Source organism: Battus philenor, unplaced genomic scaffold (genome assembly GCF_028537555.1).
Source record: "Battus philenor isolate CCGP_79_NKW_IND1 unplaced genomic scaffold, ilBatPhil1.0.hap1 SCAF_11, whole genome shotgun sequence".
Lineage (NCBI taxonomy): Eukaryota > Metazoa > Arthropoda > Insecta > Lepidoptera > Papilionidae > Battus > Battus philenor.
The window spans coordinates 12,811,078-12,943,007 of NW_027181673.1; the positions used below are offsets into that span (position 1 = coordinate 12,811,078).

Here is a 131,930-nt window from a genome sequence, read left to right on the forward strand (position 1 = left end):
GATTTTGAGTAATTATCAAATTATATTATATAATCTAAACTATAAACACATGTTACAGGTTTATTACACATTCGTTCATCATATTAATGTGGAATATTTAAAAACTATTTCTTATCTTTGATATTAAAAATCTAAACGTTTCAGGGTTCACAAAATAAAATTATGTTTATTATTGTAAATACTTTTTATGAATATGTCGACAGCCCTGCATAACAGGTCGATGCGAGTGCGCTTGAGGGCTCGTTCAACGCCTTATTCTCCTTGTGTAATCGGACCATTTCTAATTGCGTCAATTGAACTTATAATGAGCCGTTCCGACGACCGTTCTTGTAATACTTGTTTTAAAGGGTTTCATGAAAGTTTGTTACATTTATGAAGTTGTTTTTATGTTTTATTTTCTGATAGATATAGTTTAAATACAAACAACAGTTACAAAATTATTTATTAAGTACATTTCGTAACAAACCGTTGTTTTTATATATTAAAAAAAATTAAATTCCAAATCCATAATGCGAGGTCACGATAACACAAATAAAATATTATTTCTCAATACATTACTCGTTCGTTATTGAAATTTCTCGTTGGAAGTGGCAGTGGTTGGGACCAAAGATTCTTTAATAGTGACCACGGGCTGGTAGAAGCAGGGTTGGTAGAACCTCAACTATGTGGAAGGACGATCGATACAATCAATTTTGAGAGAAGTTTCGACGACATTTTTTCACGCGTTGACGAGTATTTGTCGAATTGAATCCAAAAATAAACAAAATTACACACAAAATATTAAAATATATTTCATATGCAGTCAAAATATCATAAGTATTAACGACCAATATGACCTTAAACATTATAGAAAGTTAATATTTCTTTAATTCACGAAAACTGTTCCTTTATTTTACGAATTAAAAGTTTGTTTTATGTCGGAATATAATATGCCGAAAATATGTCGTACATCTCGTAAGTTGTTTTTTTCTATAAATATTTCTATATGAAGTGTACATTCATTAATATTTATAATTTTAAGTCTGTGCATGTTAAAAAAAAACAACCAAGCAAAATGATCATTTCTTTTTAAACGCCTAATGTCAAAATTTTTTGTTCAAAAAAATAACATATCCTATATTTAAGTTCCACAGGATATCTCAGATCTTCCGTTTTTTAGTTTTAATTCTAATATTAAAAGTATGTTATTAAATATATCTTGCCGTAGTATTCAAGAGTTTTTAGTTGGTCGAAATATCAAAAGGTTTGTTGATTTATTTACATCAGTGATTCCCAAAGTGGTTTATATCGACCCCTAGGGGTCTATGACAACCTGCAAGGGGTCTGCGTCACCGAAATCAAATTTGGGGGTCCATGAAATGAAAATGGGGGTCTACGATAGTGTATCTCAACACATACACTGATAGTACCTATTTACTTACATCATACTATCTTATAATATCAAAACATTTACGTTATTTATAAAAGTACCTAGAAGTAGTATTTTGAGTAGTTTTAATTTAAATTTAATTATTAAATGTATAAATTAACATGTGTTTTTACTTTAACTTTTTAACACTAAACTTCGCTACAGTTAGAAATTTACAGGAAATCAACATCAGGTAAGTAGGGGGTCTACCCAACACGGAAAAACATGGCAAGGGGTCTACGAGACAAAAAAGTTTGAGGAACTCTGACTTACATGATTGATATTATAATATACACATGAAAAAAAATTGTTCAATTGTGTTAAAAAACGCAAATGTTTCTGTCGAGCTCTTCTCAATCTATCAGCGTTCCGAACCAACGGTAGATTACCATTTATAATGTTACAATAATCTACGATTCAAAAGCGCAGGTAACTGCCTACTCGAGTAAAAACATTTTGAATTTAGATTTTTTTAATTTCAAGACAAACTTTTATTTTGTGGCGATGTTTATGCTTCATACGAATGGTCTAACCGTCCCTTTGTTTAAAGTAATAAGTTGAACAATGTTTAATAAATCGATAGGCCGCATAGCCCGCTATTGGTTTATAGTGGACACAATTTTCGCTCCAAACGCGTTAGCAGGTCATCCGATCAATATTTCACTCATTAATATTGTATGACAATGGCGTCTGTCGATATATCACGATATATATGCTCTAGTCCACTTCTACTATCCAAACATCAGCGTGACCTAATGAGGTTAGTTAAACACACACTACAATAATTAATTATTAATAATATTAAAAGATGGCAAGGATAAATATATAAATAAACAATATAAATTTAAGAATAATATGCTAATACAAACTTACACATGCGAACGAACGAAATCACATTCGTGTAATGATGTTCTCTTTTTAAATGTGTATAGTGAATCGTTTATACTTAGTCTTGCCATAAATATTGTTATAAAGAAAAGCACGATTTTTTTTTATACGTAACATTTATTCCTTTCATAGTGAGTTAGTTTAATACATCAATATATAACTATTAAAAATATACAATGTTTATTCGAAGTGGTCTCCATTGGCTGCAATACAGTCTTTTAAACGTTGAGGCCAGTTATCAATAGCAGCACGAACTCTTTCTAGAGGAAAATTCTTCACTGCCAACCGAATGGATCGTTTTAGGGACTCCAAATTATCATGGCGTTTAGAGCAAGCCTTACTCTCTAAAACTGACCATAAATCATAATCCAATGGATTTAGGTCAGGACTTGACGACGGCCAGTTTTCAGTGCTGATAAAGTCCGGAACGTTAGTTTTCAACCAAGATTGGGTGGATCGAGCTCTATGACCCGGTGCCGAGTCTTGTTGAAAGCACCATTCTTTGTTATTGAACATGGTGTTAGTTAAAGGCTTAACTACCGTCTCAAGAATGGTATTTTGATAAACTTGTGCCGACGTTTTAATACCTTTTTCACAAAAATATGGCTCAGTCACCCCTTCATAGCTAACACCCCACCAAACCATCACTGAAGTGGGATAATGCCCACGTTGTACTCTGTTTACTAATTGCGAAGCTTCTTTAGAGCTTCCAGCATAAATACGGTCATTTTGTTTATTAAAATACTGCTCAATTGTAAAAATTTTCTCATCCGTAAACAAAATTTTTTTGTGACCTCCCTTTGCGTACCGCTTAAGTAGTTGTTTGGATTTTACCACCCTATTCTTCTTTAAATTATCAGTTAAGAAGTGACCAGTACGTCTCTTATAGGCTGCAAGTCCTAAGTCATCTTTTAATATACGCGACATGGTTCTAGGAGCTATCTTCATCTCCCGAGATAAAATCTTTTGCTTACGGACAGGATTTCTTCGAATTCTTTCCCTAACTGCTTTAATCACCTTTTTCACACGAACGGTACGTGGACGGCCAGATCTTTTTCTGTCACAAACAGAGGAGGTATCATTGTACCTATCAATAGCCCGGTAAACAAACATTTGACTAATACCAAGCGGGTGGAGGGTTTTAAAAATTGCACTTTTCTCCATACCTACTTTATGTAAGGCAATCACAGCGATTCGGTTCTCTTTATCACCCCACTCCATTTTAATATAACAAAATATTTAACAATATAATGGCGCGAAAATAAGAAAACACATCAAGCAATCATATAAAAATGACAGATTCCAAATTCAAACGTAATATTTTCTTTTTTTGAATAGTAACAGTATTTATGGCCAGACTAAGTATACTAATACAAACTCAAACATGCGAACGAACGAACGAACGAACATTCGTGTAATGAATACTCTTTTTAACTGTGTATAGTGAATGGAAAATGAACACATTATAAGCCTATAGACGCCTATTGCAAGTCATAAGCCTGAACCCAAACGCTGTTCGTCGGTCCTACTAGGAACATACTCACGCCGCGTCGTGGTTTCTATTCGGAAACCTTTCGCTCGTCTATTGCACAAGCGATGTGACCACCCATTGCCACTTTAACCAAACAATTCTTCGAGCAATGTCTATGAACTTGGTTCTTTTACTGATCTCCTCTTTTCTGTTTTGATCTCGCTGCAAAGCTCCGAACAAAGTCCTCTCCGTTGCTGCCTGAGTGATATTAAGCCTTCTTAGTGATATAAGGCCTATCGTTAACGTACACGTCTCAGATCCTTATAAGTTGTATAAAAAGATACTACATGGTCTAGTAAAGTATCATGTACATTATTAATATAGAATTTATACAATTTATTACTAAATACGTCGATACGCGGCATGAGTCCCTTACTAGGTTAATCGTGGCGATATTTGCAGGCGGTCTGTGTCTTGTAGTGGACTTCTATTAGCGGAAAAGAAGAAAAATAATAAAGCATCTTCATGTAATAAATATCGCTCTACTGTAAAATGAGTTTAAATAATAAATTATAAGTATAAAAAGGTTACAAAAATAGGTTTACTACATATTATATATGGTCAATCACCATGACTGTATATAGTATGTTTATTATCATATGACCTAACTGCAAAGGATATCGTAAACATAGTGTCGTAACCGACAATTTTTACTACAAATAGGCATGCAGTTTTTTAAAATATTTCTATTTGGATCGTTGATTTCTATTCCGGACGTATACAATTATATCCCATATAGGAATAGATCAAAATACAAAATATATTATCTTAAAAAATATTTACAGATTGTTTAAAGTTTCGTTTCAAATGTATTTTCATTTTAATTTATTTCAAAATAATATTCTTTATTGTACACGTTAAGATAAATTTCAATAGTTTCATAATAATAAATAAAAAAGTACAATGGGCGGTTTTATCGAACGAGGCAATCTCTTACAGACAAACATAGTATTGAAACAGTAGAAGTATAAATAACGGTAAATAATTTGTACAAAACATATATATATATATATATATGTATATATATTTACATATGTAAATATATATATATATATATATTTACTTATGTAAATAGCATATATACTAATGATAAATGAGGTGTAATAAATATAGATTTATTTAATCTATTAATATAGATATGTTTTTTTACTAATGCAAGATATAAAGAAATGAATTGTATCGTAATGTTAAGATATAAATAATTTCGCCATTGCGGGCCCCAAGCAAAAACGAAAAAAGGAAGGTTTATCAGGAGATGACCGACCCTGTTGTAAAATCCACAACGACGAATATCTAGGCAGTTAAGTATCTCTCTTGTTCGTGGAAGGAGTCGGGTGCCAACCACACATAAGTAAAAAAAAAAAAATTTAGACCGTTGGAGCCTTATCGTTCTTAAATGTATACTACAGACTGGCAAGCGCAATGAAGTGTCTACAAAGTCGACAGCCTAGTTTTGTAGAGGTCGAAAGACTGAATCGCTTTAGAAATCTATAGGTGAAACCTTTGTTTAGATAAGGGCTTCCTACGGTTGAAAATATGATGATAGAGGATATACTGAAAGAGATCGTACAAAAAACATGTTTGTTTCTTATGGGCTATTCTTAGGATGCGTTTACTTTTAAAGCAGTTTATCAATGTACGGCCCACGCCCCACTGGGGGGCGATTCGAAAATAGCCTCAACGCAAGTTTTATGTATTGTATTTTATTTTGTTTTGGAGATGTTAACTCTGTTAGCCTTAAGGTTTTTACAGTTTCGTCTGACATGATTTCACGGAACGCTCCATGAACTATACTGCAAGTTAAACCCTCTCGGTTTAATATAAAAGTTATGTATGTTACGAGGGGGATGGGAAGCGTATGAAATTTAGAAAGGCTAACGTAGGGCATGGCATAAAATAATTGGAAAATATTGGCTTAAAGTAACACACTGGGTCTGGACTAGCAGGTTTTGTATAGGTTATGTTGATATTTGTATTAAACGAATGTTATATTGGGTGATTTTATGAAGCTTCATGTAAAATTAGATTTCGATCATCAAAGCACCTACTCTATACTATAATAGCGTCGCCCTGAAACCAGTTCATTCACCTCTCATTTGTGGCGGTGAATTATTTACGCGCACTCAAATCGGGTTCAAGTACCGAAGCGTTCGATATCTTCGACTTAGCAAGGACGAGGTCACTGTTCACTTTGTACTACTTATATATTAATTAATAGTGAAAGTAAGGCTTAAATGAATGATGGAAAAAGGTGGACTTTTACTGTTTTCGATTAATATTCTTTTTTTGAAATAATAATGAAGGTTATTTTTTGTTTGTTTATAATAGGTTATGCAATTTTTGGTATATTTATGTTTCATTATTATCACAGTTTCCGCCATAGGTCGTCCACTTTTGAACAAAGGACTTCTATAGATATATTATAGATAGGAAGTGACTAGGGTCTTAACTTCTTCCGAGGATCTTAACAGGGTCATCTGCGAGGATATAAGCAGGTGCATTAGAATTTTTAATTGTATGTAACGTATAATTGTAGTCCTTTCAATGTATGTGCTTCTGCTATGTTTTACCTAAATAAATTACAAATAATTATTTTAATAATGACAGATATGATTGACATAGCGTGATACGCTGCAAAAAGCTTTCATGTCACTATGCTCATTATCACATTTTGAAGCAGTATACACACGCTAATCACGTTCCATTAATCGTTTATGTTAGATGATACTGGATACTATATATTTTTATGATTTTTACGGCGTAATTTAAAGAAATTGAAATCAAAATTCTATATAGTATACATAACATACTTCTGAAATTTTATGATAACTTTTTTTAGTTTTTTTTTTGGTAAAAGTAAACGCTAATGCATTTTAGAGATCTGAATCTACTAAGCGCGTCTACGAGCACTATACTAGACCCTTCTCTATACAATGCAGTTGACCCAGGACCTGTAAGTTGTGCAGAATGTCCAGAAGCTACATCTTTTACATAACTAAGCTCCAAAAAATTTGGAACTTTCCAGGTCAAAAAGCGGCGTTAAGTCGTCAGCCCGATAGACTTGAACAATGAGTCCGTTAGGTTCTACAAAGAAGTTACGTTTCTTATTTGCAATATTGCTAGAATTTGTATTAAACTGGTAACCTAATGACGACAGAAACAAGATCTGTTTGGTAAAAAGAGCTAGGAAAGATGATAGGACAGTGGTAGCATCGAATATCTGACGAGAGACAATAAATATCACCACATATTTTTAGATTGTTGTTGAAAAAGGGGACATACCAAAAAGGAACAGAGCTTAAGGACAGGTAAAGAATAAACATACTAAGTAATGAATAAACATAAACTACCGTGGGCAATGATGATATATCCTCCCGCATGATCTCTCTCCTACTTCCACAACTCTTACCCATTCTCTGTCACATCTTTAATTACTCCTTAGTAAATAGTTGTTTTCCATCAGCCTGGAAGCGTGCAAATATTATCCCTCTTCCAAAAGTCTCCAATCCTAAGTCCTTCTCCAATTTTCGTCCCATATCTTTATTGCCTTACCTTTCCAAAGTCCTCGAACACATTGTCCACAATCAGCTGTCTTCTTATCTTACATCAAATAGTCTACTTTCTCCCTTCCAGTTAGGTTTCCGGTCAGGTCACAGTACTGTGACAGCGCTGCTAAAGGTCACAGATGATATACGTCTTGCAATGGAGGACAAGTCTCTGACGATATTAACACTAGTCGACTTTAGCAGCGCTTTCAATTCTGTAGACTTTGATGTCCTTCTCGCTATTCTTCGCTCTCTTAACGTCTCTCCTCTTGCTTTGGCGTGGTTTGAGTCTTACCTTCGTGGTCGTTCTCAGCGGATCCACTCTGATGATGTCTCCTCAGACTGGTGCGATCTCGGTGCGGGTGTGCCGCAGGGTGGTGTACTGTCACCACTCCTGTTTTCCGTTTTTATAAACACAGTCACCACTGTAATTTTCATTGCTTTACGATGGCGTTACTATACCTTTTAGCAAATCTGCAAAGAATCTTGGGGTAATCATCGATTCAAATTTGTCTTGGCTCCCGCACGTCAATGAGGTCAGCAAAAAATTACATTTTTCACTTCACTCGCTCAAATGTCTCCAGAACTTTTTACCTCTGAAAACCAAGATCTCCCTCGTACAGACTCTCCTTTTCCCCATTCTTGACTACGCTGACGCGTGCTACCTGGATGCCACTGAGGAGCTTCTAAACAAACTAGAGCGTCTCCAAAATGTATGTATTAGATTTATTTTCGGTTTACGTAAGTACGATCATATTTCCCAGTTCCGATCGCAACTCAAGTGGCTTCCAATTCGTCACCGCAGGAACGCTCATGTTCTTTCTACTCTCTATAACATCCTATACAATCCCTCTGCTCCTTCTTATCTCCGTAAACTCTTCCACTTCTCCCGGGCCCAGGACAAATCTTGTCGTTCGAACGTAAGGACGTCACTGGCCATCCCCACCCATCACTCTGATTTCTTTTCCTATTCCTTCACTGTCCATGCCGCAAGATTATGGAACGCTCTCCCCTACGAAGTACGTGATTGTCCATCATTACCTGTATTTAAAAAGCGAGTCAAAGAGCACTATTTATCGCTAGTTGTCTAGTATATATATAATATTTTTAGTTATATATGTTATATATGTATTTATGCTTATATTATGTATATATATTATTTATTATGCTTATTTATGTAAGTATATAATATGTAAGTATACATTTATGTTCATGTTAAGTATGTAATTATGGTCAAAAGTCGTATCTATTGTAAATATTTCAATTTAATTATTGTGCACGTTGTGTCTGCCTTACTTTTTATGAATCTCCTTCCGTAGGCCTACTGGAAGAAATTTCTGGTTAAAAATAAGTAGTGCCTGTTGTGTCAGTTATATTTGTATTATTACTTTAGTGTTTTTATTGTGTACAATAAACTGTTAAATAAATAAATAAAATAAAATACTTTTCAATATTACATTTTAAATTTAAAAAGGTTCAGTATAATGGACAGTGAAGAAAGCAGATATGTATTTTATAAACGGAAGGTCAAAAATTTAAATATTTTATAAGTAAAGTGCAAAAAAAGGGATAATAAATTGTAAAAACGGTAATGAAAGAAGGCGATGCCCGGAGGAAATGTAGGTGGTTGCTATGAGAGAGAAACATTATTTGAAGGGCGAAAGAAAGAAAGAATCATAGAAATTGTTAAAGATAAAAGGGGAGAATGGAAAAATAATTAAAAAAGTGCAAATATTTTTACGTTTTTTATTTGCAGGGAAACGAGCATTTAAAATGAGATGACGTCACGAATCCAAGTTGAGTTGCTATGCCTAAATCACTAGACGAATGCCAACCATTTTTTACGAACCAAACCATCTATGAATAACCGGACAGTGATTTTAATGAGATCAAATCAATATTCACCTCTTATCCGGTGCGGAGTTTAAAAATAGTGATACAGTTTTGTACCAAGTTTGATTCAGGTCGCATAAATATTAAATAGAATTAATATACACTTACATGCTAATATCATACCGTGTTTAAATTCACATGTGTAATGTACAGTTTGATTGGTTATGGATGTAAAGGCTTTAAAGGTGTGAATGTATAGCTCATTAGCCAATAAAAATCTTTTAAGCTTTTGCACCTATTTCAAATCATAGCGTATGACATATACTATACATGTTACATTATTTTTTTTATAGTAACGTGATTGCCAATAACTTTTGACTTTTAAGTTTAAAGTCTGCAAGATAGTAAAAAATAATTAATTTCTATGTGTTGTAATTCGAATTTTGAAAAAGTTTATTATATTATTTATAATTTTTGACACTAATAATTTTTAATAAAGTGTATCATCCATAATTGTCAGCAAATAATATAGATATTCGTACGTTTAAAGCATTCATATATAACCAATCACCTTGTATATGTAAAAACTGTTACATTAATGTACTAGATAAGTAAGGGCATATTTGTATATGTTTAAATGTAGATAATCATTTATAAATGGGCTAATGTATATAATATCGTAGTATTAGGCACTATTCAATATATAACACGTTGAAAAATACTTTAGGTTATTTCGTAATGGGTTTATAAGTTGATGTTTTTATTATTCTAACCTCTCGTAAAGTTTCCTAACCTATACGTTGATACAGTGTACATACCAATTAAGAATTTAATATGTGGTTTTGAATTTCTATATTTAAATAAATTTGTTGCCAAAAAAGAGTAAATCTGTCTATCTACATGGAATGTTAAATTTATTGTTTTAACAGAAATATACAATGTTATAACTTCAATATTACATCGTAGCGGTCCATCAGGATTATTTTATTCCTTGGAACTATAAGGCTTTGAGAAGCCTACAATATTCCAACTACATTTTAAGTCTTTACTTGAAATTGGGCAGGGATATTCCTTCCACCAGGTAGAGTTCAGCTTAGAACGAATTTTAGGAAACTCTACCCGCGAAAAACAGTGAAGGCCACGTGAAGCGAGAGGGGAGCAGCTGCAAAAGACATGTACTTACATAACTTTACCTCTGGCATTGTAAGGTTTAGAAATTTAAAATTTGGTAGAGATTTTTTATGACAAGTAAACATTAGCTAAGAACGGATTTTAGGATAATTCATCTGCGAAAGACTGTGCCTGCCACGCGAAGCGGGATTGAGGCAGCTAGTCCATATAAGAGATTTCACTTAAGTACCGACTTATCACGATATCTCTGGAAGCACATGACTCTATTACTATAAATTTGTTAAAATAAACATTTTATCAAATACAGGTCAGCTTAGAACGAATTTCATGAACTTTTTTCTGTAAGGGGGGTTGTGGAAGCATTCATTAAGTTTGCGAAGCAGGCACCAGTGAATTAGTGATGCCTAGTGCGTAAGGACTATAAATTATGGTAATAGCTTGATTACTGACTGACGTAAACTACTTTTAAGCTAGTATACATATAATATACACTACTCTAAAAATTCGAAACTTGTATGCTACTATCATCGCCATTCAAGCCGCAAGACGCTGAACATGAGCGATTAGTAAGAAACCGTGCACTCCTGATGTCTATCTGAAATTGTATATGGCGCACATAAATTATCAGATGTCATTGTATGTTTTTGGTTTGAGAAATAATCGTCCTAATTTAGTACGTTTATTTTAAATTTTACCTACTACTGACATCTGTATAATAATATAAGAACTAATTACAAACAAACAAAAATTAATTGTAGTAAGAAAGAGTTTAGAACTTTTGCCACTAGATGGCTCTAATTTAAAAATATTTTAAGTTTTAAGATGACTATTTCTTTCAAATGGAACTAGATCTTAAACCTTTTTTAATAACTTTATTTCGTGTAAAGCACGTGTTACGATTAATTGTTGGTTTCAATTACTCCATTTTATTGTACAAGTTAAATTTAAATGCTACAAGCCTCGGTGTTATATCCTAACCAGGAAAGGAATAACTGTCGCCCGGCTTGTGACACAAATACTAATATTTTATTGCTCTGTCTAGACAGGACCTGATTCCCTTATTAATTCATAAACAACGAAATGTTACGAACGTTTCGTTGTTTATGAAGTAGATAATCGCTTATTGGCACAATGATATTTTTGAATTACTTATAGATCTATAATCCTAGATTTGACTCAAAGTTTTGGCTTGTTTAATAGACTATATAGATGGAACTTAATACTTTCAATGTGAAATATTACAAGGCTAATATATCATGGTAGTGGATTTCTTGTCATATAAAAAATTTTCAAACAAAAATTTAGTTGGTATTAATTTTATTTTGAGAAACTGTATTTGTATGTTGTTAGTATTATATGACTCTGTTTATAACAATTAATTCTTCTCAGTGAAAAGACTGTGACCGTAATATACTTTAATCTAAGAGCAAAAACATCTTCTTTTTTTCAGCAGATGGATGCCCACTGCAAGGCAAATGCCTGCAACAAAGTGCACCGCCCGCCAGCCCGCTGATAAATGCGTATGCGGCAAACAATGCGTATTACACAATTGCCACCGTTAAATCACTCAACACGTGTTTCACCCTTCCACGGGGCATCTTCAGGAGTTATGTTACACCGATTAGTGCCAAACACAGAGTCTGTTGGACGACTACCGCTGCATGTGCGGAAGTGGTCAATTTTGGTCCTTTTCTTACTAAGGCAAATGCCTCCCCGAAAAATCGCCACAATGACAGGTCTTGCTCTCCCCGCATCCAGCAATTTTCCACTATCTTAAATATGTCGTCGGTCTATCTAATGAGGGCCTATCCACGCCTTGTCTACCGGCTCGTATAGAACTATGTAAGGTATATATTTTTCAGATTTTTTGTCCTAAGAATAATCTGGTTTTTATGTTATTGTTTGAGAAGTGATCATGTTATTAACTAACATGAAATTCGAGCCGGTCCGAGATCGCACGAAGCAAAAATTCCTCAGTGAACTTAGGATGTATTACGTGTTATTGATATGAAGATGAGTCTACCACCTATTAGCAACAATGTATTTAGCTTGAGAAAAACTGACTAAAAGAAACTATGTGAGACTTTATTTTTTAGAACATAAAATTACACCTGTATTTGACATTGAAATTACCTGGAGGCGAACACATTATTCCCTACATAAATCCTTTGCACACTCACGTACCTTTCCAATTTTTTAAATATAGCAATAAACCAATTATAAAAGTATTAAACAGTGGATCTTTATATTGCGTAACGAATAAGGCGTTGTGATAGAAAGATTATTAGATTTTTTTATACAAAATTTGTTTTTGTCTCTGTTATTTAAATTGTTAATGTCATGCTGAAACTTTAACATATACGTAAAATATTAAGTAAAACACGTATCTTTAATCACTTCATCATCATTACAAACTTAAGTAGTCCACTGCTAGTTCATACAAGTTTGTGAATGGTGAACAAAACAGAAATGATAACAAATATGTGGGTACTGTGTGGTTAGATCTTCAAATAAGGTGTAGTAGATCGTTTTTAAGCTAATTGAATTTATTGCATTTTCTCTGTAGAAGTGGTTGCTGTTAGCCCTAAGGATAATAAAGACAGGGGTGTAGTTATTTATTTAATACTGATCCTCCAAACGTTGTTTAGAAAAAAATTTTTTTTATTGACAAATAAAAAATAAGGGTTGATCGTAAAGGGGTGAAAATTTAGGATTGTATGTATTTTTGTATGTATCATAAAAAAATAAACACAAAAAATTTGTCTAAAAAAATTAGGTGTGGACCACCCTTAACATTTAGGGGGGTGAAAAACAGATGTTGTCCGATTCTCCACCCTGGCCGATATGCACGCTCAGATTCACGAAAATCGGTCGAGCCGTTTCGGAGGAGTTCAATCACGCACACCGCGACACGAAAATTTTATTTTTTAGATTTTATTGACTAGCGTACAACCTTTTGTACTTATTCGTGATTATACTTACCTTAAGTAGGCGACATACATTTACATAAATGTGACTATCTCTTACAGATCTTTATTATATGTAACTATTCATTAAAAGAATATTCATTCTTTTATAGGATTTATTTAGAAATTTGTGTTTCATAAATTCATTAGCATAATCCATTGCACTGGTAAGTTGAATTGACGGTGAGCATGTTAAATAGCGTGCAGAACTGATGACCTCTAGGGCTTTTAAGGTTCTGGAGTAGAAACCACGGACCAATAAGTGCAGCGTAAGACGTCCTCTCACAAACTGGACAGGTGATCGACCTTATTGGAAACCCAGAGGTGGAGGTCAAGTCCAAAAATGGACGTCCAGTCGCAGTGGCCAGGTCACACAGCACGCAGAATAGATGCCTGCTAGGGCTTCAGGTTCTGGTCACTCCAGAACACGGATCGACAAACACAGCGTAGGACTTCCTTCAACAAGGTATACAGATGATCTTAATAAGATTGTCGAAAAACGCTGAATGCTAATCGCCTCAAATTAGCTTTATCTAAAATTTATAGGGGACGCCAAAACCAGTAATGGATTTCCAGTGGCTGTGGTCAGGTGACATAGCGTGTAGAACAGGGATGGTGTACACAGCGTGGCCACTGGGATTTTAAGATTCTGGAGTATACACCACGGACAGGCTAGCGCAAAGATGACCTTCTTAGGGTCTTTTCCTATCGGGCATTTTCCTATCGGTCTTATTATAAATCTATGGGCAGATGTATGTCCAGCAGTGAACGCTGGAAGAAGGTAGCTACATCGCTTTATACGTAAGTATCAGAGTTCATTTTTTATTGATTACATTTCAGTTACCTAACGTATGTAGTATTTCTACTTGGATCTGTAGGGCTAGATAATTATATCATCGACCGTTGGTCACACGCATTTCCGTTTGCGTAACAACGCCACGCATGTAACTCACGTGTTGCGTCATCTCTTTCTATTTTTTTCTATCACATTAGAATTTTCAACAATCCTTAATTCAGAAGGTTTCTTTATATATTCTATTTTATATGTTGTTAATTTCAAATGTTAGTACGCAGTTATTACTATGTTTAAATATACATTAAAATTGTGGAAATAGCGAGTAAAATAATTAAACTAAATAAAATAAAAAAAAATTTCTGTAACGTTAAGGATTTTTGTGATGACATTAAAGCCTAATTAATATCAAAGGTCGTATGTAAAAGTGATCACGAGGCACCCGACATGAGTTTTTTGTATATCAGACCGCCTTTGGATATAGTGTAGATTTTAAAACGAGAACAATAAAGAAATTGTAATTTGATGCTAAAATTGTTTTTCATCGAATTGGGTTGGAGTTCTTCCCTTGTAAACAAGTGATAATTTGTGTAAATAAATTAATAAATAAAAATCTATAAATAATTTTTATTAATAAAGTTAATCATTAGCTAAGTGAATATGGATGCGGCTTTATCTACGAAAAGTGTTTTCCTTTATAAGCAAACAATATACGGTCTGTTTTAGCAAAAATTGTAATTTCTTATGTGTTTGTTGTTTAGATGCCCTTCAATACAAGCATACTTTATCTATGTATAAAAAATTATGTACTATTTTCGTGATTTACAAATGCTCTTATTAATTATTAATTATCTATGTTTAAAAATTTATATATTATTTTTCGTGATTTTCTCTATTTATGGGTTCAATAATTTTTTTTATTCTGGCCCAGTAAGATCATCAAAGGTATTCAGCTAAATTTGAACAAATTTTTTACAGTTGTGTGAAATTTATGAGAGCCAGTCATAATATAAGTCAGTTTCATATTTTTATTAACTCTTGTATATATAATAATGTATTATACTGTATTTATTATATAGCATAAATCTATTTATATATGTATGTGTATGTATGTTTTGTCTATATGTACACGTTAACTACCCGTTATTTATCCTTCTACTGTTTCCATACTATAGTTGTCTGGAAGAAATTGCCTCGTGAAATTAGACTGTCCATTGTGCTTTTTATTTTCTATTATGAAGCTAATATATATTTTGCAGCGTGTACAATAAAGCATATCAAATTTTTTTAAATATAACCCCAATAGTTAATTTTTGTAAGATTTCTAATTTCAAGCTCATATTTATTGCTTTTACGAATTGCAGCATACAGACGTTTCTGCCTTTAGACATTCACTGCAAGGCATAGGCCTCTCCCAATGGTATTTAGGGGGATGTACTATAATCGCCACGCTTGACAGGTGGATTAGCAAGTACAGTGTGGTAGCATGGAACGCAGAGGATGCTGATCATCCGCTGAAAACTTATTTATGAATACATAGTGTGAATATATAAGACTGTACTTCGGAATCGAACTCGCGATTTACGGTCGTAAGTCTCAGTTTTCTACCCCTGTGTCACCATTGCTCAAAAACAACAATGAGTAATAAAAATAGTTATAAATGTGAGGTCTGTTCAACTCGTAACGTAATAATTAGGGTTACTACAGCCAGCATTGAGACGAAAGCATTCAAACATGACATAGGGATGTTTAATAAAAGTGTCTTATCAGTAATACATTTTATTATAAAAAGATGCGTATAAAATAGTTTTTAGTCGACTGCGGTCGAAATAAACTGAATCAAGTCTTATACTAATTATTGAAGATATATATACAATAGTTGAACAGGTACATTACACGAAGCCACTCTTTAGTATGGTTATACGAAAGAGATCATACGAACGTCGAAAAGAAATATACGAATTGTGACCTAAATAAAATGATATTGCATATTTACATAAATATTTACTTTTGCAAGTATCAAAAAACTATTTTGGTTATGAAGAAAATTTGTAAGCAAGTATCAAGATTCATAAGTGTTTCTGATTAGTAATTTTGAAATAAGAACTCTGTGAATTCATTGCACAAAACCTTTAAATCCCAGAGAGCACTCTCCGTTAACCTACAGCTATAACTAACTAGATCACATAATAATATTTCATTCGTGACTATAAAGAGAGCCTTAATGAAAATGCTTTCATCTCTTCCATCGAACACTCGTCTGTTAAATCACGATTTAATTAATTTCTTTTTTTCGACATTACCGTTAACAATTAATTTAATTAAAATTTTAACAATTAACCTTTTTATATGCGATCTTTTTGGTTAGTTTCAGATGTATTTAAGAGTTTTTTTGATTAAAAATTTATGAGAAATCAAATTTAGTCGTTTAACATTCGAGTGTTCAATTATTTACTTTTTACCATATCTTCGAAGCTAAACCATGTCCGTAACCATGTCCGTGAAAGCCTCCGTAGAGAGACGCTCCCAATCCTGACGCGATGACTGACTTGACAACTGGTACGGCGACTGGCTGTGCCACTGGTACAGCTACTGGTTTCGGTACTGGGACAGCATAAGGAGCTGGAACTGGTACTCCGACCTGAAAGTTTTTATTTTAAATTATACCCACATTACGATATTTGATATCGAATAACTTGATAGTAAAATAGACATTTTTGAGTTATATTATTGTTCGGTAAAGATAATGTAAAAAATTTTCTTTCTAATTTCATATTAGGATTCTTATTATCAAAATGTAAATTGGCATTAGCAAGGTACTCTGGTTTATATGTAACACTTTGTATATGTTACAGTAGTCAAAAGTAATCAATATCTTTAATTAACTTTTGAGGCTTTTTTATAGGAAAATAGTACTGGGGAAATGAAAAGGTTACATCGAAATCCTATCACATAAAGCCTCGCGGTAATCTTTGGACGATTTTACGACACATAAGTGTAGTCTAAAAGGCCTCTCTTATCTTGCCATTCGATAATTAAAAGTACAGCTCCACGCTTTACATAATAAAATGGGAGTGAAATTTCCTGTATGCTATCGAAAAGCCTTAATATATATACGGCTTATGATGGAATCCTTATGGAAGTTGAAAAAACACCGGCTTCACGAACTTTTAGATTTCAGATGAGTCGTATAACTTCAGATAAAAAGTATAACATTACCTGTTTAATTACTGGGTAGGGTACTGCGTGTGGGACGGGTACAGGAACTGGTCTGTCAACAGGTACAGCGACGTGCTTCTCAACCGCTACTGGGTACGGCCTGGGAACTGGTACGGCGTATGGACGGTCTACTGGTACGGGTACAGCAACCTAGAACGACCAACATGTAGAATAATACACTAAGAAAGATGAACTTAATTGCAGCCTTGCAGATTAGTATTCAACAAATATGTGAAAAAGCCAATTAATGGAGTTATAACAAGTTTCATTAAATTATTAGAATACTACAAGTAATTTCTTAACTGCTCGGGTACAACCTCATCTGTAAAAAGATGCATTTCGGATTTTTGGAACTTTCTATGTCAGTTCGATTGTTACGAAATTTGGACAAAGTTTATTCGAGTTTTCGGACGACCTAACTGGTTTAGACATAAAAGACAAGCCAATAACTCCAACTAAACTTGTTGGTTTTGACTATAGATGGTATATACGTATGTGTGCTCACCCTCACGGGAACTGGGTAAGGCCTGTCAACAGCAACTGGATACGGAGCTGGCACCGGTACACCCACGTGTTTTGTCACCGTCGTGTGGACATCGGCACCTACGATAGTTCCACCAATGGCTGGACCAACTCCGATTCCTGGTCCCACAGCAACACCGGGGCCAACTGCTACGCCAGGGCCGGAGGCTAGAGCAGCTGATAGACCTGATCCCAGACTGTAGCCGCCCAGGCCATATCCGCCTAAGCTGTAGCCGCTTGCAATGATGGGAGCGGCACCTGCATAGTGGCCTACGAGCCCGCTGCGCTTCTGGATGACTTTGCTCGGTTCCGCGAGAACTGATGCAGTCATAAACAGGATTGCGATCTGGAAAAATGTAAAACAGCATTTAGTAACACATACCAGACCAGACTACCCACAGTGTCCACTTTATGGAACCGGTTTCATTGAAAATCTATAGGGGAGACCCATGTCCAACAGAGAATGTACTATAGCTGAAATTATCATGATGATGAACTTCTAGTCAATCTTTCATAGACGATAGAATTTTCTGAGAGATTCCAGGAGGTGAACTTTACAATCTTCTCTAAGTTTTATTCCCTAATTCTCTTTTATCGAACTTGTATTGAATACTATTCTTAATTAATACTTACTTTTGATTAAAAACTCGAGGTTAAGAATTATTACATCGTTATTCACTAGGATTATGATCTTTTCATCCAAGATTGAATTTTCTTTTAAGACTTTCGTTAAATAGAGGATATAAACTAGAAATTGAGGTTAGATTTTTAGTTAATCTATGTTCTAAGTTTAAATTGTTGAACAGCGTTTACGTTTTTTGAAAAGAAATTTATTTAGCCGTTATTTAATTTTTCTCAGAGCAAATAAAAATATTGGCATGCGTGTGCGCAATGTGATGACTATATTTTCAAGATACAATTCTTGATTTAGTGATTGTAGTGTCTTTCAGTCTTTGATTGTAGTGTTAATACAATCAATCATCTTTAACCGTTACAGATGAAATAACGATTACTCGTCGTATGTCGAGCGAAAACAATGACTGACTTTTACCAGTTACGTGCTATGACTTCACCGTGCCGCTTAGCATGCGTACCGAGGTGGACAGAAACGAAATTTTGGACACGACTCGAATAATTATTACGCATGCGTCGAATATTATAATAACGCGTGATATTTGCACTTTGTTTATGTTTTGTTTGTTATTGTTATAATGCTTTCAAAAAATGAAACACTATTTTATAATTACTTAAGTGATTTTTTTGCCAAAGATATTAAAATCCATAACCATCACGGTTTTTTTATTCGAACTAATGGTTTTATGATCTTTGACTGCTTAGTTATTGCATTAAAAAAGTAAACCGTACGTACGGTTTCCGGTATTAGTTTTTTTTTTAATTCATTGTCTGAAGATGCTTGATACAGGACGCTTTCAATTAGTCCTTTTTGAAATATACAGGGTATGTCTCCGTTGTCGTCTAGCATTGGACATATTATGATTGAAATGATGATGGTGATGGAATGTTAATCCAAGACTTTATATTTTTTTTAGAATATATAATTACTGAAAAAATTTAGTGTAGCACAAGATACTAGTGAAGTTGATATAATATTTACTAACCCTTGATTGATTCACTTTTATATGTAGCTAATAGAAAAGTGATTCAAATTTAAACCATTTTTAATTTGATAAATGTTCTATGGGCAACGTTATCTAAAGTCTACTATGAGTTTTTGAACAGTGTAACGCTTTTTGCGGGCTTTTATAATGTAAACATTATTTCGCTATGAAAGAATAAATCTAAAAGAAGCATAAATACTATATGAAAATATGCCCCCCGAGAAAAGATAATTTGAAGAACGAAGGAGAGAGAGAAAAAGAGTTTATGAAAAATGGTCGAAAAATATATCCTTGTCCCGAAAATAAGATAAGAAAACAAGAGGTTCTCAATAACGGGGACCATTGAAAAAAACTATATGTGGTTATTTATTATTTATTATATTACATATTTATCTATCATAGCAATATTGTGTTACTCGAACCTTTTCATATTGTTCCTTTCTATATTGTTTTATCTGTCAAGTTAAAACAATATATGAAGGAAATATAAGTTTGAGCACTAATTTTTGAAACAGATCTAAAAAAACTAGATTTATCATTATCACATATTTTTTTAGATAATTTCTTATACACTGCGATTTGAATAGATATTTTATTTTTCATAATTATTTTTTATCGATTTCCGTATCTTACTTTAATATGATTAACGTAGATACTGATGCTACTGAAAATTAGCACCTAGATACATTTCTTAATGAAAGCTGTTTATTATATACGGAAAATATATACGAATCATTTATAAAGCTAACTTTATAGGTGTACAATTATATGACTTAACCAATTCAATATAATTTAATAGGTGAGAGTATATTAAACATTGTGTTTCTTTGTACAAAAAAGAGCGCGCTTTATTAAACAAAATGTAATTATTTATAAAGAATCCAAACACAGTGTGATTATATTTATTACGGCATATTACATTATTTTTTTGGCTTCGTACATTCTTCTGCTAGGACACTAACCTTCTACGACAGAGGAATAATTTTAAATGTCAAAATATTTTTAATCTGTGTTAAAAATTAAAAGTTTTGGTATTTAAAAATTATTTCATTTTATTTGCTCTGTAGAACCATTTATTGAATATTTTTTGAATAAAATGATTTATAATCTGTATTATGACTTTATTTTTGATACTTTTTTTAATCGTGTTTTTGTATTTGCTTTCAGTCTCCTCTCAGAGAGGAATATTTACTAATACAAAATAATTATTATTTTTAATTTGTATTAAAAATTTCTGTAAATTAATATTTACTGAGAATTAATTTAATAAGATTTAATTTATTGAGATTACTGGTAATAACGCTGCGATTTGATAAATAGACATTAAATAAACTTACGAAAGACTTCATTTTGCTCGTTCCTAGTGTCACGCACAAGCACTAACTGTGGGGTTATGCGATGTTGCACTCAGCCGCGGTGACCACTGGTCATGTGTACCCAACAAAGTCCGCAAGGATTTATATAAGGCGGCCTACACACCATCCCTACTATCGTTCGAAGGATTTTTACGTCAAACTCGATTATTTGCGACACTGGGCCCGGCATAATGGTGTTTGTTACATGCAATAGGACGAATCTGGTTTCATTTGCATCTGACTGATCCATTTAATGCTGAATGTGGAGTAAGATGAAGGGAGATAATCGCGGTTTATCTCTTTATAGTTTTGTTTTACGAGACATCATAATAAACATTTGTTAAAAATATTTATGAATATTTTAAAATGTTTTAAACACAACTTGTATCTATAATTTGTCTATGTGTATGTGTGTGTGTGTATGTGTATGTTTGTGTATATATGTATAAATGTAGTTATATATACAAAGGAAGAATTAATACAGTATACTAAATATCACCTGTTACTCATATGAGTATAAGGATGACATTAAGTAGTATTCAATTAAGTTAATATTGTACAAGACAATTCGATCTGAAATTATATGTTTTGTCTAAAACATCGTTTCCTTAGCATCTTTGCAGACGAAGAATTTCCAAAGCACTTAGGTGTTCGGATGTTAGAGGGTGTAGTATATGATAGATGTAAATTGGACTGGTTAGAAGCGGCATCCAGAATCTTGGTTTGAATGGCGCAGTTGAATACCAACTCGAAGGTTTTGACTCGATAGAACGACGAGCCGTTCCACTTATAGGTGATTATGAATCTGTCAATTTTGTACAGAATCATTTTGGGGAATGCGCTGCGCAACTCCACAACCTTACCTAATCATCCCCATTCCTCTATAAGAAGAGAAGAAGGTCGGCTTACTACCACCCCGACTACCACACGAATCTACATTTCTGATCTACGCAACCAGAGTGAGGAATAATCTGCCGGCTTACTTATTTCCTTAGAAATATAACCCAGGTCTTTTCAAAGTCAGAGTTAAATGATACTTACTGATTCTGCGTGCTTCATCTTCGACCACATCGTCGTTTTCCAATAAACTAAGCCTAATATTTAGTACTTAAAGGCGGACTAGTAATTGATAAAGAAAAACTTCAAATACTGAATCAATGTAATTCCAATTTCGATTAAGAGGCTAATCGTCGAATCCAATTAGGAAAGGATTCCTAATTGGATTCGACAATTGGCAGGGGCAGGAGCCCCTCTAGGGCCTTGAGTCAAAAGTTCACGACCAATATTATTTATGAGATCCTCATAAAAGAGTATCCTAATAATTAAAATTATTTAAATAACTTTTAATTTATTTTTTTATAAAAGCACACCAGGATTATATAGCGGAATTTATATAAATTATGGTACTAGGTAGCATTAGAAATAGACTTTTGCAGTGGTACCTCGGAGATATAGGATTGAGATTTGCGATAGTAAGTTGCGGGTTCTATTTCCGGGATACAATCTTATGTAATTTCCACTTTGTGTATTAAATATACGGGATTTCCACTGCTCATAAAAGAATTTCTGCAGGATGAGCAGCAGCGTCTTCTGTGTACCATAGTACCATACTGAGATCACCAATTCGCCAGCCAAGCGTGGTGATAATTGTGTATCCACCATAAATATTTTTGGAGGCCTTTTTCTTGCAGATGTGTAGTAGAAATTTATTTAAAATTAATTACTATATAATGCAATAGTAACTGTTTGCGTTAAACTTTCTTGAAGCTTCTATAATATACCGTATATTGCAAAAAGGATTAGATACGATTTAGAAAGGATAATTCTTGCCACAAAACCGCCAAAATACATAATACATGTTTCTGTGGTTAAGTACGGAGCGCTTGTATATTAGCATTTGTGTTAGAGACGGGACACTTTTGACCGAAACATATAAAAATAGTAATTAAAATAACCCATAGAGCCTTTCTGGTAAATAGATAACTGTTGTCCACGACTTCATTCATCCCGCACCAGAAAGACCAAACTTATAGTGCCGTCACCATCTGCGATTAAACATCGACCATATAATGTTAGTCGATTTTGAAATAAGCTTAGAAAAGAACGACAGAAAACTGTAGAATGAAAGAAGAGGAAAGATAGACTTTACATACAAACCAGATAGTGGTATAGAGGTCCCAATAGCACGGGCCATTAAAAAATTGGTTGACAATTTATTTTATTGAAGCAAAGAGAGAGAGAGAGATAGAGAAGGAGAAAGAGAGAGGGGGGGAGGGAGAACCATAAATCTAGATATCAAGTAAAAAACTATAGTTATTTGAAATATCAAAACCACTAGCCAGATACTGCTTATATGCTTATTGTTTAAGTGCAAGGAAATAGCAATGTACATATTGTTAGTACTAGAAATAAAAATAAGCTTTTTAACATTTCTTTTTCTTTCATAACATAAGTAACTCTTTTATGAGCAACTGTGTACGGTACTGCAATATACTTCTAAGTAATGTCTCAAAATTATTTTTTTAATTTATTTAAAAAGTTCATAAAAAAACTCGTTAAAAATCCTATTAATGTGAACGATTCCCTATATTTGTATAAAGCTTGGAATAGTATTGTTTTACTATTAAAATTTTTGTAAAGTGACCACAAAATAAAGAAATGAAAGGGCTTCTTAAGATCAACGCTCGTTTGGAACCCCGTAACTTTAATAGCGTTATAGGGAAGTACATAATAATTCTGGTTTCTATTAAATTCATAGCTTGTGGTATTCCTATCATGACGTACACTATTGGTCACTATACATGTTTCTATGTGGATAATTATATAACATAAATATCACCCTGTGTTAAATGATTCTAACTTTAACCGAGCACCAGGCTAATAATTTCTGGCAAGGCAAACTCTACAGTAAAATATAGTAAAAAATAATTTATTACCTTTATTACATATTATATTCCAATTTCTTCACTACACTCATGAGAGGTATTTGGGATCATCAGAGAATCTGAATTAAAAATACCAGCGCATTCTTCTTCGTTTATGGCCAAATATTTCACCGCACAGGCTGTTCGATTGTGGAATGATTTACCGCTGAGTATTAGACGTGTTGTCACTACATATTTTTAAGAAAATGGTTAAGAATTATTTACCAGGCCAATGATTTTTTTTTAATTAACTTTTTTCATGTTCTTTATTCGTTCTGAGACAAGTACGATCCAAGTCATTTTGATTATTTTCTTTATAATTATGTATTATACCGTATTTATTTATCTATGTATATTTGTATATATGTATGTTTTATCTATACGCGTTAACTTGCGGTTATTTATCTTTCTACAGTTTTTATACTATGGTTGTCTATCAGAGATTGCCTCGTGTGATAAGACAGCCCATTGTACTTTTTTATTATTATGTAACTATGTATATACTTTCTAGCTTGTAAGGAGTATAATGAATTTTGAAAACACTTTTTCATACATATATTATCAATAAGTTATTTACTATTTCTGAAACTATTGATTTTTATATAAAAAACAATCTAGGGTACACCAATATAAATAGTTCGATAGCAAATAAGTAATTACATTCACACTTTTAAAGGTTTATACCTATTGATCAGATTGAAAATGCGCAATTATGAACCAAAGTGTATTTTGCATTTTAGTATCAAGCAGAACTGTAGATTTGAAAAAATCCTGAAAAGTTTATAATACGTGTTGCTTAAAGAGGCATTCAGTAGGTAATGATCGATCTTTACTTAATATTGATAAGCGGTTGTCTAAATAGACGAAATCATAACATGGACATGATTTTTTTAAATTGTAAATTATAATGATGATAATATGAGCAACTACCAGAGGTAGAGGACACAGATTTGCGATCGTAGGTCACCGGTTCGATTCCCGGTATAAATTCTAAAATAATTCACACTTTGTATATTAATTATATAGGATTGCCACTACTCACAAAAGTTTTCATATGTTGGACATCAGCGTCCTATGCGACCATTATAAACACTACGATTGTGTACCCGCCTGCCAAGTGTGGCGATTATGGTATATCTTTCCCCTAAGATATCTTTGGGGGAAGCAGTGTGTGTCTATAGGCTAAAACAAATGGTGATTAAAGGTAAATATGACTTGCTAACAGATTTAGACCTGTCAGAAGCAAATGTCTATTTACTTTTGGAATGGGCTTCCATAGCAGCGTCTGTAGGATCTTTTAAAATTTAGTATGGTAGGAATTTCGAATGGAATCTAGTCGGTGACCCGAGTCAACCCTGTGCATTGTATCTGGCGTAACTTTCTTACAGTTAATCCATACTAATATACAATAAAACACATATTTAATTAATACATAAGATATAAATGAAAACTTTTTTCATGCAAACTTTATTTTAGAATTTCTGATTTCTGTGCTAGGTGAAACACCTATGTTATAGAAGTCAGGTTATTAATTAAAACCGTGGAATACTTGTTTTTATAATACTGCAGCCTCCACTGAATAAAATAATAAGTCTGAAAATGTAACTTTTCAGGAGAGACGCAATGCTAAATATTGGTTATATCTCAAAAATTGATATAATTAAAATTATAAGCTTTATTTTTTTGTTTGTACTTTTCTTTGTTTATTTAGAGGGAAAAAAAAAATAACTTAACCTATAAATAAAATTATGAAACAAATTGACAAGGTGTATTGGAATTCATAGATTGCAAATACGTAAAAAAAACTCGGTAAAAATAATAAATGCGATTGTCAATTTTATTCGGAGGTCGGCCATATTTTAATTATGAGTATTTGTTGAGATTATAATAAATAGCGGAATCAACTCCCATAATTATTAAAATTAGTAAAGGTTTCTTGAATTTTTTTTAAATTCAGTAACTTTAAGACATATCTATATTAAAAAATATACGTCGCAAAATACCGTAAATCATTTTACACATGATGACGCAATGTACTTTATATATGCAAAAAAAGAAGATAAAAATGGATAAAATAAATCAGATACAATAAAATTGTTATTCGTATTCATAGCTATTTCAAAACGAATGTCTCCAGAGTATTAATAAATCGTCATAAAATGTCATAATATTTAGAGCATCTGCGACAGCTAACTATATTTATCAAAATTACATCCACTTTTTTGCATAAATTTGTAATAAGCACAGATACAGTTTGCCGTGATAGGTTGGTGAAAGAATGGCTTCTAACGCGGTCGCAAGTTCGATTCCCAGAAGGTTTACATTCACTTACGAGAAGACTTGAGATTACTTTCAAGCTCATTAGTACCTTTCGAGTTGTCTGGGAGTGCCATAAAGTTCTTTTTAGTGCTATAAGAGCATATATGTATTTCCAATTTCTATAATATATATATATGTATATATATATATATATATATATATATACATATATAAATATATATAAGTGTGTGTGTATATATATATATATAGTAATTTTTTATTATTATTGAGTTAGAGTTTGCTTCAAGGAGACTCATGATCTTAGATAAGAGACGAGATTAGCAAGTGGAGTCCGGAGAACAGGGACCAGTTATCAAAGACCGGAGAACAAAGATCGGAGGCTAGAGACAGGTGAGAGTTGATCAAACCTGAGACGGTAAATGGTCACTGAAGACATGAGACGGGAGATTGAAGCGTAAATACCTAAACTAAATGTAGTTTCACATCTGTATTCTTAAACGGTAGATAAATTCTCACGCGTTTCTCACAGCAAAGCGTATCTCTGATGCAATCTCGTGTCGCAGAAATAAATTAACATTAGCGGTAAGAAGGTCTAGTGTCAGGGTCAAATCTTAAATAACACATGGAGTGGCAATATGCGAAGTAAATAGCTTTATAAATCTACATTGGATCTCTGGATATTGAAAATTCTTCCGCTTTGAAGAGGAATGTGGTGCCCTTCTGATCTAGGCGTAATATTGACGGACACAAGGTACGTCAACTTTTTGACTTATTGACCTTTACTGTTTGACCGTTGTCATTGGTACACACAGTTTTAGACGATAGAGCGCTGAAGACGTTTAATCTTGAAATGTTTGGATTATTTAAACTCGAAGGTCTCCTGAGAGCAATGAACAGGAAAATTACGTTATTTATTTCAGTGAACTAGGATGTTCCAATATATACCCTCCATGAAGTGGATTGACGATATTGTTAAGGAAGTTATATATAGGATGCAACCAGCGCAAGACAGGTCATCGTGGCGATCTTTGATGAGGCCTATGACTTGTAATGAATATCCATTGGCAGACGTTGATGAAATTGCCAAGCTGTTCTCTTCACAGATTATGGATTCATAACATCTGTACACGATTGAAATTTCTTCGGCCAAGGATTGGAAAAGCCTGCCGGCGTCATTGTTTACAGACAATTATAGCTTAGGAGTTGTCTAGATAAGAGTGAATGGAATTCTTATGGGTAAGTATGTACTATCTTATACCTCGTCATCGCTTAAGACAGGCGAGATAGAGGTGGAGAAAAAGTGACTGAGAGCAATGGTTCCAACGATGAGACTTCAGCATAGGCTATCACTTGATCGATTGCTTTTTCATGCAAATCTGCTGGAATTTACGCTGGAATACATTGAATGCTTTAGAACTCTGCATAGTGAGATTTATGTAAAAATCAGATGATACATAAATCATAGAAACCACAATCCAGAAAACGCAGCTTAGAACTGCCCAAAAAATGGCCAGACGTCATATTGGAAATCCATGGGGAAGCACAGGTATTGCAGTGGACCTAATGCAGTTAAAATGATTATGATGACGAAATAAGATGACGTCAATCTGTTAAAAAAGTTAACCTGGTTTCATTTTTACAACTCAAGTTCGAGTTGTGGAAGACATATATCAATATGTAGCAGTGGGATTCCAGATTAAGAAATGGACTAAATTTAGCCACTTCCGCACATGCAGTCGTAGTCGTGCAACAAAGTGCACCACCCGCCAGCCCGCTGATAAATGCGCATGCTGCAAACAATGCAAATTACACAACTGCCACCGTCAAATCACTCAACACGTATTTCACCCCTCCACGGGGCATCTTCGGGAGTTATGTTACACCGATTAGTGCCAAACACGAAGTGGGATTCCAGTTTAAATGATGATTATAAATGGTATGAAATAATTGTTCTACCGTGTTTTAAATTAGAGCATTGTCTACGGTTTATGGTCACATTTGCCTGTCGCGCGTTGCGTAAGCTATTGCAACACTAGGGCGGTGCTCTGGCGTATTGATCGCGATACCCGATAGCAATAAACTTTACCGGGTTAGTAACACAATACAGATGCAAGTGTTGCAGTGGTTAGCGGACCCCTTTCCCCAAGCAGGATGACAGGCGTTATAGGTTCTAAGAGCTGAAAATTAATCTATTTAAATAGATTTGTCTCCTCTGACAAGTTTATTTGATCAAAACATTTTCACAATTTGCAAATTAATGTAAAAACTGCTCTGAGGGGCACGGGACACTGTACCACAACCTTTATATATAGTTAATAAATCAAGTTATAGGTATGAAAGCTAAGGAGGTAAACGTGTACCCTATTTACTGTAAATTAATGTAAATATACAAACACTGCCAATAATAAATACCGATGGTTTCAATAATAATAAATACCATAATGATAATTTAAAAAGAAAAAGCACAAAGTAAGAAAAAGCGTATTCAAGATTCTGATAACGGAAAATATATTTGATTATTGTTTACCATCTGTCCCTGAAAATAATAGATAGTATGTATCTTCGTATTGCGCCAATATTAAAATTTAATCAGTTCTGTAATATGTCGACGCCTTGATTGATCCTCAGAGTACAAACCGAAGGACCTCTCGTTCCGATCGAGTTGTGAAATGTGAAAGCTTCGATTACTGCGCCGTGCATCACGCATGGATTTCGGTTATTCTTTTATTTCGTACACGTATTCATGAAATCGATTTATTTTTTGAATACCAAGTTAAATACCATTATATATCAATACAGTGTACGTGTAACGCGTGTTCTCCATAATTCTGATAATTTAGATTCTACAGCGCCAAGAAAAGTCGGGTTTTCAGCTGATAGCAACTGATACGACCCCTTGGTAGACCAACGATATAATTAAGGTTGCAGGAAGTGGCTGGATGCGAGCAAGGGAAGACGAATCGAGAGACGTCGAAAAGAGGGAAGAGTATCATTGTGGCGATCGTTGTAAAATGCCTATTCTCTAGTGAGCAGTAGGCGTTTATTTTTATTGTTTTGTTTATTTATATTTATTGTTGACATGATGGTAATGATGATACGTCCATCCATACACATTTTTCCTTTTTATTACGACACATTTTTTACTATATTAAGTTTGCACCTTGAATGAAATACGAGAATGTGAAGTTTGCACATTAGCGTGAGAAAACTTTGCAACTAGCCCATCTTTGAGTAGCATTCAGATAAAGAAAACTATACAGCTGGTTGTTTAGATACCGCTTTATTAAACTAAAGAGTTATGGTTCTTCAAACTGATATTGATGATAATTTCCTATAGCTTTTGAAGAATTTTCGTTACGTCTAATATTTTTTATTCTAATTTCAAATAATGAATGAGGCATGTGCATTGCAGTTGTCGATGGTCTGCAGCGATTGTTATATTCATGTGTGACATTAATAGGGATTGGAGATGAAAAAGTATTTAAAAAAATAATACAATTGTAAAGACGATAAATCGCGTAAGATTTCTTTGACTTTAAGCTTTTAAATATCACAAAATTGTCTACATGATAAATTAAAAAGTAAATAACATGTAGATATTTTTGTTGTTTTTCAGAGGGTATGGTTAGTATATATTCTTTATTTTTCTTCAAAACTATACCACACAATGGAAAGGTCTTAATGGAAATCTATGTGGGAGGCTATGTCCAGCAGTGAACATTCTGCATCTGGAATGGTGATGGTAATCCCCTCAATGCTTGGTAACAACGCTTCGCTTTACTAGTTTAAATAGGCTATTTATCATTTTTAATGAATAAATTTAGAGGTTAGTATATGGCCCGGGAAATTTTAGCAATACCTCCGGAGTAACCTTCCACGGCGTTTGATTTGGTTGCCATGACATAAGTTGTGTTTATTAATAGATATGTTACTTTAACCGAATACTGTCACTAACAAAATACCACAGTGATTCTCACTAAGAAGGCCTCTTACAAAACTAATCCGCCGCCATTCAAGGCGTACCAACTGGTTAATTAATACCTTACATACAACGTTTAAATCGTAAATAACTATTCATTTGAAAGGCAACAAGACAACGTTTCCCACAGCGGATCGAATATAGTAAACAGGATAATACGTACTTTGTACTGATGTCAGTGTGACGAAACATGGTACTTACCGCACTGAATATAAAGAAGATATTCTTTTGTAACATTACCAGGGTTTCATGACCCGCGAAGAATGCCAGATGCTCTACTTTCGTAGAGCTTTACTCGTTTGTACCAAGGACCGTCGCGTTCGATAGCGTCATTGATATCCTACATACTTCATTGTCTCGGTTTGTTATGTATATTTGTTAAGATCTTCCTGGACGCCGAATCAGGCTTTGCGACCTCCAGAAACACCACCTGGACATTTCTAGATACTTGAGGGCACCGGAGATTCTCTAAGTACCTGTATAGGTTCAAACTTAAAAAGACTTCCTCGTGCATATGTGACCCAGAGGTTTACCAGACTGTGGTGCATATCGTTGTCGGCTGTTCTGTGTAAAAACACGAACTCGGATTCAGAACAAGTCCTAAAAAGGATTCCGTCCTGAATCCGAGGTCGAGATGGGAAAGAGGATCGAAGAAGGTAGCAATGCGTCCTTCATAGGCGATGACAAATGTTACCCGCCTACTGCCATTTCAATTTCTCCAGACTCTAGATATCCTACTCTGTGTTTTTTTAATTGCGCGTAATAAAAGAAGTGACCGTTGAAAGACAAAACTTCCATTTAAGCTCAATATGATCCAAAGCATTAAATACAGAACTAATAATATTCCAGGACAGTTCATTTGAAGCAGTTAAATTTAAATAATTATTAACATTAATTTTAAAAAAATGTATTTATTTCTAGGATTCGAATCCACGTCATATCAAAACACGAGTTCGTCATTGTGCACATGGCAACCACACGTTTGTCTAGATAATCGTAGCCTTGCCCCCTTTCAACATCTTCCGGCTTGGCATCGTTCGACGTTCATTCACAAGCGGCATCCTAATAAACCATATGTCGCAATGTTCGAACAAAAATGCACACATCTCACGTAACATGCGTAATGAACCAGTTCGTAACGTATTAAAACACCGCATTGATTAGCTTAATGCGTTTATTTACATGTTTAAATGTGCGAAGACAATCAGTATAAGTTACGCAAAGGCACTACGCATTCTTTTATTAGTGCATTGATTGTTGCGTCGAAAAAATTTCAAATTGATTATTTTGTTTAAATTTGTTGATTTAAAAAGTTACATTCTGACCATCACCTAAACAAATCTTTGGATCTTACTCCACTTAAATTTGAAATTTAGTTTTTTTAACTGTATTATTACGGAAGATATTGAAAGGAAGCTTTCCACCAGTCCTATTGAATTTCTATGTCCAGCTGTGGGCGTCCTACGGCTAAATTGATGATGATGAACCATATATTGGTTTGTAAGTACCGCAGAAATCCCGATTATATCACCAAACTTTATTACAGTAGTTGGTAATGTTATATATTTAATTTATAACGAAAACAATCTATTATTGTTTTTAGTATTTACATGACAAAAAGGCCCGGTCCGTATTAAAATACAATAAACTAAACTAAAATAAAAACGTTTCAGAAAAAAATTGCATTTGTACAATACTGCATGTTTAACTGCAGTAGACGAGACGGTAAAAAAAAACAGTGGCACTGTATTAATATTAGAAATAAAAAAAGCTATATACGGATAGGGTAAACGTATGTACAATAAAATTTCAGACAATTTCAGATTTGCCACTGGAGAGATTTAAAACCAATATTTAAAAAAACGTTATTAAAGGAAGTATATTATTCTATACAAGAATACTATACTGATGTTAATGCGTTGAATTAAATATTGTTAATGCTCAATCAGGAACGTAACTGTTGACAAGATCTCTTTATAAAACTATGTTTATATTGAGCAACGGTTAAGTTTTTCGCCGATTCCTCTCAGTAGAACTGCCTTCGGAGCCGGTGGTAGCTTCTTGTAGGGACAACAATGAAGAGACGACGTTATATGTAGATTGACGATTCGAAAGTGCTTATACCAGCCTAGTCGAAAAAAGAATTTTGATTTGATGATTTTGATTTTTAAAGACATGCCTAATAGAGTCGTTGTACAGATGTTACTTGCGTGATTCTCGATTACGTCTATCTTAGAACTAAAAGTTACGGAAAACACGTGTAAGAAGATTTAACTGTCAAAGTCTTCAGGTTCGTAATCAAAGGTTTTAAATATGAAAAGGATCCTATTAAGTGGTTGATTTGCAACTTTGTTTACATCCGTGGTGGCCGTTAATCCTCGACCCAAATCATCAGCATCTTCGACCCACCGCTGTGACATTTTACGTTACGTAACACGTCACATAACTTGTAACGGATGACGTCAACTAGATTTGAAGCTTATAAAGACCGGTGCACACATGGAGCACAATATTTGAAAATAATATTCAATTATTTCATTAACAAACGTCACCACTAAGAATCTACAAAGAGACGCCGAAGTTATTGTATCTGACCCTGGTTTCCAACAGTAATCGCCAAAGTTAAATGAACGATGTATGACAAATGGCGTCTACAGTGACCAGAAACTTTAAAATATAATTAAATAATTTTGTCTTTGTTATAGTGTATCACTAGATGTAGGCTTAATACAAGAGTGAATACTGTATGAAAAATAGCAGTTTTTCCTGAAAAATATTATAAAGATGGTTGTCCATTAATCGTTAGTCAAACACTATCTGCAAAAAAAACGATATTACGTACGAATGTATAAACATTATCAACAAACAGTTTCAAAACCATTTTCGAGTAGTGGTAGCCCGGCGGTAAGGACTGAGACTTACGATCGTAGGTCTTCAGTTCGATTTCCGAGATTTAATCTTATGTAATCCATTTGTGTATTAATTATATAAGACTGTCACTTCTCGCAAACAAGTTTCTTGAGGATGAGCAGCAGCGTTCTCTGCGTAACATAATATAATACTGCAATCGCCAAATCATCTGCCAAGCATTACAATTATCGTATTTTCCCAAATAAGTATCTTTGGGGGAGACCTATGGATTGCAGTAGCCGTCTACAGGCTGAAACTACGATTGTCAAGTCAAAAAAAGTACTAAGTATTATTAGATATAGTTAAACAAGCATAGTTTTATTTCTTAGAAAGTCTCCTGTCTGTTAAAAATCCTCGCTAGGTATTGCGAAGTAGGCAAGTTGTGAGACAAGAAAAAAACATTTTTGGTGTATCCTCATCTTTACTTGGGTTGTATACGTCACAGTTTAATGCTGTCACTTCGACCGACTAATCCGGGGGCGTGTGTCGCATACGTAATGGATGATGTTCACGCGCCATTCCTAACCGGTTTTTCATACATTTCTGTAAACTTTGCACGTGATACTTTTATAATATTTTTCGTTTTATTGTCGTCTTTAGATAATTAATATTATTTTTTTTCAATTTATATTATAAATCAAATTTAAAAATAACAAAATGTTGCTGGTCAGATTTGAATCAAACCCGCGTTCTAATATAATAACAACCCTTTGTCAGTTGGCTACTGCTCAAACTGTATGTTTTGTTTTAGCACTAGATAAGCTTTTTATAACTTACTTAAAGATTCATAAAAATAAACTCTTTTGTAGTGAAATACGTGCGATATAAATATTAGGGGTACCGGAAAGTAATGTTGTTTTCTGTCGACATATTTTACAGAAAAACCGATTGATTTTTACTGCTCTGCCATTAAAAAATTGTATAATACACAACACAAGTTGTTGATAACGAAGGTGATTATATTATTCATTAGAAATAAAAACTTGTAGAAAATGCAGTCGTGTGAATTTAACTTAAGAAAGCGAAATTACTTTCCGGTTCCCCTAACATATCATATATCTAAATTATGTAATTAATTGAAAAAGATTATCCATCAAAAATTTGTTAAAAGATCTTTTGTAGTGTTCAGGATTTTTTATACCTCGTAATAAAGTGATCGTAAAATGTCAACAGAAAACCAGTCTTAGATTGTTATGCGCACATAGATTAGAACCCGTTTAGATCCGAAGCTTTAAAGTTAAAGATGTATGTTTAGAAAAATTCAATTTGATTTTAGTTTCTTTCAAATTGAGCTCTTCAGGCATTTTTCTCATGCTACACGAGTCGTCACTAAATACGTAGTATTCGTTTGTAATTCAGTTGGAATAGAACCGACACATGGAATTTGAATTAAAAACCGCTGTACAGTTTGGTAGCGTTCCATATTCGATTGGTGAATACTTTGTGTGATCAATCATTTTATCTTTAGCACGTTTACTGCTGGACCCTATGTCCCTTCACCATAGAACCTAGATTTCCTATAGGGCCTGTAGCACTTGGCATGAATGTAGCATCTTACATCGATCTCAAAAAGGCCATCTGTCTACATTGTGGATGAAGGTTCTATGCTGCGCTTATCAGCCCGTAGTCTTCACTCCAGGACCTTAAAGCCTCAACAGCCTGTAATTTGCTGTATGACCTTATTACTACCACTCCAATTCACCCAGACTTCAAAGATGCTACTATTTTCAACTACATTTTTTCAAATAGTGCGTAAAAATTACAAGTCACAGTTGCACGACTAAAATCCACGAAGCGGTACAAGCACATGTGTTAATATTTATTTGTAACTTTCTGCAGAATTGTTTGATAACGTTTACAATTACAATATTGTATCAAAAAGCCATGGAGAGGGGCATGTTAAGGATTTCTCTATAAGATTCTGTTAGGAATAAGAGATCCGTAAATGAACTAATGTAATTGACGTAGAACAGCGGATTGATAAGTTGAAGTAGCAGTGGAGAAGCAACATGGCTGTTAGAGCCTTTAGGTTTAGGAGTGGAGACCATGAACTGGCTAGTGCAACCACAATATGGAGAGATGACCTTGAGGTCTTCAGAAAACGTTGGATGCAGCCTTATTCCAGCAGGTCTTATTGGTAATTTATGGGTAAAACCTATGCCCAGCTGTGGACGTTCTAAAACGATGGTGATGATATTGTATAGTTTTACCGGTGACCCATACAAATTAGCTATTTTTATATAGTTTTTATGCCTCCTCCTAATATCGCCACAAATAATGTGTAAAAAGTAAATAAAGTTATTGTCCAATATTACTGAAAGTGTTTTTATTGTAACAATTTAACAAATAGTATACTGTGTCAACTAAGACTCAATGTAAATAAAATAGGACGCAATATTTAAGTGATAATTCAATCAATAAACCACCTAATTACATCACCCAAGTATTCGCAGTCGAACATGGTTAGACAGGCTGTAACATTTAAATGACTAGATGAAGTTACCTAACCGTAGAACATCGGAGGCTCGGCGAAAAAACCTCACAAAGGAAATGTAGGTAACATTGTAAATTAACTGGGAAGTGGTCGGTTACGAGAACGATCTATGCATTCCTGGTCACTGGTCGTTGGTAAAAACTGAATCGGGAAATCTGTCTGCCTTTATTAGTGCCTGTGTCAGACAGACCGACATTCCGATGCTGAATTATTCGACGTACGTAACTATCGGTCTTGTTTTGATCAATGTTACATGAGGATGGGTACGTAATATAGTATGAGCAATACATGATTAGGACTGGAAGGACTAATACTGATTATACATTTTATTCGTATTTATGGCTTTAATATTAGGCTTTGTTTGTTTCAGTCACGCACCCCGCAAACTTTGCAGGCGGGTTGGCTATCGTAGTATGGTATTATGGTTCGCATGGGACATTGCTGTCCATCCTCTGAAACCTTGGTTTGTGAGCAGTGGCAATTCCACGAATTTAATGCACAAAGTGTGAACCCATGACTTGCGATCGCAAGTGTCAGCTCTGTATCACTGAGAAACCTCGCGAAGAGTCAATTTACCATCACTTCAAGCGTATATATATACCATAGATTTCAAATAGGAACAGTCGTAAATGGTATCTATCAGCATCTTCGAACAACATTATCAAGGTCATGTATCCACATCGTACGTGGAAACCCAATGCTGCGCTTGTCAGTCCGTGGTCACCATTCCAGAACCTAAAAGTCACAGCAGCTATCTGTTCTGCGCACTATGTGGATTGGACTGCCCACTGAGAATCCACTGGGCTATATGGTCTAATTTCGCTCGTGTATTGACCTTCCAAATTCTGATTAGATCTCATAGAAGAATTCTAAGTATGTATTCTGCCTGGTCAATGAGGCTCGAATTAAAAGACCACGGGCCTCATAGTCAGGTTTGACAAGGTCACTGTTTCCAAAACATAATTGATCACTCGTAACACGCCTTGTTTGATGTTTGTCTTTAGGCGCTAAGAGATATTGGACGTGATGACCTTTATTTTCTATATTTTAATTGCATCTATCAAATAGGTATATCATATTTTATTGCTCTTTTACTTTATCATAATTAAAAACACAGCTCACACTACAATAACAAAACTATACAATACAGCTCCTTGTGGTAATCCTTTGACAATTTCGAGGAATAGAAATCGTATTATTAAATTCAAAGCCATAAAAATAAAGCCTTAGTTTCTAGTTTAGATATAGAATAGAACAAGACAAACGATGTTTATTATGATGGTAGTAGTAATTAAAATGGTACAGATTATATAAAGCTTGTTTAAACTTGCTCTGTACCACAGATATCGTTTAATAAAATCAAAATAATTAAGGAAACAGATATAGGGTATCATAAAGCCAGTGCCGCGAGAAACCAATTCATGACGCGGGGAAGTTGCATAAGGCGCATGCAATTTGACCCGTTAAAGTGGAACCACGCTCACGATCTCATTTAACTAATAATAGAAATTCACCGAAGCGTACGGCTAACGTGATCGGTTTTTTTTTAAAGTCATACGACATACAGAATAGTGACAAAGTTTGTCGCGAACGCCTTCCTTAAGCTGTATGATTGGGTCAATGACGATTTTGCATGACAATCGTAAAACCTTTTTCGCAACAATTGAATCATTTCAAAACCCTCTTTCTAAATTTGACACATCTCACAATTCGAGAAAACTTGAAATAATATATTTATTAAGAAGAAATACAAATATGAATAACAACTAAAAAAATTACAATAGGCTATCTAAACACTCAAAACAATTTCTAATTAAAAATCATAGTATGGAAATAGAAAGACATATGGTCGTAGTGTGGATATATACAAACATATAATCACTTCCATATGTATATACGTATACATTTATATATATATACTTATAATTATTAAACTTTAATATATTTTATGAATATAACTATATATAAAAACACGAAATTAACTAATTCCCACTTGCCTAAGAGAGTTAATATAATTCTGCTATTTAAAGTCGGCTATGTTAGCTTTTAGAACAGAGAATATAATAGTGATTATTATGTTTCCTATATTTCGATGTGAAAGCGGCTATGCCTGATAAATGTAATCAGCCTTTTACGTTAATTATATTTAAAGAGCATGTTTACATAGTTGATGTGTTAAACTATCTGGAAACGGGGGCTTAAAATGTACATTTTAAATTATGCTAATACTCCTAAGATAAGTATACTCTATTAATATAAAACACAAACAATCATAGACAAGTATGGGATTGTAGATTGTTAAAAATTATTTTAACCGTTCGTGAATTATAAATGACTGTTTAATATATTTCGACACTAGTGTGTGTAATATTACTAATAATAGCTTATTAGTTTTTAAGATGCACAAATAAATGTTCGATTTCCGGGATACAATCTTGAATAATTCTCATTTTGTTCATTAGTTATTTTGCAAGGTAACAAGTTTCCAAAGTATCACCATCAGCGTCCTCTGCATACCATTATACCACAAAGCAATCACCAAACCATCTGCCAAACGTGGTGACTATAATATATTCTCCCATAGATATCTTTTTTCTTTTTCAAATATGCCTTGCTGTGGGTATTTATGAATTATTTAAGAGTGTATATCGGAATAATATAAGATTGTATCCCGGGAATTCACGATAACAAGTAGTCCTATACGGCTAAGCTACCCCTGCTCAAGTACTTACTTAGTTGTACTTGAAAGAAAATGTTTAAAACTCTTTATTATAGCGTAAAATAAGTACTATACGAATTAAATTTGTTAAAAAAACTGTCAAATTTAACAGTCTTGAATGACGCAAGCATATTTAATTTACTTAAAGCAATATAATTTACTATATGTGTGGAATAGATATAAGTGTAAAAGCTTAAAAGTGATATATATATATATATATATTTAACAGTTATCTCTTCATATACGATGATTAGAAATGAATGCTTTCTGACATTTACCACTTTTTGATGACCTAGATGGTTTGGCGATTGCTTTGTGGTATAATGGTATGCAGAGGACGCTGATGTAGATATATGTATATGTATATATATAGACAAGCGATTCTTTCTTAAATTACTATTATTATATTAATTATTTATAAAACCATTGACTTTTCGACCTTAATTGATAGCAAATGAGCTAAACATTCGGCTTTTTATATCATATAACAAATCATGCTGTATACTAATGTGTTTACTTCAAACATATTAACCAGAAAAAATAAATCTAACCGCTGCACCGGTTGTACAATTAGAAGTATTTCTAATTAAAATGTCGATCCGTAGAAGGAAAAGTGACGTAAAAAGGTTATTAAATATAATAAGTGATTCGAATGTATCACTAAAACGTTTCCGCGTAAATATCACCGGCGTGAGTATAACTATCAATGGTGGAACAATTTGATAATCGACCTTACATAATGTTTGTTGTATAGACGGTTACGTATAGGTCTTGCCCAGGTTGGAACCTGAAACTAGTTTTACCTAACAGGGCAGACGCGTTGAGATGTGTGTTAGGAAAAATCACAAGCGGTGATATGTCTTAGAGTTGATATTACACATTTTTAGCCGAAATAATAAAAGTCATGTTTTACTAATAGTGTCCAAGGTACAATAAAAATATGTCTTGTATTTTGAGCCCAAATATTATTTAATTTAGATTCAAAACGCATAGGTATGTTATACAAATTCGTGCGTTTATTGTTTTTTATACAGACGAGACTCAAGAATCACCAATGTGCATTAATTCTGGAATACAACCTGAGGATGGCAATATGAAGTAGGGATGAGGAAGTGGTCGCACGAAACGTAATCATAAAAACTGGGCAGTGTTAAAACGTTGTTAAAATAGACTAAGAGAAGTACTTTTTTATCTTAAACACTGTAACGTGCTAAAACGTGAGAAAAAAAATCGGTTCGGGTAAAACAAAGGTACGGATGCTAATGTCTGTGGACCAGAGGTCCAAATAATAAAGAAAAGATTCAAAAAGCAAATCAAATGGAAAAGCTTTTTATTGATAATTTATACAAACTTTGACGGACGCTGCAGTAGACGCCATGCAAATAAATATTTATGTTTTCCTAGTAGTGACTCAAATACGACTAAACTATCTGTCGTAGTATCTTCAAAATGACCAGTGAATCTAGTTTTATAAGGATAAATTGTCTCCTGATATGACCATCCATTTTTTTTTACTATTATGCAACTATGTATATGTTTTGTAGCATGTACAACAGAGTTATGTTGAGTAACTGAACTTAACAGTTACAATTTCAGTTTGTCATTAATTTAGCAGTTTTTATAATATTTACCGTTACAAAAATTACGTAAATGTCATTAGATCTTATTTTATTTATTTATTAACAATTTTTGTACACCACAGACAATAAATAGAGGGAAAAAAGAAACAATTCATAGGGTACAAAAGGCGGTCTTATTGCTCAAGGTAATATCTACCAGACAACCTCTGGATGGAGATAAGAGACATGATGGAGAGGGCAGTTTAGTCTATTTAAGGTTATTTTATAACTAAAAGCATTTATGTATAGAGTGCTTCAGCTAAAATTTATATGGCTTTGACAGAAATCACTTCAGACGCGGTGCTAATCAAAATTAATGTTTTGCTGGTAATACAACTAATGAACTCGGCTTTGTGTTAATTTTTATACAAAAATATTTTTTAATTGATCAACAATATCATTAGATATGTTAGTAGACGCCTAGATGATAAAATTGTACTATTACTTCCTTAGTTTTGTTGGTATAACATTTTTATTTGATAAACTTTAAATCCAGTGAGTACTATAGTATAAATGCACAAGTAGTTTATATGTATATGGATTGAGAAGGAATAATAGAAGAAAAAAACCAGTACCAATAAAATTTAAACACGAATGTAAATATGCAATTAATTAGAATTTCATTTGATTTTCTGAAATGTTATACATCCTTGGGATAATTCAACGATAGCAATTGATCGTGCCGCGTATTATTCGCACTGCTCAGCGCCCTCAAGGGGGAATGATAAGGGCGAAGGTTTCCAAATCAAGAGAGATTTACGCTATTCATCCAGATGCACCATGAAATATCCGTCTCAGAGACCAGAGAGTTTGCTGGCCTCTAAATCCGATGGAGTATGCATTGTAACGAGAGATATATATATTTATTTTTATATTTATGTATGTATATATATAAAAATATGTATATATATATATATATATATACATATGCAGATGATGCTTCTAGGAAGTCCTCGAGCGCCTCAAGAGCTGTGTCAACTGATAGATGATGAAAGATTATGGTTTAGTTCTTTGTCGAAATAGCCTGGTGGATTCGTAAGTTTAAGAGACAGTGGGCAAGCGATATATCTCGCAAAACTTATGTTTATTGTGGATGACGCTAAGTGCAGACCAGTCCAACCGGTACTATTGGAAATCCATGAAGAAGGCCTATGTCCAACAGTTGACGCATCACGACGCATTGATGACGCCTGTTCTTTACTAATGTTCCCCTAAAGAAGATTTCGTCAAGGTGTTATTGACTTACTGGAATTTTAAAATACTCTTACGTTGATAAATTTGGATATATAACTGTCGGCTCACATATTATAATTGAATTATATATAGGATAAAAAAAATATAATGTTATCCATAATATATATATATATATACACATATATATATACATACATATATATATATATATACACACACATATATTTATACATATATATGTATATATATAAGTAAATAGATATTGGAATTGCTTGGGTTATTGTTTTTAAAAATTCTGAATCATTGGTCTGAAAAGTTCGCATAGTTTAAACTAAAATATGCTGCTGTCTAATATCTTTTTGTGTTCATATATTTACTGTTTATTGTACATTAACATAACATGAAAAGAAATCAGTTGAAATAGGGATAAAAATTACATACATTTCTTCAAGAGAACCATTCTCCTATCATATTGAGTATAAAAAGTGACAACAACACAAGGGCAGTTTTAATTATTTTTATTTCAATTAAAAACTTCATGGCTGGAATATTAAAAAAAAAATATTTAAAATAAATACGCGGGGGATTTAACATACACAAAGAGATCCGTATCAACTTTCTTCCACTTTAAGATTCGAGCACGCCGGTTCCGAGCGTGGTCCAGCATCGGGTGTCATATACTTGTCCACCTCTAGTAACATATAAATACCATTACTTACTTATTCCGATACACATACCTTCATCTGCTCTCACGTTGAACTAGCTAGCAGAGATATCTAACAAAATGATTAGGTTCCAATATGTGAGTCAGATGAATACGATAAATCATAATTAATATTATAAAAGAAACCATGTGTTATAAACAAGAAATATTATTGAAACACAAAAAAATATTAAAATATTTAAAATTTTAATTGTATCCTTATGCTATCTGAATATTAATAAGTATTAAAATATTCTGTTCCAGATTATATGCATTGTGATCCTATCATTAAACTACGTTCAGATTGAAAGTGCCGAACAAAAGAAAAGAGATGCCAGTATTGGAATAGGCATTGGCCACGGAATTGGAATTAGTCATGGTGGTGGCGTTGGAATTGGGTCTGGAATAGCCATTGGATCTGGTATTGGGTACGGTAGCTACGGCAGCTACGGCGGTTACGGCGGTTACGGTGGCTACGGTACTGGTGTCGGAATAAGTGGAGGCTATGGAATTGGCACCGGCTTAGGCGCCAATGGAGGAATCGGAGCAGCTGCAGCACTTGCCGCTGCTGGAATACCAACTCGTCACTCGTATTCAGAGATAAATAACGGTGTAGCCATCCCGGTACCACGTCCCGTACCGGTTGATGTACCGCGTGCGGTTCCAGTGGCAGTGCCTGTTGGAGTTCCCGTTGCTAGGCCGCGTCCCGTACCAGTTTCGGTGCCTCAGCCTGTACCACACTATGTTACAAGACCGGTGGCCGTACCTGTAGATCGTCCTGTACCATATCCAGTTGCTCAGCCCGTGCCGGTGACAGTGACACAAGGTGTTGGCATCCCGGTGCCTCAGCCGGTTCCAGTCGGTGTTCCAGCGCCGGTGGCAGTCGGTGTGCCGCAGCCCGTAGCTGTTTCAGTGGGCGCTGGCGTCGGGTCAGCTGGCGGAATTGCTTCAGGAATTGGAGCTGGATCTATTATTGGCTCGGGTATCGGCGGAGGGGCAGTTCTAAGCTCCGGAGGAGGTTCAATTATTGGAGGATCAATTGGATCTGGTATAGGAGTGATATCTTCAGGATATGGAGGCAGCGTTATTTCTAGTCATGGAGGTCATTCTTACGTGGAATCTCATGGCCATTCGGTCGAACATCCTTACTAGACAGCCTCTCTTTTTGTATAAAGTCATTAATAGATAATATTGTACCAAATGTCAATATCCAGCCAGTTTAGGTGGCCCATCCACCAGCTTCAAATTTAGTTTTACAATTAGCGGTTTTTCAGGGGAGCTTTAAATAATTATTTTATTGTGCTAATCTAAGAAATAAATGCCTTTAGTCTATTAAATGTATTTTCATTGTATTTCTATGCCCGAAAACAGACATCTTACGACACCTATACACACTTTTAATGCCAATACGAAGTTTGAAAGTTACAAGAATGGACTTGTTAGATACGTCATTTCCATTCTCATGTTGGACGTAATTTTTTTACAAAATATACGCAGAACCTGGAGACGCATCGTTCATCCCATCCTGATATAAAACAATAAAATCATCATCAACTAAAACAAACCCAAAATAAACAAATGATATTATCATAATTAACTTTTATTAAAAACATATTTGGATATATTTCTCTCATCATGACCTATAAAGTCTAAGTTAAAATCTATATGTAACTACCGATTTGCTTAATTTTTTTCTCCTTATACTTTGTAAAACTTTCTTACGAGAACAGAGATTGTTAGCTTCGGAGCTAAATACAAGAAAGATATATCTTTGCAAAATATATAATCACTCTCTATTTCGCACGTATTTCAATTATATCTCTATATCTTTATTCTAAGCGTCAATTTTCGTGATGTTACGGCTCGTCCAGAGTTAGAGAGAGAAAGATGGGGGGCTATATAGCAATTTATACATAAAAGAGAGACGAAGCTATTGCAAATTTATATTAAAAATGTAAACTACGGATTTTGTGAACGACAGCATCACATGCGCGGGCGTTTAGCTTTTTTTTGCTTTATGACGAAGACACGAAATGCTTAATAGAAAGCAAATGCAACCAAAAAAGGTCACTAATTCACGATAATTTTCAAGATTTTATTATTTAAATTTCGCGCGTTTTCTTCCGCTTTACTGGGAGTAAGATATAAAAGATATATTTTTAGTCTAAGCTGCCTTATTCTCTCTTTGAGCCGTACTGAGCTTAATGGGTTAAAGATATAAAAGAGTGACATATATCCCAAAATCGGAAAGATATAAATCACTCTTTTCTTGTCGGAGTGACATTTTGCCCATGTTTATACGAGAAATATCTGAAAATAGTATTTATTTAAACATGGCACATTTAGCATTTCGCTCTGCGCCTTGCGTGTTTCACACAGTTCACGCGGAACAAGTTTATACTGTCAGCTGCATCGGTCAATTTATTCTTCTCGTGGTTGTGGTCATACCCCGGTCGGTTCTGGTGCCTCCGTTGCAGTCGCTATGTGTCGCCATGTAGCTCGGTGTTTGATGGGGTGTGTGCATTCATTTACGGAGCTTTTAGTTGCAGTTTTGATGAGATCTGGATATCGTTCAGTATTTATCGATCTGATTCTTTATTTATTTAACCATTAATAAAGTGATTACTCTGATTATTAAAATGAAACATTAATATATATTCTCTCTGGTACTTGAACCAATTAGTACTGGAACGGAGAGAGCTATGGTTGAAGCTCCGATCTAGCTCCAAGTATTACTCGTTTAAAGTGGCAATAGGCGTAACACATCGCTCAATCTACCAACGGCCATTTGCGCCAGAAGGTCCTCGAGTGTCCACCACGAGCCAAAAGACCCGGCGTGGACAAGCCACTGTGGTGGATCGACGACAAAGCTAAGGTCGAAAACTCACTGAATGCGCAAAGAGAAAGATCGGTTATACAGGCGGTCCTTGGGGGCGGCCTATGCCTTGCAGTGGACATCTACCGTCTGACATGATAAGGAATAAAACTATGTTCTAAAATAATGTCAATTTTTTTGTTCTATAGAAACCTCTCTCTTCTACTTTTAAACTAATAAATAAATAAGAAAGGGACTAATATACTACTTCTGCTATGCAGCAGTAGTCGTGCAATGAAGTGCATCGTCCGCCAGCCCGCTGATAAATGCGCGTGCGGTAAACAATGCGAAACACAACTACCACCGTTAATCTTCTCTACACGTGTTTCACGCCTCCACGGGGCATCCTCAAGGGATGTTAGACCGACCAGTGCCAAACACCGAGTGACTGAGTTGACTAAGATACCTAAGCTCGAGGGCTCTCTGGCTAACTTCAGCTCGGTTCGCTACATGCTACTATTTTACCGGACTTGACCTAGTTTAATAGGCCGCTGGTGGTACACTGAACATTCAAGAGCGAGCCACCTTTGGTTTAAGATGGCATGACCATATTATTATATTAATAACTAGCTGTTCCGACAGACTTGATACTGCTAGAAGTCATTGGCTTGACCCAAGAGAATTTTTTTTATGTAATATATATCCATTTGACCGACGAGTGCCAAATACTGGGTGTATGTCGGGGCTGGCGGGCGTTGCACTTCATTTCGACTACTGCTGCATAGCGGAAGTAGCTATATATTAGTCCCTATCTTAGTTAGATTGGACTTCCGCGAGGTAACGCCTGACTCTATTAGATAAAAAATAAATATCAACATCTAGTTAGTCTGAACATGTGATTTTGTAACACTATTTATTTATTTATGTACACCAGGAGTACACATAAATAAAAATTATATTAAAAGTTAAAGTATAAACAATAAAAAAAGTATAAAAAAATTGTGTTCCTTTATAGGTGACACAACATTAAAAAAAACAATCGTAGAATTATTCTAAAATTGCCAAAATAATGTTATCATGTCCTCCTTCTAATTTAGATATTGGTTTTCATGATAGTGTCCATTATCTAGTGCGTGATTAGTGTCGTACCGATAACGTCATATCAGTGGCCGTTCTGCATTCGAGTCATTTGGTTTCCCACGAAACAAAAGTGTTATTTCTATTTTATTTTTTGTTTTTGGTATTATACATTAGTTTCTAAGATGAAGTCCGGTGAGTATTTATTTAATTTATTTATTCCTTTGTTTCGAATTTAGCATACTTTAACTGATTTATTTCTAAACATAAAAATATTAATTTAGTATGTTTCATTTGTTATAATTATTGTGACAAGAGATATAGTTTTTTAAATCAATCTTCATACGTCTGGCAGTTCAGAATCATAAGGGGCATACCCTTCTTATTACTAATATTATTGTTACTTCATAATCTTCAAGTAGCGAATGAATACTTGTAGATTATTTTCCTAAATTCCAAATTTTAATATTTAAAATAAATCATCAAAATTATTTGTTTCATATTAAGGTAATTCTCTTCTGCTTCTCTTAGTCGTTTTATAGACAGAGTTGTGGACAATCATGTCAATTCCCACTACCATTTTTCTCCTGGCTTTTTCGTTAGCAAAGTTTTGTAAAACCGTGCATTCTGGTTTTGCAGGCTTTTGAAACTGGGTTAGTCCAGAGAATAGGTAATCGTCGTTTAGCCCTTTTGGCAATGACCATAAACTTGTCCAAATTTTCTGAACTCCTCTGTGCAATATGGTCGAAGTATTTGAGAATTGTTTGCAATCAAACTGAGGATTTAGAGTTCTTTATTTTGAGCTCTGTGGGGATAGACGAATTAGTGTCGGGCCCCGTCCACAGGATTATTAAGATTTTTACCGCATATTTTTTTAACAGCATGATTCTTTCGTCCTTTTTAAAAACCTTTAAATTTATTTAGAGTAGATATCAATGTTTAATTTTGCTCGCCTATGACTGTTGTGTTGGTCGTTAATAATAAATGTAGTTAGTTTGCTATAGAAATGCAGTCGATAGACGTTTCATTTTTTTTCAATTTAGTTTCAATTTTCAATTTATATTTTCAGGATTCCCCTTCTCCATGGATAACATACCGCGACAAAAGAGTTTCGCTTGCTTTTCACTCAAAATAGGATCAATATTATCCGCTCTTATTATTATAGTAAGTATCATATTAACGCTATTATATCTATGATTGTATACAAGGAATTATCTGTAATCTAATTGCAGGTTTAAGAATAATTAATAGGGTATTCAATTTAGTAAATATTGGAATATGAAATTGGAGCTATAATATATTATGAGGTTTTTAAAAGTCCTTTCCTAGTGATCGAAAGGGATTATTCGAGGTGTTAAAAAGTGGCCTCCGATCCGGAGTAAAGATGGTGAAGAGGTTGCACGAATCGTAATTTTAAACACTACATTGTTAAGGTTTCGTTAAAAACAATAATTAATATTCGACTATAACTAAGTGACTTCAATTAAATAGTGTATGTTTTAAGTGAGTAAATAGTTTAAGAGACTTAGCAATCATTGTAACTTGTAAAAACGAGAACAAAATAAATTTCTGAAATATGAGATGTAAATATAAAAATAAAGGCACGGATACTATAATGTCTGTGAAATATTTATAAATCCTTATAATAAAAAAAATTTGATCTCTCACTTTAGGCCTTATTGACGACCACAACGATTTATACAGATAACTATGCTCGGAATATTTATACGCGAACAAATCAGGAATGAGAAAAAATTCCGATATCGATTCAGCTTAAATGTCTTCAGAGAAAAGGATCACACCTTTCCCCGAAAACAGAGTAGATGTCAATTAGACAATACAGTAAGTTAGGCCACGCATCTGGCGTAGATTTTGAATAAGAAAAGGAACAATATTTACCCACTTCCGAACATGCAGTGGTAGTCGTGCAACAAAGATTTTGAATGCACGAGCACTGGGTCCGAAGAAGATTTAAAAGCCAGAACGGCTTACAACATACAGCACCAATCGAATATAGACAACGAGAAGATTCCTCGACGAAAGTAAGCGATATATCGTGGATTGGCAACTTTAGAGGTAGAAGGCCATTGTGCGCACGACAGGTAGCTGCTGAGTCCTGAAAGTTCTAAAGTGCAGACCACGGACCAGCTAGCGAAGGTTAGAGCGTTAATTCATTGTATGAACGGAGGACCTTGTTAAGTTCATTTGAAGGCACTGAGAGAGATTGAGAGACTCTGTGTTTGGCACTAATCGGTGTAACATAACTCCTGAAGATGCCCCGTGGAGGGGTGAAATACGTGTTGAGTGATTTGTCGGTGACAATTGTGTAATTCGCATTGTTTGCCGCATGCGGATTTATTAGCGGGCTGGCGGGCGGTGCACTTTGCTGCACGACTACCACTGCATGTGCGGAAGTAGCTAAATATTGGTCCTTTTCTTACTTAGCATGTACTTCCGCAAGCTAACGCCTGATTCCATTGAATATAAACGTATCAGTTACATTGGTATATTAAGAGAGGTATGGAAAATCGTCTTCTACTTTTGTCCAATGTGACTAGGATCTTAGATGTTGACATGTATATTTTCAATGCCGGTCTTGTTCAGGGGCGTTTATTTTAGCGTTTGAACGCTAAAAGTTGAGTAGGCAAGAGAGTCGCTACAGAGATATAGCTTCAGCGAGTTTGAGACAATGGATCGACGTGATCTCGAACTATTGTAAACATAATGAGTGTTATCGCGTCCAAGCAGTGGATGTCGTATTGCCTAAACTACTTTGATTGTTTTTGTAGGTAGATTTTTTTTTTGCTTTAAAAATACTCTTTCACCCATCTTATTTTCGCGACAGAGATATATACCTTTCCTCTCTCACTCTTCACAGTTTTTCTCTTTCATCTTTCATATTTCCTATCATTCAGCATACATTCAATATACAGCATTCACCTACATTACATTTACGCATCGACTCCCACCCCTCGCCATACTTCCTGTTACAATGTTTTGTTTTGTCTAATTACGTCACTAATTTGTGGCTAGATTGTAGAAAATTTTAATTCTCAACCTGGTACTATCATCAATTTAGTCATCATTTTTTGCACAACAAAAATAAATATGAAGCCATTTTGAAAGTTTTGACAAATAGATACAATAATAAGCATAAATATACACAATTAATCTACATATTTATTAAAAATTATCAATCGATGACACGCCAATTATCGAAATAAAAATACATATTGTATCTTCGACTAAAAAAAATCTTCATGAACTATAACAAAGATGTGCTGTGCTAGTTATAATATCTAGGAGAAAAAAATCGATAAATACAAATACATATCATGTTTGATTTTATCAAGTTCCAAATATTATATCGTCTATATCTATTTCAGAGTTTCATCACAATTTCTCTGCCTATCAATCTAATATATTGACTGATATCATTTTAACTTTAAATGACATATTTAGAGTATTTATTTAAATCAATCACTTTGGGACAATTTCAAATAAGTTTTATCGTTAATAAGGAATGAATGCTTAGCGTTGTTTTGTGTGTTTTTAACTTGTGGATATATCGAGGAAAGGTTTTGATAATATATTATTCCCCCAGGCCAAATAGCGCGTAAAACAGATGGTCTCTGGAGCCGTAATTTCAGGAGACCACAGACTAACTATCTTAGATTAGGACGTCCACCCTATTCTATTGTTTCTGAAGATGTTAATGCTGTTAGCCCTAAGGCTTTTACAGCTTCATCGGTACTGAGTTCGTCCACCGAAAAGGTGGAGACACGGCTTTAAGGTCGTTGGAAAACGTTGGATGCAGGTTGCTTCCAACTGGAAATTTATGGGGTAAGCTTATGTCCAGCTGTAGACGTACTCCGGTTGAAATGATGATGACGATGATGATAATTTATTGCGCCATTGTGAAAAGTAAGTAAACAAAAAGTGGTTGCAAAAAACTCTATCTTTAAAAATCCGGCAATATTTTGTTATTTTGTACAAAGTTTTTTTTATTATAAATCTGCTGAAATCACAAAAACTTAAGTTCGTGCATGTCGACTTGACGTACCTTCAAGTCTTCTGAATAAGAAAACTAAGAAAAGTTTTGGGTTATATATTTGTGGTTACAAAGGTCGGTTTTTGTTCTACAGGTGTTTTCCGTTCTGGCATTAGCGCAATGTTTAGAAGTGTTAAACGTCCTGCCAGCACATCTGACGCCAGATGATAGTCAGGCGGTGATGTCCTACGGAGTCATAATACTCGTCACCACCGTTCACATCATCACGCTGTTCATCACCACCATTATGCTTATTGGCGTCTTAAGAGTAAGTACACATACAGAATATAATATATATACACTTACGAAGACAAATCTTTATTATCTTATGCAATATTTAAAGTGCATAATTCCTAAAAATTTTTATCACCTACTGACTGATTTTATCACGTACTGACTCATCACAACAAATTTTGAATCTATTAGCAACATATTGGTCTTAGGGACTTATAATTTGGAAAGAATATTACTTTTGTTAAGTAAGGGTCAGCAAAGGGACGAATTTTCGAAAATGAAAGGAGAGAAATTTAAAATTTCATATGAAAGGGAAGTTGAGGGACGTACTTTAAATTCTGAAACCGGGCGAGGAACATCAAGTACTTTAATGAATAGATTTTATATTAGCTGTGCTTGCGACTTCGTTTGCGTGGAATAGAACAAAAAACATTTAGTAAATTAGGTGTTTTTTCGTTAAAGAATATTTCGTAAATAAAAGTCGCCATTTGGGAATCTTTCGGCCCCAAGGGCCATAGGTTACACGAGCGATATGCCGCGCCCAATTCCACTTTAGACGAGCAATTTTTCGAGCTGCCTCGGTGATCTTGGTTCTTTTGTGGATCCCCCCAGAGCCCCCTCTATTGCTCTCTGGGTGACTTAGAGCTTTACCTACGTGAAAGTACTGATACTTTAATTACATTAAATCCTTTATTACTTTTCTAGGAAAAACCATCTTTAATGCGACCATGGATGGTGTGGACATCTCTACAGGTATTGGCGTCTGTGCTTATGTTCGTCTTCTGGAGCACGATGAACATCATAAGCCATTCCGGAGACAGCTCTTTGATTCTTTACGTCATGGAGTTTTTAGGACTAAGTAAGTTTTTTTTGCCGCAAAGAGAGTTGATTAGAATAGCACAGATAGTAAATTTGTATAGGCAGTGAACATCCTCCAGTTCAGACAGCTTAAATATAAATATTTTGTGTACTTTCTGAAGAAATTTAGTAGAGTTTCGTTCGAGTTTTTCTGGGATTTTCTCAGATTAGGATGCTATTGGAACTCTCGAGCTATAAATTGAAGGATTCTTTTACATGAGAGCTCAATTTAATTCTAACTTCTGTCAAATTAGGGTCTTCTGGCTTTTTCCTCATAACATACACAGTTTCTCATAATATGGTAACTTTCTAAATAAATAAATAAAAATAATAAGTAAATCTCAAATCTTTGATTAAATGTCTCAGGTTCGATTCCTGATGGGCTCTCTGGAAGTTTGTTATGAAAAAACTTAACGAAAAACAGAAAGGAAAGCAACCTTCACAAATCCCCACTGGGTCTGGTGGAATTTGTTCTTTACCCAATTCTGAGAAATCCTTGACACTTGACACTAAGACTTATAAGACTATTTCATAATAAGCCTTACTTAAGGCTTATTATGAAATATTATTTCGATTTTCAGATACATCTTTAGTAGAAATGGATTACTGGGAATAATAAGCAAATTTTGCGAAATAATTATTGTATCTCGTGATATTTTTATATCCCTCATTTTTGGGGACGTCTTGTACATTCCCCTGTCTGTAATACAAAGGGACAATTTTGGGTTAATAATTTTTCCACGTTATTTTTCTTACTCACTCTTCTCATCCATCTTAATATCATTCACTCATTCTTTTTTTTACCCAACACATTATCTCTCACTCCAATGCCTTCCTTTACCTTTCATACATTGCCTCTTTTCACCATTCATTTCAGACTACTATTTCACAATATTTGTTTTGTTTTCTTTGATTCTTCAACATTTTAAAATTCTGTGTCGAGATTTATACGGAAGAAGTGATTAGCAAAATAACTAAAGACTTGAACACATGATTTCATATTTTCAAGTCTTAGCGAGTCTTGCTTATTGCTTTATCGTCGTCATCATCATTTTAGCCGTAGGCTCCTATAGATTTCTAACAAGCCTTTTTGGAAGCTGCATGCATCCAGAATTTTCCAATGATCTTCACAAGGTCATTTGTTCAGCTTTTGGGCGGACAGGTGCGCGTTATGGGATATATCTACTGTTACTTCAACTTGCTAGTTCTCTGGGCTTTTGTTCGACTTTTGTTCGTCTATCTATATCCTCACCCTTATTCGTTATTCAGTGTTATAAACATTATAAATGTCGTATTCATTTATTTCTACCAAAGTTAATTACTGTATAGATTATTCGTAAATGACATTGTTTATCTTGCTTTATCTAATCGTTCGTTGTGTATTTAATACACTAAATTAATCCATTACGATGTTCCTTTGTTTAAAATGTGTTTAAACTTAAATCTATATATTGATCTGTTTAAAGTATTAACATAACTTTTTAATTTCTAACTGTTGAGAATTTATCCTCTTTCACTTGCAGCTGATGTAACGTATAGTTCATTCTAGGGTGGTATTACAGTTAGTTAAATTGTATTTTGAACCTAAGGTACAATATCTAGTGAAATTAATAATCTATGACAAATGTATGGTACATGATTTTGGGTGATTAAAGATGATGTTATCATGTACAATGATCAATTGAAAAGTATCTACCTCATTTACCTCAACAGAGCAGTGATATGCGCTCTGTTGAGGTAGGTCATATATCATAGATGTTTTCAAACGGAGAAGGAGAAAAAGGAAACGTCAGAGATACTCAACAACAGATTTAGACATCGGAGGATGTTATACCATGCTCTCCTATGAATCCTATTACACGGCCTTGGCGTATTGGAAGTGATATGAGCACCTCTCATTCTGTTCTCACTATAACGTGTAAGCTGCATCGGCTGTACTTTTAATCCGTGAAACACTTAGCTAGCACCGTTTGAATTACTATATTGTAAAACCGTTCCTTCAAAGCTTTGATAAAAGGCATAATAGTGTGATTACATACTGTCCTGTACAAAACTTTTTCGTTTTTTATTTATTTATTTGGCCCCCGGTATTGGGACCCTCTCGTATCTTATTTTTGGAATTTGACCTTTTTACCTTAAATATTTTTTTTCACATTTCTTTTTATTGTCATTCTCTTCTATTGATCTTCATATTATCATTCATTCATTTTCTATCATGCACCACAAAATCTTACATTCTCATTTATTATTAATTTTCTTCTTTGCGTCGCCTCTCATTCATTCCTCTATTATCACAGTATTGGGTTTTATCACGGTTTGTCACAATATTTATATTTCTAACAATTTTTTTTTCAAGGTGGTGGTGTGGCCACACGTGTTGGTGAGATAGTAGGTTCCAATTATAGTAAAATAAAAATAAAACGCATGTTTCGTTTTTCCAGCGCTTCGTTTCTATATGCTGATGTTGGTGGCCAGCTATTACAAGCAGCTAGAAGATGAGAAGACTGAAACTGAGAGGCTAAGGAACCTGGTCATCAGCGAAGCATGGTATAGCTCTGCGTGAACACCAACCCTAATGTACTGTGTTTATATTAGATCGGTATTTATAATCTGTGGATTTTTTGACAACCGACTAAGCGAGTGCTTTGGTAATTTTGTGTTTTACCTTGTTATTCTGACATAATGTGATTTATTTTTGTATGTTAATTGATAACGTTTAAATAAAGTTTTTTACCATGTCTCACATTTGAAACTAAGGTATTTTAAATTATTTTTAATAAAACATTTTTTACTATAATTTAGTTGTACAAGTTTTTTTTTAATTTCCTAATACACTACACCTATGAAAATGTGTTTGTAAAATCGGATTTCTTTCAAGGAATCTATTATTAGTGAATAAAATTTAATTCAAGATAATAATTTTTATTTGGTACGTTTCTTAAATCAAAACTTACATACTAAATATTTACAGATATAGATATTATTATTTTTCCTTATATAATTATAAAGAATATTTATTTGGAAAATCGTTAAATAATTTAGCCCAATATTTGCTTATAATGTAAGAGTCCGTTGCCGTCAATCGTTCGTTATTTTTTAGGCTAAAAGCTTATGATGAAACTTAACAAAAATACAAGCAAAGTTGACAGTAAAGTTTAGTTTTAGATGGCCTTGGCAGATTACCTGTAACCTAACATATGGTTAAAGGTGTAAATTGCCAAAGTTAACGAGTTACTTATATCTTCTATTATCCAAATATTTTTAAAATTTATAACCAAAAAAGTTATAATATATATAAAATTACAATTCATTGAAGTTTAGATATGTCTGGCAAGAGATTGCCACATTATAAAGTGAGATAGAATTAATGAAGTGATAGGTATATTACTTGGGAAAAGTCACAATTTTTAAATGTTGGTGCATAAGTAATGTTATAGTGTGAACACGCCTTATTTTTTTCATGCTAAATACAAACTGTGCTTTGTAGATACGTACGTAGACATCATTTATTGTTGGAAGCTATTTTAGTATACACCTATGGCACCATTCTTAAACATTAGGGCACGAGCACATTATGACACTACTTTTGCGCCACCTATTATTATAATATCATCCTTTCAACCGTAAGATGACCGCTTCTGGAAATAAGAATGCCTCATATATTTTGAATAATACCACTTTGAATCTTGCATACAGCGTGTTCTATCTTAATAAAGTCGCTTATCCACCTTTTAGGTATTTCCTTTGTTGCGCTTGCCGTTCCTTGGTATCCGCTCTAAAATCCTAAAGCTCCAGCGGATATGTGTTCCACGTTACGTCGCCTTTTACTTTTACTTCAACGTACTTCTTTTTAGCTACTTCGGTATACTTTGGTTGTTAGATGTCCACGTTTTTATTAGATCTATCTACGTCTTCCTTATCAAAGGACATATTACTCTTGCCGATCCGTGTCTTAAATTCTTATTTATTGTTATAAACCTACTGTACCAGTTACCTGCCAAAGCTACCGTGAAAACATTTCACTTTGACGTTCACGGACTCTTAAATTATAAGATGTCATATTTTTACGAATAAAGCACAAATTGTTTTCGTTTGATATTAAAGTTCAGAGAGAACTTTGACTTATTGTATACATTACATAAATAACAAATTAAAGGTAACCGTCAAATGGTTTAAATTTGGTAAAATATTATTAATAAAATTGCTTATTCCAATATAAAGTTTTTGCTTGTGAGAATATAATAGCATAAAACAGAATTTCTTTTAACAAAATTTTTAAAATGATTTATATTTACTTTTCTAATTATTATTATATAATTTGGATATTATTAAACTGACATTTGTGTGGTGTGATTTTGTCTAAAAAGTTGTTCTTTATTTACAAATAAAATATTAATCGACAAATTAACGGTAATTGTTACGTAATTGAAACGATTGTCTAATGTTTTATAATATTACTGATGCTAATATTTATTTGAATGCACAAGAAACAGTTTAAATATATGCAATATTTATAAAATCCCGTGTACATATTTAAAACCTTTTCTATTGAAAATATTATAATAATATGTCGTATTACATATAGTGTTAATTGTGAAGAACTAACAAAAGGATCATAATAAGTTTTGAAGTAATAGATAGAAAAATTTCAGGGTTCAAAGAGAACGTAATTGTAGAACATTTGTAGGTTACAGCTTATTCATTTAGTTTAGATGCTATAAAAGAATGTTCAAAAGATAATTAGCGCTATTTATGTGCACCGACATGTTATCTTTTCATTTTCCTCCATCAATATCTTCTTATTTACTTATAATTAACACGTCAATCCCTACAGTCGTTGGAATGCTCAAATAATTTATAACAGAGTCACATCACCAGCATAAAATCCTATCGTAATTTTTACTATAGTGTCACCTTCATTTGTACATCTTCTATAACCTATTACTTATGCGTATATGACTGTAATTAAGCGATGTCTCTATCGCGCGTGTATTTCACAGTGCCGTCTCTTTCCATCTTCACAATCGAACTCCAGATCAGTATCACCAGGTAGATTTGTAACACTGAAACATATTAAAGTAAATATTTAGTTTATAAAGATTGGATGTAAGAACACCTGTTCTTTATTTGAATATTGACGAAAGATAAATTAACATAGGAAGTAACATTGGAACTTGTTATGTCTATAATATTTTGAATAGCTTCCTTTCTAGAATTTCTGACGCTTACTGCTGCACGTTTAAGCCTTCCTTCTGGATTTCCAATAGGACTGTCTTTTAAGGACCTCCTTTTTGGGGATCCCCCGTACATCCCCTGTCATAGAAGGACAGGGATTATTTTTAAAGGAATAATTTTTGTCACAGACTTTATTGTTTGCGTTCTCATCTTTTTTTTATCACAAACTCTCTTAATCCTGTACATTTTTCAATTTATTTCATTCATCGCCTCACTTTAGTCACCTTACCATCAGAGTACTACAGGTTTAAATTGTGTTTTTATTTAATTGGCTTTATTTTTGCATTTCAATTTCTTTTACTTTCTATTTCGCTATCATTTCATTTTTATAATTGTCACATGTTTTAGCAATTTATCTCGACTCATACTTCGATTTTTTTTTCCTATCTACTTATTTCTTTAGGGACTTGTGGATGTTTACGCCATGCTCCTGGATTTTCAATGAGACTGGTCAGAAGCGGTCTGCATCTAGCGACGTTCGAAAATCTTTACTAGGCAATATGTCCACTACATAGGTGGACGTCTAATGCTGAGCTTACGTAGTCTCAACTCCAGAATCTAAAGGCCCTAACGGATATCTGACCCGCCCACAGTCCCTTTAACTTGATTTTTTAGAGAAATCCAGCATAGTCTTATGGATGGCTCGTTGGGTGATTGTGAACTTGCAAATCAGGCTATTACGTCATCAATGGTAACAAATTTGATGATGGAACTCTTTCATCGTATTGTACTGGCCAAGTTTCATTGATCTATATACAGTAAAATATTATTAAACTTTGTAATTAACCAGAAACGACAATAAAACGGATATAACATTAAAAATAAAGTTTGATAGTATCAATGCGAAACTGGCATTGCAAGAGATATTTCGTTCGCGAAAATGTATAAGTTTTCTTACTTAGCTGGAATAGTATCAAGAACAGCTCGCTGGCGGTTTCCTTGGTCAAGAATGCGAGGCTGTACACGAAGCCGATGATGGAGAAAACGATCTCGAAGTACAGGTATACCTTCATGAGCAGCACGTGTTTCTGCAAACGAAGAAAGGACGAATTAATAGATAGACAATAATTGTGTGTAAAAGAGTCATTACTTTATTTTTGGTAACGTTTTGAAGTTTAGTTTTCACTGAACATGTATCTATGGTTTATATTTTTCATATTAAATCAATTTACAAGATGAAAAATGAAAAAAAAAACTGTTTCATATTATAAATATATATATTATTGTGCATTTCATTAAATTATTAAACTTTTTGAAGGGTTTTCACAATGTTTACGAAAAAAACATTTTTTAATGTAAGAAATTGTTGTCTTCGCTGCACAACTATGTACTACATTCATGTACATAATTTTTCCGGTGGGAAAAAAAGCAATTGCCAATGTTTATTTGTCTGCTATAATTTGTTATTCAGTTAACATATAGTGAATTTTTTAAATGCCTGTTTTTGAGTATTCTGCCATGCGTCGCGCATGGACTTTAGGTACAATATTTTTTTTGCAATTTTCTTTTGTTATTTCCCCGCTCCTCTTTTGTCTTTCTTAAGATCTTTCGTTCATTCCTCTCTTGTCCTTCTCTTTCTCTTCCATTCGTTTTCATACCTTGCTACCTTACATACATCGCCTCTCTTTCTTCACCTTCCTTCCAGAATACAGTAACAATTCTAAATTTTTATTCTTGATCTTTATTTTACACTTTTTATATTTATTTAAGTTTAATTTTCTATTCATTTTTTATATCTTCACGATATTTACTAAAGTTTATGATTTCATGTCAATTCAAAGAGTTATGAATTCGTCTAAAAACTTAGCAAGCAATTCTGTTATTGTCATATTATTAAAAATCTTATCCATTTCACATTGCCTAGAGAGCTATTATTGTTATTGACGGTCTATCCTGTCAATTTTTGTAGTAACCAAAGATATTATTATATCTTCTTTAAGGAATACAAATTTACAATTCACTTGTTTTTGTGTATAGAGTGTTATAAATGATCTTATAACAATTACTTACGTATCTTTGCATAAAATTCATTTTTCGTGTACTAAATGTTATACTTACACTGATCCTTGAGTTAAGTAAGCTTGTAAAAAATAAAAGAGTGGTTAGTTTTCTAATGTTAAATGTGTATTATTTTGATAATGTCAAGCATATTTTTAATTTAATGTGAATCTTTTTTTATGTTGATTTGTCACAGTGGCTTATTACGAATTAGTAGATGTTTTATAAGTTTGTAGGTTTCTTCAAAATACTCCTCTTATTTTGTTATTTTGTTTTATTATGGGCAGCGGTGGTGTTATACATGTTTCAATATATAATGTTTCCACAACGTAGTACAAGATGGCGGATGGGACGCCGGAACTTAATTCGGTGCCAATAGATGGCGCTAGCAGTCGATTGATGTGCGTTATAGTCCAGTGTGGTTGGTCACACGAAAGTATTTTGCACAGTTGACATTTAAAAGAACGAATACTTACACTTATTTAGACTAAACGTAAACCTAGGAAGAATGCCACTGCTCTTTATGTTTGGTTCTTCTATACACATGCACAGATATACGTTATGTTGTATGTAAAATAAACCCACTCATTGCATGTGCCTAACGTAATTTATAAGTCTAATTTAATTAATTTTATTTAATTTTTATTTATTCATATTTTTTGTGTAACATAGAAAATAAATAGAGAAAAAAAACCAATTCATATGGCATAAGTGGAGGTCTTATCGCTCGTGTTAATATCCACCAGACAACCTTTGGATGGAGATGAGAAACATGAGGAAGAGGGGTGTTTAGGTTGTACATACAAACAAATATATACGTATCTACAAACATATACACCTACAGTATCCTATTTTAAAGACGAAGGAAGTGCCCTTTTAACATTTTTTTTAAATGCTAACAGCGGTTAATTAATTTAGTAAGTATTCGACTTTTTATAAATTACCTTATAAATCGACGTCATAATTTAAGCAAACTTTTTAATGAACGATGACCTGACATAGCTGTCCTGAACACATGGGCTTCCTTAACTAAGAAACCAGAGCAAGACGATTTTTACATTGTAATTAGTCCATTTTCTTAATTTAATTGTTTTATCGTTGTTATGAATTTACTAACCATGTGCAGGGCCACTATAAAAGTGATGGACATGGCGACCTCCAGCACGAGAGCGGTAGTGTCGGCTATCAGACGAGGGTACTCCGAAACGTCCGTTATCTCCGTGTTGCGGATGTACGATATATACATCGACAGCAACGCGGTCACGACCACCGTCAGTATCTGCAATTACAAACAAAATAATTGTTAGCAGCGGATATATATTGTAGTGTTATTTGTTATTAATTTAAAAAATACTTTTCATCCCTCGCCTGAATATTTAAATGTATGTGTTTCTGAAGATGTTAATGCTGTTAGTCCTGAAGCTTTTACAGCTTCATCGGTACTTAGTTCACGGAGCGGAAGAGTCCGAGAGCTAGATACTAAAATGTATAAATTTTACGGAGATATTTAAATGCTATTAACATTATTGTCATCAGTCATTTGCTAATACCATTGATATAAATTTTCACTAGATGGCGCTGTTACCTATTTATATATAATCCATTCACTTGATCACCATGGAAATTGAATGTATTTATTTTTTTCATTCTCGACATTAGATGTCTATAGTGTCTGCGCTGTTCGACTGTTAACAATAAAAAATTTTTGCAGAATCTATGATCTATTTATACTGACGAGTATGGAAGACACTCAAGAAAATAAAAATCATTACCAATGGATTGTGTGCATATTTTATAATTTTTATAAACTATTATATATTTTTGATACCATAAATGCACATAAATGTTAATATGTAAATAAAGGCAGCGATATGACAACTTTCGGACTGGAGTGTAGGGATAACATAACGTATTCGTCAGCTGCGCATCGAAAAGGGAAATTCCACAGAAATAAAATTGTACCTATACATCGGTATAGATACGGGTGAACATCAAACGAATATACACACTTCCATTTCGGACTTCATGTTGATATTATCTCATCTGCCTACTAGGAACAATTTTACAGGAGAATTCCCATCCACTTATAAATTAAGTCGAATAGTATCAATTACAATGTTATACTTGCACTGTTTGCGTAGTAATTTTTGCTTTTTTTTATATAAATATATATACACACACTATATATGTGTATAGGAGTATATCTTCGACATATGCGTACATACTCGTATAATTGTAACCAAAAGAAAATAATAATCAAAAAAATTCAAATCACTTGTGTCATATTCGTAACTACTAAGTAACTATTCTCTTTAAATTCAAATAGGAATTCAACTTCAAAATAACTGTATTCTAGCAGGCATGCATGCGCTTCTGAATCCTCGATTTTTTAACATGATACGTAGCATAGAGAAACTTTACTAAGTAGTAGGATACCACCGGCTCGGAACGGTGAACTACTGAGAGCCGAGAGAAACTTGAAAGTTCTTAATTTAACAATGGTAGATGTATATCTTGTAATATCAACCATGTAAAGGTCAACAAACAAAGTTCCACACATTTCGATCAACTAAAAACTTGAACACAACAAGTTTTTTTTTAATAACAAACTTTTAATTTCGATTTAAAACTAAGAAACTTTTATGAAACAAATGGTTTTAGTTATCTCGTGGAACTTAATAATAATATATGCGTACACCAAGACCCATGAAGTATTTGTTAACTTCATGAAGGCGATATTTAGCCGTTACGTGTTTATTTCTTCTATTTCTCATGTGCCTGTCATTGTTCATAATAGATTTGAAATTACGGCGCATTAATAATATAGTATTAAAAATTAATTTCGAAGCAACCATTAGAATACCAATTTTTTTTAAATATGTCTATTAGGAAAAGTCTACCTTTTGTGTTATAAATAATCATAAATTACAATTTATTTTATTAAGCATTCGATATACATCTAATAAATAAATAAAATTCACTAGCTACATTGCCTTACTGCGACGAAATATTGTACATCACTACTGACTAAAAGATCTAGAGCAATTAGAATAACCTTATCGAATGTTTATATAAACTTGCTTGTAAATGACGGATAAATACAGTAAATTTGCGAAGACGAATTAAAGTTTTCTGATGGAATTGCCTTTGATATGATTCTTACGCGTCGTCATATAAGATAAAACTGTTTTGATTTCTACACTTGTTATTGAATACGAACACTCACAAGGTTGGAATATGCGAACACGATGAGGCCTTTCCGCAGGGGAAAGCAGAAGCAACATCTGCTCAGGATCGGGATCTCGATGGAGTTGCATATTTTTTGTCTGAAAACATAAAAATTAAGTTTAACAACCATATATATCATTTGTGCACATAAACAGATCCAAATTTGTTAGAAACTAACATATAATTAGAACCCGCTATAATGGTATATCTTAACATAAAAGTTTGAAGTCAAAATCTAAATGCCACATTTCAGACAAGATAGCTCAGCAAATTCAGTGTATTTTTTCCCGGTTAATTACACTATCGTTTCGAATACAGAATGATTGGAAAAAGATTTAAAAGCTTTGCATTGTTGAAAGTTTAGCTCGTTGGCTGACATATAAATCACCTTGTATAAAGTCATCTCTCTGAAATATGTTACCTCAATCTTCTTTCTATTAGAAAACTACAGTCAGACTTCTAGCAGTACTCTTTTTACTTGGACAAATAGTTAAATATTTATTGGAATAGGGCGTTATTTTGCGGAAGTCTATCCTAAGTAAGAAATTGACCAATATTTAGCCACTTCCGCACATGCAGTGGTAGTCGTGCAACAAAGTGCACCGCCCGCCAGCCTTCTGATAAATGCGCATGCGGCAAACAATGCGAATTACACAACTGCCAACGTTAAATCAATAGACAACCACTGCATGTGCGGAAGTGGCTAAATATTGGTCCTTTTCTTACTTGGGACAGATAGTAATTAAATATCATATATGATTTGTAATATTATGTGGTAATTGTAATTTAAAAAAAAAAGCTTTTTCTTATTATATTAAGTTATTAATTATATCTGAAAACATTGATTGTTTTATAGGTTGTATTATTTACAGGAAATGAGCTATACATTCATCCGTTTAAATATCCAATCAATCTGTACATTAGATCTTGGAGACCTAGACTCAGAGACCGAAGTGTTGAAGTGCTGTCAAAACGGGCATTAATAATATTGTGCGCGCTCGCATCGAACATCTTGACGCCGAACGCCAGCTTCTGAAAACTCGACCCAAGCCCTCCTAGACACTTATAATGATAGGCAGCTTCACTGCGCTATCTGTGACCGAATCTTTAAAACTAAATTCAGTTTTGCGATTCACATTTGCGCTCACGAACGTCGAGGATATCATCATCATTAACATTAGATCAATGCAACCTTAGGGACTATTCTTCGCTTAAAATCCTTTATTTTTATTAGGATTTTTGTTAGGATTTTTTTTGACTAATCCTTTAAATTTATTTATTACTTTGACACAGTAGCACCCAAAGAAGTTATTAACATGAAAGGCGTATCTAGCCTGTTTATTTGTACTGCTATGCAATGAGAATACAATTAGCGTACATAAAAAAGTGGAAGTTTTGTTGAATACGGTTGCAATCGTGATTTGTTTGTTGTAAACGTGCACTGGGATGTCACGACCGAGCAAATTATCTGCGACGGCTAATTTTACCGCGATACATTATTATTTATTCGCTTAACTATGTGACCTTGAAACTTGTACAAGAGATAACAACGTCTTGAAACATTGAGTAACAGTATAAATTGTATCTCAAAAGTTAAATAGGTTCCCTAACTTAGCAGGTTGGGTAATAGAAAATGTTTTTTGGTACACATTTTATCAAAAGGTTTACGAATGGCAACCACGTGCCGGTAGACGACGTGGGTATATCAACCGAAGACATAATCAAGGTTTGCAAGTTCGTGTCGATCGAAGCGCAAGTACTTTTGGCCATCTTTGAGGAAGGCTTTTGCCTTGCAGTTGACTATCAGCTATTGATGTTGATTCTCCACCGATTTTATAGAACGTCTGATATATTCCCTGACTATGGTAATTAATATTTTATAAATAGATCCCCGAGGAATGAATTTTTTTTTTAAAAGAATTATATATTTCATACATTACACTATTAGGTATATATACGTTCATAATCATTTTATAATAGCACCACTTTTGGTTTTTAAAATGTAGACGATTTAATAAGATATGTTCATATTTCAAGTTGCATACTTGGTAATAAAATCTAAATGCAATTAAATTTTCACCAAGATTCCTTTGTCAATGTCAATCTCCGTTGACATTAACAGCTACACCGGGTTTGAAGTTCCAGTACTAAAGGTACAGTTGATAAAGTTCTTATATCGCTTGAACGAACGATGTATGCAGTAATTAGCAAAAGGTCCACAAGTGGGGACCTCGACTCAGGCTGTCGCTAGAAATTCGTTTAGCTTTTCTATTTGAAATAGTCCAAGACGGCTGAATCCTAGAATCAATTATCATTGAATATTTTTTTAATTTAAAATAAAGTTGTTAAAAAGTTAAAATTATGAATTGAATTAACATTAAAAGTAAAGTAATTAGTCTAATACAGTGACGAAGATGTATGTAGCAACTTCCCTTGACCCCTTGACCTTTGCAATCTAAAACATTTTTTTTAAAACACCCGGATTCTCTAGATACGCATAGGATAATCGACAGTACCGGTCACTAGAGAGAGAGAGAGAGAGAGTTAGCTAAGTTTACGCCTTTGCAAAAATTTTAACTCTAAGGTAAAGTTTGATGTCTTCTACAGAATAAATAAAAAGTTATATGTCTACATTTTTGTTAGGTTGTTTAACAGACTTTACTTTTAGACTTTGTTCTACATTTTGCACATCGTTTTTATTTTTCCGCTGTTGAAACACGTGCATAGAGGCAGTGCAAAGCTACAATGGTCAATACGTCTATACGTTATTTTTTTATACAATAACTTATGTAAACATTATCATAGATAGAGTTTGGTCTCCGAGTATCTAGAGTTAAATCGGTTCAAGTTGATATAAATGTTCAACCGGTGACAATTTAAGTTAAATAACTTAACTTAAATGCACCTTAATCACAAGCAATATCGGAATCTAAAGACTACGATAAGTATGATAGTGTCAATTGAAAAAAAAATTTATCATCAAGTCTCGCACTTAAATTACGATTTAATAGAAGTCATACTAAAATTTGAGTGTTAAGAGGATTTATATTAATGATAAATTTATTAAATAAAACAATTTGGTTAAACAAAACGTATTAACATGACCAGTTATCGGTTATTGACCATTAGAAACAACAAGAGAGGATGCGCTCTTCCGGTGATACTGTGTTTAAATTTGTCAATATGGACAGATACATCTATATATCTTCAATTATTATAAAAACAGGTTTATTGTTGATTTAAGTACTTTATATCTATTTAAAATAAACAGAGAAACATTATTCAAAAGATGCGAGTATCAGTAATGTTAACATATAACTACAAGAAGGTATAAAAAGTCATAGCTTCCTGATAATGATTATTGGAAAAGAATGTCTGCCATAGGCTCACTGCTGTTAAAATTTCAATTCTCCACGAGGTCATTATCATTTAACAATACTCGATAATTCTTCACCGTTAAATGCCAGTATTTATAATACAAGAAGCAAACACAAAGTTTGTATAAATAAGAAGACTTTATACACGATTTAAAAGAGTTTATTAATCTTTCTATCGGCAAATAAAAAAAAGGATCCAAGATACATTCATAAAGCTTATATTGATAGATTTATAGAAAAAAAAATAATGAACTTTCAATGCTCGAGGTTAATACACTAAAAGTTACTTCATAGAACAGAGCACATTATAAGAATGTGTTCATATCCAGGCTATTTTAATATATAAATAGAATGAAAATGTAATTTTGAATATTTTCTTAATAAAATATTTAGTTGCACGGAGTTTATTTCGCTTGTTATCCTTTGGTTGTCATATTTATAATCCGGACAGAAGGTAGACTCAACTCAATATCGATAAAATAATCTGTATTTTATTCAATAACGTACAAATATCTATGCAATCGGAATCCAGGTTCCCATTGTCAAAGAAGTGTAAGTTTAACATGCTATATCATTATAGTAAATATTTACATTCGCTTTGTAATATGTACAAACTTAAGCTAAGTGTAAGACAACTTCTTAACGGTGAAATAAAGTTTAAAAAGATTTTGCTTAAACATTAATTATCGGAATACAACCCTTTCGATCGTAGTAAAGTATATATAATCTCTATGAAGTTTCTAAAAATTGTTGATTTATAATATATGACATTTTAAATAAATTAAACGATTCATATTTTACTGTTTTGAAAATAATTTTACATTTCCATTACAACAATTAAACTTAGAGACAGTTCCTGAATGATAGTAACTGTACTTTGAACGAAACGACCTTTGCTCTCTTTGAACGTTAATATTACTGTGTTTATGTATATGACATCCTTATTATTCGTTCGATTGACAAACGTAAAATGTAGAGTCATTCAGTCGCCGTTATTTCCATATAGATATCCACTGCAAGGCATAGGGCTCCCCCAAAGATATCTATGGTGGGATAAAACATAAACGCTACGCTTGGCAGGCGGTTTGGCGATCGCAGTGTGGTATTAGGTACGCTGAGGATACTACTACCCATCCTTTGGAAAGGTGTTTGTGAACGGTGACAGTCTTATATCCTGTATCCCGGGAATCGAATCAACGACCTGCGATTGCAAGTCACAGCCCTTTACCACTGCTACTAATTTATACAGTACATAGATAAAATATTAATTTATTTTATTTATTATAGATAACTTATATCTGGTACATATTTATATATTAATACATTATTATAAAATCACGAAATACACCCTAGAGTTAACTAACATATTACAAATTGGTCATGACATACATGTCATTACATGATATTACATATAATGTTTAAAATAACAGAGGAGAATGATATTAATATGTAGTGTATTCTAAATGTATTTATGTATTGTGTAATTAATGTTTTATTACCAGTATAATATGTAGTTAAAAATAAAATTTGAAGATAGAATAGCGAGACATTCTAAGAAGAAGGCTCAACCAATTTGCACAGTATATATAAACTTAATAACATAGTATTCTATTTAATTAAAAAAAATGTAAAGTTACGATGATTTGTAACTTTATTGTAATTATCTTGAGGAAAACTGAATTCCAAGAACACAGATTTTATTGGTTCATACGTGGTTTGAAGATATAAGCACAACGCATATAGAAACTGGTCATGACCTTTATAAAGTTGATTATAATATTCCATCCTTTTAACAATACCTAATGTTAATATATAGCAATAATATCATACTTTACAACTTCCAGAGCTATTTGATGGTTAAAAAAAGTTTATAAGGTCCACTTAAAAGAATAAGCATTCTGGAGCGCTCAAAAATATAAAAACAGTTGCAAAACACATATTTATTACCAAATAATAACAAGCATTACTGTAATTTAGTTATACATATACAGGGTGAACAAAAGTAGGTAATAAAAACTCTAAAGCGGTGGATATATAGCTCATATTATTATACATTATCCAAAAATCAGTGTTTTCAGGTATAAATAACGTGAAAAGAATAGTTTCATAAATCAGGTAACTACATTTTAAAATTAATTATTGTTTAATATCTATCCCTATAGACTTTGGAAGTAAATTGCCTGAATCATTTTAATAAAAAAGTAATAAATTGTCAAAAAAAGATTTAAAGGCGCGAATGTATAGCTAATTTACTAAGACGTGAACTATACATTCTCTCTTTTAAAAATCTAAAACTTGTTATTGTATCAAAAACTTAACTAATGTCATCAGATTAAAGTCATGCCGTATCAAAAGCCTGCATCGTTACTATAAAACTAACCTAATTGACGTATTTCTTTTGAGATAATAAATTTGGTTGTCGCGCTATATTATTATGTATTACAGTTTTTTTAAATTTTCCTCACTTACGAATTTAAAGTGGTTGTGTAAATAAGTACAATAATCGCGTCTTAAATTACAAATATACTTATCAGCGGATCGCAGTTTCTGCTTCTCGTTGCAAGTTTACATTGGGATAAGGCGGTTTTCACATTAATTGGTGTTATCACCAATCAAATACAGATGTTGTGTTTAAATAGAATAAACAAACATTTACAGTTCAGTTCGCGGGGAAATTATACGTTCATTACTATCCGTGCTCGTTATTATTTTAATTATATGCGTAGATTATAACAGAAATTCCCGGTGATTGTGATAATGAAACTGGTGAACAAGGGAAATTTTATTGTTTAAGACGGATAAAAAAAAAATTTAAGAGTTACTTTTTAGTGACTAAGTTTTTATTTGTTAGTCGAAAAATTCTCAAGTGGCAATCGCAAGCCGGTTGACTCAGCGTGGGTAGGCTTACCACTAAGTGGACCGACGACATAATGTCGCGGAAAATTACTGGATGTGGTCAGGGGAGGATCGGTCATCGTGGCGATTTTTAGAAGAGACCTATACCTTGCAGTGGGTGTACATCGTCTGAAAAGAACAAAAATTAAGAATCTGGAGGCTATGGGTATGAAGTTGCAATATCTTGGTATCAGTAATTGAATCTTTCAGTTTTACAAAATAAAGAACTATTTCAATTACACAATCGAATCTGCCTTTTTCCTCTGACCTAGTCTTATCTCGTTTATAAAAAATCTTTTGCATCCTTCATGAGGTTCACCCCTCTCAAATTTTATCATCTATATTTTTATTCTCTTTGTTGTTCTCTCTCCGTTATCCTTCCCTGATGCCATAAGTTCAGTGATTTTCTGAATAATGCAGCGCCATTGAGAAGTAAACAGCGTTGCATTTTGTTCTTCGACATGATCTCTCGTGTACCTATCAACCTTCTGTGTTCTTGTTTCAATTAAATTTGTTTATAAAAATCTTTCGAGGCCTTCGTGAGGTTCGTCTATTTCATATTTTTACGCTTCTTCTGTTTTTTTTATTCTCTCTGTTCTTTTCTCTTCTTTCTTTATCTTACCCTCATACCATAAGTTCAGTGATTTCCCGAATGATGCAACGCCAAAGAAGTAAACAGCGTTTCATGTTGTTCTTTGACGCGACCTCTCATGTCCCTATCAATCTTCTGTGCTCCTATTTCAATAAAGTTTTCACTCTTATTTTATCACATGGCCTTCTTTTTTACCACTTTAGTCTTAATTTATTTATTTGCGGCTTTACCAATTTTGTGACATCCTCAGCTTCTCATTCATTCCATTGTATTCCGTTATTTTATTTAAAGGTCTGTATAATAAAATAAAATAAATAAAATAATGCTTTATTCTACATTCTTCTTTCAGGTCTTTCTTATCTCGTTTTTACAGTGACCAATTAAGAAATGGTATTACTAGTTACTCTTATATTCTTCTTCTTAGATGTAATCAATCATTCGCATGTCCATTTGGACTCTATTCATATATATGCTTTCGTTTTTGCTTTGATGTTGCTATAAATTCGGAATCTAAAGCTATTTACTAAGCTTTCTTTGCACGGTGTCCAGATTATTCTTATGTGCGTTCTGTTCTTGTATTAAATGCTTTATTTAGTTTCGATTCATAATCATCAGCTTGTTAGCTGATAGGTGCTCATGGTGGAAAGCCTACTCACGCCGCTTCTACTCGGCTCGTGTGCCTTTCAGCTCTTCAGACGAGAAAATTCATCGAGCTGCTTCGGTAACCTTGGTTCTTCTACAATTCTCCTCTTTTCTAATTTCACTTGTCAAGTGGGTTCGTGTGAATCAAGCCGCTGTCTGCGTATAGCGCAATCGTTGGCTTCACAAAGACGCGCGTGATGTCAGATTAACTATAGAGGTTAAACTTCTAACCACAATACACGCGATTGTTAATTCGTATTTTGCAACGTGTACGACGGAGGTAATCAAAACTTTGTACTAAATGATCGGTTGCAGTCTCTTCATGATGTACAAGTTATAGGCGATTAGCGCTTTACATTAAAAATGGATTTTATTTACACGTATTTCTATTCATATTTTTATTTTCTTATAATGCTATAGACCAGTGCTTCCCAAAGTAGTCTATATCGACCCCTATGTCTATGACAATCTGCAAGGGGTCTACGTCAGCGAAATAAAATTTGGGAGTCCATGAAACGAAAATGGGGGTCCACGTTAGTAGATCTCAACATATACACTGATAGTACCTATTTACTTACATCATACTATCTTTTAATATCAAAACATTTACGTTATTTATAAAAGTACCTAGAAGTAGTATTTTGTGTAGTTTTAATTTAAATTCAATTAAAAAATGTATAAGTTAACAGTTTTAACTTTAAATTTTTAACACTGAACTTCACTACAGTTAGAAATTTACAGGAAATCAATATCAGGTAAGTAGGGGGTCTACCTAACACGGAAAAAACAATGCAAATGGTTTACGACACAAAAAAGTTTGGGGACCTCTGCTATAGACCAATAATTTTTAGTGGAATGAAGTCTGCAAGAACAAATAGTAAGCAATAAATAATATTAAAATATAATAATTCTAATTTTGAAAACGATTGTTTTTTCTATATTAACATTACGTTATTTATTATTTCTGAAACCATTGATTTTAGGATTAGGTGTGGTATACAGCAAATAAGCTGTACATTCATCCCCTATAAAGCTTTTAACCAATCACGATATGTAATATTTCACATGACATATATTTACTTTAATTTATTTATTACGTAGAAAACATGATCGGTTTAAATTACCGGTAATGTTTGCATTGGTCTGTGAATGGCCTGTATCGCCTAGATCTAAGTGGGCAGCACCTACATACAATTTAAAAGAATAATCTCCTCAAGATAAGAAGAGAAGATGAACGAAAGAATGATGATACTAGAAAAGAAGAACTTCGGTAATCTGTCATTCTCTTATCACTCACACCGTTGGCCGTTAGAGTGTGGCAATCACAAACACATATCTCACGGTACGCTGCGCGGGGAACTATGCCGTAACTGCCGCAATCTTTGAAATATCACCTGAAGATAGAGAGAGATGAAACGATACAGTCGTTTCAATTTCCGAGAGCAAAACAGTGTCGTTGACATGATGCGTCTCAAGTTATTATGGATGTGAAGAAACATTTCAGTTAACGCTTAGTTAGTAATTTGAGATACAAGACATTACATTCGTACAGACACACCTTTGTGTAAATATTCTAAGATTTCTAAGTAACGAATATCATTTTATTTTTAATTGTTTAACAATCTATTTTTATATCTGTGTATTGTAAAGACTATATTATCTAAACTCTTTTTAAAATACCTGAATAAATGTTTTAGAATGTAAATTTAAAACGTACTGGACATCATATTTTTATTCTATGAAAACCTTCTGTAACATATTACGAAACATCTAGAAACATATCAATGAAATCATTAGCCGTTCTCGAGTATAGGCTTGACTAAAAGAGATACGGATTCGTTCATACTAGATTTTTTATTTGAATTTTCGTTATTTAGTAACGCAACATTTATTATTTAATTTTTTACACATGTTTTATAGCAAATCCGATAACAATGCCGTATCTACGTGAAATGATGTCGTAAATTCACATAGTTGAATCATCTCTTTATTATAATTTTTATATCCGCTTCGTTTGTTTACGGCCTAGAAGTTTTCCAGGCGTTTTATCTAATCGACCTAAATGACTTTTATGTATGAAACATGTATACAAAATTTGCTTATCCTCATTAGAATGTTTACTTATGCCGCTTCATTAACATGAATCTGTTTAAATAGCGGTCGTAACAAAAGAGATAAACATTACAAATTATGCACAATTTGTTTTTTATCAGTCATGCCAGTAAAAGATAACACGGCAAAAAAGTTTATATATTTGTTTATATTATACATTTGTTTACGTACACAAGCATGCAATAGATATCACAATTAAGTGTCTAAAATTAAATATAATAAATATACGAGTCTTAAGAAGGGAGGAAGGACCTATGCGTGCTATGCTATGAGAATTCTCTGCGATATCAAATCAGGATTCAGGGGGTTTGTTGACAACCGAAGGTGACAGACAAGCGCTTTCATGAGTTGAAGTAGCAGTGGGGAGACCAAAAAGTGCGGAGATATTATGGTCGCTGGCGCTTTAAGGTTTTGGAGCGGAGACCAGAGACCAACATGGACAATGGCGTACACCCACAGGTCGAGTAAAGACGCTTTATGCTATATCCACCAGCATACGTCATACAGCTGTAAGGATGATGATAATCATGAAGGAACACCATGAACGACAATACCATAAATAAATTAAACTTATGTTAAAACACTTTTAAACAAAACAACGCTATTTTTCTACCACCGTGAAAGTATTTCGTGACTTTCATACTATTACTATTACCCGCCTTTATATAGACTAAAGGTTGAAAGAAAATCTATGTCAGAAGGCGTGTGCAATTTGCAAGTACGAGAAATAAAATTGTTGTCGAAGTAATTAATCCTCTGAAAGAGGGACATACAATAATTATCTATAGAAATAAATAATATTGGTATGTCTGTTAGTCTTATTAAAATTACTGCTTTTTAGTATATGCATTTAAATATATATATAGTACATATACGAAATTAACATTTTTTTTTTCATTTTTGTCTGTCTATCTGTTTGGGCTAATCTCTGAAATGGTTGTATCAATTTTGACGGGATTTATATTGACAGGTAGCTTATATAATAAGGAGTAACTTAGTCTTATTTTTAAAAAAATTCTTTAACAAAAACTAAGTAAACTAAATTTTTTTGTTAAATTCATCGCGGGCACAGCTAGTTTCATAAAAAGCACTTATTGATATAGTAACGTCTTTGTACATAATTAAGTCTTAGTTATGTACAAAGCTACTATAAGATAGGTATACGATAACATTCATTAATACATATGATTAGTTATTAGTGAATAAAATGTGAAAGTTATTTTTTATAAGAAACTATTGTCAGAGAATGTTAAAAGCTGGTTGCTTTAAATTGGTGCTACTGGATATCCAACATTGGATGTTTTGATGATGAAGTAGCCATCGGGTGTTTTAATTGAAAGGAACCTTTTTTTGGGAATACCTACTTGACTACGAGTAAGTATAGCTAGTCATCCGTCTCACTTGCTTAATGATTTTTAACACTCAAGTACAGTACGTATCCTAAACCTCTTATGTTCCATTCCCTTCTATGTAACATATATTTTCATATTCAGAGTCCACTTTCGAATGGCACACAATCAAATTGCCCCCCAGCGGGGCTTCACGTTGGGAAATACTGCTCTAGAACAAATTTATGAACACAAGACTTTTCATATTTCGCTGTTAAAATATATCGATCTCAGAATTTTTTAAACGAAAAATTTATTAGTGCTGACATTTAAATGTAATCTAGATATGTAAAAATATAATCATATAAAGATCACTATTTTTTATGATCACGTTAATTTTTTTTTTAATTTGTTTTGTTTGTAAAAATTTCAGCAATCATTGAGTGTTTGTGGCATATGTTTCGAAAGTCCACGTTGTACGTATAGTCAACATATCCATGATTCATGGTTTACTCTAAATAAACATGATGATAATTTGGAGTCCCTATAACAATCCATACGATTGATAGTGAAGATTTTTCTAAAAGAAAGGGTGCGTGCTGCTATTTATAACGCAAAATAATTTTTTCTTTGTAATATTATTTATGGCAAAACTAAGTAAATAGGTGAAAAGCTTTTCCTTCACCCTTTTTCAAGCATAAGTTCTATAAGTAATTAATTTTTTTTGTATTTCATTTACATTGCGTACAATTTTAACACTTGTAACAAGTTATTTTAGTTACGTAAAGGTATATGCAAATAAGTGAATTGTTACATTGTGCTTTCCTACATTCGTTCGCGTCCAATATTGGGGCACATGCAATTAGTTGGCTGGCTACGATGTGCTAATATCACGATTAACTGAAATTTATTCGGTATTCCATACAACTGAAATTGCGACATGCATAAAACGGCAAAAACAATAAATTTCCGCGACTATATATACATATTTATATATATATATATATATATATATATATATATATATATATATATATATATATTAGTGAACTATTTAAGATTGTATCTTAAATAGTGAACTGTTTAAGATTGTATCCCGGGAATCGAACCCTCGACCTACGACCGCATGTCTTAGTTCACTACAGCTGGGCTATCACTGCTTTATATAATTAGCAGTCTTTAATTAATTACAAATTTAAGTGCTAATTGCTATTAAAAGATAAACGAAAATAATGATTAAACTAACATTTTAGAAAAATTAAAATGTAAAGTAATATTTTATTAACTAGAAATTATTGAACGTTCATCTGATGGTTAGTACTGATTATTACAGTTTATTACATGTAATTAGCTTTTTAATTTCGCATGCTATATAGCTCTTTGACCAAAAGTACGTTAAAAATAGCACACAATGTTTTTTTTTCGGAATTCAACGCAGATATCTGCTAAATAATTAACACATTCTTCATTGTTATAGAACATATAGGAAGGAAGCAGATTAAAGGAAGATAAAATATAAAAAGAGGAAAATAAAATTGTTTCCCAGTAAAAAAAAATCACACTTTGTGTATTGCGATTGTCATCGAACGCGCTGGGAACGGTCTCGTTCAAACTCAAATAGGAAGCGACCGGAGTAAACAGTTCAGCTGCCGGCTTCCTAACATTTCGTTCGCTAAAGGAAATATTATTGTTTCGAAATCAATTGTTTCCGTTACAAATCGACCGTGGAGCGCAAACAAGCAGTTGTAATGATGGAAAACAATCCGTTGGTAATAAAAACAGGCCTCCTTACGTATTCTGCTCGTCGCGTCCACTTTCCCATGACCCTCGTATTGTGTGCCACTTGTTAATTGGGCCAATCTCTAGTCGCTGGCGTCATTCATGAGCGAAAGCGTTTCACCTTATCCTTTTGTAAAGAACGATAAAAAAGAAAAGCAATGTGTGCTATCCTATATAATTAAATTTGTTATTAAATGGTGCTAATTTGAACGTATTCTTTGTCTTTGTAACAGACCAATGAGATAAGTATACACGGCAACTGGTTAAATGTGTAAAAGCGTTAAAAATGTATTATAACTCATTTACTGTGAATTAATGTATGATACATATTTTTCAAAAATCAAATAGTTTTAGAAATAATAAATAAATGAATATTAATATAGTAGTAAGAAAAAACATTTTCAAAATTCGAATTACTATGTATTAAAATGAATTATTTTTTACTCTCTGTACTAACTGACTTTGAACTGTCGGGACAGATAGTAAACAATATTTAATAGTTACTTGTCGTATCCTGATATATAGTTTTCCTCTAAGACTTTTTGGATCAGCGTGTGAAGATTGGGGCCTATCATGGACGTTTGAAGCTATACCTACTACGAATATGATTTAAATAAGCATAAAAAACATACATAGTAACAACATCTTTACGAGACGATCGATAGCTCGAAGAATTGCTCGTCTAAAATGGCAGCGGATGAAGCACTTCGCTCGTGCAGACGATGACTGTTGGGATCAAAATTCAGGAGTAAAGATCACGTGTCGGTAGACGCAGCGTGGTCAAGCGCCCCTAGGGCTGCAAAAGAGCGGTCATCCTGGAGATTTTTGGGTTGGTCTATGCCTTGCAGTGGGCTTCTATCAGCTGATATGATGACGAGAATAAAATAGAATCACAAGATACCGTAAGCTTCCTCAAGATACAGAAGACAAAAATATTTAACATGTTTAAAGTACCTCGGAATACTATGTCATATGAAAGTCCAACATATATATAGTTTCAATGAAAACTATATATTTTAATTAGAGTAATATGGACATAGAAATAGACATTACTAGTACGATGCGAGATATTATAAAAATGCCTATGACCTGCGACCAGCAAAAAAATTATGATAAAAACACTTCGAAGAGGCCTTGAAGTTTTTGTTTCGGAAATTATAATAAAAAAAGTTTGATATACAGGTGTGTGTTAAATACAATAATATTAAACAATGTTATTTTTTATCTGTGCAGGGTTGGTATTTCCAAAGATTACACGGTATTGTGTTTTACCCAAAAAAATTGAAGCAATGGATTGAATTATTTTTTTATGGAAGATTTATTATTTGTTTATATGATGAGAATAAAAGCCTGTAGCAAATAGGCTTACATCTCGTTAGTTTAATAACAACCAAATTTACTTCGACGACTTTAACTATCGATTTTACGGTAAAATAAACAATCACTATATTAAATTTAAATATTTTTTATTTGTTCATAGATAGATAAACACGTAAAGCTTTTTTAATTTCATATTATTATGTATATAAGCTGTTAGCAATGTTTAATTTAAAAGCAGTTAAAAGAAAATTCAATTGGAATTTTAATAAAACTATAATGGATCTGTGCTATCAAGTTAATTCAAGATGGCCGAAATAAAATATAAGGAATACTATGATTAATCATGTCATTTTAGCTTATACATCGCCAAATCATTCTAAATTTAAAAATTTCGTTTTACTAATATTTTAAATCGATACTAGCTAACGCTACACATAAGAGATTGAATATTTCTTCAAGAAGGTCTAAATAAAACTACATGTTTGATTATCTTTTAGGTCCTTATAGGTCTATGAATTTCAAGAGACACGAGGAAAATATTCCAGATGACGTATATATATTCTTAAATACAAGCAGACGATAAAAAAGAGAATATTAATTACATAAATATATATACATAGCACAGACTTTAATCTTTTCTGAATCAGTAAGCTACCCTTTCCTGGTATACGATACTATAAGTCATTGTCATACGAAACTCGATCCGTTGTATGTATATATTACATTATACCATCCCGCAGATCCTGACGGCCTTGACTGCTTGCTTGTGCCGGTTTTAAGATGAGACGATGGGAAAAAAAAGGGTCAGAACAAAATAATGGCCAGTAAGAATGTATTTTGTTTTAGCTTTGTAATATTTCTTTCTACTGCTGGAAAACGGTCTTTCTTTCAGAGAAAAGATTTAGGCTGTAATACACTACGCAATTGCATAACAGCCTAAGGTTGTTCTTCTTACATTTAGCTGATAGACGCCCACTGCAAGGCATAAACCTTCCCCAAGGGTGGTGGTGGTTGCTTTGACAAAAAATATTCTTTTTACTCTGAATTGTATTTTACCTTTTTAAATTTAGATTGCATTTACGCAAAAAACGCAATTTTTTTATTTTTCTAGTACTACATTTAGTACTATATATATTTATATATATATATATATATATATATATATATATGTGTATGTATATATATATATATGTATATATATAAATATATTTTTTTTTCATTCCATTATACAGTTTTTTATATTAAGAAATATAGTATTATGTAATAATTTCCACAGAAACCGTTAATAGGATTTAAGAAAATAAATATAATTGAATAAATACCACGAGATAAGATGGCGGATATTGTTAAATTTTTATTGATTTTTGTTAATAAATATTGATTAAAACATATAACTTTCAAAAGTAAAATTAATAAAATAATGAACACCAAATTCAAAATTAAGTTTTGGTTAAAGGATGTGTAGGTAGATATCATCAAGGCACCTAACTGTACCTCTAAACAATAATGAGCAATCTTTAGTCTTATTATATAAATTGAATCGATGATGAAATTATTGTTTAAAAATGTAACATCTGGTCTGATAAAAGAAAAATTATACAACTCCTTCACAACAATTGTTTTCATATAGATTAATAAAACTATTTCGTTTAAAGGTAAAACATCGTATTGTAATATCGCGGAATATTATAAGAGGTTTCTTATTATAACATAAAGGTTAGGCCATTCTCCCACGCTTTACTTGGCGATTGCATTTGAAGGGCTTTAATGCAAGCATGCTCGAAATGTTATCTGTTGTGTATACTAATGTACTAATTAGAATCGAGGAAACTGATCGTTAAGCTGGTGATAGAGAGCATTGTAGTAGACCAATAAAAGTTTATTTTGGAGGTTTCGATACTGACTGTACAATTGTAAACAACAAACTTACTAACTACTAACCAGATTTTTGTTTAAATATATAAACATATACAACATAACAGCATTGTACTTTTGACTGTTGCGGCAATGGTAGCATGTAGCAATGGTAGCAGAACACTAGGGGACCGACACTTGCAATCATAGGTGGCGAGATAGATTCCAGGAATATAGATCTTATATAATTCAAACTTAGGGCATTAATTACACTGCTTACAATAAAGTTTCCAGAGGATAGGCAGCAGCGGCCTCTGCATATACATATGATATTACACTATGATTGTCAATCTGCCTGCTAGGCGCGGCGATTGTGGTATATGAGGGATATAAATATATAGATATATTTGGGGGAGCCCTATGCCTTGCAGTGGGCATCTCTGGACTGAAACGATGAGCTATCTGTTTGCCTAGAATCTTGATTTAAAATGGTGAATGAATTTACAAACATAAATCAATATATTACAGTGATACTTGCTTTAACACCTGAGTTGACTGTAGATTGTCTTGTAGACATTAAGCTCTTTTTGCATTAAATATAGTCATTATAATGAAGGTTTTTTCTTGTTTTATTTAACTAAAAAAGGAACTAATACAGTCGTTATTTCGAACCAATTAAAATTACATTTCTAAAATATTTCTTTCGAATTAAAAACTGTTAGAGTGGATTTAATATCATTGCGAATTCAGATCTATAATAAAAGAAGCGATGTTATTAAATTTATAAAAGATTTGACTTTATATTTAATCTGTCAGTTGAGTGACATTTCAAGGGCCATAAATAAAAAGCGCGCGAAGTTTCTACGTAACTTCCGAAAAAAAAAAAACGAATTATCAGCCAGTGTGTTACACGAAGTTGAACCTTATCTTTAATATTACAATTATTTTAATGTGTGCATTGCATTTCACAATATAAATAGTGTATTTATTGTTTTTCGCACACGAATTTTAATAAATAATCGATTTATTGATTCATTATAATAGTATTTATTTAAACATGGAACACAATTAATAAAAAATTGATGATTCATAAGAACCATTGACGTGCAACCGTGCGTCTTTTCCTCGTATTTTGTTACTATAGAAACATTATATGTTTTATACTGGTTGATTGATTATAATGTGTAAGCTATAAATGGTCGAATGTATAGCTCATTTACTGCCTATCTAAAATTAATTGTTCTATAAATAAGAAATAACCAAAAAGTACAAAATACATTTTCAAAATTAGGATTATTCTTCTTTTCAGAGATCGCCACGATAACGATGACAGATAGTGAAGAGTCTACTAGAACGTTTCTGCCCCAACTGTCATCGGTTGCACGAGTGATGTTTCCTGCCCACTGCCATTTCAGACAAGCTATTCTTCGAAGAAATTTGATGACCTTTTTTTTTTTTTTAATTACTAGCATAACATACTCAATTGTTCTCTGGGTTACCTTGAGCATTCTTATGAAGATTACTACATATTAAAATTAATTACTGATTAACATCTGTCCCTGCAAAAGATATACTGACATTTGTTGTTGGGCTGTGGCATTCCAATGGATGACATAAATTTATTTGACACTTTTCAAAGTGATCCCTTTCTTTATACAGATAGGTTGATTGGAAATATGTGCTTTAAAGTTTATTACTGACAAATGATCTATACATTCAACACTTTGAAACTTTAATAGCTATAACATCCAGTATCCAGATCACCGTATTGATCTGTTTATTAAATATGTCATAAAATAAATAGTAATCTTTATTAATACAAAATTTTGATTTAAACATTTATGTTAACAAAATTATAACCATTACACAGTTAAATAAAACAAATTGTTATATATATATATATATATATATATATTATATATATATATATATATATATACACATATACATTTGTCTGTGTGTTGGTTTGTAAATCGGATTGCGGAATAAATTGTCTGTCTACATACTAAAAAAATTACATTTAAATGGTCGAATCTATAATATCTTGTATAATAATGAAAAACAAATTTGACTAACTCTTAGAATAATGTGAATTAGTAAAAAAAAATAATTTAAGTCAAACAGTGCGATTTCTTTCTGCGTCGAACATTTTCTCGGAATTAAACATAGCATAAACAACGTATCTTTGCAGTCACAGATAAATATTCGCACTGACATAATTAAAATAAATGATTTCCTCTTCGTATACGGGTACGCAAAAACTACAACGACTTCGAAGAAGCATTTAGTTGTTCGAGAAATATATTATTATTAACTTAAATATAAATATATCAGACCGCAGTTTCATCAGTCAACAACAACTTTATCTATTAAGATGACGACTATTAAGACGAATTCTTCGCGTCTTTAATTTTTTAATTAGGTCCGCTTATAGTTGTTACAATTTACAAGAATATAAAACTATATAATATAATATAATATAATATAATATAATATAATATAATATAATATAATATAATATAATATAATATAATATAATATAATATAATATAATATAATATAATATAATATAATATAATATAATATAATATAATATAATATAATAATATTCAAGTTTTCGTGATTTAGCTGACGGAAATGTATGAAACATGGTAGGTTGCCTGATTTGCAAAGTGTAACCTATATACCCCTCCTTGTATATCACCTTTATATTTAATATAATTAATACATATTTATTTATCTAAACACTTCTTTTACTATTTATTTATAACGGCGAGTAAGTTTGTTGCATATCTTTCTCGCAACCTAAAGTGACTGAGACAATTATTTATTAAATATTCATTTTTTCTTTTACAGCACACAATAAAATATATTTCTATTTGTTTTAATTATTTCTCACTGAGTTTATCGAACTGTGAATAAAGTTAAGTTCTTTACGTATCGGATTTACTAAATTAAGCATTATGTACATACGCAAGCGGTACGACGAGTTTTAACCTAAATTGTTTCGGAACCTAGTCGATTCAAATAATTTTTTAGCGGGGCCAAACAGAGCAGAAGAAGCGCAATAGAGGACTAAAATAAGCGATAGAAGGTCGGTGGTCAATTCCCAGGATAGAATGTTATTTATTTACACATTGTGCATTAATTATATAGGATTGCCACTGCTCACAAAGAAGTTTTCAGAGGATAGCATCCTCTACATACCATAATACCATTGCCATTGCCAACCCGCCTGTCGTGGTAATAATGTCCCTCCATAGATATCTATGCGGAAGGCCTATACTTTGTAGTAGGCGTGTATAGGCTGGAATAACGACGACGTTGATACTCGCAGTGCTCCCTAAACTAATTCCGGCAAATATAAAAATAGCCATAAATTAAAAAAAAAAATTTTGTTACCTGTTAACAATTTGAAGTTTTATTTTTAATTATCTAAATACGAAATCAAATTGGTTTCCTAAACAGTTACCGCATAGTCTTTAAAAAGATTCTCACAAATTGTGACATGTCTATATACGTAGAATGTGTCTTTAATAAAAATTTAGACTCTTTAAAACTTATGTATCTACGTTAGGATAACTAATATTGATAACGATAGTTATTTTTTATTATAGTTACGTGAAGAAATTACGGTTGTGAACATTAAAAAATTATTTACTTTAATCTTATTCTTAAAACATAGTAGCAATAGTATACAACATTACATTTTTACGAAGAAAAAAGTGTGGAGAAAATCAATTTAATTGTGTTATATATATATATATATATATATATATATATATATATTATATATATATATATATATATATATAATATATATTTTAATATAAATCATAATGTATTCTTTACGAGTACATCACGTGAGCATATACAATGAAACAAAAAGGCAGCGGTTGAAGTGAGATAAAACTCCAACCGTGTTCTTTTTTTGTTTAACCACACAATAACGTGTGACGTACTCGCCGGCCAAGCGCGACAGTCAAGTTCATGTCTTTCATTATGAACGAGATAGTAATTATGATGCTTAACAATTGAATTCTAATTTAAAAAAAAATATAATATCTTAATTCAAGTCGGCATTTACTAGCGCGTGAATCGTCGATTATTTTAAAATTATGAGTAGTGTTTATTTATTTACTTTATTGGAGATAAACAGTAACAAAATGCAGTAAGAAAGTACAAACTTAGAAGCTTAGAAATATAAAATTAGTTACAATTGTTACCTTATAACAATCTCACTGAGAACATATAACGATTTATAGTCAAACAATGAAAAAACAAATAAAAACATCACTGAACAGGGATCAAAGATTATAGTTTATATATTTATATTATGTTCGTTTATATATTTATATTACATATTTATATTAAGTAATTTATGTTATAGTAAGCAATCATCGGCTCGGAACGCTGATCTGTTGACACGAGTCGGTCAGAAACTCAATAGTCGCTCTTTTAAATGAAATTTAACAAATATTCATGTGTTAATTATAATATCAATAATGTTATGAGGCAACAAAGCAAGATCCACACATTTAGATCAAGTTAAAACTCCTGAATGTTACGATGGGATTTACACCAGCCAAGCGTGGCAATTATAGTATATATATTTGCAGTGGGCATCTATAGGTAGAAACGACGACACAAAAATGATTCTGTATTTCTCTTTCCTGTGCCTTAACTTGAAAAATCAAGTAAAGAAAAAAAAAGTGGTAGTTTGCGATAAAATATATAACGACTTATTGAAACTAAGTTCAGACAGTTCGACATGAACATCGCGCGTTATACAGTTCACGATATTAAAAATTATATTGACGTTTAATAGCATCGATCAATATTTATCGATCACGAAATGAATATTTCCTTTTTCACATAAAATCTATAAATGAAGTGATCACACTGAAAAATATATTTTTTTGTTAATTATTTTGGATTAATTAATTATTCTAGTTTAATTCGACAGATTCACACTTCTGGCGGCAAGTCTGTTAGAACAGCTAGTATTAGGATAAAAATGTAACACTCTAAGTAAGAAAAGGACCAATATTTAGCCACTTCCGCAAATGCAGTGGTAGTCGTGCAAGTGCAAGTCCAACAGAGACTCTGCTTTTGGCATTAATCGGTGTAACATAACTCCTGAAGATGCCCCGTGGAGGGGTGAAACACGTTTGAGTGATTTAACGATAGTTGTGTAATTCGCATTGTTTGCCGCATGCGCATTTATCAGCGGTCTGACGGGCGGTGCACTTTGTTGCACGACTACCACTGCATGTGCGGAAGTGGCTAAATATTGGTCCTTTTCTTACTTAGGATAGACTTCCGCGAAATAACGCCTGATTCTATCAAATATAACACTCTATTATGGCCTTTAACCTTTTAAATGTGTATATATGTATATTAATCCTTATTATGAGTAGCCTGCAAATTTTTATCGTTATTGAGATATCAGTGACGTCATAGGTCACACAGTTGAACGATTACGATTAGACATAAATACATCGTTTTGTAATGAATGTTGGACTAATTGTATTCCGAACAATACATATCTCCGGCGCAGATAATTGACAACACACGCTCAAGGCTTCAACGAGCTAAGTAGTGTTCATGTACACCACGTGAATATAGAGGCAAAAATTAAAAGAATATTAAAAAAGGAATGTTATAAATAAAAAAAAATAATTAAAAAACATATGCCGCAATAATCCTGCGTCATAACAATAAACACGTAATATATATTCACACTATTTATTACACGTGCATACACACTTCAACAGCGAACATTGACATAAACACACACAACAAAAATGCAACGAAGAAACCCCTACAGACTGAATAAGTTAGGCCCCTTTCGTGGTGAACCAGACATAATCAAGGTCGTGGAATGTAACTGGATGCTAGCAGAGCAAGACCATGTAAGTGGCGATCTTTATGGGAAGCCTACGTCTTGCAGTGGGCATCTATCAGCTGATGAATGGCTGATGAATGAGATGACATAAAAACAATGTCCAATTAGTGTGTGGAAATGTATTCCCAGAGTCAATAGACAGTTCTATGTATAGATAAGAAAATCCGGTCTGATATTGTAATTTCTTACATTTGCAGTTTGAATTATAATATTAGGATTCTGTAGCGTAATGAATTTGTTGTTATTAAATAATATTTTATGAATATAAAACAATTTAGAATAAATTGAAGAAAAAATTAATAAACAGAGTAAGATGAAGGTAAACATCATTTCGTCTTTTTCTTTTTTCAGTCGTTAGACATCCACTGGAAGGCATATGCGTCGCCCAAAGCAATCTAAAGACGGATATACCATACTTCCCACGACTGGCATTGGCAATGGCAGTGTTATTACGGTACGCAGAGGACGCTGTTGTCCATCTTTGAAAAACTTTTTGCTGAGCAGTGATAATCCTACACAATTAATGCATGAAGTGTTATTTACATATAAGACAGTGTCCCCGGGATCGAACCCACGATCGTCTCAGTCGTCTACCGCTGCTCTTTTGCTGGCAATTAATGTACGATACATAACGGAATTATAATATCGTAAGAAAAATCGTTTTCAAAATTACGTTATTACTACAACTACGTCATATTAAAATTATTTAGTGTTTATTATCTGTCCCTGCAGGTTTTAAAAAGTCTGACCGTACACTGTCGCATTGCAATAGAAAAAAATGTAACATAGTGCTCCACAGGTATCACTTTATACAAAGTGATTGAACAAAGTGTTAAAGCTCTGAAGGTTTTTGCTGACAAATAAGGTACCAATCATCCTGTATATACTCGTAGTATTGTCTATAGTGCAAACATCTACAAAGAACTGTAGTAAAAACAAAATGACGACCCTTTTTGTATTTGCTTACGTTTTAAAAAAGCAACCAAACGATCGAGTGTTTGTCATTCATAGACGGACAACCGAATTGAGATAATGGTCATTTCCTTTGCTTCATTAGAAAATTAGAACGTGACTTGCTAATTTAAAGCTTGAGTTCCTTCATCATCATGCCGATAGACGTCCGCATCAGGGTAATGGTATCCCTTAAAAATCGCCGACGATGACTGATCTTACGCTCCCCGCGGTCTTGACTACGTCATCATTTCACCATCAATAGATCTTATCCTGGTCACGTCTACCAGCAGGCAGCCACTTGAGAACCTTCCAGCACAACAGACATCGGTTACACTAGCAATGTGCTACGCCCACTACAACTTCTGACGAGGATTCTTCGAGCTATGTCAGCGACCTTGGTTCGCCTGCGTTTTAATAATACAACATAAATAGATATACATCATTATTATTCAGCCGTAGTATGTTAACTACTAAACATGGCCTCCTCCATTGATTTCCAATAAGACTGGCTGGAAGCGTACTACCCTGCGCTTGCCGGACTATAGCCAGCACTCTCTGTTCCCAGGGGCCATTTGTTACTCATGCTTGTCCTGCTTACCAAATCCAACTTCCGCTGCGCTATATCGGTTACTTTTCTTTTAAACTCGTAGAGAAATTTTGACCAAAGGCCATTATATGCCTCGACGAGCTGCTGTGATGGTGGCAATAAGCAATAAGTAAGAGACCACATTTCAGTATCGTAAGTTATCATTGGTACCAGACATTGGTCGTAGATCTTCGTTTTAAGGCACAGGTGTTTTGGACAAGTAAATAACTTAAATAATAATAATAATTAAAGTTTGTCTCAAATTTTATGTAATGCAGAGAGCATGTTTTGTTCGATTCGTTATTTAAAAATAGTCTCATTTACCAGTGGCGTAGCTAGGGGGTGGCGAGCGGGGCGGCCGCACCAGGCACCACAAACAGGGGGGGCACCAAAGTTGAAAATATTTTTTTTGATTTTTTTTTTGAATGACGAATAATGAAATGATAAAAGAAAAATGAAAACCATAATTTAAAGTAAATAACATAAAAAGAATATCGAATTTTATTATTTTTGTGCTAAAAAAGTTGTTAAATAACATGAACATTAAAAAAAAGTAAACGGTTACAAATTATAATATACACAGTGTTTAAGCCTTTCATTCGCAAAACACAAAGTGTTTTTTAAAAGGGCTCTAAATCACAAAAACACATATCTGTGTTCATGAAATGTACAAGAAGATATATATGTGTTCAACATTTAAGGACATTCCTTAATGTATAAACCACAAAGATGGGTTCATAAAGGGTTCAAAAAATTCTGGAATGGAATAAAACATTTTTGTTTTATACAAAAAGGGTGAGGATCATGTCTCTTAAAGAAAAAAAAATTTGATTTCTTTCATATTTTAAAGAAAAAAACAAAATTGAGCTTCGGATTTTTTACTATTTTATGGGCAAAAAATAAAAAATTGTACCAAAATGTAAAAAGGTTAATATTTTGATGGTTTTCAATTACATCATTTTTATTTCAAAAAGTTAAAACTTTGAACCATAATTGAACTAAAAATATTTTTTTTTATTTGATATGTAAAGATAAATGATCGAATGTAACTACGACTTCTACAAGACATTTCTATGTGTGACAGCAGTAAATCTAACACAAGAATACTAAAAAGACGTAAAGCTCTTGTGCAAACTTATTAACGTCTCTGATAACTTGTAATAGTTTGTCGTAATGTATTTATTACCGAAGTAAGGATTATTAGAATATTAAAAGGGTAAATATTTATTTGAATTTTCCAAATAACTTTTATTAAGATCTAATGTTATTTTATATATATTTATTATTATTTTTAACCAAAAAAAGTATGTATTAACTACATTCTGTTCTGAATTTTGAAATTATTTAGACTCTTTAGGAGGGGGGGGAGAGGCACCAAGCACCAATCTGCCACAGGCCCCAAATACCATAGCTACGCCACTGTGTCATTTACTATACCTTCGTATTGGACAAAATTAACTCGGTCAAAGTACTCCACTGCATCGGTGTTTATATTAAAAATGAAGCCGAACGTTTGATTCGAATGCGAATTCGCAGACAATGCAATTCTGTTTTCGTACAACGAGTGCTTATGTTTTTGTTTTAATCTTGACCTTGTTACTAAGCCAAGCGACGCTTGTGTAACACTTGGACCGTTGTAATATTACAGTTTAATATACTAGGTCGTTAAGAGAAATCGCCTAGTGTCATATATCGTCCCCTGTTTTTTTTAATTGCTTCCTTTTTTGGGGACCAATATAGGTATATATATCTCCTATTTAATTTATTTTGTTTATCAGCGATTGTCTACAAAATTTACACATTTTGCAAATAGAAAGTAATTTGAAAAATAAAAACCAAATTTGAATTACAATGACAGGCAACCACTGCATGCCTTGACAAAAAAAAAGATTTAAAAAAATCTGGCAATCTACATAAACACTTAATGTAATTTAAAAAGTTACTAGGTAAGTATTATTATACCTCCTATCTATCCTATCTACCCTATCTATCTTGACTATCATCAAGTATACAAACTAGTTGAGCTCAACGGTTGAGGAGTGAGTATTGCGATCGTAGGTTACCGATTCGATTCAAGGAACACAATCATATATAATTCACACTTAATGCATTAATTATATAGAATCGCCACTGCTCACAAACAAGTTTCCAGAGGATGTACAGCAGAGTCCTCAGCGTATGATAATACCCCACTCCCATCGCCAACACGCCTGTAAAACGTGGCGATTACGATGTATCCCACATAGATATCTTTGGAGAAGGACTAGGCCTGGCAGTGGACGTCTTTGGGCTGAAACGACGAATAAAAACTAGTTACATAAAGATACATGAACGATTTTTGTTGAAACATAGTTCTTAATGGAGACCACAGATCTAAAACGCAACGCAGGACTTCTGCCCACAAGAAGAACTGACCCTGCTAAGATCGCCGGAAGACGTTGAATGCAGCACGCTTTCAACACATTCTATTTGAGAAGGCCTATGTTTAGCAATGGACTTACTAAAAGAGATTATGATATTATAATCAAAAAATAAAGATAGACGTAAACAACGAATTAATTCAATAATTTAAAAAAATAGCTTTAATTTTATCTGTATGTCTTTAGTAAAAAAAATTATTGTTATGACAACAAGACTTGTGTGAAAATGCCTTTAATAACAATGTATTCTTTGTTGTGAAATAAAAGCAATATTAGTTCTTTTTATAAATTTAGTCTATTCGTGACATCAAATCGAAGATTTTTACTTCATTTTCTTCTAAAATTACTTTCTATTTAAAAGAAAAATTCTCAAAGCGTTCGTAGTCTTAGAAGTAACTGTATAAATTCCGTTGTAGTTTCAATATCTCATACTAATATATTAACCCTAAATATATACGTAAATGAAGTTTGAAATTATAAAGACACCTTTAAAAATTCATAATATTTATGTTGTATAAGTTCAATATAAATCTTTGCATCTGGTTGGTTGTGATACCATTAAATAACAAATAATAAAAAAAAAAACATTCCTACCAATATTTTATTTTTGATCTGTCAGCCAAAATGGTTTGCCATTAAGAAAATATAATTTTTATTGCATCTCTTATAAAACATAAATAGATAAACTGACGAATAAACCTAATTAAAAAATCAAGTAAATAAAGATTTATTATAATAACTATAAGTCTATTAATATTTTGTGTATATTATTGAAAAATAAAATTGTTGGAACATTTTGTTGTGTTCTTTGTTTTAACATAACAGGATAAATAAATAGATACACAGATTAATTAATTTTGTGTGTACATCATTAATATAGGCATTAATAGTTGGAATATTCCTTTACGAGCAAAGTATTGTAATATCGGTAACATAATCGTTCCTTATTTAAACTTGAAATACCAAGTCTTAAACGGCAATCATTCGATTTCTATTTCGTACTTTACGTATAAATGCCTGCAATGATCTTTACAATTGGTGTAGTGTATGTATGTACGTACATATACGTTTTTGTGTTAGAGAAGAACTTTGCCAAGAAATAATATACTGTTTAGTATGTTCCTGGTAAATAATATTATATAACGGTAATAATAATAAAATAAAAAATAAAAGTCTACGAAATAAAATATTCAGATAAATTAATTAATATTGTCAATAATTTCAATTAACTTATATTAAATTAGTAAAATATATTATTTTTTTTGCAATTAGTAAACGATATAAACGAAAGTAAGTAATGTGGCATAAATAAAGACTATCTGATTTACGATTATTTTATAACAATTTATGTATATTTTTTACTTTATTTACCTGTTGATTGGTTAAACTTATTTTGGAATAACATCACAGAAGTAATGATTTTGACGGACTACAGGTGAATTTCACAAGAAATACTAAATTAGGTTAGGTATTTTTTTAAAAAATGAATTGAAATTTTGAAGTTAATTACATACAGTGAAATATTGGAAATAAAACCTAGTCAAACAGTTATTTCATTCTTTAGCTTTCTTTTCCTTTCGGCCACCGCAAAAGATCGTCACGACGACCGGTTTTGCGCTGGTCGCATCCAGCGACTTCCAACAACTTCAACTATGTCATCGCTCTACCTAGTGGTGGGCCTGCCCATGTATCGTCTACCGATTCGTGGTCGCCACTTCACCTTCAGCCATCGTCTGTACGATGTGATCTGACCACTGCCACTTCAGACAAACAGTTCTTCTTCTGCATATATACTATTTTCTGATATGATCTCTACGAATAACCCTCCGAATAAACTCCGAGAATAACCCTTTCCATTGCTATCTGGGTAACCTCGAGTCTTCGTGTGAGGCCCATGACAGTCGACATCACTCGGAACACACATTGATTAAAGACCTTTGTCTTCCGAAAGTCACTTATGTCTTATTTCCATCGTTTTATGAACATGACATTTACTAGATGTACATCCGAATAATGTTAGAGTATTCATTGAATTGCAATAATTAATAAAACCTCCTTTCGTAATCTAAGAAATAACGTATATAAAAAAAAGTCTATTGTTATATACGTATAATTAATGCGTTTTATTACACTTATTATAAACGATGAAACAAAGACGATGGCTGACAACAAGTTGGATATCTTTGTTTTACACTCGGTTTGCAGAATCTGATAACAGAATACCGCTGTGTCGTGACTGGACTACGAAATAAGATCGAATGTGTATTACTTTTTTGTTTGAGTTAACTGTTTTTTATGTAAATAAAGGTCAGCACTTAAAAGGATAATATAAAAAAATAATATTCAATCAGTATTACAATTGTACATGTGATTCCATTAGTAAACTACCATATTTTTTATAAATCCTGTCTGTTTTTATCAAGTGATCTGATATCATAGTCATTTGTACATATCCGTTTTGAGCTAAAAAGTTGTAACCTATATACACCTACACACATATATATATATATATATATATATATATATATATATATATATATATATATGGATACTACATATATGGCCATAAAGACCTGTAGAGTTCGACCAAGGATTTCCAGGACGCGTGACCTTCAGCAATAAAGAAAAACGTCCGAGAAATATATATATATATATATATATATATATATATATATATATATATATATATATATATATATATATACTATGTCTCTGGTACATTAAACTGCCGTCAAGTAATGCATCATACACTTTTATAAATGGTTTTCGAAATTTTACATGAAGTAATCCTGTTACTTCATGTAAAATTATTTATTTTTATTATCTCTCCCTGCAGACTTTGTACTGCCAGAAGTTATTGGTATTTCGCATTCGAATAAAACAAATAAATAAAATAGATTTCTTAGTGATTACTTTTACAAGTAGTCCAATTTAAACAGTAAAAATTTTGTTTCTAATTTTAATATAAATACATAATGCACTACTAGAATAGATAAGTGTTAATCTAACTTAAAAAAATTTTAGACTTTTAATTATGCGTTAAAAATTATTATTTTAAAACTAAAGACTCTAAAAAAATAACGTGAGAGAAAAATAATAATATTGTACTTTAACATGAAGCACTATTTAAACAGATAATAAATTCGTTCCCTATATAATTAAAACAACATTAAAATGGAGAAAAGAAAGTTAATTAACACTTTTCCCGAGTTTCCATTACTTTTGCGTCAACACTGTCTCAGATGATATTAAACCATAGTACACTACTAGAACATAGAATATATAAAATAGCAGATGTTGAGAAGGAGAAAGTTTCTCACTGTGACATCGTTTGACATGTAAGCTATTTACTAAAAAAAGTGTCAAGTATTTGTTACGATATGTTTAATAAATTAAATTCATATATATATATATATATAATATTATTTTCAAAGTTTTATTGTTATTTTTTTACGTAAATAAATTCCGTATTTAATCATAATAACATGTCAGAATAAATATTATTCAAATTATTTCACAGTAATTATGAACGTTTAAAAAAAATAGCACAATTCATAGATCACAATAGCAGTTATAATCGATTAACGTGTTGCTAAATCGTCGAAAAGAAAAAATAACTTTCGCTGTCTAAACTTACTTCAAACTCGTTTCAACGGTGGCCGACATTTTGGAACGCGCACAACCGACTCGCGACGCAAGGCAATGGTCACTGGCGGTTTACGCTTCTAATCTTACCAACGCTATGTCGAGATATCTATAGAGCTGCTCGAATTGTTAAAAATCATTAAAAATTTCTTGAACGTACATATTTATTATATTTTTATTAAAAAAAAATTCACTTATAGGCACTTATATTAACACTATTTCAATATTACATACAGCTGAAAAATACTAGCCAGAAACTCAACAGTCAATCAGCATAAAAAAACAATACTTATACGTTCGATTTTTAAATAACATTCAATTTAAATAATTTATATGTGATGACGACGATTAAAAAATATTAAAATTTAAACAGTTAAAAATTTGTTAAAATAGCAGCTTGTCTATGTAAATTATGGAAAAATTACAAAATAATGTTAACATATGTATTGGTAAGGCAAGTGATATCATTCTACGATAAGAAAACTCGTTTTTAATTATATTTTATTCGTAAATGAATAGTTATCGCTTAATTAATAGCCTAATTACTAAATAATTGTATCTTGTTTTCGAAAAAAAAAACAAATATGGTGAAATAATAAAAAGAAGGAAACATAAGAAGTTTATGAAAATATATTAGAAGTATGTGGATCACTTTTACTGTTATTTTTTACCGTATTCGATTCGTATTAACAGATTTAAATAACAAATGTCAATAAACAAAACATTTATCAACATATTGCATAGGTGCTCTTGATAACCTAACGATTAACAAATTATTTAATGAATTTACCCTTACTTAGTTAGTTCAATAATTTCTTTACACGTTTATTTATCTACTAACTTCACGGGAAACGAAAAAAAACACACACAAGATATACTATTGACTCATAAAGAATATCCTAGATCCCAGAGAGCTAGTTCGAAGAATTATACGTCTAAAGTTGCAATGGGTGGATCATATATCTCCAGCAGCTGACGACTATTGGAGTCAAAAGGTTCTTGAGTTGCGACCACAAGTGAGCTGGCCCATGTCTAGATCCGGACCAACAACAATGGTCAATGTCGCGGGAAGTGGCTGGAAGCGGTCAGTGCAAGACCGATCATTAAGAAAAGTATAGGCCTCCTCCAAATATTTGCAGGCCTATACTTTATATTGGACGCTTATCAACTAACAGGATAATGATGATAATGTTGAAGAAATGAATTCAAATCGTAAATATAGCAAGATCATAAAAATACGTAATAAATATATTTTTTGAGTGCATTAAATTTTAAGTTTACATTAAAAAAATTAAACAAAGAAATTTTCAAAAAGCATGTCAAGCTCTATAGATATTCGAAGAGTTTACCCTAACAGTATTGATAAAAGAAATCGCATCGGCAAGAGTCGTGGGAAGATAGCATAGGCTTGTTTACCGTCATTTGCTTCGGTTCGTTTCAGGCTGTCTACGTATATACGTTTATTGTTTACAAACATACGTCATTCTGCAAGATCATTTGGTTTTACGATAACAAAATAAAAAAATAAATACGGAAAATTACGATTTTAAATTTACATAATTTCACTCGTAAGTCATCCATTGCTTAACATAGGCCTTGTAGATTTGCTATAAGATTAGTTGGAATAGGTCTTCTTTCAGCGTGTTTTGAACACCATAACTAGGTTGTATATGGTTGAAAGTTCTACGCTAGGATAACCAGTCTGTGATCCTCGTCTTCAGAGCCTTTAAGAGCTTTACCTAAATTATCATAAAGGAACGAAACAAATTAACAAAATTTCGTAATAAACAATTTTTTTAACTTTTTACTTTTTTAATACCAAGATGATAGTGTTGGTGATACGACAATGTTACGTATACCGGGGATTACTGGTCTCTAATTTTTATTTTATTTTTAATTTTATTTTACTTTATTCGAGATAAACAGAAACAAAAGGCATGAAAAAATACAAACTTAGAAATGTAAAATTAGTTACAATTGTTATATATACTATCTCACTGTGAACATTTAATGAATCAAAGTCAAACAATAATAAAACAACACAAAATCATCACTAAACAGGGATCAATAATCCAGCGCATTCTGCAGAACAGACAGTAATAATTACGAGTCACAGCAAGCTTTCATATTCCAATGAGGTTAAAATTGTATTGTCGAAGGACGAAATCAGGTGAAAATAACAATGCATTAATTGTCTAAGCAGCAACAAAGCCTTGAAAAGTCGATAAGGTTTCCAGGGTTGTTCAACGGTGTAAAGACATTGACTCTTAAAAGAGACGTAACAAAAGCGAAAAGATGCTTCAGGAGAACAGCGTGCCCACTTATATGTCTGTTTTAGAGTAACTCAAGAAAAAGCAAATTAAAATCATTTTTTTTAATTGCACAGAAATAAGCGTCCGTGCATTTGTTTAAACAATTATATTTAGAATTTCCAAGTATTTTCTTATTTGCTCGCTTTTCTGCATTACGGTGTTTAATAAGTTTCTTAAACTATTTTTTAACTTACATCTTATGTTCTTAAATCATTGGTGTTTTGTTTGATTTTATAGAATACACTTTTATACGTTTTATGTAAAACGGCGAACTTAATGTCGAAGGTTTTTTTAACCAATAAACCGTTAACTTTTCCCGGCGTTAATAAAGGCGGGTGAAACAAGTTAATATCATTAAAATAAAAAATTAAAATCTACTAAAAAGGAAAAAAACATTAAACCCAATATGACTATACTAATGTCTACTACTTACTATAATTATATATAAATATTTAAATAGCTGTATATACTATTTATATAAATATAATAATAAAATCGAATTATCGTGATAACTCCGTCAGCTTGTCAAGCAACAGCTTCCCAACCTTCGGTTTAAATGCACAACGATCCCTGATAATCCTTACATCGTGGTGAGCGCATTCTAGAGAAGAATACATTGTATTGCGAAGAAGTGAGTAAAGTCGGTACTACGGAGGGACATCTAAGTAGACGATTGCTTGAGGAGCGAAGTGTTTTTTCGTGTGTACTGGCTACGAAATGAAATTGAGATGTTAAGGAGACAGATGAAGTAGGAGTAAAGAGTAAAGAAGATTTTTACTTATTGCACGCAAAAAATGCCGCTGCCAAACAAGCAGCCATTTCAAGACGCCTTATCATTAAATCAAAATCTTAAATTTTTATGATACTTTAACAACGTTATGTGAAATAAAAATGACGCTTTGGATTGACTTGTTGTCTAGAGTGAATACCTCAATCTCTAACCTAACCTTACCTTACCCAATCTATAGTTTCAAATTGTCTCAGCGAGAGAAAGACGTTCTAGGGTACGACTAAATGACTTCACCTAATTTTACTTTCTCAATATTAATTGATCATCATTATTATTTAACTCAAAACCTCAGATCGATGTTCACAGCTGAACATAGGCTTACATATACCTATGGCTACCTCAAACAAGACCAATTGAAAGCATCCATCACGCAGCGTTCGACAAACTTAATAAGTTCTTCTGTTCACTTCGTGGGTAGATGTCCTGGACGACGCTTGCTGGACTATCGTCTCTGCTTCTGACCCTTAAATTCCAAATGACCATCTGTCCTGTGTGATCAGGTCACTGCCACTTCAATTTCTCAATCCACTTTGTTTTATCGTTTACTTTTGTTCATCTAAAGATATTGCTACTCCTGATACGACCCGAAGGAGAATCTCAAGCAAAGTCTTCTGAATGGTGTATTTATCGATAGAGTTTTCCAAAGAGTTAATTGATAAATTATAAAATATTTGTGAAATGAAATATAAGAACTGCGATATAATGTTTATCATAGCATGTGATCATTTGCAAGCATGGCAAGTCGACATGTGTTATAATAAAACGAATACACGTTTACAGGATGATCAACATATGTAACGATGCATAATTTATACAGGATGATTGGATACGACATACAGGTCTTAAATCAAAAGGTAATATTCAAATCAATATTTCTAATCATCTCGTATAAAATGATCACTCTAAAATATTTTACAACAATTTATTTTTTCGACTGACTTAAATTTTGGCAGTATGAAGTCTGCAATGATAGATGTTAACAAGTTATAATTTTATTACATAGTAATGAGAATTTATAGCTTTATTTATTTATTATTTCTGGAACAAATGACCAATTAGCCTGTATAAACCCCTCGTTTGCGTTCCACACGCTAAGACACGTTTTAAGATATCATTGAAAGATATATAATAGTAACTGCTACGGATAGTATATAAGCGAGTGGAAAACGCGTTATCTTATGACTTGATAATCGGGAGATAAATTACATAATGTGATATCATTCTTGCGTAGTGAGTGTTACAAATGTAACGACATTGCGTGATATGTCACGTACTGGACGAACGCATCTTTCTTAGATCATTTACATATACAATAGACATTCCTAGACTTTTTATAGACAACTTTAAAAATTTATCTGTTTCCTACTGGACCCTCTGCAGCTATTTTTCTATCATATGTCCGAATCTCGACAAAAATGTGAAGATTTAATCCAATTAGGGAAACATATTTTCGAAAAAATGTTACAAAAATATTGGTTAATTAAATAATTGATTATATCTGTGTAGATAATAATAAACATCGATGATCGAAGTTCTGAACGACTATGTATACCTGGAACAAACCGTCCACCTTGGTAAGTCTAACTTCGAGAAAGAGACCACTAGCCGAATCCAACTTAAATGGGTAGCGTTGCTCCGAAACCTCTTTTAGTGCAAAATACTGCAATGTTTGAAGACAAAGATCTTCTTTAACCAATATGTGCTGCCGGTGACGACATATGGATCTTAGACGTGGTCACTTACGATGAACCTCATTGGAAGGCTCAATGTCACCAAGAGAGCAATGGAAAGAAGTGGTCTCGGAGTTTCATGCTCGACAGTAGGTGAGGCACATCGCTCATGTAACCGATGGCAGTCGAGACTTAAAGGTTCTCTAGTGATGACCACGAACCAGTAGACGTGGCATGAATAGGACTCTCTGGGCTTCGAGTGCCGATCTGGAGTTGAAATCAGGGAGGAGTCAATAGCCTCCCTGATAAGCGGAAAGGATACAAGGGAAGAATTCCTCTCTTATTGCAAAAGAATCACACAATATGCAATAGAAAGAAATAAAAGTTAGGCATAGACAACAAATAAAAACTAACAAGACAAGTAAAAAAAATAAAATAATATAAAACTGTGATATAGTCTTGATAAAAATGTGATACAATAAAAATAGAAATTAAAAAAATGTAAAATGAAAAGAGGATGAAAGAAAGGTAAACAGAGCAAAAGGGAAAGAAAGCAGAATTGTGGCATAAAAGAATAGAATGAAAGATTATGTGAAGTATGAAAGTAGAGAATGAAAATAAAAAATAATTATGTGAATAAATGAAATTGCCCACCAAAGATAGGGGTACGAGAGGCCCCCAATAGCGGGGGCCATTAAAAAAAAAAGAATAGGACTCTCATAGGTGAATCGACGACATAGGTTCGCTGGAAGCCGCTGGATGAGGGCAGAGCAGGACAAGTCGTCATGGCAATCTTTAGAGCAGACCTATGCCCAGCAGTGGGAGTCCATCGGCTAAAAAGAAGAAGAATAATTAACATTAATATTTAATATGTGTTATCTTACATGTGCAGCAAGCAGGGGATGTTACAAATTTAATGACTGTTCGTGATACGTCACGTATTGTACGATCGCCTCTTCTTTTAGTATGTACACCGTGTTGTACTCGAGGTACAGGAGGTAGACGTTGAATACTGTAACACATTATAACAAAATGATAATGGTTCGATAGTTAGTGAATTAATATGTGATAAGTTGTTATACGGTGCTGTACGGGAATGATTCATCATTTATTTTAATCATTTTTGTTACTAGGCCTTTCAATAGATGGACCGACGTCGTGTTGAAGATGGCAGGAAGTCTCTAGATGAAAGTAAGACCAGTCATTGCAATGAGGTCTTAAAAGGAGCAAGGCATTCATTGGGCGTCTTTCGGCTGATATAATTATGATATTTATCCACAAACACTCATTAACAGTTACTAATTGTCTTAGAAAAAATTCCAGAAGAACCCAATTTGTTAGAAATGAAGAACTGATTGAGATTCAAAAAATGGTTCTTTTATAATTGTTTTTGTGAACACTTTCACAATAACATTCACACAGTAGTAGAGGGATTCATTCTCAAGGTTTATTATCTTTAAAGAAAATGACTGTAGTCGTTAAGAACCTCAATCAGATTTTAGTATCTACCAGATTGGTTTCTTGTTACACTTTTCTCATAACGGCGTGGCATTTTTATCCTATATGGATAAATGAACATTAATTCATCTATTAGAAAAAGCATTTTTGGCAGATTTAGGTAATGTATGCCAAAAGTAATTTGAAGGTGCAAAAGAAGGTAAAATCATTAATAAATGTTACTTACTTATTACGGAAATGTAGCCGATGTTTTCCATGTAGTCGTTAAATTCAAAGCAGGCAACATCGACGCAAATCGTTACTAAAGTATATGCTAAACTCGCGTAAAAACATTTTTTTTGTAGATTGCTATTTTTCTGTAAAAATAAAATATAACGATGACTATAGTATCTATTTTCGGAGTCTCTTACTGCGCAAAAGCCTGCGCTATCCGGGAAGAAAAGTTAAGTTTCCTCTGACTCCGTGCATAATAGCTACTTTATAAGTACTAAAATTAAGGTTAAGCAGATGTTAGAAGGAGCAGTGGTAGACTAGTGGTAACGGTAAGGTAGAACTAAGACTTGCGAACGTAGGTCGTGAATTCGACTCCTAGTATATAGTATCAATGTAATATAATTCACATTTTGTGCATTAATTATATAGGATTGCCACTGCAGATAAACAAGTTTCCGACGCATGGGCAGCAGCATCATCTGCGTACCAGAATACCACACTGCGTTCTCCAACCCGCTTGCCAAGCGGGTTGGAGAACGCAGTGTGGTATTCTAAAATATATTGTAGATAAATAAATGTCTGGAATAATAAACAAATAACCCATTGCTTTCTCATTGTCATGCTAACATTTTTTTCTTTTCGATTTTATTTTGTTAATTTTAAGCATACACCCGTCACTATATAATTGGTATTGATTTTCCAGGCTTACTATTGTGACATTTGTTTTGTGGTCGATTTTTTTTATTCTTGTCTGACAAACCAACATGTTAAGAATTTTGTAGAATAAGCTATCAAAGGAAAACGCCGTTGGTTGCTTAATAAAATAAAACGAAAAGGGAAAGCAGCTCACTTGTTTCATTAGCCTGCGCCTGTCAATATTAATGCGGCAAATGTGCATAACCTTATTATGATGTTATTAAAGGAAGTTAATAAATGTATAAAATAATAACTTTGTAATATTTCCAATGTTGGGACTAAAATTAAATAACCTTACCTTAGTGCACATTAGTGAATTAAAAAATCTAAAATGTGAAAGCTTCATTTACATAACAGTTTGATTTCAATGTAAACGGCTCACATTTTGCAAAAACACCGTCTATAATTAGTGCCGGGAAAGTGTCCTCAGTGCGTGTTTCCTTAAGAATAATTGTCTACAAAAATATAAAAAAGATAAGTAAACAATAATTAAGGCCAAAATAAACTAAAATAGTGCTTCGTCTTTGATTAATATTTGTGACTTTTAGGACAACGTGTCAGTATACTCGACTGGAAGAATAACTGAGTAATTGAGTAAGGCAGCTGTCGCATTGTTTCCTTCCAGGATGTCTTTTGACATAGTACTGAGGGGCAGCTGTGAGTTCCATAGAAGTTCCGGCGACATTACTTTCTGGTCCCCCTGATACTATAATAATAATAATAATAATAATAATTTCCTGTGTTTTACATACTCTGTGTGATCCAACAAGAACAACAATGTCTTTTCTTTTTTATATTCGTTACACTTTAAGCCCGAATTGAATAACAAATAAATATTATCTGTACCAATGTTCAGATCGTGTTATTTAAATAATCTATCACCCTTACTCGTTTATCGTGCTGTGTTATCTAAAGTTTCCTCGTAATAAGCGACTTATAGACAATAGGTCGCTTTGATTCTTTCTGCGTCGTCACAACAGATCATTTTATCAGTTTTAAGTATTTAAGAGTAATTAGAATACTTTTGATAAAAATTGTTTTCCTTGGATATTCCACTTCCGATAAATTTTCAAAACTATGTATTAAGTTCGTATGTATGTTTTCGTTTAACAAAGGAATAACGAAATAAAATATTTTAAGTTAAAAATTTTAGAGTGAAATTTAACTTTTTTTTTGTAGGCGTTTTTAATGGCCTCCGTTTAGGCTCCGTCAAAGAGAGGCCACTTTTCCCATTATTTTTGGAACACGGATATAAACCTTCCTCTTTTAACCCTCTCTCACTCATCCTTCACAAATTCCCTCATATTTTCTAGGCGTCAACTTAATTCTTTGTAGGCTTTGTATGAATTTTAAAAAGTAACTATTGAGTTTCTTGACAGCCCTTCTTATCAGACCAGCATTCCTAGCTGGTGCTAGCTTTCTCACAGACTGTCTATATTGACCCTTAACAATGTTACAAATAATTGACGAATAAAAAGTACATGTGAATACTCACTTCAACATAAATTAATAACATATTGTTAATATACTAAAAATGCGTTTCCGAAATTCAGATTACTAAATATTACAATAAAGTATAGTTTACTATGTGTCTCTGCTGACTGTACGGACAGAACTATTCCAACGTATTTAGAAAAAAAATAATTTAATATATTTTAGAGTAATCACTTCATACAGGGTGATTGGATATTGGTGATAGTTTTAAATGTTTTTTTGTGACAAATGAGCTATATTTACTCCTTTAATGTTTTTACACATATAACCAATCATACTATATGTTATATGTATTTAAGATGATAGTACGCAAGATATACAATAATTTATTGTTATTTAAAAGTTTTGAACATCTGCTAGTAAACATTGTAGTAGTAAAGAGGTAATTGAAAGAAATAAAAATAAGATTATAATTATTAAAATTAATAAAGGGTCGGGTAAAACTAAAAGAATGTAAAATATTTTTAGAACAGATAAAATGGTACTAAAGATCCATAATAATAAATTAGTTGTAGAATATAATAAAATGTAAGATACAGAAGTCAAAACACAAAATTAGGAAACAGGATATATAATCTGTGATACTTTGAGAACGGAGAAGGAGGATGAAAGGCGACAGTTGAATGAAAATAATGTTTATGTAGTGAAAGATTTAATGATTGATGAAAGAAATAAAGAGCATAGAAGATACCATGAAGGAGGAAAGAGAACGGAAGAGAGAGAGGAACTTCTGAGGAACTTTTTACCCAAAATTGTAACGTCCCTGTCGCACATTAAACAGAGGAAACAAAAAAAATATTGGTAATATAAATATAAGTAAATATAGCATATTCGTAGTAATATTTTAAAAAACTGTTGGTAGTTTGGTGCATCCTTGTGAACCAATTACCGATTATTGTAACATAGCAAATAAATTGTGAACTTAATTGTTTTGATGGATTTGTATGACTTTTTAAATGTACGTATCTGATGTACAGTACATATATATACAGAGCTGATTATATAAACTATGAACTTAAATAATGAAAACATAATTATTAGTGCAATTTTACAATGACTTTTAATGGCCGCATCCGGGGTTTGAATATCACACGTTGTAATTAATTGATCAATACCAGTACATTAGTACATTCCCGTGTACAAACATACATAACACCCTGGTTAAATGCCTTAACTGTTCTACCTCTGATGACTGAAGGAGGCTTTCACCTCGATTTTTCATAATGTACTGAAAAAAATTCTTCCTGGGGATATAATTACATTGCAATTTAGAAATGTTTCAAGATAGATACGTTGGAACCCTTGGCTAACTAAGTTATTTTCAATGTACATCCTAAATCTCTTTTTTCCTTATATCACTCTACACGCGAAAAATTAACAAAATTGATTGAAATATTTATTACTGAACTAAATTATTTCTTAAGGGTTAAAAAATGTTAACCGAATAAAATTATGAGAAGTTAAAAGAAGTGTTTTGGTTATTATGATTTTAAGTCTTTAGGGTCACTTTTACATCTATTTTTTATGGCGCCCGCTGTTGGGCGCCTCTCGTACCCCTAACTAACTTGGGATAGGGACTTTTATTTTTATTTTAATTAATTTTTTTTTCGCTTTACATTATTTTATTTTTGCGCTCTTCTTCCATACATATTAAGATCGTTCATTCTTTTCCTTATTTTCTATATTTCATCTGTCTTGCTCTTTCATTCCATTTTTCCTCTTTTTCGATGCCTTTCATCCATCACCTTATTCCTCAGGTTTTACAAAATTTATTTTTATTTTATTTTACAGAGTTTAATTTATGTACGTGTTACTATTATTTACAATTATTTTTATTTTGTTTACACCTTTACATTTCTTTACTTTACAACTATTTCCAACAATCCTGTATAAACTGATCAGTCTGAAACTATTAGAATGCGAGAGTCTAATTAATTCTGGCAGAACTATGTCGTAACAGATAATAAACAATAATTAATTTTAATACCTGGTAATTTGAATTATGATAACGCTTGCTATATTATTATTTCTGATATCATTGATTATTGGATACAATGCACCATACATTAATAGAAAGAAGATTAGCTGTTGATAAAAAGCTCCTATTAATCTTCCTGTATATATATATATACTACCTGACCCGGCCATGCGTTGCTGTGAAAATTTAAAAAGTGGAAATAATTGAATTATACGGTATTTCGTTCACTACAAAATAAATTTAATTAATTTTATAGCGTCAACAACACGTGGTAATTATGCTGTTAAAATGTAGCTTATATGACACGTTCGTAGATTTACCATAGCAGCGCCATCTATTGATTACTTACTCAACCCAGTCGAAAGGTATCGACATCTGTTAGAATCATTTGGAGTTAACAGATAATTGTGACTGTCAAATAATAACAGACAATAATTAGCAATAAATTAAAATTGCGACTATAATTTGAGATTTAAATTATCCTATCTCTCAAGTTAGATCGAACTGCACATGGTGTGCGAATTTTATTATAATCGGTTAAGTGGTTTAGAAGTCCATTGAGTATAAACATTGTGACACGAGATTTATATATATTAAGATATGAGTTAAGCAATAACATGGTCAAGGCAGTGTTTCGATGAATGCAAATGAATGAATTTATTAAACTTTTACAACCGGTTTGCATTAATCTTCCAAGAACTCTCTATAAAAATCTCAATTCATACAAACAAGAAATAGCGGTCACCTTTCTCCTTAGCAATTTCGAGTTTCGGGAATTATATTATTGAAATCCGCAATTCCGGAGTCTTGATCATAACAAAAGTTATTTATAAACATACGTTTTTCGTAAACAAATTATATCGTCGTATAATTTTAACTCGGATTAAAACACTAAAATGAATAATGTTTAAAACACAGTCTAAACCAATCATAGTTCATAAAGCCATTTATTTTTCTTTTCTATTATATTTCATATCATTAAATATTTTTTTAGTGAGCAAGCTTTTTCTTTAAGTTTTGTGTTTATACAAATCTGTATATTTTCTGACAGTTCCAGTTTAATTAAAAGTTCTTTAGTTCATTTGTTCATCTTATTGCGATCATTTAATATACATTCATTTGTTTAAAACATATTCCACTTAAAATCATTTACAGTAACCACTTCTGCATGTATTTTTGAGAAAGATAATTAGGTTTAGTTTCCCGATAATGGGCGTTCTTCAATTTAAAACTACAAGAGTTCCAAACGCACTATAATATAACAAGTGCCCACAGCAAACACAGTAGTTTTTTGTGGTCATTTTAAAAACTTCCTTAATAAAGTAGTAGAGATATTCGTTACCAAGTATTATTATTACTTGAAATATCCTACACTGTAAGGAGATATATTTAGAAGTTTTTATTTTAACAAACTATTATATGCGAATATATTGTAATTCCGTATTCATCTGCTCATAAAATAGTAACTAATTTTACATAGCTTAGATAAAGTACAAAGTATCCTAACTGCTCTAAATTACTTTATTAATTAAAACTAATACATTCCATCAAGTTTGAAATATCACTAAAGTATATAACGAATAATGTTAAATTATGTCCTTTCGAATTTATGCCATTTAAAAAAAATAGACATATAAATGCATGTGATAAATATATAATGTATATAGTCTTACATCCATTTTTAAAAGTTTCTTATTTTCTGAATTGGCGCTATACAACTCTTTTTAAAGTTTTGTCCTACTCTTCGACTTTCTTCCATCTCGCTCTGTTTTTGTTAGTCTTTGCTAAGATGTTTCTCTTTCGATACTTCTGAAATCTTCCTCTACACATCCCAGGTCTAAAACGGGGTGTTATTTTTTGTTTGGTAATTATTATATTCGGGGGTAAAATATAAATTTACATAATAAACAATAAAATACTGTACAATAAAAAATATTAAAAACTTTAACATTAAAGAATTGACAATAAATTAATTTACTTTTGTTCATGATTATACCCATGCGTGTGTCATTGAAAGAGTTGCGATACTGGACAACACGCTCTGTCTGACAGATCGTCTCAAAAGCTGCGAAGCTACACACGTCTAAACGCCTTTCGTGATATATACGGACAGTGGAAATAACATACTAGTACGTACAATATCAACGTCAAGTGCACGTGCACTAAATAACTAATTTATAATAATTTTCGTAACTATAAAGTTTTTATAATGTACCTCGGAATACCAACAGTAGCAAGATGTTGTTGCTGTGCTCCATTGAGACTTGGTCTTATAGTTTGGGCCTATGTAAAATTGGTATGTATCAAAATTTTATTTAATTAGTGTTTTTATAATCTTAAAAAGAATGTACATTTAATTTTTAATTAGACTTTTTAAAAAATGACAACGATATTTTTAATGTAAATGTAAATAAATTATGTACTACTAGTGTTTGTGATATTTTCAAACATAACTATTATATAATATAAATGCTACGACTAACTATCTACGCACTGGGTTATTAAGATATCGTATAAGAGTAAATATCAGTTAAAAACAGACTTTACGAAATGTGTGGGTGTTTTTTTTTTAAATATGGCTCTTATCGATAATTAACTTGGAAAGAATTTTTTTTTTAATTACCAATATTATATTTTATGAACTTACATCCAAAAGGCAGCGCTGGATATGCAAAACGGGCGGGAGACGAAAATAATAAATATTGCTGTAGAGAAACCTTTGTCATTTCAGCCCATAGATGCCCACTGCATAGGCTTCCTTTAACCCTTTTTAGAAAATAAAATTTTAGAAAATAAAAATACCCATGTTGCACAGAAATCTTACATCGTTCAAAATTTAACAAAATTGGTGTGTTATTATTAATAAGGATAAACAATGATGTAAAAAAGTTAAAAAAAAAATTAATTCTGTTATTAACTACTAAAAAATTTCGGTTTCAACACTTGAACCTATCATATGATGATAAACCTTGCTAGCGCAGTCGAGTATATTTTTAACAATTGCTAATGGTATTGCCAATTACTTTAAATAATAAAGTTCAGAAAAAAATATATGAGCGCGCAACTATTCACTATTTCCAGGTGGGTCGAGAAATGTCCCACCATGCGTTATTACGCATCAAAAATGTGGGACATTTTTAATACCAGCGTGCCCCAAAGGGTTAAAGATATCTATGAAGGGATATACCATAATCGCCACGCTCGGCAGGCGGGTTTTCGATCGCAATGTGTTATTATGGTACGCAGCGGACGCTTTTTCTCGTCCTCTGGAACTTTTTTTTTGTAAGCAGTGGAAATGCTATATAACTAATACATAGTGTGAGTTATAAGATATTGTATCCCGGGAATAGAACCCGCGACATGCGATTGCAGGTCCCAGACTTCTACCTCTGGGCTACCACTGCTCAACAGCGGGTACAGAAAGTTAATTTTTATTCTATAAATTACGTTGATTAATTTCCCTCTATTTTTCTTGAATATACTAGAATTTTTATGCACATATATAAGGGTTGTCGTTAACATATACTGAATGTAGTGTATGTTAGTGTTCGTGAATTTATTTCTTAGTGTCACCCGTGGACTCTATCATCCATTGTGGTGTACGCAAAGAACGCTGCTATCAATCCTCTGGCTACTTATTTATGAGCAGTGGCAATCCTATATAATTAATGCACAAAGTGTAAATTATTTATTCCATCACAAGAATCGAACCATCAACCCACGATTGCAAGTATCACTGCTTAGTAATAAATTTTCGTATCAATAGAATATTTTAAATCAGTGCATGTATACCGTTATTTTTAAAATGTCTTTAATTAATTGCATTTACAGCATCACAGACTTTGAGATGACAAAACCCTGAAGCCGCTTAGCTTTGTGGGTGGATGTTCTATGATAGTCGATTTGATATTCCCATATACTCGTATATATATATAATATATATATATATATATATATATATATATATATATATATATATATTAAACATAAAAAAATTCTTAGTTTTAGGCATTGTATAATAATAATAATAAAATGTTTTATCATTGTATATTATGATAATTCGATTTTCTAATTTACTTTATATTTTTCTTATTGTTATTATTTTATTACGAAATCTATGGTTAGGTCTATGTAGAGCAAATAATATACTGCCACTGAAAAAAATGATTCAATCGATCTTAGTATTCTAATATTGATGTTACTATTGTATAATAAAAAAATAATACAAAAGTAGTGCAATTGAAGGCCATTTTGTTTGAAAGTAACAGTTTAAGTATACCGATATATTTATTAACAGTTTTTTTTACATTGTACTCTGGAGAACTTAATGCATTACTCACACTCTTTGCTAGTCAAACAAGAGCAGTGTAGTAATAAGCACTAATCAAACAATTTTAAATGTTAAGATATAAAAAAGAAATAATACATTTAAAATACCATACGAGGTGATTGAATATAGGTGGAAAAGTTTTAAAGGAGTTAATGTTTTCTTTCGCTGACAATTAATATATTATACACCCTATCATTCAAATCAATGATTTCATATATTATAAATAACCTAAATATAATATAGTAAGAAAAGTGGTTTTCAAAATTAAGATTACTATATATTAAAAATAATCATTGTTTACAATCTGTTCCTGCAGATTTTATACTGCGAGAATACAACAGAAAACATAAATTTATGTAACATACTTCGTAGTATCACTTTATACATGACGATTGAAAGTAAATGTAGAATCTTTAAAGATTTTCGGTGACAAATTATCTAATCATCTTGTATATATTTGAGGTTTAAAAAACACGTGTTAACATTACGAGTATGTTTATCTGAAGGCTTTCTCATTTACGTTAAAAAAACTTTAGGTGAGTTATTTAAGTAAATATCACTAGGAATTGTTGCGAATTCATATATTTTTTTTTGTTTTTCTAGATCACTGGCATACTGGCGTTGGGATTCGTTCTCATGTGGTTGTTTATTTTTATGGAGTTTGTGGATGCTGACATTCTTATGTTGTTACTGATCCTGTTGAGTACGCTTTGCATAATCGTCGATATTGTTTACGACTTTGTTCTTGTTGTTGGCTGTCTCAAGGTAAGAAACGTTCCTCTAACTACCGACAGTAGAAATTAGTAAAAAGGATCGGTTTACTTGATTCTTTTTCATGGGAAATTCTTATATGAGATACCTTTCCACGTCGGTGGGGAATAAAAAGAATAAGCTGGCTAAAATCTCCCAGCTTCCACATACTAACGTAAGTCAAAAATAATGTGCTTCTTGAACTAAGGATAGAGCAGAAGCTTCCCACCAGCTTTAATAAATATACGTGTAGGATTAACTCGCATACGCAAAGTGTAAGAATGACTAAAACTACACACAAAAACTACACTAAAAGAAATGTTCGTCGTTCGAGTCACAAGTCGCAGAGGTCAAGAGACGGTGGTGTAACATAATTTTTCTTACCTAACCACGAGTCTTAGTTTGCGTTTATAATATACAATAGAAAAGCCAAACTATCCTTAATTTAAGATTAATATCTTGTTAATCGTTGATTAACAGTTTTTGGGTTGCCAAAAATTGAATATAATGATAGATTTTATTTGATCACCTATTAACAGACGATTAGTAAAAAATCGACTCAATCTAACCGCTTTCTTTTATTTCAAATCAATTATTTGTCTAAACTACTATTTATGTTTAATCTTACTGAAACTTTTTTTAATTAATACATTTTGCCGGCTACTATAATATAAATTTTATTCGATTGCCTAAAACGTCATTAATGTCGTAAGTAACTAGATATTTTTGTTACTATTTTAAAGGATAGGTAGCCTAGAGGGGCTGTTATAGCTTCTAAGAAAGGTAATAATATATAGCTACTTCCGCTATGCAGCAGTAGTCGTGCAATGAAGTGCACCGCCCGCCAGCCCGCTGATAAACCGTGCGGTAAATAATGCGAAACACAACTACCACCGTTAATTCACTCAACACGTGTTTAACCCCTCCACGAGGCATCCTCAGGAGATGTTAAACCGTCCAGTACTCGTTGTTTGGCAATTCCCTTTCTTAGTGTTATAGCTTCATTAGATCGAATGTCTGCGAGTGAAAACTAATAAAAGATAGATTAAATCCATAAACTAGGTTAAGACATTACTGCGACTTTTTAAATTAATTGTTGACTATGGATAAAAAAGATTTAATTGTTTTTTAAGAATTTTTATAATCATTTGAACAGTAGAACGCCCATAGCTGAGCACAGGCCTCTCTCAGATTTCCAATAGGACTAGTAAGAAGCATACAGCATCTTGCATATACCTTAACGAGGTCGTCTGTCTACCTTCTGAGGAGACGACGAATGCTGTGCGTCTTTTTAAATAGTGACTAACAAGTTTTTATTAAAGGAAATTACTAGAAACTCGAAACTGATTACCAGGAGTTCAACAAGAGTTGAACTATAATTCCATTCAAAATGGTCATATATCTTTTTCGCAATATATATTAAATAACTCAATGTTTTATGTCTTTAATTTTTAAAAATATTCGCTACAATTCTTTATAGATATGTTGTACATTAATTAGCAAATTTCTTTGTTTTAGAAAAATGTCATCTTATTAGAAACGTACAGCCGGTATGCCATTGCTCATGGGATAATCTTCCTAGTTTTGGGACTGCTGTGGATGGGTTACGCTTTTGTTGATGGAATTTATTACCATCCGGGTGTCGTGGAGTTCGTCATTACAATGTCACTGGCCATAGCTATACCACTAGGTAAGAACAATGTTTATTTATTTACCCTTTTTACAATTTTCAATATAACGCGTCCTTTAGGCATTCTCTACCAGCCAATTTAATATTTTATTATGCATGTTTCTGAAACCTCAGCACAAGCTGTTAACGTACTGTATTGCCAGAAATTATTAGTCACATACCAATGTAAAAAATAATTTTTTGTAACATATTTCAGAATGATAACTTCATATATAGTGATTGGAAATAAGTATAAAAGCTTTAGAGCTTTTTTTTAATAAACTATATGTTCACCTCTTCAAAAATTTTAAACCTATAACCACACACACTGTATCATAAAAGCAGAACGATGATGATTTGAATTTAAATTCAACCTAGCAATCAATAAAAACTTTCCCGGTGCATAGTTTTATCAAACTACTATTTGGCCACTTTTCTACATAAAAGCACGTTTACACAGTTTAGCTCCAGGGCTACCTTGGGCTCCTCAACTCGGGTTGCCATATCACATGCATTATTAGTGGATTAAGAGGCTTCATGAAGTAACCTGGCGCAAAAGTATCCAAAAGTACCTGGGCCTCAGCTGCCACTCAATACAGGTTTATAATTCCGACTGAAGACCCAAACTTGTACTTGGTCGGTTGATACTACTACCAACACTTCGGAAAGCGCTAGTTGGACGAAGTGGTAGAAGAAATTTTAAAAACACGTCAATCTAAGATGATCAGATATTATATACAGGGGTATACAATATCTGATCATCCTAGATTGAACAGAACATTGAACGTACAGGGATACGTTACCATATGGTTTTATTGGCAGCAAATTTCAATGTAAATCTGTTTCATTATCGTCGTGAATATATCTGAAGTAAATGTTTCCTAACTAGCGACTTCTTTTTGATCGTTTATCTTCATTGTTGAAGATCACAACCTTACTGGAAAGCCTTGGTCCAGAATTTCACGAGTTGCCTCAACGGATGTCTATAATCTTCTCTGAGTGTTTCCGTTACTGCGTGGCCTTTCACCATCAGTACGAAGTTCGTGTGATAAAACAGTGATGAAGGAGATTCTAGATTTTATGCTACTACTGTCATTTTTTTGTTTCAGTTTTGCACATCTATTTATTCATTGTGCTACGCAGTGAGATACACAAGCTTAAAACCAAAGAGCAAGTTCACTTCGAGAACCCTGTTTCCGAATGCCTTCAGCGGAAGAACGACAATTTGACCAAGGTTCAAAGTGATGAGATACCATGCTATTGAAATGTAGTCAACCAACATAGGTGTTTACAAACTGTGTACTTCTGATTTTAATATGTCAAATGATTTACTGCTAAATATGGAATGTGTCAAAAATTTATTTCAACAATTCTAGTCTTGTATAAAGAGGATTAAAATAATTTATATGAATTTATTGGTGTTTTTTTTTTAATTTATTCGCTGTTTTAAATATGTAACCTATCTTTGTTCTGGGGACTACAGACTGGCATGCGACATCTAATCACGCGTCTAATTGAACAAATGAACTTGTAAAAGTCGCCGCGTTGTAGGATTGTCGTTTACAACAGGTCTTATTGGAACTCTATAAAGGCCACCCAGTTTCAGCAGTAGACGACTTACGTCTGAAATGATGATCATGCTTTTAACAATATTAAAAGCGTTTACAATACTGGCCTGTGATAACTAATTCAATGACGTTTAATGTCAGAGCTTTTTAAAACAAAAAAAAACACTGCTGTGAATATTTAAAAAAAATATATTTTCTTAAATAAAACATGATTTAAAATTTAATAATTAGCATTTGATTACGCCCACATTGCGCGACGGAAAATGTTTCATTATCGCATATGGTACTTACGTAAGCGAATACGTAAAGATAAACGGCCATTTGCAGTTTATTCACGATATGCGATTTATATATTAAAGACCTTTTGATGTTATAATATCCTATAGGGTTTCTTTATTGAAAAAAAAACGTGTAGTAACGGATGGGTTACTACACGTTTTTTTATGGCCCCCGCTATTGGGCGCCTCTCGTACCCCCTATCTAGTTTTGGACAGGGACTTTATTTTTACACATAATTTTTACAGAGTTTTATTTTTATTCGACACTCACTTTCATACTTCTCAATTTCTTTTTTTTCTTTTATCCTTCACAACATCTTGCAATTTTGGTTCTTTCATTCGTTCTTGCTTTCATCGCCTTCCTTTCTTCATCTTTTTTACTCTTAGGTGGCTAGGTACATTTTTATTTTCCAATCTTTATCCTGTAACCGCCCGTTAAGTAGCAATATATTGCTAGAATGTTCCATTTCAAAACTGTCCCCTATACAATAACAAAGATACAGACTCCTAAGGTCAGGCTATGCTCGTGAAGCTAAGTAAACCATTGTGAAAGCTGGTTCTGATGCATACCGGCGGTGAACCCAAAGGTGTGGAAATCTTCCAGATTTTAGTAAGTTTCCCGATCAAATGAGATCGAATGTTATTTGACACTCATTTCGGGAAAGTAAGAAGCTTATGGGAGACCTATACCATCGTCAAAGTAATTCAGGAATCTAGTCTAGTTAACGATAGATACATGAATGAATTATTGAATGAAAATTCGTTGCATTCGTAGAACCTCTACGAGCGTAGCAACAATACTGCTGTCAAAAAATCATAGAATCATTATTAGCTTACGAAATTTCTTACATAATTATATTTTTCTCAAATATGAAACAGTTTAGGATACTCACAGATATGGCAGGTCATGCGCGATTTTTTTTTATTGCCCGTATTCGTGCTCGTACTCTGAATCCGCTGCCAAGATTAGAGTATCTAATGGATTCAGGCGTCACTTTGCAGAAGTCCATCCTAAGTAAGAAAAGGACTAATGCCAAACACCGAGTCAAATTGACACTAATCGGTGTAACATTACTCCTGAGGATGCCACCTGGAGGGTGAAACACGTGTTGAGTGATTTAACGGTGGGAGTTGTGTAATTCGCTTTGTTTGCCGCATGCGCATTTATCAGTGACCTGGCGGGCGGTGCACTTTATTGCACGACTACTGCTACATAGCGGAAGTAGCTATATAGTAGTCCTTTTCTTACTTAGGATGGACTTCTGCAAAGTGACGCCTGAATCCTTTAGATACTCTAATCTTGGCAGCGGATTCAGAGTAATCGCCCGCATATTTATTTTTATGTATTTATGACAAAATAAAAAAAAAATATTCTTAATTATACGCAAACAACACAAAGAAGTTGCAAAAAACTCGACATTTGCTCTAATCAAAAAGCCGCTACACTTTGTCATTGAAAACTAACTAAACTTTAGTGAGTCAATGATTTCGTCGAAATATTTAAAGTAATTTAGTGGAAAGTAATAAGGATTCACCCAGAGAGTAATGGAGAGAGCTATTCTCGAAGTTTCGCTGCTAGATCGAATCAAAAATGAAGAGATACGCAAAAGAACCAAGATCTCCGAGATAGCTCGAAGAATTATTCGTCTCTCGTTCGTTGTCGCTCGTGCTACTGATGACCATTGGGTCTGGAAGAATCTTTAGTGGCGACCACTGACGCGATATGAGTAGGACCCTCTCTGGGAGGACCGACGACATGATAAGGGTCGCGTGAAGTCACTGAATGTGGGCAGCACAGGACCGATCATCTTTGGGAAAGGTCTATACCTTGTAGTCTAGAATTTCACTAAATATTTCTGCAAGTATTGTAACGCATAGAGAACTTCATTTCCTTCAGTCATTGACACTAAGCCAGCTTGCAACACAGCATACAGATGTACATGAAAGCTTCATGCAGTTTTGACAGCAAGCGCCAAAAAATCCGTAGCAATTTAGCCGATATGTCATAACTTCATTGCTCCCGCAACGGGAAGGTATTCCATAAACAACATCCTCGCAAAAAAGGTAGTAAGGTTTATTATTAAATAAATCTGTTTCAATTATTCTTTATTAGCACAGTAATACAGATTAGTTTACACATTAATAGTGATTAGTTATTTTGATCGCATTTGTTACTTTCCATTTGACAGATTGGCTCAGCGAGATGGTTTTGGAAATTAAATTGAACGTTGTTCTCCAGTTTGTAAATTTCGCTTCGTACCAGTGTGAGTACGTACATATTTAAAACTGCAATCAAATAAATTCTGTACACATTAATAAGAAATTAGAACTTAAAATAATATACTGATGAAAAGAGGAGTGGTAAAAAAACTCAGCAAGGCCTAAACCCGGTTGGGGATAACCTGCGTATGTGTATCTCGTGTAAATTGTACCATCGATGACGGCGAAGTCTTGCCTATGATGCATTATTAATTAAGGTTTTTGTCATATCAAAAATAAAATAATTATAGGTAAATACTATTAAACCGCGTGCAGACGATTCTGCATTTTATCTACTGCTAACGCCATCTATCGGTGTGATAGCGAAACATGTCAGATATTATACCTACAGCTTGCCATGTTTGTGCGATGATCTACTATACCGAAACATGGTATTTTACTTCTGGCCTCACTGAAGCACACAGTCGCTCAACGGGCTATGAGAAATAGGGATCTTCTTGGGGTTTCTCTATGAGATCGATTGAGCAATAAGAAGAGATAACCTAAAGTAAACAACACAGCCCATAGATTAGCTGGTTCAAGTGTCAGTCATCTGGCAACATAGCGCACTAAATGTTCGATGTGGTTTAAAGATCTTAAGACGTTCACCTAAAAGGTGGAAAAATGACCTTGTTAAAATTCTCCGAAAACACTGGAACCATTCCGCATTCAAACGGTCATATTAAATATCAAAAGGGAAGGTTTATGTGAAATGATAATCGCATGCAGTGTGATCCTATACACCATTTGTAATGTTACCAATCTCGCTTCAACTGAAAAAGGCTACCTGTAGTTAACTATCGGATAAATTTCATAACACATTTTAAATTTAAATTACATAGATAATAACTTTTTAAGAATTGTTTACGTTTTAAACATGGAACACAGTACACCAATACCTCGCTTTGCGTCATTTCATTTTGCGTTTTTTTCGAAGTTGCGTCGCTCCTTAATTAGTACTCGTTTTCACTATGCGTCGTTATATTTTCCAGGTTTCGTTATTTTGGATTCAAGTCTTTAATTTTTTTTTGAAAATTTTCATTTTTTTTTCCAAAAGATGGCAACACTCTCGTTTCTAGTTACGCCATGCCATCAAAATCCCCGAGATTTCCTTTTTAACAAAAAATCATCGCAATTTGAATACAGTTTTATTTTCACTTTGTTTTGCTAATTTTAGAAGTCAGTTTTAATTACGTAGTGTTGTAAGGTAGTGTGTTGTGCTTTTTTTAAAAGAGAATAATAAATTTATATAAATTTTAACGTGTTGTTTCTGGTTAGAAAAAAGGCATATATATTTTTACAATTTATTTATTGGCAGAGTTATATTATTTTTGTTTTTTAATGTTTACTTTGTTCAATTTTCTTTTTAAAAAGTAGTATTTTCGGAACCCTGGAACCTATCTTCGATCTTTACATGGTTTGCTATAGAAAATCTTAATTAACTTACGGTGTTTCAATTTCCAACGTGTTTTTTTGGAACGTAACCACGACGCAAAGTGAGGTATTGGTGTAAATGTACTATTAATGAATTATATATTATTGTTATAATTAACTAGAAGGTGTTACAAAGGAGACGAGCATTGGTTAAAAAATTAGGTTACGAAGTAAATATGTACTTACATAGAACACCAGCACCGAAGACGGCATATTTATAAATACTTATCATAACTATATGTGGCATTTGATAATAGAAATAAAGATATATGTACAGGCCGATCCCAAATATGTATAAAAGCAGCAGTACCACAAACATTACTAGTCCATATCTATAGTACACTTTTAGTAATTTTGGATTTTTCTGAAACGAATAAAATACATTTTATTTTTATTTTTTAATTAGAATCGGATAAATTAACGCCTCTTTACTCTATGATCCTAGTGAATGGTGAACATACTTGAACTTTTCTCTGCATTATAGCCTTGGCTAAAATGAGAACTAGCTATTTCGGGATATTTTCCTCAGAGTTGAACGCTTACTCAGGCAGTATACTTCCTTGCATACGCTATGGCCACTCGGGTTCCTTATATATTTATATATATATATATATATATATATATATATATCTAATATATATGTTGTATGTGTTATATGTGTTAATATATATTATGTTAATTACCTTATGTGCTCCAATTATAAATATCAAAGTAATCGTAAATTCCACCACGAAACTCGTAGTCGTTACTAATGTCATTACTAAGTCAAATGTGTATTGAATCGAATGTGACGTTGTCCACGCTATTTTTATTGCAAACATAATCATTAAAAACATACACCAAATCTGTAAATATAAAATACATAAATTTAAAGGAAACTTAACGCTAAACTATCGAGTTTTCTTCATGTTATGATAGCTAATAATAGCTAATAGCTAATAGCTAATAGCTAATAGCTTAAAGCTTTAAGCCTGCGATGACAGGATTCATGAAACCGGAGTAAAGACTGCGAAAAACTGTAGAAGTATTACGGTCAGCTACAAGGTTTAAATGCGCACTAATTCGAGAATCCGTAACAAAATTTAAATACTTTTTTTGTACTTTTACATCCGTAATAAAGTTTTATATCTAATTTATTTTCAAACTGTCTTATGAATTAAAAATCTTTAGACGGATTCTTTTACAAGTTGAGTCTTTAATAAACTCTAATATATCATAACTCGGAAACATCACATGGAAATATATTTAAAGCCGTTCACATTTGGCCACAAAGGTAATACAAATTTTTTGAAGCGTAAGTAAAGGTATAAAAAGCCTACCTTTATTTTTAGCGCCTTAAATTTCTTTACTCACATAAACTGATACGTTTCATTAAAATAGTAATATCACTAATATTAGCTGATACCTGGATAAGCTATTTTTTGATGGCTAGGGATCTATTATATTAAAACATTATATGTATTTATTAAAAAGTGTTTATCGTCTTGTATGCATTCCATCGGCCCGTCACTTACCAATTTAAGATATGCCCACACAAGTAGTCCATACCGAAGCGGTATACAAAAACAACATCTCTTTATTTTCGGAAAATCAACGTACATTGTTTTCGTATAAGATCTTTGTAACACTGGACCACTTCAATCAAACTCCGAAAGTCTACTGCTGATAGCGCTATCAATATGGTAAAACATTAAATGCAATTGACCGGTCGTAGGCCACGATAAACGGGAAAACTTATTATATATGTTTATCTACTAGAGTTCGTCGTGTTTTATATTATCTTTAATATTTTGCTCTTTGTTATTTATTGTACATGTAACATATAAGAAAGAAATTAATACTTAGGCGAGCTTATGTCTGGAAAGGTTTTTTTTTATAGTAGTCGTTAAACCAGTCCAAAGTGGCAGTTGGTGAGGTTTGTCGCTCGTTTAACGTACATTTGTGTACATGACTTATTTGAACATTCACACTACCTTCTATCCGTTGGCTAACTGAAAACATATAATTATTAATATATAATATTCGGCGGGATTTATCATTATCGTAAAATTGTAAACGACCATATGTTTCCGCAGATTAAAAACGAAATATCGATTTTTCCTGACGTATGACTAAAGTTCATTGTTTCCACTTGCAATCGGAATAAATGAGCAATACTCTACGTATATTTCGAACTATAACATGGATGTTCAGCTATTAATTTAACATTAATAATAGTATGATTCAATATAAATTACAAAAGGGTACAAGCTACATATCAAAGGAACATCTTATTTCATTAAATCGGAATAAAACTTAAATGTGTAAAAATAATAGATCCTCTATTATGAAATTTCTGCAACTAGCAATAGGGAATTATTATTTACTTTTATGATAAACGTTACTAGTATAGCGGTTACTTTATTAGCATGGAATTTTACACAGTTATATATATTATGTTGATAATGCAACATCATGTTAGACGACAGACGTCTACTGCAAGGCCTAGGCCTCTCTTAGAGATCGCCACGATCACCGACACTGTGCTCCCAGCATCCAGCAACTTACCGCATCACTTCTCAAGTATCACAGGGTGTCTCATCTTTTTATCACAATTTATTTAGTGCTTAAATCATTTTTACTTATTAAATTTGTAAATATTATCACAGTTGGTATTACATTTTATTTTATTTAATCTAATGTTTTGTTTACAATTTACAGCACATTGGATCAGCACCCAGTGCCCATCGTCTTCCGACGATCTTAAAAAGATCGTCTTACAATGCTGCTCAAGTAACATTTGCAGATTCCAGACTTTGACAAGCGTTACCGCTGAAAGAAAAAGTGACGGAGGAAACTCCATTAAGACTTCTATTTTAAATAATCAGGAGTTAGCAAATCCAGTCATAAACGTGTTGAAAATGATTCCCTCGAAACCGGTTGGTTTTCGGCTGTGAAATTTTTTGATCATTAAGGGTCAATTCTACATTCTTCGCTGCGTTACTGTTGCGTATTCTCGCCTATAGAACCTTACGACCAATGCGGCCTGCCAAGTGCCACTTCGACTGGTATATAATTTGTTGTAGACAGATATAATACAAGAAATAATAAACACAAAAATACACCGAGTAAAAGTCATATCATAGTTTAAAGGGTTAAGTTGATATTCAAACAAATAATATACTTTGGAATGTTTGTAATAAAAAAAAATTAATAAAAAATATACCGTTTCAAAATAAATGTACATTTATTTTAATCGATTTTATTTTACATTAACACCCATTTCCTTTAGATGCCTTCTTGACTAGAAAATATTCTTCACGTATCGTCATCTTTCATATTTTTGTCTTTTTTACGTTATTTTATCTTCGTGCATGGTAACTGAGCTTTCCAAAAAGCACTCAGGGTCCGCTGTGTGATTTATGAATCTGAATCGACAATTCGATTGTAGCTTTACAACTTCGCTGCGTATGAGGATCAAGAGGTAAATGTGTAGAACTGAAAATTGAAAGATTATTAAATATTTTTTTGTCGTTTAAATATACAAAATATTTAATTGTATGTATGAAAGCTTTAAAGACGTGAATAAATAACTTATTTGTCAGCAAAAATCTTTAAACAGCTATTTCCAACGTCTCTGTACAAAATAATCATTCCGTAAAATGTTACATATATTTATTTTTTCTATGGTAATGCGACGGGCTAATAACTTCTGGCAGTATAAAGTCTCCAGATACAGATAGTAAGCAATAATTAATTTTACTATGTAACAATTCTAATTTTGAAACTTTATGCATTACGTTTACTACTTTTCCTAAAGCTATTGATTTTCGGATAGGATATACCATACATTTATTGGAAAAAAGTAATCTAAACACTGACACCTATAAAGATTTTATATTTGTTATCAATGACCCTATTATTTTTTTTATTATTTATTAGTGACAAATAAAGTATTAGATAGGCTTGATTTAAATGCAAAAATATTAACCACCTGATACAAAGGTAATTTTCCAACTGCCTAGCTTATAAAAATTAAAATGAATTAACTTATTACATCTCCATGAAAAGCAAATAAAGTCCTTTTAAAAATAGTAACTATAAAGATGACAAGGTTTTTCTTTATTCCCCATAATTAAATGACGTTTTTTTTCAGCCGAAAACACGCTGTATTCAAAAAATAACAAAGAAAGAAATTTAATCTTAATTCAAAATTAAACCTAGAGGATTAACAGTGTTATCGTAAATTAATACTTACATAAAGTAAAAGAATGTAAAAGGTATAATTCATTTATTCAACATTGGAACTTTTGACACAACTCTTATTGTTTTTTTTTTAATATATATATTTTTAATATATTCGGCTTCGCAATAGATGTTGCCGTAAGCTGTTGACATTATAATTCAATGTGAAAATGAGTGAAATTTAAAATAAAAACTATACTTACTCAGTACAAAAGACAAACATGAAGCTATGGCAACTATATGTAACCATGACTTGTGAAATTCCCCCCGCTCTGATATCATGTCGTGTAAAAACCATATAAAAAATAAAGCGATTGTAACCATCGCATAAACCGCACCATAGGTGTAGTATATTTTCAATATAAGTTTATTTCGCTGCAATAAATTTTATTTATGTATAAATAATTTTACAATTTTTTACCTGCAACACATAATTTTAAAGAGATATAGTAACGTGTTTTCATAATATGGAAGAGAATACAAATTGATTAGCTTACAACGAAAATTAACTTTTTTCTACTATAATTCCTATGACAGAAGCCTTCCCCAAAGATATCTTTGAGGAGATATAACATAATCGGTCTTAGTATGGTATTATGGTACGCAGAGTATGGTGCTGCCTATCCTTTGGAAACTTGTTAATGAGCACTGGCAATTCTATAAACAATGCATGATGTGTAAACTATATATAAGACCAAGAAAGAAAACCAAGAAAGAGAACCAAGACTCAGTCATGCTAGGCTACCACTGCTCTGAAATGAGTATCAAAGAGTTAATCAACCTGCAGTGGTCTCGTATTATTGTGTCCATCGAGGTGGTAAGCGGAGGCAGAATGTCTCTCTAAGTGCTTCAACTGAAATTTCAGAGGTGCTACTAATTACCGCGGAAGACCAGACGATCTCATCATCATTATTTTAGCCATAAGACGTCCACTGCTGGATGTATGACTTACTCCATAGTCTTAGCGTCTTTCAACAACCTTTATTCGATATTTAAAAGGGTAAAAATAACATATAACCTTATATTCCATTCACAGGGCAAAACATATTTTGATTAATAGAAGATTTCTCGCCAGAAAACAAAACAAAATTTTAGGAACATAAAAAAGATAAAAAGGTTTAAACTACTTACTCCATGGCAACCAACAATGAGTACTACATTAAAAACCACATCGATGGCCATTACAAATAAAATAGCAACCGAAACCACAGTAATAACCGTTTGCACGTGAACGAAGGCAAAGAAAATTATATTCCATATGACACCTACGCCCAATGCCGCTATGCTGATTAACTGGAATAAAAATAATATTGTTGTTATCTAAATTAGACCAAAGATGTGATTTTAAATAATACACAAGCATTAATATTTTTCCCGGAAAGTGAAATGGCAGTCGGCAGGAAATATAGCATGTAAAACAGATAAACAGCAAGCACAGTGAAGGAGGACCACCGATTTGATCAGACTTCTTGTTAAGATCGCCCGGAAGATGCTATGTGATACATAGCATAGATATCCTACAGCTGAAACAGTCGTGATGATGAAAGTTGACTTATCTTGGCGAAGCATCATTGAAAAGGACTGAAAGAGCAAAGATTTTCTTTGTTAACACAAGTGATATTGTTCGATCTGAGCTGGCATCTATAATCGCAGTGTCTTCTGTTAAACAGATGTCTTACTTTTATAATTGAACTACTGAAATGTTTTCGTACCATAGTCCAAATATATTTATATTTCTAATGGATTCAGGCGTTATTTTGCGGAAGTCCATCCTAAGTAAGAAAAGGACCAATATATAGCTACTTCCGCCAATGCAGTAGTAGTCGTGCAATAAAGTGCACCGCCCACCAGCCTGCTGATAAATGCGCATGTGGCAAACAATGCGATTACACAACTACCACCGTTAAATCACTCAACACATCAACTCTGTGTTTGACCCTAATCGGTGTAACGTTACTCCTGAGGATGCCCCGTGGAGGGGTGAAACACGTGTTGAGTGATTTAAAGGTGTTAGTTGTGTAATTCGCATTGTTTGTCGCATATAAAAACAGAACAATGACACATGTTCATCTTGCTTTTAGACTGGATCAAAACATGGAAAATCCATTAAACAATAACAATCAGGAAACCGGACGATAATAATTCCGTCTACGTTTATCAATTTGAGAATAACAAATACGCAGTATCCGTATAATCGAAACAAACGTTTAATTAACTTGACATCTTTATCATTGATTTCTCTACGTACGCAAAATATTTACAATCAGTTTATAAAATAAAAATATAATAATAAACAGATATGTTATTGTTGTTTATGTGAATTGCGGATAGAGGAAAATATTAGTAAACGAGAAGGGTTTTTCAACAAGAAATTTGTTTTTTTCATTGTATAGCTTATTTGTAAGCAAAAATCTTTCACACCTATTTCCAATTACCTTATATAAAATGATCATTCTAAATATGAATGATCATTCTAAAATATGTTTTATATTGGAATGCGATAGGTCAAAATCTTCAGATATCACTTCAAGAACAGCTAGTAAACAATAGTTGATTTTAATATGTAATAATCCAAATATTGAAAACGCATTTCTATACTACATTATCATAACATTGTTTATATCTGAAACTAGATTTTTATACAAGAAGTACCGTACATTAACTAACAGCAAAATTTCTATATTATATCATACATTCACCACTTTAAACCTATTAAACCTATATCTATCTTTACATACAACCTGTATACATGGAAGCCACGGGAACAATTTATTGCCAATGAAATGTTATGAAGTTCACCTTATTACGCTTGATTTAGAACGCTCCATATTGTACTGGCATTAAAGTAATAAATACGTTTTTAATTATTTTATTATTGCAAGTTTGAATTTAAATTCGAACGCCGATTTGAATTTGTACGCTGACATTCGCTACTGCGGCTCATTAATACGCACGAGATAGATAAGTTCATTAAATTTCAATTACAGTGACCACTTTATAATTCATAAGAAGAATGCCAGAAGAATCCAATTTATAATAGACTAGAATGATTTTCTTTTTTTTAACTTTTTTTTCCTTTTCTTTAACCTAAGAGCGTTATGTACGATTTTTAACGAAATTCGGCTATGGGTTTTACCTAAGTAGTTTGGTAATCAGTTATCTAGAACTAGACTATATGAAAACATGAGGCGAATTTTGATCTGTTATATCTGTAAATAAAAACAACAAAAAATTTAAAGTTGTTAAGGTGAATACTGGATCGCACATTTCAATCGTATAGTTGTAAGCAATCATATCACATTGAAAACTTCCGTCTATCTTATAGATATTGTGCGAGTCTCATAAAAAAATTGAAAAACTCTTTAAAGCACACCTATAAACAATATGATACAAAGTATTATATCAAATGATAATAAATGTGAACCTAGGGTTAATACAAGGAAAATGTTAGGTCAAGCAATAAAACAGGATACGCGCGACGTGTTGGAGAGAGTTTGTAAATGTGATATGATACTACGACTTACAAATCTCAAGTATGCCCATAGCAGTAACCCATATCTCAATGGAACGCAAAAACAGCATCTCGTCAGCACGGGAACATCTACATACATGACCTTATGATTTAATTTACAAGCAACAGAACGCGCGTGAAGCTGCTCTGAATGCTAACTGATCACTGTTTATTTTTAAATTGCGCCGTACACCGGCAAGCGTGCCCGTGGTTCTAAATTTAAAATTGTTATGGAAACTTTTGTAAGTTTTATTAATTGAATTTTTGTAACACCAGTCAATGAAAGAATGATTTAAAAATTAAACCATTTTGAGTTTTACAAGCACGAAATTCAATAATTATTTGGATATATTATCTCTTATAGATGTTGAAATGAATGTGCGACCTTTTCGTATAAAAAATGTCCCATACGTGAAATGAACAGGCAAAGAAAGCCAGCGAATTTATTATTACATTCTTTATTAACATTGATGACTTGGATAGCCTAAAGGCGAATCACTTTTATGACGTCACAAAGCCAAGGACGTCTTTAAAAGTAACAAAGCTCGTGGGCTCTCGGGAGAGCCCTCTTCGGTCAATGCTCTATGGAGTAATTAGGCTCAAGGACCCCAACAAAAAGACCTCGGCTTGGGATGTCACCTGTCACTAATACACGCTTAGCATTCTGGCACACAAAAGAGAGGAACCTCGACTTGGCCGGTTACTATTGCCTGATTCATTTTAATACTACCTTCTACTTCGGAAAGCGTTAGAGTTGGGAGTAGAAGTGCTGCCGGGAGAAACTCCAGCGTCGCTTTTATCTAGTATGATCTAGGAAAAACTCTGTAATGTAAAATTAATATATGGAAATACAGGCTAAATAAAAAAATATTCTCTAACTAAAAAAAATTCTTTGACTTTTTTAAATCTAGCAATAGAAGCTTTCTGAACATTATTTTGGATCCTATAGTGAAAGCGTATACTCTATCCATGGTAGGATTCATTAAATCTATGATATCTAGTCTTAGGTAAACAAAACATGTAATATAATAAATAATAAATGATTTAGTATCGAAAGCCTGTGTTACATTTAGAAAGTGAGTTATCGGAAATCCCATGGTATTACCCATGTACATAAAATTAAAAAAATCACAGGAAATAATAAATATTATCATTTGTCAAATTTGTTCACATTACAAAGTTCAGTGAAGCGATAAAATTTAATCTGTGTTTTTTTTGTTTTAAAATATTTGTTTAAAAACAAATCATGTTTCAATTATACGTGATTCCAGAGTGTTGTCTTTACGTATTTCTCTTTTTATTTTTGCTATGTTTGTGTTTGGTTTATTGATCTTTTCAACCACTAGATTAACTATTAGAATAAGGTATTGTTTATTTATGTTAAGCCTACAATTCCTCTTTCATCAACAGGCAGGGACCAGATCATGCTTTTTTATCGGATTTTAATTTTATCGCTCTTTAATCGGACCTTGTTCCTTTCTACCGAAATGGGCATTACGTGTTTAACTACATTATTTAATTTCTACTGGTACTATTTACATCTAAATGGAATCGAGAAGAATATTTTCTTATTCATAGGTACTTTATAAATAAGCTATGTACTACACCGTTTTAACGATTTTTTATAGGCAAAACATTTGATCTCTGTGTCGTCTGATGTTAAGCGATGACAATGGTCCACGATGCTACATGCTTGACTATAAAATACGTATTCAGTCTTGACTTGAAGACGCCTAAGTTACAGCTAGTCATTGAGGCGACCTTTGGTAATGATCTATGCCTAGAAGAGAAACTATTGGCTGATATCGTGATAATAAATAATTTTTCTCGTCGATGTAATTAACACAAAAATAAATTGATATGATTATGTATGATTATCATCGCGATCTTATGGGGGAGGCCTGTACCTTGCAATTGTAGTTTGTCGACTAACTCGATGATGTTGACGATTAATTATAAAACATCAAGATGATCTTACAAATGTAACAACCAAATCGCAATTTTAACAATCAGTCATCGGAAATTACGTCTCATCTGCCGTCCGTTATTATTTGGGAAAAAACATAACGACGTGAACATGTTTGAATAAATTTCCTATACGCAGAACTTTATCATTCACTTCTAAGTATTCGAAATTTTGCACGGATGCGGGCTTATATCATATTTTTAAATAGCTTCGAACTTTGAACCGTTTCAAACCGCAACAAATTGATATTAATATATTATTTTAAATTTGGAATAATTTATGTGTATACAAATGAATTGAAAATTGAAACTGCAAATCAAACTTATGTCACTTAAATTTCATCGTCTCTGGCTCTCATATGATATTAAAAACTACTCAACAATGATTATGATAGTCAAGAAGTGCTCAGTATGAATCAGTCTTATCATAGCTGTCAAGTTTGTCTCAAGGTAATATTTTATTATTATTAAGTTACTTTGAGGAGGTTCACAGAAGAACCTAGGTTATAGACGTAACACAAATAATAGCTCGTAGGAAACAGTGCGCGGGGCAAATCGCTTGTGCAACTGACGGCAATTGAGGCAGAGAGGTTTTCGATTGGCGACCATCAAGCCGGTATACCTGGCGATATAGTAAAGCTCGCGGGGAGTCGCTGGATGCAGAAAATTTAAATTGTAAAGTTCATTTATAGGTAATAAGATATGGTTTTCCAGCGTAACAAAAATTTAAAACTGATTTCAGTTCTTCGATGATAACATAAGTCTTACTCGTTTCTCCTCTGCAGGGATAGAAACCTGCTCCCAGAAGTAAATACAGGTTCTAGAACTTAGAGATTTACAGCTTCACCTGATTCAAAGAGGCAACCCAGGTGTAATGTCGTGCATACGTACACTTCATAGAATGATTGTGCGCAAGAGCCCCAGAGGGAACCTCTGAATAGTCTGTCGCAATTAGAGTTACGATTTAAGAGTGCCCGGGAACGACTTTAATCTCAAGGCAACAGGAACTGTTTTAATTTTCTTACCGTAGAGCAGATGTAGTTTAAAAGGTGCTACATTTGATCGCTATCAGACTGATCAACTTATTGCAAATCAAATTTCTGAGTCCTATGACTCAACGAAATTCACCTGTAAATATGTCGCCCAGTTGTGAAAACAGAAAACGCTGTAGACCGCTTCCTACCAATCCTATTGGTAAGTAAGAGGCTTCTAAGGGAACTTACTTGGTTTCGGTTGAAGTTGATGACGTTAGCTTGGCTTTTATAGCTTTATCGGAACTCAGTTCACGGAGCGGAAGGGTCCGTGAATTTAAAAATAAAACAGAAGCTGGACAGAAAGGGTTCCAGTTGTACGATGGTGTTCGCACGTAGTAAACCGCTCTACCCGAGTAGAGCTGTGTATTGATGAGGTAGGAGGAGGCTTATGTCAAACTATTTACATTTTACGGATGAAACGGTTTTGATGTTAATGTTTTATTTTGATATTAATTAATTTACTTTTTTTTTAGTCGCTAGATGCGGACTGTGTAAGACCGATCATAGCGGTGATGTTTTCGGGAGTCGTTTTACTTGCGTCGGGCGTTCATCGGCTGACAAAATGTTGATGATGAAATTACCTCATGGCCCAATATTGACCAGATCGTGAATCAAATCAAAAGAGACTTGTGATCAGTATTAGGTTCTTTTTTTTCAGTCGACGGACTTCCACTCCGAGGCTCCAGGTCCAAAGATCGCCTCTATAACCGGCCAGTATTGACATTATTAATATTTCAAATGTAGCTTCTTTCCAATAAAATTCTTTAATTTATAATAAATCTATGGGTTTTACGTCTCAACTTACAACAAAGAAATCAGATCTAAGTTGCTTTAAGGATTTGTTTACATTCGATGACTTTGTTTATTTTTGTGGCTTGGTATAATCTGATCAAGAAGTCGGGATGTAAAATTTAATTTAGTGAAAAAATACCTTCAATCTAAATTATTTTTTATTCCGATTAGCAACTGTACAATAAAATATTACATCGATTACATTGTTAATGATTTTGTACTATGTTAACTTTTGTTTAGTCTCAGACAGAATGCGCTGGATTATTAGGGTGTTTTCATTTTTCATTATATTTTTAGTCATAGATTTCTTTACGATTATCTATGTAAGTTTCATCATATATCGTATTTTAAAATATATTTTTATTACTATTAGCGCAATTTTTAATGAAAAAAAAATTTAAAACATCATTTAATAATATGGTTTCATATCATCACAGTAAAAAATATGAAAATAAGTAATATAAAAATTACAACTGGCTTGTACCCAGAATTCTAATTTTCTTATAATATCTTCCCATAAGTCTGCATGTCTCATTATTAAAAAAGGATCATAAAGGTATAGTTTCATGGTAATTAAATCACTCGATTCGTACGAGATCATTGACCTTTACCTTGCGCTTTAATCAGAACGCGTTTCGGAAATCCCACACTGCAACCTCTTCGCCAATCCAGTTTCGTTTGGGATACCTGTCACTAAAATTCGCAGAATACGAAATCTGGGTCGATGTTAAAAACAACAAATACTGCAAAACAATTGACGATTCAAATTATACGTAAAAATAAAACTGTTTTCAGAGAGAGAGAAACTTTTGGATTGATAGATAAAAAAAATTTACTAGTATATATGATATTCATACGTAATTTTTTTATTCTTCATTTTTAATAAAAAAAAAACTAAACACAATACGTGGCCATGACATCCGTATTATAATTTTCTTTATAAAGTAAAAGAATAAATCGCAAATATGCCATACAATGAAATAGCAAATATGGTACAAATAAATAAAATTGTCCACTTTTATTTACTTTCATATATGTATATTACATACATATGTATTCTGTTTTTTTTTTTAATTTAGAACGCCTGTACACAAACCGTGATATTTTTTCTATGATTAATTGATTTTAATTTTTCATATATTTATATAATAAATAATTTTATACATAATGTTATTTTTAAAAGTATGTTACAAAATAATTTGTGTCTAGAATCCAGAGTATTTAAAACTACACGCTTTACGTAAAAAATAAATTATGTTCAGGCATTATCAAAACAATTGACAATAAACAAACTCTTCATAATGAGATGCATACATTTTAATATTATCATATTATATATTCGTATATTATTTAGTACATTTTAAATGAGAAAGCCTTTTTCAGACCCACACAGTTTTAGCTGCATTGTTATAATAAATAAATAATAAACAAAATTGTTCGTATTGGCAGAAACATAACTGTTTAGTTAAGGTAAAGACATCTCTGGGTGAACAACCTATTCAACTTAAAGCATAACAAGTTGCCAAAGAATATACATCCTTCTAGAGGCCATCCAGTGTTTACAAATTATTTACAAGAGAGTTTAAGGTTTATTATTTAGTCTTTGATGAAAAAAATGCTGGCTGGTAACAATTGTTTTGTATTTCACCTGCGTGGAAAGCAACGCTTGATTTTTAATATTTATGAGCACATCACATTTTTTTGTATTGGTTGCTATTCTACAGCAGAGAAATAAAGAACACAAACTATGTATATATTGTATCTGTTGTTGTTATGCTGTAGGCTACTGCAATAGTGAAGGTATTTAATTAATTCAATTATTGATTAAATTTTGTTTGACTTCAAACAAAGAACCCTTGCGTAGGGAAAAGAAAAATGCTTTGAGTGCTCAATGCGATTGGACTTCGAATAAATTTGAGCTTTACAATATTATTATTCGACATAAAAAATTATTTGAGAAGAGCCAACAAACTGTGTCGAGATTTTTTCTGATCACTAGAAAATGTATTTATTAATGTAGTTAGAGCAATGTAAATATGTCATAACATTTCAAATTTGGAATTGGTGTACGTAAGATATATTTCGTTTTTTTTCTCGGAACACAATAAAAATTATTTTCATTGACAATTTGTTGTTAAACAGTATATGTATACAAACTTGTTTTTTTTTTAATGTTTCTTTTACCGAATAGAAGTCTATAGAGAATATATTTTACAAAATTCCACAAGGGTGTGGAGTGAGTGTGCATTAAAAATGTATATTTTCAAGCTTTTCACATAACTACTTGGCGAAAATATTTTTGGCATGTCAAAAAAAGAGAAAAAATAATGTATTACACGAACATCACCTACTAAAGGCAAATGGTAATAACGCGAAGCCGTCGGTGTTAAGCCAGTTTGTATATCATTCAAGCATAATAATCACTTATCAGGAATCAAACCGGCGACCTTCGATCCTATACTATCGTAAGTTATTGGAATATTTCTGCTTACGTCATATATTCTAATAAAACAATTCACTTATAAAATCATCGAAATCACTTACTAAGTGGGTAATTGACCACCTGGCGTTCTAAATTCTTAATACAAGTATTAAATTTTCATTGTAATTTTTAGCATTAAAGTTTTTGTGGTCATTATTTATTATTTGGTTAAACATGATTTATGGTACCAAAGTTCATTTCTTTAAACCACATTAGTTACGTTCATTCATTTTAATAAAAACCACATTTAGTACAATAACGTTTCTACGGAATTATTTGAAATATTAAAAGAAAAAAATATTTGTCATGGATATCAATAGTTTTTATAATCCTCCATTATAAAATTATTCTGAAACAATAAGTAAATCAAGTTAGAAGACATATTGGGTAACATTTTTAATATTCTAAATACGCCAATGGATTGGCAAATTTAGTTGGCAGTACATATGTCATACAGAGTGCAGAACTGATGGCTTCTGGGGCCTAAATACATGCCGCTTCCAACCAGTTCTATTGTCAATCTATGAGGGATGCTTTTAGTTCCTTTTAATGTCATTTATCGTTTAAATGAATAGTTTACAAAGAGAATTTGGATCCTAGATTAGTTGTGTTTGGATTCTCAAAAAGAAATTTTCAAAAAGACAAATATCTAATCTTTGACAATATCGTAACATACTACAATAGCCAAAAAGAAGGTTTTGTGAGGAAAATAAAAATGTCAGCTTACTTATTAAGCTAGTATTCTGTTAATGGATATAGTAACTAAATATATAAATGTAATAATATAAAATGTAAAAGATAATCTTAATATATAAAATTCTCGTGTCACGGTGTTCGAACTTGAACTCCTCCGAAACGGCTTGACCGATTTTTATCAAATTTTACATGCGTATTCAGTATGTCTGAGAATCGGCTACTATCTATTTTCCATACCCCTAAATAATAAGGTTGATCCACCCCTAAATTTTATTTTTTATTTTTTTAGACAATTTTTTTGGTTTTTATTTTATTATGATACAGCATACAAAAATACATACAAACCTAAATTTTCACCCCTCTACGATCAACCCTTATCTTACATTTGTTAATTAAAAACTTTAATTTTTTTGCAAAACAACGTTTGCGGTCAGCTAGTAATGATATAAAAACCTTGAATCTAAATTCTACTCTCTAGTCCAATTTAATCAACTAGGATACATATAACAGTTTTCTGTATGAATATACATCGGCATGTTATGGCAGTCGTGGTGTTCCATCCTACTGGGTCGCTTGTCCGGTAGAGCTAATTTATATTTTGTTTCATATTAATTTTTGTAAACGACTGTACATACAATGTATAGAGACGTATCATCGCATACAAAGTGTTTCTTTTGTTTTCCTTTGAGAAATGGAATACTGCTGTGGGCATACTTAAAACTGGTTAGTTTTTTTTATTAATAAAAGACTGATATGTGTTTGTTCTAATAAGTTTTGTATATAAGAAATTTGGTAACGTTAGTACTAGAAATAAGCATTAGCTTATTATTTATTTTTCCAGGCTTTATAAAATTGTATATGTTACGTGGGAAACTTTGTACGATAAATAATACAATACACTAAGATATTACAATAAACAAAGGTATATGATACACTTACATTTTTAACGCTTCCTTGTCCGCATTTGATCACCAACTCGTCTGATGGAAAGCGACGATAGTCGATGAAGAATGAATGAATGACGATGAAGCACACAGGCCTAGTAGGTGCCTATTCACACTGAACCTTAATAGACTTGGGTTATAATTCTCGGTAAACAAGGAAGCCGGCAGATTACTCTTTATTTTGCGTATCAAAATACCATGCAATGTCTTTAAATTATACAGTAATATATGTAAGAAGATAATTAAAACTTGCAATTGCCTTAGTGTTCTATTGACTTGCACAAATGGTCATAATAAATAATCTTTTGTTATTTCATCTGTATTACAATTGTCGAATGAAGTTATATTTCAATTAACTTATGCATAACCCTTTCTAATTTTTAATGTTTTCATAATAAATATAAAATTCGTTTAATTAACATTGGAAACTTGAACTGGAACTTTTAACAGAACTCCTATTAATCTTCAACTTATTATCTATTTATTTTTTAATCAATTTTATTTTTGACTTTGTTTCGCAAGGTAAAGAAGAAACAGGAAGAAACTTTACAACAACTTATGTTTTAATAACATTTAACATATTTATACATATACACTTTTAAAGATATAGCTTGAATGATATCAAAATAATAAAGCGACATCATTGCCAAGAATTATTGTCATTTAAATAACAGTTTATTAATAAATAACCTTTTCCGTCAATTCATTTTTATTTGCCTTTTAAATTTTATTAGTGATAGTCCAATAATTTTTTGTAATATTTTAGTAAAAAATCTGTAACTTTTTGCATTCGAAACTTTAGTATCTTGTAAATACAGTATGGACATCAAAAATTTTTATATTAAATACGATTATTGTTTTAATTCATCCTGTATACTTTTGGCAGTAACGTTGTATATTATCTTATTTGAAATTCAAGATACGAATAATTTATATTATTTAATATCGTGAATAACAAAATGGTTAGTTTTTATTTTATGTATCCTTCGATAATTGTTCTTGTCTGTCACTTTATTACAAGTAAACAATTCAGTGTAGGATAAAAAATATTCATTAAAAAGATAGTACATATACAATAGTTACAAACTATATAATAGTGACATTGCCATTATTTATACAGTTATACTCAATTATGTTTAAAAAATGGTAAAGGAGCAATTTAAAATTTAGAATTCAAATACAAAACGTATTATTATAAACATTGACTTATCGTAGCCTTTCTATTTCTCTGGGAGGAACTCTGCATGCAGGAAAATTAATCAAAAACGTAAATAAATAAAGTATGCAATCGTTACAGGTCAACGACCTCTATATAAATGCTCCTACGCAAGATTTTAGTACCGTGCCTTTTATAGTTAATAAGAGTGGGGTAGACATGACCGAAAAGAGGTCGTCATATAGATATCTACCATGGTATATATGTATGTGTAGGCTATAGCCATCAGCAGTGTAAACATAACCGTGGTCCACGTTAAAAAATATAAAATAACTGGTGTTAGATACATAGGTTCTTAATGTGATCTCGTCATCAACATTTCATCGATAAGACGTCCACAGCTGAACCTAGCCCCCCCCCCCCACCCATCTTCCCAAAGATATCCAATAGTACCTTTCTTGTTTTCCTTTTTTCGATGACTTTGACAGACTTGTCTGTCCACCTTGTGGTTGGACATCCTTCGCTTCTTTTTACGTAGTATCCACTTGCGGATCTTTTGCGTTTTATATTAACTCAAGTCAATAGCTTTATTATGTAATACCATTAAAGTCATCTATAATCATCAGCCCAAAATTAACTTTGCGTTAGTTTTTAACGCGTCTGAGAAGAACTAACAAGAAATTTAGTGGGGTTGGTAATTTTTTTTTGATGCTTGTGAAAAAATATATCTAAATATATTTATCGTGAACATACTCTGAAATAGAGTAATACACCTTATGATAAAGCCGCAGATGCGATTCTGTTTCTTATATATATATATATATATATATATATATAAGAAACAGAATCGCATCTGCGGTTTGCGAATGACGAAACAATTTTAATAATCTGTTAATCTCTAATTAATCACTGTTTAACGTGATTAGTGTTGCTAGAACAAATAAAAACTATGTTCATTTGCAAAATCAATTTTCCCAGGGCATTTTCATTTGATCATCGACCTATAATTAGCTAATCTAGATTTTCTGCTGTTAAAACGTTGATTTTTTTTGAAATCACATTTTTCTTTTACATCACTGTTTTTATTGGAAAAAATTAAGCTTATTTACTGTAATAGATCTTTAGTGGTTTTATTGTCGTTTTGATTATTTAAAATCAAAAATGTTGAAGTTTTTCTTACTTGTTTATTAAGTAATATAAAAGTTAATATTTTTCACGATTTCTGAAGAATTTTCGCGTCAAATTTCATCGTCAAATTATTACCAGTGGTATTAATTTATTATCATCTGAATATTCACTATATATGATCATCATCATGACAACTGATAGACGCCCACTTCAAGGTAAAGGCCTCTCCCAAAAATTTCCACGATAATGGATCCGATATCGTTCCGCCTAACCTAGTCAAGCCGAGTTTACTGCTTCCTGGTCGCCGCTCGCGAATCTTTCGGCCCAAAAGACCATTCATAACATATAACTCAGTGTCGAAAATAATTAATAATAAATTAAAAAATCTTTCAAATCTTTAACCACGCAGGCCGTTCGATTGTGGAATGATTTACCGCTGAATATAAGACGTGCTAACTCACTACCTAATTTCAGGAAAATGGTTAAGAACCATTTACTAGACCTATAACTATCTATCTGTTAATTCATTTCTTTTTCTTCTTCTGTTTCTTTCTGAGGC

The 131,930-nt window shown here is 32.6% G+C and overlaps 5 protein-coding genes and 2 long non-coding RNA genes across 7 annotated transcripts; 3 read left to right on the plus strand and 4 right to left on the minus strand.

The window, feature by feature from the left end:
• Positions 1-16,553: 16,553 nt before the first annotated feature.
• Positions 16,554-20,804, minus strand: LOC137929919 (tetra-peptide repeat homeobox protein 1-like). The gene is made up of 4 exons (XM_068773059.1): positions 20,793-20,804; positions 17,820-18,182; positions 17,315-17,464; positions 16,554-16,736 (listed from the first exon to the last, which is right to left on the minus strand). Exons 1-4 carry the CDS (start codon positions 20,802-20,804, stop codon positions 16,554-16,556), a joined length of 708 nt encoding a protein of 235 aa, XP_068629160.1.
• A 19,711-nt stretch (positions 20,805-40,515) lies between these two features.
• Positions 40,516-42,784, plus strand: LOC137932397 (uncharacterized). The gene is made up of 2 exons (XM_068776006.1): positions 40,516-40,569; positions 41,897-42,784. Exons 1-2 carry the CDS (start codon positions 40,516-40,518, stop codon positions 42,782-42,784), a joined length of 942 nt encoding a protein of 313 aa, XP_068632107.1.
• Positions 42,785-45,610: 2,826 nt separating this feature from the next.
• On the plus strand, positions 45,611-53,464 carry LOC137930649 (uncharacterized). The gene is made up of 5 exons (XM_068773980.1): positions 45,611-45,719; positions 46,594-46,688; positions 49,670-49,843; positions 50,515-50,668; positions 53,109-53,464. The coding sequence occupies exons 1-5, from the start codon at positions 45,710-45,712 to the stop codon at positions 53,228-53,230; spliced, it is 555 nt and encodes a 184-aa protein (XP_068630081.1). The 5' UTR covers positions 45,611-45,709; the 3' UTR covers positions 53,231-53,464.
• An 844-nt stretch (positions 53,465-54,308) lies between these two features.
• Positions 54,309-90,623, minus strand: LOC137930181 (uncharacterized). Its single transcript, XM_068773346.1, has 5 exons — positions 90,533-90,623; positions 61,127-61,226; positions 59,018-59,179; positions 56,801-56,930; positions 54,309-55,730 (listed from the first exon to the last, which is right to left on the minus strand). Exons 1-5 carry the CDS (start codon positions 90,559-90,561, stop codon positions 55,633-55,635), a joined length of 519 nt encoding a protein of 172 aa, XP_068629447.1. The 5' UTR covers positions 90,562-90,623; the 3' UTR covers positions 54,309-55,632.
• A 12,591-nt stretch (positions 90,624-103,214) lies between these two features.
• On the plus strand, positions 103,215-109,169 carry LOC137931283 (uncharacterized). The gene is made up of 4 exons (XM_068774721.1): positions 103,215-103,447; positions 106,085-106,246; positions 107,750-107,921; positions 109,010-109,169. The coding sequence occupies exons 1-4, from the start codon at positions 103,361-103,363 to the stop codon at positions 109,162-109,164; spliced, it is 576 nt and encodes a 191-aa protein (XP_068630822.1). The 5' UTR covers positions 103,215-103,360; the 3' UTR covers positions 109,165-109,169.
• Positions 109,170-111,861: 2,692 nt separating this feature from the next.
• Positions 111,862-115,086, minus strand: LOC137931425 (uncharacterized). The gene is made up of 4 exons (XR_011109035.1): positions 114,954-115,086; positions 114,123-114,284; positions 113,626-113,803; positions 111,862-112,032 (listed from the first exon to the last, which is right to left on the minus strand). It is a non-coding gene; the product is annotated as an uncharacterized lncRNA (long non-coding RNA).
• Positions 115,087-116,702: 1,616 nt separating this feature from the next.
• LOC137931558 (uncharacterized) lies at positions 116,703-121,325 on the minus strand. Its single transcript, XR_011109048.1, has 4 exons — positions 121,188-121,325; positions 118,795-118,956; positions 117,867-118,038; positions 116,703-116,916 (listed from the first exon to the last, which is right to left on the minus strand). It is a non-coding gene; the product is annotated as an uncharacterized lncRNA (long non-coding RNA).
• Between the last annotated feature and the right edge of the window lie 10,605 nt (positions 121,326-131,930).

Bases quoted from the DNA above. Each gene is read 5' to 3' on its own strand.
- LOC137929919 (XM_068773059.1), bottom strand. The intron at 17,465-17,819 runs GTGAGCACACAT...TGGTCGTTCTAG, and splicing joins CTTACCCAGTTCCCGTGAGG to GTTGCTGTACCCGTACCAGT. The intron at 16,737-17,314 runs GTAATGTTATAC...AAAAACTTTCAG, and splicing joins CCTACCCAGTAATTAAACAG to GTCGGAGTACCAGTTCCAGC.
- LOC137930181 (XM_068773346.1), bottom strand. From the start codon at position 90,561: ATGTCGGCCACCGTTGAAACGAGTTTGAA. The intron at 61,227-90,532 runs GTAAGTTTAGAC...TTATGTTTTCAG, and splicing joins ACCGTTGAAACGAGTTTGAA to ACAAAAAATATGCAACTCCA. The intron at 56,931-59,017 runs GTTAGTAAATTC...CTTCGTTTGCAG, and splicing joins TTATAGTGGCCCTGCACATG to AAACACGTGCTGCTCATGAA.
- LOC137931283 (XM_068774721.1), top strand. From the start codon at position 103,361: ATGTACCTCGGAATACCAACAGTAGCAAGATGTTGTTGCTGTGCTCCA. The intron at 103,448-106,084 runs GTATGTATCAAA...TTGTTTTTCTAG, and splicing joins TTTGGGCCTATGTAAAATTG to ATCACTGGCATACTGGCGTT. The intron at 107,922-109,009 runs GTAAGAACAATG...TTTTTGTTTCAG, and splicing joins GGCCATAGCTATACCACTAG to TTTTGCACATCTATTTATTC.
- LOC137930649 (XM_068773980.1), top strand. The intron at 46,689-49,669 runs GTAAGTATCATA...TTTGTTCTACAG, and splicing joins TATCCGCTCTTATTATTATA to GTGTTTTCCGTTCTGGCATT. The intron at 49,844-50,514 runs GTAAGTACACAT...TTACTTTTCTAG, and splicing joins TGCTTATTGGCGTCTTAAGA to GAAAAACCATCTTTAATGCG.
- LOC137932397 (XM_068776006.1), top strand. From the start codon at position 40,516: ATGAAATATCCGTCTCAGAGACCAGAGAGTTTGCTGGCCTCTAAATCC. The intron at 40,570-41,896 runs GTATGCATTGTA...ATTCTGTTCCAG, and splicing joins TGGCCTCTAAATCCGATGGA to ATTATATGCATTGTGATCCT.